The following is a 140,268-nucleotide window of genomic DNA, read 5'->3' on the forward strand; positions in this document are numbered from 1 at the left end:
TGTTTGCGTTAACATGAATAAATTATTGTAATTTTAACAACAAAACATAATGTAGAAAGAATACATTTGGGCTCAGGATTATCCAGTCACTTTATTAGGTACATCTGTCCAATAGCTGTAAATGCAAATATCGAATCAGCTCCGGTCATTGTAAATTGGTTCTCAAGTGACTGACCTGCTTAAATAAAAGGTAAAATAAATCACATACAGTAGACAATATGCAGCAACTCAAGCATTAGGGCATGTAGACATGGTCAAGATGACCTGCTGACGTTCAAAACAAGCATCACAATGGGGAAGAAGTGTTTGAGTGACCTTTGAATGTGGCATGGCTGTTGCTGTCAGATGGGCTGCTTTTGAGTTTTTCAGAAACTGCGGATCTGTTGTGATTTTACAGTGAATGGTCTGAAAAGGGAGATAATATCGCCTGAGTGGCAGTTATGTTGTTGGTGCCAGAGGTCAGAGGAGAATGACTGGACTGGTTTGAAAGGATATACATAGAATGAAGATCTTCTCTGAATACACAACACATCGAACCTTGAAGCAGAGGGCTACAGCAGCAGACGACTAAACTGGGTCTCGTGTGTACCTAATAGGGGCCCCTGACAAAGGGTCCGAACATAGCTGACCATGAAGTAGCTTGAAGTTCTCACAAAACAGTTGTTGCTGTGGTCTAATGTAATCAGTAGTTCTCGAGGGCCCCTCTCAGCTCAGGGCAACAGGAAATGGACTGCTTTGCCTACCCTGTTTTACTGTAAGTACAGCACAAGTAACCAACGTCAGAACTGTATTTAAGTATAGTGTGGAGCCAGGTGTGACACCACCAACCCTGCTTTAAGAGGACACCCTGGTCTACACGCTGAGCCACAGATGCCCCGTAAATGTGACCTAGTTACCTCTTGCCACTGCACCAAATTACAAAATGTAGTTTCGTAATTCTTCTTTTTGTTGTAGCAGTAGCAGGAGAGATGTTCTCCTAGTTAATGGAGTTACTGTAGGAGCAGATGGTGTCCCTCTGCACAAAACTACTCGTCTCCCTTCTAGTCATCTCACTTAAAACTGACCGATCCTCCCTTCTTTCAGCAAGACAAGGTGAGAACCTACACAACAAATCAATCAATTACACCAAATGTATGAATATTGTACTACTTTCAGTATGTTTCACTGTAATTTTGGGCTTAAACAGCACCATTTGCTTCTTGTTTGGGTTTAGGAAAGTTTTAGAACGCGTTACAAACCAGCAGAGTAAATAAATCAGTAGAGTAAACCACCTAATCAGCATCAAACAGATATTGTCATGTTATTTCATGCTGTATTTATGTATTTAGGCCAAAAACAAAGTGAATGAGAGAATTAAAGTGTAGCGTGAGCGGATCTAAATGGGAAAAAAGATCCAGAATGTGACTGTCCATTGTACAGTTTATTGTCATCATTTGACATTAAGTATTATTGCTTTGTCCCCCTCAGTAAAAAATTGTATCCACAGTTCTGCCATCAGAAAATCCAATCCACTGAACTTCACACACACACACTGTACACGGACATAATAGAAACCAGGAGTTTGTCTAAGTGTTATTGCATAACTGCTAAAGCAACTGACTGTGTGCAGCCCCACAATGAAAGGCACTTTGGTAAGCAACAGAACCAAAATGATATGAATATGTAGTCTACATTAACATATGTGTTACTAACAGTTGTGGTCAGAGGCGGAGAAACATAAATAAGAACAACCGGACTTCTACAGGCTTTCTGTCCTGAAACTGGAGGCAGGAAGTCCATATTGGTTTGGGTTACCATGACATGAGGTCAAACCTGTTCAGGACACTTGGAGGCTGGTCTCAGTTCAGTTCTACACTTCCCTCTCTGTAATAAGTTATCATGGAGGTGTTTTGGTTAAATCCAGATGTCACCACAACACGGGGAAATCAATTTTACTGAAGCCAGGGTCTGTACGCTGCTCCCAGTATGTGTTGTTGCTCACCCACGTGTCATCCTTAGATTTCCTGTCGAGACAACAAGAATGACATCTGATTGAGACATTTTAAATCAGTCACTAATTCACACACACACACACACACACACAATGTAGCACTGCAAGCTCCACCCCAATGGTTCCTGAACTATGAAACATACCACCCACATATTTATTGTCTTGATCTGACCATTTAAGACTGACAGAATATGATGAAAACACCGCCTGTGTAGACACAAATATGCGAAAAGAAGTAAAGAGTTGCGTACATGAAAAAGCGAGGCTTATGTGTCATGTTGTTATCCTGCAGCACTTTCCTCCTCTCCCGCTGGAGCTGCTCTATCCTCTGCTTCTGTTCCTCAGCTCCATCTGGGTTCCCCTCCTCCAGCAACCTGAATGAACACGACAGAGAGAGTGAGTCAGGCTTAGAAACGTAGTCCTATTATCACCACCATCCATCCAACCTTTCCCCGCCAACACGAAATAGACGTGGTGCATGGATTTTGGTGTTTTCTTGAAATTTGTTTTATTGGAAAAAAAAAAGGTAAATATTTATTAATGATCTGTATAATGAGTAAAAAAATAAGCGATAATAAGTAGAAACTGATGAGTGATTGACCTAGTGTTTCTGGGTTTTACTATTTACAAAAGAATCTACAGAATGTAGGACAGTCAGTATTATCTCAGGTTCAGACAGCAAAATAGATATAGAAATAGATAAATGCAACAGTGGTTTCAACTAATCCCTCCAAATGATGTGTAATATTGTCAAATCTGTATAACAGTGCAAATGCAAATGCAAAAAAAAGGCAGGACTTAGCACATAGACATTTCATAGGGCCTGATTGGTTATTTTAGGTTGCATTTAATCACTTTAAAACTCCCGAGTCATTTGTACAGCTCATTAAAATGAGAATAAATATGTTGCAAAATAGCAAAATTATTCAAGTATTCAAATTCAGGTTGGGTATGATGTGTGCAGACAGACATAAACCACCATTAGAGACAGATAAATAGTGCCAACCTCTGGTCAGGCCTAAAGCGAGTGTCTGTAGGGGGCAGTAGAGGTCTCAGAGTGGAATCCAGCTCATTAAGCTCCACTGCAAACAGTGTGAAGCCATAGTACTGCTCTTGATCCTCTGGCATGGAATCTAAACACATAAGAATGTCGAATGTGTAAGAATGTCAGTCAGTTAGTTTTTATTTCCTGATTGAGGGGTTTTCAAGTAAAAGCTGTTTGACTGACATATTATGGGACCAATCACTCACTTGCTCTCCAAATACACGTGGCAGCAGGTGGGTCTCCCTGAAACACAGACTCGTGCCATTTTCCAAACATGGATTGTACGACTTTTCCCTTTGAATCTGTAACGACGGCCTCTATCTCGTTCACTGTAGAGCTCCATGACTTTGCCTGAAAAGATAGAAGAAGTTAAATGTAAGATTCAAATGTCCCATTTAAGACAATACTACAGGATTGAGGCCAGTGCCACTGCTGCAGAGGATTACAGTCACAGTTTCTTCTATTTCTGTCCAGTAGATGGTGCTGCAGAGTGGGTAAGCATGTCTTCACTGCATGGCCTGACTTACCGGACAAGATTACAAGATTCACATTCAAAGTGAATCTGACAAATCACCTCATACTAACAGGAAAAAGAAGGGTACTTTGTTTTGTATGATTATAATCATATTTTTGTTGCAGGATAAAAAAAGAGCATGATTTGAATATTTGTGTTTACTAACCTTGACAAATGTGACTTTACACTGGCAGGTGTCACTGTTGATATTTTTGATGACCATCTCCCCATAGTGTTCTATCCAGCGCTGGCCACTCAGGATGTTATGGATGCAGGACGTCACTTTGTTCCATTCATAATGGTCCCCGAAGCTGGAGAAACACACACATATATATTTATATATATACATATATACTGAACTTAATGCGTCACGAATATTTCATTCCTCATACTAATACTGTAAATAGGGATGTGGATGTGTGTGTAAACATGTATGAACCTGCATACACACACACACACACACACACACACAATGAGTAAAGGCGTAAAGCAGACACTTACGCAGGGAGTGTGACATGTGTGGTTCCCATGGGAACAATTTCCATGGATTTGCCCCAGAATTTATTTTTCCATCGCACATCTTAAAGAGAATGGGAGACAAAATATCAGATGAGTGATTGTTACAAAGAGAAAAATGACCCTAACATCTTAATTTAGATCTTACGTCTTTTAGGGGAAACAATAGTGTCTTTTTATAAGTCGACTGCTTCATTCATGTGCGCAGAGAAAAGCAAGCAATGCTGCAGTGTCTCTGACTATCAATGGCTGTTTAGGTCTTTATGAACAACAACATATCTGAAGTCTCTAATGTAACAACTGAGATCACATTTATATAATCTGCATGGCATTCAAAAATCATTTCTAAATAACAAGTTGCTTGTTATCACTCAATGGAATTTTTTTTAGAGAGATCACCAAGGCAACATAGAAAATAAGGCAACTTAATCTTGCACAACAGCAAATTCCACCTGAAATATGAACTTAAACATGAAACACAACACAGGTGTGGCAACACTAAGGAACATTTCTAACTAAGCCAAGCAGAGCAGAGGGCAAAACGGGATGTTTATTCCCAACATGCCGTCTCCTGCTCACCTTGCCAAAAGCTGAAGTTCCTTGAATCAGCGTGACATGTTGACACAGGCGGGTGGTGACTCACCTGGGAAAATGGGAAAGCAATACAAGATGAGATAAAGGCACTTCAGCCAAAACATTAGACACTGAAGCTCATATCAGACACATTATTGGGGAATGGTTTAACCATTGACACATATTTTTGCAGTGTCAGTGTGATTACTGTAAACAAACAAGACCATCACAAAGAAGACCTGCAGGTCAGGGCAGGATTCATTGACTGAAAAGAGACTTCTTTAGTTCTGAACATGGCTGAGAGGTGAACCATCATCAAGAATTCTATGGTGCTTCTGACATGAGACAGTGCAGATATATTCAACCACTGTACTCATTACTGTGTATTTAACTAGACAGAACACTCTGATCTCAATCACTTTACAAGTTCAGTTCGAAATGCATGCTTTTGTGTTAAAAGCTGTAGTAAACTTATGTATTCCCATGCATGTGTTGTTGACGGTGACCTTTACCTGTTCAGCTATAAATCTGAAGCCCTTATCAGCTCTGTCACACTCGTATGTCTCTCCCAGGACAGGGTTAAAGGGTTTGCTTCCTGCTCTAAAGTAGGTGGACGCATAGGCAGTTATCGCAAACGTAGCAACATAGACCTGTATGAAAAAGCAGAGGGAAGAAATGAGTGTATGTTAGCTGTTTGGTCAGGTCAGTATTGAAGCACTGTTTATGTGAACACAACCGTGGTTGGTCATGTGAGTCGATACATAATTTACATGTGTAAATACAAACTTTTACTGAAGAGTGAACTAGCACTTGTGAACGAGGTTCAGTCTCGTCACATGCAGTATTAGCATGCATGTTTTCCTCTCACCATGCGTTGGAAAGGGTCTTGGGTCTGGTTGGCAGTGTCCAGTAGCTCGCTGTACTCGAGCTCTTCACACAGCCTCTGCAGGGTGTTGAGAGGCTCGTTGAGATGCACTGGCATGGACACCTTTGACAGGTCCTTTCCAATATTGTTCCTCAGGATGTTCCACAGGCTCACGCTGCTGGCGGGACAGGGAGAAGGCAGCATGGAGCGCCGTCGTGTCAGAGTTATCACACTGCTGTCTAGAGGGAAGAAGAGGGGAGGAGGGAACAATTAGATATTTTTGTTGTTCAAAACTAACTTGATGGAGATGAGGATATATTGCAGAAGTAGCACCCTTTTCACCCAGGGAGAACAAGCTGAACAATCATGTACCAGAGTTGTGCCTCACACTGCCTCCCTCATTGCTGTAGGTATCCATGGAGATTGTGTCACTCACATCACTGATGTATGAGTCATCGTCTGACACCTGGAGACACACCCCAAAAAAAATCAATGGTGAAAGGTCAGCAAGCGTCCAAAACATAGCATCAAAAGATGAACACACACAAAGCGACGACTCTTTCATCACCAGAATAGAAAAATAACAAACTGTACTTCACGTGCAAGGTTTGCAGGAACTAGTTTTAGTTAGGGTCTAATCCCAAATTCCAGTTCTTGAGTTGACTTTGAACTACCAATAAATGTATAAAAACGTGTATTATAAATCAATAAATAATGATGTTGTCAGAGTCATTTATGAATACCATTACCATTACAATGCAATTATTATACAAGGATCATTATATCATTTTTTCATAAACTTTTCTCATTCTCCTTCAATAGACTCTATTCTCAAACTCTGTATAGAAAGTAGAACTGTGTCTGCATTTAGTAAACATGACAAAAAAGAAGTAGGACGAGGTACAAGATAGTATCTGACCTCATTCTCAGAGGAGGAAGAGGTCAGCAGATACTCCTGAGCATCATAGAACTCTGATACAGAGTCTGCTCTGCTCTCATTGGAAACCTGGTGGACCAAGGACTGGGAGCCGCCTGAACATTCCTGTTCAAACGATAAGAAGCCATGTATGTGGTATAAAACAAATATGGTATAAATGTGTGGAATTAAAGGTTCTGAATCACAGAGTCACTCACTGAGGCATAAGCCGACTTTAAGCCCATGACCTGCACTGGCTGAGGAGGCGTCATGTCAATGGTGTGTTTCAGCCTCTCTCTTTCTGCAACCAGGGAACTATAGGCTGATTTCAGTGTGGTGTGGACTAGAGCAAAGCAAAAGCCAGAGTCAAAAAACAGAGACAGCAACACCTATGGGGTTGTCATGGAAACTAACATGTAGAAGCAAAACAAGCATTTTTCTTCTTCTTCTTCTTCTTCTTCTATTGAAGAAAATAAATGTTCTGAGTGATCTTGTGCTGATATGGGCAGGGACTCACGGTTGTTGGACAGCCTGCAGAAGTCCTCCTGTAGACGGGACACATCTATAGGAGAATCTGGGGAATCAGGACAGGCCTCCTGTGTGTTGGGTTCTGTGGTGGACAGGTTGGGGTTGGAGGCGTGAAGACGAGGAGACTTGGAGGAGATACAGCTTGGGACCTGAGGGACAAACACAGATAAAGAATTGTGAATCATTCACCTCCTTTAATTTTTACTGGTGGATAATTGTGAACAAGCATAAACATAAAATAAGTTAAGTAAGTAACTGTACCTGAAGTGTGGTTTTGGTTTCTTTGCCACTGTTTTTGGATCGCCACCTCTTTGGTCTCTTCTCCTTTTTGGGGATGTCATAATTAGATGCCTGCAGCAGGGTAAACAACAAAATGACAATGCAGACCCTAAAACATTACATTAATTCCACGAGCAAGATATCACTCTACTGTGGCCAACATCAGCTACAATATTCATACATCCAAAGCACTTTCAGAGGGAATGAAGACAAGGATCTCATCCAAATTTTACACCTCTGCTAAGTTCATCTGTGTGCCTTTGTTTACTTGTAGTGCAGTGATGGCAGGAGCCGAGTATGTCCGGTGGAGGACCTCCATACTCTTCAGCAGCATGTTGAGTTCAAGCAGATATGACTCAGCCTCCTCCAAGTCTGAGTGAAAAACAGATATGAATATCAGATGAAAGTTTTGGTGCATGCAGACACAGTGATGAGAAATAGAACATTGAAGATTCAGTTTGACACTTCAAGAAACAACAGAGGGTAAGATTTAATTAGCAGAGGAAAAAGAACAATGAGCAACTAACCTTTGCAGCACTTGTCCATGTCCTCTGAGCAATGTAGCCAAGAACTGACCTTAGCCTGGTGAAGCGATGCCTGTTTGGTAAGAGTAGACCGCTGTTTGAGAGAGAAAAAGAAGAGATATACTACTACATCTCACCAAAAATGTCTTTGCCAAATATTTCCTACAGAGCACTGCTGCATTGGACAAAAAAACATACTTTTCTCAGAGAGTCATTGAGGGAGGGGGAGGACGAGGCATGGGGGTAGAAAAGATTCTTCTCATGGGGATATGTGGCGATCTCATTCTGCCGAAACACACGGTGATGACGCAGCTTTGACACCCACTCATCAAACAGCTCTGGAGACTTCACCTAAGACATAGTCATGTTAGGAGCATCAACTTGGAAAAAAAGTGCTCATATAAAACAGACCATGGAAATCAATGGGAAAAAAAGTTGTAGGTGTTGCAGCATTTGCATGTGTGTGCAAGAGCAATATGGAATTCTGAAGCTAAATTCAAATAAACTAGGCTCATATACGTTACCTTCAGGTGATAGATATTATCCTCCGTGTCCAGGTCAATGCACATGGCTTTCTTCTTTATTGACATGACCGACAGGCCAACATCTATGCAGCCGTGAAGCTTTCCCTTCTTCAGCTGTGCAAAACCACTTTGTTAGTATGTGCCATTACGTAGAAATGACAGATAATGCTGTTGAGGTGATACTTACATCATTTTCACGCTTTGCATATTTCAAGATGCCTTTCTCCAACAGGAAGTACCTCTATGTGAGAAGAAATGTATCATGAATCATTGGGGCTTACTCTTTTTTCCAGTTGCTGCCATCCTTGAATGTTTGGATTTATAGCACTCTTTGGTTAACCAATAGTTAAAAACCCCAGTAAAATGTAAACATTGTGCACCTTTACACCAATAACAACTACTTCCCACTGACCTTGACATTCAAAGTCAATAACAGCAGCAATGAAACAAGCATTGATAAGAATTGTGGATAATGACCATTTATAGACTTGACCACAGCTTACAAGCACAGATTGCTCACTTTAGTTTTGCAATGAACAAAAAAAAAAAAAGCACTTCACTGACATTAGTTGATGCTTCATTGTGGGTTAAAGTTTTTTTCCTCTGTCATGTTGTATAGCAGAAGTTTCCAGCTGAGTATGAGTACACTCAGAGAGAGGAGAGGGGGAGGAAAATGAGTCAGGGATACAGCATTAACAGAAAGGGAGCATAAAAGAATGGAAAGAAGGAAACACTGAGGGTAATAATAGTGAAGAGGGGGAAATGTAGAAATAGCTTGAGGTATTAAAATACAGCAGGTCAGATTTCTAGTTGGACACTTCGGGAGAATGAGTATAACTGGTTCAGTCTGGATACCAACAGGAAATAAAGTACACCATAAACCTTTTATCCAAAGCACAGAAGCTGACGGTGACAATAAGTCTTAAGTTCATGACGGGACCACAGAAGGGTAGACGCTTTGTTATGTAACTACAAATTGGTGCCTTGCTGCTGTTGCTGTCTGCTTGGTTTAAGTGGGCAGGTCAGGTACCAACCTTATGCCATCCCTTCATGGGCCATTTCCTCCTCTTGAGTAGGAAACCATGCTGCCTGTCAGGCTCCGGAATGCTGACAGAAACCCCCCTGAGCCCCTCCACAATCTCCCAGCTGTCCTGAAGAGACAAACAGAAGCACACAATAACAAGTTATAACACACATTTAACCTGTGAAGACACATATCATCATTGCCATCATCATCACCAAGTAAGTGCATACCAGATATTGTAAAAACATTTATTTACTTAAACCACTTTTGCAGTATTAAAGGGTGTGGTTTGCCTTTCAAAGAACACTTAACTATGAAGTCACACACTTAAGGGGAAGGTGGTTGCCATCGGGGAAAAGAGGATAAACAGCTCTTAACCAGAGGCTCACCAAACAAAATCTATGCCAATTCTGAAAATATTGTAGGCTTCAGCAGGATATATCTTATTAAGGTGACTCTTTGTGGCTAGAAACTGTTTTATCTTCTGTCAATAATGGCCATTCATTCATTCATTCAGTTCAAGTGAGTGTCATGCAAAAAATACACTGGTTGCGTAACGGTTGCGTTGCATTTCCGATCCGGCGTCCCACCGATACGGCTGTGTGTCAGGTCCGCTCAGTTGCGGAAGGTCGTAGTGAATACGCAGCACATCTATTTCTGGCGGATGCCACAACAGAGCTGCATAAATTCAGCAGAATTCAGCACGAGCGGGAGAGGAAGTAGGAAAATAATAAATGTTGACACCACATCGTATTTCACTTAACTACATCATAGAACGAATCCTTACAAGCCCAGCATGCTCCTATTTCTTCGGTTGGTAGAATTACTGCTCCGTTTTTTGTGTTTACAACATATACAGTGTATTTTCATGCGAGAAGTACGACGAGAAAACTGTTCTGCAACCAGTGTATTTTGGGGGCCAGGCTGCCAGGCATGTCCAGAGAAACTGTTGATAATATTATGTCCGTACCTCCTACAACCTCACTTCAAAAAAAACCTGATATAGCCCTTCAATAATTAAATACATATTCGATATTTGATCTTTGCAAGAAACTCTCATTATTAGGGACACCACCACAGTGCTTTCAAATTCTGCAACTTTAATGTGAGGTAATGATAGAGAAAAAAACAAACACTGAAATATTAGGAGTAGCTACAAGCACGTTTTTTCACTCACATAGGAAATGCCGGCGCACACACACCCAGACACACAGACACATGTAGACTCATAACAAACCTGGTGGCTGTCATGTTTCGAGGAGCCACTGCTGTCACTGTGAGTGGGCGACGACATCTTTATGCAGCTCCACCGCTTTTTGCCAACCGTTGTCTCGTTTCCGTAGAAACCGCAGTAACACAAATCAGAGCAGAGCAGCTAGGATCCTCACTCTGACCTTTGAAGGCCACGCCACAACAGTCCGCACTGTGGAGAAAGGTTAATCAGAAACTGATGTAAAAGCAGTACATTTAAAGAAGAGCAGCAGGACCAGACAGATAAAAGCAGAAAGGAATCACTTACTCACTGTGTCTATGACATTATTATGTCAACAGCCTAACTGTGGATATGAAATCCCCCTAAACCCAAAGAAGCTTTGCTTAAACGAAGTTCAACACAAATATCCCAAACAACCTTGGCCAGGAGCTCACAAAGACCTTGAGATAACTTTGAATTAAGAACACATACATATATATGAACTCAAAAAAAGGTTTCAGGCAGCGTTTATGAGCAATGTGGTACCGGGTTTTATGATCAACAGTCGACTAGTAAACAAACATGAGAGAATTGGGAGTACTACAGCAGAAGTTAATGCTCTAACATGCAGGATATCAGGCGTTCAGATAAAAAATTAATAAAAAGTTAAGACTCCATTGGTGGCTTCCATTTGCAAATGCCAGATGCCACAACATTAATGCAAAATGATTATTTAAAAATTAAATTAACAGCACTTTATATGAAAAGGTGATGGTGAAGCCTTTCAATAATTCAGGTAAGTGGGTGTTGGAGCTTTGTCTTATGTTTGCAGAGATATTGTACTGTTATATGGGTTGTGCAGGGAAAACCACATCCTCAGTGTAATGCTACACCAAAGACCTGCCCTACTTATTTGTATGCATGTGCATACATTATTTCATACCTCTACGTGCAATTTATGGCCATACACTGTAAATGCTGATCATGTTAAAGAGTAAAAACATGTGGCTGCATGGTCATTTGAGCAGAGCACATCCCAGTCAGGTGCAGTAACACAATGAGAGGATTGCCCGTGGTCCTAATGTGCTCATATTACAAAGTGCACATTCGTGTAAACATGTAGTTTTTAAACATGTTGCTGATCGGTAAAATCTGGTGCCAGCAGTTTGGCCTTTGGCTAGTTTGAGTGCGTGTCTGTGTGTTCTTCACCTCCCTGAGGCCCTGCTTACAATCAGAACCAAACCCAGGGCATGAGTCATCAACAGGAAAGAATGTGCTCCATGCTTCGATACCCCGACACACCATAACACACAGCTAGCTACAGCCAACACTCTGCTCAAAGCAGACTGAAACACATGGGTGGCTCACTTACTCCACAGCTCTGAAGCACAGACTGGACGAACAGACAGGGTTTTGAAACAGCTTTTAAAACAGGAGCTGGAACTAGCTCATGGTGCGGCTGTGTTTCTTGCTCTGACATGTCTTTATCTGAAGCTTCATGGGTATAAAAGTAATAAGGAATTTATTGCACATAACTCCAAGAGAGTTTCATCTGTGTGAATACATCCGTGTGTAGACTTAAAAAAAAAAAAAGCAGGCCATCCAGGGCCTCCATGGGAAAATGTCCAGCTCTGTCTTTGAAAAAACACCGACTGAGGGCAGCAGCAAACAATAGCTTTATACATTTGGTTAAGTTTGCAACACCACACACTTCCTTACAGCACAGCCTCAAAAAATGATCTGAGTATTGATGCATACATTCTTGTCTGAAGCATCAGTGCCTCATGACACTTCCTCATAGCTCGTGAGATTCCTACGCATTTATCGACAACACTTTCCTGTGCTGTAACTTCTGTAGATAAAGCTGGGACATTGGAGTCTCAAAATGTCCCACGGAGTGCCCCACTTACCTCGACTGAGTGATCACTGTAGTATTGTTCACCAGTTCTGAGACTCCTGGAACTGTAAGACTAGAAGTGCTGGGGTTTCACCTTCAGTGTTACGTAATGGGAGTCAATCATTAATAGTACAGCACCAGGCCAGCATGTTTTCTCTCTCACTGCACCAAAGAGATGAAGAAAGGGCCTTTTTTTTTCTCTGACCCGTTCCACTCATAGCAACCAACAGAGTGCCACGCCTCATGGAAAAGCCCACTACACTTAAAGCTTTGTGGCAAAAATATCCTTCTTAGGGCTGGGTAACATTTTAATCACAATAAGTTCTGGCCACCATTTTGAACCACCATGTTTTTATAATAGCCTACAATGGACAAATTAAACATAATTTGAGTTCTGATGCTAAATGAAGGTTACATAAGGTAAATGTCTATACCGTTGTGTTTGCACAAAGCATAAACATATAAGGCTGCAACTAATGACTCTTTTCATAATTAATCAATTAATAAAGTACTTGTTTGGTCTGTATAATATTAGAAAATGTTGAAAAATGCTGATCTGTGTTTACCAAACCTGTAAATTATGATTCTCAAATATCTTGTTTTGTCCACAAACCAAAATTATTCAGTTTCAATAATTATTTTTCATATGGAGCAAAGACACCAGAAAATATTCATATTTAAGAAGCTGAAAAATCTGAGAATTTGAAAAAAAAAACAACACTCAAATCAGTTATTGATTACTCTGTTGATTGTTTTCAAGAATACAATATTTTGGTCCAAAAAAGTGTTTTCTGTCCTTAAATTTTTTTAAACCACAGTTAATTGGCTTCCTCAACATTTTGCTCATAAAAGTAATACATAAATTACCTACTTTACTTTATACATTCATAAAAATTCTTACTGTGATCACTTTCTTTGTCATATCGCCCAGCCCAACACTTTGCACACAGACAAACTGAAGTGCAGAGGAGGGCTACTTCAAAAGGCAACACTTAATTAAAACTTGAACAATGCTTAGTCACCATATTATTAGGTCGAACTACGGAATTCTGCACGACTACAGGCAACACGCTTTGTTCATATTTACACAAAGTCATGTGCTGTTCATAAAAGCAAAGTTTGTTGTTCAGCAGTTTCCATGACAAACAACAAGACTAGAGCCCGAGGAATTATCAGGCTGGAGTTTCCAGTCCTGGCATGACAAAACCACAAGTGTGGACTTAGCAGCCAGTCCATCTGCTTTCAGCCTGATACACACTCTCTCAACAGCAGGACTGCTATCAAAGTGAAAGTCCACATAGTTATATATCCTCCTCAGTACTGCCAGACTGGGACTGCAAAAAGGGTCTTCACAAATCTGCCCCCATCTGTGACTCTACCTTCAGTGAAGCAACAGACTACCGGAAAAGCTTCTTCACAGATTTATGGAGTTAAAGCTGGGCATGATCCACTGATTATCTGACTGAAATTAATCACGCATCGAGCCACTTCATATATCAAAATGCAAATTTAAAATTTGCAACAAAAAAGCATGACGCCTGTGTTGTAGTAGCACTTATGTTTTTAGATTGGTTGGTGGCGGTAGCACTTAGCTTATCTGACATCTGACCCCATATCTGACTGAGTGTACTGGCTGATAGTGCTGCTGGCTTGTTTGAAGATATAAATAACAACTTTTTTTCTTTCACCTTGCCTGTATTTGCTGCATGCGGGCAGAGAAAATCAAATATGGGTATCAGCAAGTGATCAAAGAGATAAAAAAGCTGCCTCAGTGTGTCTTTGCATTTTGTTTCTCAGAAATCTTCATCAAATATGTATTTCTGTCTCTTCCCTGCTGAAACAAGGGGCACTTTATGCTACGGCTCAATCACGAGTTGCTATGGATACAAAAAAAACAAAGGCAAGAATACATACAGTTTATTTTCTTTTTTGAAAAAACTGGCTAAAAAGGGGCTATTTATAGAGGTGGTACTGTTACCAGCAGAATTGTGATTTCACTCGAGTCTCAGTGACGACCAGCCAGCTTGACTGGAAGTAGGGCATCCTATAACCTTATGAAACCATCAGAGAGATCACAGACATGCTGTACTCAGTGTGGCCACTTGAAATATAAGTCGAGGCAGGAGTGCTCTGTATTTACCGGCTTTTAAGTGGGTGTTGCTGCGTAAAGAAGAGAGTGACTTAAAGATAACTTAGTGACTCACGCTACACAGGATGTTTATGCTCAGAAATTCTGCAACAGGAATAAACATTGTGGCTGGACAGCGGTCAGCTGGTGGATGAGGGATTTGAACTGATGCTTGAGGCCAAATCCTCCTAAGATTTGGCTTACGATGGTGCACAGGGGGCAGATTTTGAACAAATCCCCCTAGATATATTAACCGGATCTCAATGTTTTGCTTAAAGATATAAGTAATAAGAGTTTGTTTGATATCTTGTTGTTATTATGACAAGTATCGAATTGAATTGAAGATATTTCAAACAGGCAGATTAATGCCAGAACACAGGTTTGAACTCAGTACAGGCTGTTGGGTAGTCTGTTATTAGTAGTGCCTTACCTACTTCTACAATCAAAATTTGAGTGAGGGTGCAGTAAAAACCTAGAAACTCATATGAAAACCACATCCAGAAGAATATACAGAATACTAGTTTAAATAACTGGCAGTCAAAAAGTGTCAGAAGGTGCTAGAACTGAAGAGTCTAGGGTAAGATCATAAATAAGTCCTATTTTGTCCAAATAACAGTCACCAGTAACCCAAAGTTACTCATTTTAAAATGATATAATATCAGAGGAGAAATACACTGGAGAAGCAACGATCAACAACAAACAAAACAATCAAACAATTGTTCTTAAACAAGTTATTCATTTGCATATAAGAACAGTTGCAGATCAATCTCCTGTCCTGTCTCTGCACTAATTATGACACTATCGCAAGATTATACAAAACCTGTTTTGTAGAATAATTTAAATGTCTTACATACTCCAATCATACCACTACTAAAAAACTAAACACTTCATTGACCTTCATTACAACTTTATAAACTAGCTTCCAGTTTCATTTACACTGGCCTGGTTTGAGATGAGAGTGTCATGCGGCTGTGCGTGGCACGGTGACAGTGTTTCCATCACCACTCCAGCATAAACTGATCCTGTGCGGTATAAAATAGTGCTAAAGCCACTAAAGTGAAAGAGAAAGACGTCAGTTTAAACAGGAAAAACAAGATTACATCCTTGATATGATCTCGGTATGCAATTGGAACTCACTGTAACAACCATAGTTTAATTTATCAGCAATAATCACAATAATTGCTAGTAAATATATAAAATAAACGTTCAAAAATAACATTAAAACTCAAAATATTGGCTCTAGTTTACCCTGTGGTCCGTGTGTGGGGGATAAAGTGGTAGAAAAAGGATGAATGCATGGATAAAATAGGAATACACGATATTATCTACATGGTATCGGCAGATATTGGTTTTAAAATGTAAAATTGGATATCGGCAAACGAACATATTATTTAACTTGTTTATTTATTTTGCTCAATGAAGTAAATGTATATCTGCATTTGTTGCTACATGAGTAGGCAAAATATTAGGTGAATTTCAACACAGAAAAGACTGTGAAAAATGTCCTCTACAGGTTAAATTATTATCTGCCCAAGCACTGCCGATTTATCGTCATATCGGATATCGGCATGTAAACAATACAAGAGACATAATAAATAAATAAATAAATAAATAAAAAGTGTTACAAACTTCATTAAACATTCACTAAGGTGGGCTAACTCCACAGTCCACGTAGCACAGGTAACAGCCTCGCTCAGTTCCTGTTTCTACGTATCAGCAGCGCAGACAAATGTCCATTTAAAAAAATCGTGTGGTCTGATAAACTCTGCTCACACAGCCGCGACATGAGCCCACGCACCACCGTGACACTGTCCACGGATATCCACACACACATGAGCAGAACTACACAGTACATGCCAGGCAGGAGAGAAGTCAATGAATAATTCTATCGAAGGCCACTTTCAGCGTGGCAACGGTCGGCGCGAGACACCACGGCGGGGGCACCGTCAACTCTGCCGCTGAATTCAAACAGAAGCGAAGCGGTCACAGCGAAAGCACACAGACAAAGAGTCACGGGAGACACACGAGTTCGTGAAAATTAATGCTTACGGTTCCGTGGAGAGAGCTGCGGCGTCCTGTCATGACAGTAGAGACGTACAGTTCCTGGATATTTTTCCGCTCCTCGCTTCAATGAGCGAGTGTGTGTTTCAGGGGGGCGTGGCCTGCTCAGTGGGCAGGAGTGACGAACGCTCCTTGCAGCCAATCACAATTGAGGACATAGCAAAGTTAGGCGGGGATAGCAGGTAAGGCGGTACATTAGGGCTGACCCCCTTTTTAAACAGACCATAAAATGACGTAAACAAAAATATCAAAGAGGACAGAAGACAAGGTGGTGTTATCATTAGGCTACTAGATTTATGTGATGGAATTACGGCCACACGACGACCCTTTTTCTAATTTGGTTATTTCTTATGAACATGATTCATTCATTAATTTAATTTAATTTATTCCATATGCCATGTATATCTGCCACTTATTGTATCCATTTATTGTAAAATAATGCAAAAAAAGGGCCAAAAAGTGATTATTATAAGGAGAGCAGCCAACTAAAGTATAGCACTTTATGTTTAAGCCCCAAATTGGCTGCTGTCAATAAATACATATAAATAACCAATAAATATAGTGTTGTACTGTAAAAAAGTACAATATTAATACATCAGTAGTGTGGAAATACAGTATGTGCTAATAATCTGTCTCATCTGTTGTTGCTTCACGCACCGTGTGATGACAGATTGTTTGGTGCTTCTCAGAATTCCTGGTTGCAAAAGACAGTTTTTCCCACAAGTGCTGAAGTTTCTTTGTGACATGGTGAGTGTGTGTGTGTGTGTGTGTGTGTGTGTGTGCAGACTGAACGAGCATGTGTTTGTACTTAATATCTGTCTCTCTGTCCTCTGTGATGAAGTGATGCACCTCGTGCATTCCTAGGAGAGAGCTGTACTCAGTCTTTCCTCCTCTTTTGTCCTTGTAGCGTTCCCAACCACCTTCGGATTTGTTTACCCAACAAAACAAATTTCCTCCTTTGCATGGGCATGAGGCTGTCACTTCCTGCCTGGGCTTATTTCTATGGCAACAGAGGGACAAGAAAACATAAAAAGAGAGAGAGAGAGGGGAGAAAAGAATGTCAGTGAAAAGGGAGAGTTAGAGCCGGGTGTGTCCAGAAACCTAGACCCAACAAAACTAATGACAGTGTTTGGACTTTGAAGGAAGCATGACTTAGAGAAACTAAATGTTCATTGTTGACATGTTATGTTTTTATTTTGGTAGCAGAGCAGACAGGAAGTGGAGATTATTATCGGCATTTGTGTCATAGATCTTTTCTTGTCATACTCGGGCAGATATCCTTTCAAATTACTTGGTACCTACGCATGCATGTGCATCATTGTTTCTGAGGGAACACACCCTTGCATACCTGACAGCATAAACACTCTGAAACACGCCTGTCTATCCCAGTCTGCGCGCACACATTTTCAATGAGGTGGTTATACTGATAAATGAACCAGCTGATGATACCGTACCACAAGTATGTTCTATTAATAGCACCATTGAAGTCTTCTTTTATAAAAGGAATAATGGAAACAATTTGTCATGAAAAAGACAATGCAATAAAAGACGATACATACAGTACATACTGTAAGAATCTGCACTCACCTCACAGAACAGAATACACAAAAGGATATGACAGTGTCATCTACAGGTTAGATATAGTTACTGCACAATGAGGAGTTTTTGTTCAAATTAAAGGCAGTAATTTACTCCATCTATGAGACTTTGAAGTGGGATTATTCAAGGACGAATATACAGTATAGAGTTGGCCAGAACAGTGATAGTGAGACTCAGGTGTCAGAGCTGAAGATGCTGAGATTTTCATTGGGAGTGACCACGATGGACAGGATTAGAAGTATACATATTCGAAAGGACAGCTCAGGTTGAACAGTTTGGAAATAAAGTAAGAGAGTCAAGACTGAGATGGTTTGGTCACATGCAGAGGAGGGATAGTGATTATACTGGACCAAGGATAATGAAGATGGATCTGCTGGGCAGGCGGACAAGAGGAAGACCACAGAAAAGGTTCATGGATGTTGTGAAGGAGGACATTAGGACAGTTGGTGTAACAGAAGAGGACACAAGGGAGAGGACAAGATGGAGGCAGATGAGCGGCTAAAGGCCAAAAGAAGAAGATTCAAGGAGGACAACACGCCTCTAATAGTGGACATCTTGCCCTTGAGCAGGACAGAGGTTGTTCTGCAGCTGAACCTGACCTCTGATCCACTAGATTAACCCGAGATAAAAGTTACCAGATGGCCTCTCTTCACCCTCCATTACTACCACGTCTCTGTGTTCTGTCAATAATTATTGTTCTTACATTTCCATGTGATCACTTTTCTGTGCAGTTTTTCATTTAGTAACGAAAAATCATCTTTTGAACACCATGTAGTGAAATCAGTAGGAATCAGTAATCAGTTAATCCGTTATTTTCAGTTTCTTTCAAGATGTTTCTTTAAGTCTCATAAACCATTTATTCTGTGTCATTTCACATACAGTATAGCTACGCTGTCATCAGAGGACTGTATGATGTTTGTAAACATAGTAACTATTGATTAATGGCATAAACAAAAGTGTTGACATTATTGGCAATAATTCTTCAGGTATTTAATCTTCCCCCTTCTAACCTCATCATGAGGGTTGTGGTGGGTGCTGTGCCAATCTCAGCTGACATAGGGCGATAGGCGGGGTAAACCCTGGATAGTTTGCCACATACAAAGACACAAACAACCATCCACGTACATGGAGCCATTGACATAGATTAAATTACCACAAACTATCTGCTACACAAGGTTCCTGTGGGTCAGGACGTTGTTTAGACCAACTGTGAAGAAGAGCAACCAAAAAATTAAGCTTGCAAGGCCCAAGCACTCAATTCCAACATCACCACACTCCTGTAACTGTCCTAGTCTGCAGAGGGCGACATTGCACAGAGGCAAAACTGGGCAGGGACTGCAGTTGACAGCTGCAGATCAGATGTCTCCGCTCTCCACTTTTACTGACTGACGACTTTGTTCTAATGACTCATAAAGCCCACATTTTTTCAGCCTTGTTGGTGTTAGACTGAATGGACCATGCTCAGCCACAGATCATGTGCACATGTGCATCGTGTTTGTGATCGCAGATTTCAGGGTGTTTCTGTTCCTGCAGTCTAAAGTGCTATCTTCTGTTCAACCCAGTGACCTCGAGATCTAAAGACGTCACATTCCCTATGTGTCATTATGTGATTGGGGCTGATTATGTGCATGCAGACAGTTAATATCAGAGTGCATGGATCAAAGCGTTGCCCTCTCAGTATACACACACACACATACACACAAGCTTTTACATTACTGTCCTTATTCCTCTATCTCCCCCTTCAGTCTCTCCACCCTTTCAACGGGGCAATAGCACTCTGATTTTTTCCAGATGTCAAGTACCTCCCTTCCTATCCTCCTCTCCTTGCTCTGTTCCCTCCATTCTTTACTCTCACAGGGTCGAGTGAAACCCTAAATGTTCTCCTACCCCCCTCTCCTTTCTTTCGTCTTTACCCGCTCTCTCTCTCTCTCTCTCTTCTCCTCCAATTTGTCCTCCCCCCATCGACTTGTTCGACATATTGGTCTCAGAGACCAAGCGTGACCCTCAGAGGTCAGGCAAGAGGGGGAATAGCATTCCCATAGCAGAATGGAATGTTTTGCAAATGCATTTTCCACATTGCATGATGGACTTGTGTTGTTCTAATCAGCCATTTGATCCACGGTGTGCTTTCAGTGGGCTGTTCATGGCCATCCCAGATTTTGATGTAATTCTTAGTACTGAGAAGAGTCAAGAGAACGGCTTTGCAGTTGCTGCAACTGGACTCTCCTCTCTTTCCCCTCCATCTTGCCCTCCTTTCCCTCTGCCTTAGATGGGAACCAGCTGGATGAGTGAAGCAGGGGAGCAACTGGAACGTGGACTGTTGCAGGCACGGGGGCCCAGGTGTTCTCTGCTACACTCACTATTGTCTCATTCATGGTTTACACCTAACTGTATATGCGACTGCATCTTTAGTGCAACAGTGACAGAGGGGGTCGTCATCAGCCTCTGCTTGCTCACATGCTGCCCCGCACACACACACACACACACGTGTTGCACAGAGGGCACAGAGGCTCTTTCAGCGTCTCCTGCTGAGTGTATAAACACAGTCAGTCATCCACTCGCAAACACACAGACATGCACACACGGCTGTAGTCTGTGAGCGCGGACTAGATGTATGACTCTCAGCTCCAGCTAAAGCACTTAATGATCCCAGCAGCTGTTGTTCATGTAAACTCCCCCCCACCCCCACCCCTCCCCACACACCCGTACTCACACAATCCCACTTCCTCATTCCCTTTTGCTTTGCCCTCCTGCCTTTATCCCCGATACATACTGATTCGTTCAAAGACCAAAGGACCTAATGAATAGCAGCAGAATCACATCACTAGTTCTTATTGTACTTGCACACATGGAAAACAAACAAAACGACTGACTGGTCAAATCTTTTTCTCTTCAAATGGACATCATTTTTAACCCTGCTCTGTGTTGGAACCATACACCGTTGATAAGAGCATTATCCGAACAAATCTGCAGTTAATCTCCATTCATTAGAGCCCATCCTTTGCACCGATTGCTATGATAAGCCCCAGATTCACGCCAGTTTCATGTGGTGTAACATTACCAGGATGTGTCACCATACGGCTTGTCTGTGCGGTGCCTGCAGGGAATTGTGATCTGCAGAGATTCCCCCTGCGTTCTGAGGTTCAATGGCATGCACATGTTTCCACAAGCACAACTTCCTGCTGGTTTTGTGACTTTGTGTGAGCGTCATTAATCCGTATAGCATCAAGCCTGTTGTGTTTGTATCTGTGTGCTGTACATGATTCATGATCACTTGAAGCTTTTCATCATGAGTTTTTGTGGTCCTATGTGTGATTGTGCGCTAGTGCGTGCGCTTTATCTGTCAATGAATGATAAGTCGCAGCATTTTACCCTTGTAGTACACTTAAAAAACGAATTTTATACAGTATTTACTGTAAGAGCAGCTGTGGAAATGTACTGACATTTTTTGTAAAATTCACTTTAAGCAGTTTAGATTATTATCATTCTCGTGCTGCAAGCATGAGTAATCAGTCAGCTTATCCTACTTTAAATCCTGCAAGAAAAAGGCTGCACAGTTCATGTGTATCTTTAAAGGTCACACATTAAAATGTCATATCACGTTATGTTTTTATTTGACTGTCTGAATTGCACATGGAAAATGTGCTTTAATGGGGTTTTGCCTATAAAAACACTTAGTTTTGCTTTTGAAAGGATCTGTTTTGATGATCTTGATCCACAATATTTTCCTTTTGTTGCTTAGTTGTAACAAAACCCCGAAGTCAGAGAGCCTTTAAAGCTGTTAGGCCTTCGAGCAGAAAGCCCCAAAGGCAAACGTCTCCCAACAGCATCCAATTCTTTCTGTGTGAATGCATCTACTATAATCAGTCTTGTATAAAGTACTTAAAAGAGATACGTGAGTAAAAGCACCAGAAAATTGCTTTGGTAGAGGTTGAAGTCACTTTTTTATAATATTACTTAAGTAAAAATCTTAAAGTATATGACATTTACTGTACTTAAAGGAATACTTCACCGATTTGCATTTAGCGTTGTATTATTAGAACTAAGTTGAGAAATATCTTCCTTCTTTTCTTTGTTACGTGCCCACCAGTGACACTTGGTGCTGTTAGCATAACTGTTAGCAAAGATGGCGGACACTGTTTACATTCTGGGAATGAGGTCCCGCCCCCCTACGAGTGGAACTAGAGTTGCAGTTTCAAGCTTCGGACCAAGTGTATAGTACAGATAATGAAGTAAAGTACAGATACGTGAATGTTTGTACTTAAGTACAGTAACAAAGTATTTGTACTCTGTTACATTACAACACTGACTATAATGCCCTAAAAATGTCTCTGTGCACCACATTGTAAACATGTGAAAATCTCCTCTGTGATAAACTCAAGTGTAAAAATCTATTTATTTCCCATTTAACTATATTGAGAATGTATATGTATTAGTAATTATTGGATGTACTATGTAGGAGACAAAGAAAAGAAAAGAAATAACACACCAAGACGACCTATAAATGTTGCATCGTCTCACACACACTCAAACTCAGCTGTACTGATCTGGATATACACACACACACGCAAATGTCAATCTCCAGAAACAGACACACTTGGGTGCAAGCAGATATACAAGCCCTCCTCTCTCTCTCTCTCCACTGATGGCATCAGGTTTCCCACACACCCTCGCTCTCTGCTGAGAGACTGAAATGTCATATGGCCAGTTGATTAGACAGTGAGAGGCCCAGGGAGAGCACAGAGCAATTGTGAAAAGATGGAGCGGTGAAACCTGTCTGCAGCTCTCTTTGTGTGTGGGCACAGTGGCAGGCAGCTCTTTGCGGGGTCCTCTGTGCTGCCATTGTGTCAGCAGCTTTGTTTAACTCTGGGTCAAATCACCGTTTCCTCTCACTAGAGTCTCCTTCTGCGTCAGTGTAAACCTGCACCTGGCTCCTCTGGTCTGACTCCATGTTTCATCCTATCACTGGACTTTGGGAACGACTCCTTCGGCCTCATCATGCTCCAGAATGTTACTACATTTACCTCTAATCTCTTAGTTCTTTGAAAACAAGTCTGTGCTGATGAAATGTTCTGTGTCGTCCTTTCAGCTCTGATACAAACCAGGCGAGTGTCATTAAATGAACTGGAGGTCTGAGGCCAAACTGTCACTGTGTTTGTTCCTCGGGGAGAGGCAAGGAGAGACCAGAGAGAGTGGGGTGGAAACAGTCTTGTATAAACTACCTTAAAGGGATATTTGAGTAAAAGTACCTTACCAAGAAAATTACTTTAGTAGAAGTTGAAGTCACTTTTTTTTTTATATCACTTAAGTAAAAGTCTTAAATTATATGACATTTACTGTACTTAAGTATCATGAAATACTGATATACAATGTACCTAAGTTTTAGAAGTAAAAATATTAAAAAAGTGAGGAGTTGAGTAACGTCAACTCAGTGGTAGGGCGAGTTGTCTTTCAACTGGAAGGCTGTGGGTTCAATTCCTGGCTCTGCTACTCTATTTACATTTTCATTACCAACTCTTCTTCTTCTGATTTGTAACAAAGATAGTTAGAGGAAATGTAATGGCATTAAAGTAAAAGTTGCTAGAAATAGAAATAACACAAAGTAAAGAACAGATATGTGCATTTTGTACTTAAGTACAGTAACAAAGTAGTTGTACTTTATTACATTACAGTACAACACTGGGTGGAAGAGGATAGTGGTGTTGAGAAGTGGGGGTTACAGAGTTTCAGAAATGCTATAGAAACATGGCCAGACGGGAAATGACCTCCCAGAGAGAGGGGGCTTCCCCAAGGATTGTGTTTCCCTTTGACTTTGCTTTTTCTCATATGCAGACACTCACTCACACACACACACACACACACACACACACAGCTATAATGCCTGACAATGAGGTCGAGCAGCAGATATGCATGGGAATGAGACCAAATCATGGAGCGTTTTTGGTCTGAGCTACAGCAGCAGTCATGCATTAGCACAGATCTGGTAATCATCAGATCAAGTGTGTGTGTGTGTGTGGCACACTGTAACAATGAGCACTGACATCACATATTGAATATTGAGTGTGTCACAATCAACACTTGGGAGTGTGTATTGGCAGAAATGAAATATATCACCTTTATTTATAGCTGCCATGTTTCTACAGGAGCCCGCATGGACAAACCAGCCAGAGCTAGAGCTTCACTTCTGACACAAACAAAGAAGATCAACATCCTGGCAGCAGTTCCCTGACATGCTGCTTGCAAACAGGGTGGGATGAGTGGAGTCGTCCTCAGTTTGTTGCAATCTGCAGTCTCACATTAGATGCCACTAATTCTCGGTGTCGTAATGTAACAAAGTACAAATACTTTACTTAAATGCAAAATACACATATCTGTATTTTACTTTGTTATTTATATTTTCTTTAGCAACTTTTACTTTTACTCCACTACATTTCCTCTAAGAAGAAGAGTTGGTAATGGTCTGTATTTATATAGAGTTTTTCTAGCCTTGAGCTGCTTCACACTATAGTTTTGTCATTCACACATTCACATGCGGTTGACAAGTGTTTTGCTCAAGGACACATATAGACTAGCAGAGCCAGGAATTGAACCCACAGCCTTGCAGTTGAAAGACAACTTGCCCTACCACTGAGTTACCATGGCTCAATCCTATAACTCCTCACTTTTACCTCTAAAACTTAAGTACATTTTATACCAGAAAATGACTTTTGATACTTAGGTACAGTAAATGTTATATACGTACTTTAAGATGTTTAAGTAATATTATAAAAAAAGGTGACTTCAACTTCTACCAAAGTAATTTTCTGATAAGATACTTGCACTTTTACTCCTTAAATATTCCTTTGAGGTACTTTATACAAGACTGCTAATCACTGCTGTCCTGGTATGAAGAGTTAAAAGTTAGAATTAAAGTGACAACAGGAGCACTGACAAACACATTTCAATTCTGCCCAAACTCCATACATGCTTTACCCTCACTAGTTCATTTACGTTCATGTTAGGGATCTTTCTCTCAAATGTGGCACCTCTCTCTCTCCTCACCAGTCTTAACAAACATGATGAATTCCTCATCTGCTATTGTGAACCATCTGTGCTCCGTATGGCTCCATGCAACACAGGGCGGGTTACAGTAATGAAAGAATGGGTAATTACAGTTAAGCTGCATAATGATGGCATCCCCACTGCACAGTGCATGCTTGGAAATTGATGTGTCCATTCATTTTAGATTCACTCAGTTTTCATGGAACATCAAATCAAAACAAAACCAGTGTCAATATGAATTTAAGTGCTTGTGAAAGCTTGTTTTTACTGGTTGTGACTGGTTGGCTCACGTGCGCACCCTCCTGTGAGGGAAACCAACACACTGGGGTTCTCTTGGGATTCCGTGGGAAGGCAATCTTCCTGTCTGCTTTGTCCATACCAGGGATCGGATCCAGATCTCAGACCCTGGTGGCTGCGGGGGCGCGCAGAAAACTCGGTCAAAGGGTTTCTCAATCTCTCTCTTCCTCCCTCTCTCACTGCAGACGAGTGTGTGTGTGTGTGATTGTTTGTTTTTGTTATGTCTTTTTTTCTACTGACCTTGTCAGGACCAGTACTCTTCATGGGAAACAAAAGCCAGGTCTTAATGAGGACCAGACTCATTTTCTAAAGGAACCGGTTAAGGTTTGAGTTAAGATTAAGAATTAGATGTGGTTAGATTAAAGGTTGGGATTTAGACATTACCTGGCGATGGTTAATGTTGGGAAAAGGCTCTGTTTGGGCTGAACAAGTGAATGGAAGCCAATGTAAACTAAAGTGTGTGATTTGATTGCCTGCGCGCTCGTGCAAAACTGCAAAATCTTGTGCGTCAAGACTTGGGCACATCTGCTCTCTCTTTGAGCGAGAGAGGGAGAGAGAGTGAGAGGGAGGGAGAGGGAGAGGGAGGGAGAGAGAGCATGCTCTGAGCCTGAACTCTTTTCTGCGGAGCTGTAATTCGCAGCAGATGACCACTTTGGGGGGATGTACTCTTTCCTGGGGACTCTGGGAGGTGAGCCTCCCTCCTGACGCAGCACCAGAGCACCGCGACTTTAATTTGTCTTCATCGTGCTGTCCAGTGATGGAGCCCTGACCTAATCACCACTTCTCTCTTCACTCTTCAGACCAACAAGTGGATTATGGTCTGCAGGAGCGTGAGAGAGGACAGGGGCGACTGCACCTGAACAACCCAGAGCGGCAACACTTTGGAACACAGCCGCGCTGTGGGGATGGATACTTCACTGGCAGGCGTTTGCTTTCTCCTGCTCTCGCTCGATGGATTCCTCTGTTCCCCCGCGCCGGCGAGCGTTTGTCCGGACCCATGCGACTGTCAGCAGCCGCAGCACCTCATGTGCGCCAACCGCGGGCTGCGCGCGGTGCCCGAACCCGCCGCGCGAGCGCCCGAGGAGGTGCTGATCTTCAGCCTCGCGGGAAACTTCATCACCAACCTCACCGCCCTCGACTTCACACGGTACAGTGACCTCGTGAGGTTAAATTTACAGTACAATCAAATACAAACTGTTCACCCCAAGGTTTTTGAGAAACTCTCCAAACTAGAGGAGTTGTATTTGGGACACAATCTTTTATCAAGTGTACCCGATGGGACTCTACAGCCACTGAAGAAGTTGACTATCCTCTATGGAAATAATAATGACATTAGGAAAATCACTCCAGAGCTTTTCGTCAACTTGGATAATCTTGTTAAATTGCGCCTTGATGGCAACTCAATAGAAGTTTTGCAGGACTCTGTTTTTACAAGTTTGACCAGTCTGCATTATCTCCATCTGGAATCCAACCAACTCCATCATATTCACAGAAATGCTTTCTCCAAACTCTCCAACCTGCGTTTTCTCAACCTGGCCCACAACAAGCAGTCAGCCATACGCAGTGTCCTCACTTTTTCCCAACTCAAAGCTCTGACAACATTACTTCTGTCTGAAAATGAAATTCAATACATTGGAAACCAAGTCTTCCAGAACCTGAAGAAGCTGTCCAAACTGTCGCTGAGCAACAACAGGATCTCTCGCCTGGACAGCGGAGCTCTGAAGGGGCTGTCGAGTCTAAAAGAGCTTCTGATTGATGGCAACACGCTGCAGGAAATCCCCGGCGGTCTTCTTGACCCTCTGGAGAGCATCGAGGAGCTTGACTTCAGCCGCAACCAGATTTCCACTCTGGACTCGATGGCCTTTTCTCGACTCAAACGTCTGAGAGTGTTGAAGCTTAAGAATAACTTCCTCACCAGTCTGTCTGGTGACATTTTTGCCCTCAATAACATGCTTTATGACCTGGATCTCCATGGCAACAACTGGACATGCGACTGTCGCCTGGAGGAGTTGAAGAGATGGATGACTGCAGCACATTCTCAAGGCAAATTGATGACTGTTTTTGTGCAATGTCATCACCCTGCTACTCTCAGAGGGAAGTATCTGGACTATGTGAACAGCTCCCAGCTGCAGCCGCTCGGAAACTGGACCCACTTGTGCAGGAGCCAAACCGGGCCTGAGGAGAGTCGTGGAGGGGGTGTCCTGGAAAAGGTGCAGGGAATGACAGACGCAGCGGAGCAGGAGGAAAGAGGTGGAGAGGGCCAGGTAGAAGAGGAACAAGGTGTTGGTTTAAGAGAGGAAAACAAGGATGGGGTGATGGTGAAGAAAGAGGCAGAGACGTGGAAAAGAGAGGGACAGGAAGATGTGGGAATCCAGGGAGATCAGGGGGGTCCAGAGGTGACAGAACCATCTTCCTCACTGGAAAGAACGAAAGCAAAGGAGTCACTCAGTCCAAGGGCACGACCTGCTGCAGAGGCTGCTGGGAAGCGTGGCAAAGGGAGACGGAGGTCAAACGTCACTTCCAGAACGGACGCACCAGCCATTTCCACACCAGGTGACAGAAACACCACCGATGTAAGCACAGTGGTCACCACAACCTCTCAGGAGTCAGGAGAGAAGTTTGATCTTCTCAGGTCAGACCAGAAGGAGACTCTGCCTCTAATCACGGACCCGTGTGTGTTTAACCGCCATTTTATCACTAATGTCTCAGTGGATCACGTGACGTCCAGTACTGTCACCGTCTACTGGACCACAAGGGATCATCACCCCTACACATCAGGACCTGGCCTGGGTCTGGTTGAAGTCCACTATCGGATTCTCTTTGACCGGTTTGGTGCTCCGGATCGTTTCCCCCGTTATGTCTATGCTCACGGTACGGCTCGCTCTGTGATCCTCCGAGAACTCAGCTCAGGTTTGACCTACATCGTCTGCGTGGAAGGAGTCGTCGCGGGGTCCGTCTGCCAAGTGGCCCCGCGTGACCACTGTGCAGGACTGGTCACTCTGCCCGAGGCGGTCACTCGCGGAGGCACGCTGACCTCTGACCTCCAGCTCGTCACAGTAGCAACACTGGCCGGGAACGCCGTGCTGCTGCTCGTCATCGGCGGAGTCTGGCTGGCGCGGCTCGTGAAGAAGAAGCTGCAGAGGAGGAAGTCGGCCGTGCATGTGCGCCACATGTACTCCACCAGGCGGCCATTCCGGCCCACCATGGCCACTGCGTCCGTGTCCACTGACTTCACCTGCTACCAGAGCAGTCGCCCAGCACGACTCGCACCACTGGAGGAGGGGGATCTCATCGAGTTCCCCTGTGACCGCTTTATGGACAACAGCACTGCTCGCAGAGACAGTGACATGCAAAGATTCGCTGACTAAAAACTGAAAAAGTGTAAAACTAAACAGTGACCTGCTCTGTGCTTACGCTTTATACTGTTGATTGTTGAACAAACCAATTCAACAATCTTACCTTGGCACTTGTGGTTGGTTTTTTATGCAAACTAAACTTGTCCATGGTGACCACATGGTGAGCAGCTCAGGTCATCAGGGCCTCTTCAGACATCAGAGGAAGTCCAATCCCTCTTACTTCCTCTTCCTGCTTTTGCTTCCTTCATTTCCTTGCACCTGTGAGCGCCTCTGTACGTGTGATTGGTTTTGAGCGCAAGTGTGTGTGCATGAGTCATGGACCACTGATTTCAACTATGGTGCTAATACTGAGTTAACAGACATTATATTGTCTTGAAATTGTACAGTATGTAATGATGGCTGCTGGTTGGCAGGGGAAAAAAAAAATCACCTTTTTTTTGTGTGTCCTATCTATCGTGTTTTATACTATTATATGGAACTTTGTATTATTTTTGCATTACATGAAGAAGTAAAATCCCCAACAATGTGATCGATCTGTCATTTGAGTGTTTGTGGATGAGTTACTGTGGCTTTCAAGTAATCCTTTCTTCATAGTCTTGTTCATTTGCAGTTCAGCCAGGCTGGTGAACCATTCTTCCTGTCTTTTATTTAAAAAGATGGAACATTTTATGAGAAATCCTGCATATGGTATCAAATAGCTTGGGGGAGAAAACCTAAAAACATGTGTGAGGGATACACTGAAAATAATAGCTGTAGCATGTTAGTCAGTGTGTGTGTGTGTGTGTGCATCCCTGCTTTTGTATACGTGTCAAGATGAGATCTGGCAATAATTATGCAGTCCCTTTTGTTTGAGAAAGACAGGGTGGAGTGCCTCCCACTCTCAAATCACACTACACACAATCACACATGCATGCTTATACAAACGTGTGCACACAGACAATGTTCACATAATCAGGGGCGGGTGGAAGCCAAACGTCTCATAATATCCTCGCTTATTTATGACTTGTATGGAAAAAATACAGTTTTGAGACACTTTCATTTACTCGTGATACATATACTGTATAAATGGCAAAATATCCACTTTCAGATGCTTCTACGTGTGTTAAAGGCTGACGCATAATAATATAGGCCAGTCAGGAAAGGATCTACTTTGTTGGCCACTACAGTTATCCTGGTCACCCACCAGCTCATAAAACCAGTCACTAGATGGCAGAGTAGACCACAATAGAATTACACTGATTATTTCACGCAGACAAAGCATCACTTCCTGGTGGATTGCATATAACGAAACAAAAGATTCACAAGAAAATACCAGAATAAGTGCTTTTTTTATTTTAGCATTACATTTACAGCGATTGTCGACATCTTTAAACATACAAAAAGTCTGAAATAAGTGTAAATTAAATTAAACGGTCAGGGCTTGAGACATGACAAGTGCAGCTTGGAGTTATTTTGCATTTTAAGGGCATGTTGTTAAATAAAAATAAAAAAAAAGGCTTCCCAAGAAAACAAAGGTGTTATTTTAAAAATCAATTGTCTTTGTGTGTTAGTAACACGTAGAAAAATACAGTTTTGACAAACTAACTCTGGCTTTAGAGAGAAGGCATAAGATGTGCGCTTTGAGCTGCTCACTGAAAGATATTAATTCATATAGATAATTCATATTACTTAATATATAGGCTTTTTTTTAATTAGTGCAAGACAACGTAGTAAAAGAAAAAGAAAACTGAAACACTGCTTAGTTTGATAGTGTGCATAGTCAGTGGGTGGCAGGCTAAGGTGAGTTTGCTGTGAACAGAAACGTACGACAGAAAACGACACTTTCTGAAAAGACACAGGACGAAACTGCCATGAACCATCACAGTTTTTCACAAAGCTTTAAGTCAAAGCACATTTTTGTACCAGTTACGGAAATGAAAGTGGGAGTACCTCCCATGTGTGGCTCTGGTATCTTCTCCAACCAGAAAAAAAAGACGAGAATAATACCTCAGTGTTCACGTGGATTCATAAATTCACCTCATCCAGTTCGATGTAAAATGTAAAGAGACGTGGTTCGGTGTTTCGGTGAGATTATTTCAGTCTGGTTGGATTCAGCCAGCCAATCCCACCCCACCCTCTACATGATGAGGGCTAATGTCCGGCGGGCTGGGGGTCATGGCTTGTGTCACCTGTGGCTGTCGAGGAGGTGGAGATGCTGTTGTGTTGGATGGCCTGCAGATGAGAGCCGGGGCCGACAGGAGTGGGACTTCCTCCTGCAGCTGGACACAGAGACAGCTGTCAAATCAAAGTCACTGATCCTGTGTGGACTGTCCGCTCTGTGCGCTCTGAGTTTGTATTTGCTTTTTCGCGTGAGCAACAAATGAATGAAAACAGTTGCAATTTAAGGAAAATAGCTCTTTTATTTTACAAGGGAATACTGAACATTCACATAAAAAAAGACACAAATAAAAATATATGAATATAACACATGCCAATATTGCAATAATCTTTGTTCGTCAGAGCTCGAATTTAAGGCTGCTTTCCGCTTAAGCTACAAAGTGCAAATTTTCTTTTCAAAATCTATTCTTTTTTTACGTCAGTCGCAGGCTCAGTTAACGTCGAGCGTCGTCTTTACCTGACTGGAGTGCAAGATGGGCCCGGTCTGCATTTTCCATACTGACTTAATACAAGGTGAAGCTGCCAGTGCAAGAACAGAGTTTTTCAAACACTATCCTGGCAGGTTGTACTCAATTCCCTTGTAAGTCGCTTTGGATAAAAGCGTCTGCTAAATGACATGTAATGTAATGTAATGACACTAAATCAGCATGAGAATGAAAGGTGAGTGCATTTGAACAATGGTTTTGAGTTTGGCTTCTTCCTGGTTCTCCTAGTTTTCAGCAGGAATTAAAGGGCATGGATTAATGCACTGATGGTGATAAAAGCTGAGTTTTGGCTCTTAAGTGCTGTTTGGTATCTGTTGTCTGTGTCTCTGTTTGTAGAAGGTTGGTTTGTTTGTTATATGAAGGCAACAAGTCACCATGGGGGGATTCGCTTTTGTGCACAAATACGGTATGTTGTATGTGAATTATACCATCAGGTTTGCATGGAGATGATTGGTTTCAGACGTCAGGTGATATTTCTAGCGAGGGGCTACAGGGTGTGGAGTTTTACTCACTGGGGTACCCCTGTGCCTCTCTCTGGCGGGCGGTGACGGGACAGTCCTTGTGGGTGAGCAGAATCTGCTTCAGCTGACCCACCTCCGACCTCAGTGACGTCACCTCATTCTGGGAACACAGAGTGATATTAAGCAACATTCAAGTGTGTTTGCATGTGTACACTCGTCTGTGCACGGAGCATGTCCCACCTGTAGCTGCAAGTTTGTGTGGGTCAGCTCCTCGGCTTTCTTCTCCAGCGACGACACCCACACTTTTCTCTTCTGTCGACAGCGAGTGGCCGCGGCCCGATTGCGCTCCAAAAACTTCTGCCTGCGCTCGTCGGGGTCCTGCTCCGCTGTCCTCCTGCGACGGCCGCTGCATCCTCCTTCCCGTGGCCCACCACCACTGCAGCTACCACCTTGCATTGCATGCTGGGAATGGGAAGGCTGTGAGGGCTGCATCTGCTGTGCGACTGGTGATAACTGTAAACAAACAAAACGAAAACATTTTAACTCTCATTGTGCTTAAATGCAGAAATATGGGGTCAGGTGTTACGTTCACTTACAGTCATATCTTTAGCTACACTTGTTTAACTAAGCATTTATGTAAATATGTAATCAGCCCATCACATGGAAGCATTGGAGTTCATTTAAGCATGGAGACATGGTCAAGATGACCTGCTGAAGTTCAAACTAAGCCTCAGAATGGGTGAGAAAGGTGATTTTTAACTGTAGTATTTCACTTTTTAATACAAACAAATGCCTGCTACATTAAAACCATTGTCAAATTAGTTCACACAACCTGGTGACATTCCCGTGCTGCACACACAAAGTGATCCAAGACAGACAGTGGCAACAGTAATATTCCATCCATCTTCTACCACTTTATCCTCCACGTGAGGGTCGCAGAGGACAACCCCAGCTGACATAGGTTCTAAGGTGGAGTACACCCCGGACAAGTCGCCAGTCCATCACAGGGCTACATGGAGAAAAACAACCATGCACTCTCACACTCAAATTTGCCTAATCCCAAATCTGCATGTTTTTGGACTGTGGGAGGAAACTGGAGAACCCGAAGAAACAATAAAGTAATAATAAATAAATGACAATAAATATCCTTTTCATCCTAAAGCAGTGGCCGGTGAGTGTATGACAAAATGTAAAGCACTATACCTGTGCTGGAACAGAAAGTGGGCGTGCAGGAGGTGATGCCTGGTGCAGGTGTGAAGGCGGTGATTGGTGAGCCTGAGCGTGCGGTACATTCCCTGACTGGTGAAGCCGGTGGCTGTGCGAGCTTCCCATGTGCTGTGGAGGAGGAGGAGGAGGAGGAGGAGGCGGCGGCGCGTGGCATCGCTGTTGGTAGGGAAGGGGCGGTGCTGGAAGCTGTGGATGATGAGGATGATGATGATGGTGTTGTAGTGGAGGCGCCTGGTGGCACTGTGACATCATGTCCATCATGTGACCCATGGATGTACCAGGGTTGATGCCGGCAACCATTCCGGGGTGGTGCTGTGGGAAATGATGGCCCAGCGTCTGCTTGGATCTCTGAGGGGAGATTATACGTTTACTTCTACGTTTATACAGAATGCATACACTGAACACCTGCAGCCACCAGGATAAACCACTATCCTTTTATTTAGGTCATACATGACAGAGAGACAGAGTGAGTTGTTTATAATGAAACTACTGACTGACATTTTCATGACTCATATTTTCATTTTACTCACAAACTCTTTTGAAATTACTGTGGCCTCCTGGAATGCTAAAATTAAATGATTTCCCCTTAATAGGAAATATGTCCCACACACACACACACACTGCTTCCACTGTAGTTAACTAATATTTTTATTCTGATTCTGAAATCCCCCACAGCTTGGATGGAGGATATGTTCTTATTTGGGGAAGGTGATATAGTTTAGGTGTGGATGAGCATTTTTTTTCTTGCTGATTGAGACGAGAGGCAAATCATTTGGGGCTTGTTAAATATATACTAATATAATATAATATTTGTTAGATAAGAAAATGGTTTTAAGTAGATTTGGTGATTGCCACAGAATAAATTATCTTTATTTTAAAAACATTAGACAATCTTAATCAATCAATACATAATCAAATAACTCACATCATTAAATATGCAATGTTAATACTGTCTGTTTCTGTCACTGTGTGTACAGTGCTTAACACATTTATTAGACCACCACCCACAGCTGCCCTAAATTAATGGTAATTATATTAAAATAATGTTTTTGTGTTTCTGTAATGGTTAATACACCAGGATTTAGAAGCTCTTAAAATATGCTTATTATTGTTATCCATGGAATCTTTTACAAAAAAAACCCAGAAAGGCATATGATTATTTCTTGATTAAAATGTCAAATTATAGTTATTTACTTGTATTCCTGAACAGAAAACATAGTTTTAGTGGTTGAATGTTTGATTCATTTCTGACTTCTGGTTCAAATATGGTACAAAAAGGGTGAATTCAGTTTGTTATTTGCCAAATAAATTGTACATACCATTAAAGAAAAAATCATGAGAAACGCTGTAAACTAAGCACAATATATGAATAGCTTGTGATTCTACAGAAACACTTTCCCTTTCTCTGGTGTGGAGTGGGCTGTGTTTGGCACCTGAAACCAGCCAAATTAGCAGCAGCAGATTAAAAGATCCCAATCTACACACTTCACAACACGATCCTTAACTGTAGATCCTCACTGAATAACTTTAATATCAGCTGACATTTATTCCATCCTCATCATCATCATCATCATCATCGTCCTCTTATCTACGACGCAGTCTGCGGAGGACAAGCGTATGTTCCAATAAATGCAGTCATCTGCAGCCTGATACCTTCACACTTTATCATTCCCTCGTATCATCTGACTAAACAGACTGTAAGATCTAAATTAAACCTCATCTCACCTTTCTCCTACGCTCAGCAGAGGAGAGGGAGAGGTCATGTTTGGAGCATGACATCACCCAACCCCCCCCCCAACGTCCGCCCGTTCGTCTCTGGCAAAACTGCTATCTGCCCCCTGTTACGCAATATTTCTTTAAGAGAAGGAGCTGACTTTCTCTCTCTCTCACAGCCATTCAGTGATTAAACCATTCAGTGATTTTAAAAAAAAAAGGAAAAAAGAAAAAAAGGGCACATTTAGCAACTGCCAAGGATGAGGTCATTGAGCTGTCTGTGCCAGCTTTACCAGCAGCCAGCCAGCCTCACACACACACACACACACGCTGAACAGGACGGGGCACCAGTATTTCTTCTCTGTTTACTACATAGAAACACCCTAACACTGTGGCTGTGATTACATCATGGATCGCCTTGGCCTGGATGACACATCACGCTGATATTTCTGTCTGGAGGGACGAGTGAATGAAGACATGAAAGTGTACGTGATGCGCTCATCCACTTGTAAAGTGTTTACTTTGTGACTTTGTGGCAGGCAGCGTGTGTTCGCGGTTACTGTCGTTACTGTATTTTTCTTTTTCTTCAACAGGAAAAAAATGTGTGTGTGAGTGTGTGTGTGTGAGATGAAGAGAGGTTAAGATTTGAACCTGCAACCTGAGAGGCTGTGAAACCCGAAACCACTTTTCATTTACCACTCGATATACACAAGCCCTGCACATGAAGTCATAACCTATGTGTGCACAAAGGTGTTACTTATTTTGTGAGGACCTAATCTGTTTACACAATCACACTATGGAGACAAAAAAGCTGTAGTGCAAATCATGTAAATCATTACACTCTCAGGTGGAGACATAGGGAATGGATGGAGTAATTCTTTATAGACAAGGAATGTTAGTCACCTTAATGTCCTCTGATGTCCAGGAGACAATTCTGTGTGAGTGTGTGTGTGGAATATAGAACTGTGTTTTCTGTCTTTCCTGATAAGAAAGGACCAAGTTGAAGGCACAATGTGAGTGTGTTTAATGTTATACAAGAACTAGAGCAAGTCTGTCAGTATTATACAATACTTTTATACAGTAACATGTCATATATCATTCAGATTTTGTTCCAGCAGTTCATAAGTCCTATAGCAACCACTGATTTTCTTAACTTCTACTTCTACTCCCCAACTACACTTTCTCAACACAAGTTTCAGAAGAGCTCGTAAAAGCTGCGCACTATTTTTTTTCTCTCTCGGGTTGTACGCTGCTTTTTTAGAGTGACAGGTTTTTTTTTCCCCCACTGTGCAGTCATTTCCCAAGGGATTTCATATAAAAAAGGCAGAGGCAGTTAAGAACAAGGTGGACTGTGTATTAAGTTAAATTAGCACAACACCACGTATCTGCACCTAAACTAAAAGGCTCCGATCTTATCTAATCCACTTCTCTCTAAAACGTTCATCTGTCCTACAAATATATTTCAGTGTATCCACATAATGTAGAAACGCTTACATTTAGAGCTACAAATCAGCAGCTATTTCTCTGTGTGTTTGTTTTCTTCATAATGTTTGCACATTTGAGAGAATATGTTCATTTGCTTTCAGGCAGAGAGATAGATGAAAATACAGTTGCCAACTTCCTGAAGCGAAAATAAGGAACAGGAGGGGTTCAAATAAAGGAAAAAAGTGTGTTCTGTTTCTCTTCAATACGGAACACATCTTTTATCTTTCAAATATGGAACAAATCTATATTTTATGGAATGGTTTGCAAGCCGAGTAGCTCCAGCTAGTATGGATCTGTTCACTGGTTGTGTTTGACTGGAATCTGTGTTTATCTGTACAAAAACCAAACTGTTAATAACAGTAACTAGCCATTTTAAGAAGGCTTATGTACCAGCCTTTGCCTTGGTCCCATCTACAATGGCAAATTCTCCAGATATAAACGGAAATGTAACAGAAATAATTAATACAAAACAGTGACATTTAGAGGTGGCATGTATGTATGTTTTGTTACAGAGTGACAGAGCTACATTGTTTCCTGTTTACATATTTATCCATCTATGACGGCCACATATGTTGTGCCACATAAAAAATAATGTTCCTTTAATAGTGCCTCAACCAGCTACTATCAAAACTCATCAACTACCCGTGGTTCTCAAACTGTGCTACGTGTAACACATTTTGACTGGAGAAAATAACACAAATAACAAAAAAATATATTTGAAAAGTCTGTAGCTTATCGACTTTGCTCAACCTATTGACACCACTGCATTTTAACATTGGTGGTAATGGAGTTACTTTGAGAGCTCAATATTGTCTCAGATGGTACTTGGTATAAACGTTTGAGAACCACTGTAATAAACTAACCAGGGGGAAAGAAAGAGGGAGAAAATATCAGTGGTGGTCAGTTACCTGAGGTGAGGAACAGGAGGGGTTGTGTCCAGGACCTGGTAAACCCATCAGACAAGACATCTGCTTCTCTATCTGAACAAAAAAAAAAGAAGGATATTAGGACAAAAATAACCTTTCAACCGTGACAAGAAAGAGAATCAGTACCAACAGAACCACAAGGATACAGTTCCTTCTCAAGGCCACATCCTCTGACACCTTTGATTAATTCATCCTCAAGAGCAAAGTGACTTATTCTGTCAGCCATGAATTTTTCTTTTCTTCACTTTGGCTGCTAAACCTGCGTCTATAAATCATCATGCATGCGTGAGACTCCGTGTGACTGCATGTGTTTGTGTGAGGGACCTGTAGTTGTCCTCTTAGTACTTACAGTCATGTGCTGAGCAGATGCTCCTTGCATGGCGGGATCTGGCAGGGTGCCGGGTAAGGAGGCTGGCAGCGGCTGTCTGTGTCTGTTCCGCATGTGGAGGAGGGAGGACAGAGGCCCAGGAACTGGACTGTGGTCAGTCACACACACACACACAGGCAGAGGGACAGACAGAGGGACCAGACGTTTCACAGGTTTAGAAACAGGTGCAAATTAAAACATTTACAGACAGATCTTGACAGCAGATGAGAATGAGATAGACTAATATGTAATATAGTAATGAGGAATGGATGAGAGCCAGTGAATTAGGGTTAGGGATTAGGTTCCAATATCTACTGGAGCCAATCTCTTATTTTAAGGGTTCAGTGAGTCAAACCTCTTCTAAAAAACTGTAGAGATATTATATTTAACAGACATGTTGAAAATAAATCGGAGGCAGTCAAAAGGGTGATTGAATCATCACTGCAAATACAGAATTAACTTCCATATAGGCTGATTTACACTTAGTCATTTTGATTATGGTGCTTCACATTTCAATTTTACAAAATTTGGTGAATTAGCAAGTTAAAGGTTTTCATGTTGTGTTTTATTGTAAAAACATAATCATACCCGGGTAAATTTAAAACTTTATGTACATTATCACAGGCAAATGTTCAAAAATGTGGACACAATTAAAGCGGAAACTACGTAACAAAAACCACAGGAAGAAAAAAGGTGCAATAATCTGGATGACCCACATCTGGTCAATCGGGCTAAAAATAGAGAGGAAACTCTTGAGCACGAGTAAAAAAGGCGCAAAACCGAGGTCTGAGGTGAAACTGTGACAATGGAAAATATGACAAGATGAAAAGATTGAAAAAAGAAGGAAAAAAAGAAGTGGCAGCTTGGGAGGGAGGAAAGAATCTAAAGGATCACAACGGGGAATGTTGAGACCCCGGGTGCCATGTGCTGATCTAACTGCTTTGGCTCTCAGCCAGTGAGACAGCGTGGGCCTCCGTGGCCACGCTGAGGTCATCGGCGCTGATGTCATCACCGAATCTGGGGTGTGCGGCCCGTCTTAACGTACAACAAAATACAGACAAACCAAAACAACATTTCCTAATGTAACCACAACAGCTCTACCGGGACAACAGCCAGATTCTCAGAGAGTAAGTTGCCATGGAAACCACCGATAAACACTAGGGGGGAAACTGTCAGACACTCGGTCCATAGTTCACTTAGTAAAGATTTTGCTGGTTTCACTGATTGACATTCTGTCTGGATTCAGATGGTACTGATTTAGTGAAGCCCTCTCTTTTATAGCTGTTCCTGGACAGATGTTTGGACCTTATTATGTCACTAACTTACTTCTGGTAACTTGACTCATTTAATCAACAGCAGAGGTGTGACAGAGGCTTGTGTTTTATGCAGTATTGGTGAGTTAGAGTCTTAGAATAGTGCAAAATTCCTTCTTTATCAACAAATAACAGGAATAATCATTTAAATATCAGGCTTTCTGGTGTTATTTAAATTTCTGACAATGTAATCATCTGCCTGCAGACCTTTGTTACATGTAGTTCCCTCCTTTTCCTGACAGAATTGCATTTATTTATTCACTTGTTCACCCAACGCACAACACAGACACTACAAAATGCACACTGAGGCATTTAAATGTGACAATTCAAATTTAAGTTAAAATGGCAGTGAGAACAGACACACTGATATTTCATATTAAATCAATTAATAATTGAAGTCTTGGGCTTTGAGGAAACATAATCTAAAATAATGTCAAATCCCGTCACAGAAATTGACAGTCTTTCTGCAAATCTTCACAAATCTAGAAAAAAAGAATCTATAATAAATAATTGCAAATTGAGTCTATATGATATGAGTCTGTGGTTTAAAAAAAATTGTATTTTCAATTACAACGTTCCTATTTTCCTATAACTATGTCCTTATAGTAGTTATTTTTATAGCTTGAAGACATATTCAATTGTATACAAATGGTATTGCAATCATTTATGACTGCATTACGTTATTAACTGTTGATAAAAAGTGCTGGTTTGACTATTAACACTAAACCCACAGTGTTTATAATCCTGTATCAAAATGGCTGAGTGTCTACTCCCTCTAACAAACCTTAGCTGTCAGGGAGAGTGGAAGCAGCTGCTGGGAGCTTGTCAGATGAAAGACAGGAACTCCTCTAATCTGTCTCTTGAACTGGGTGATAACCAGGGAGCCATGGAAACTGGCCAGACACTCAGAGACTGAGTCTCAAATATACATAATAGTGGTGGCTGTTTGTATCAGTGGGTTTAAGTAGGTGTTTCACCATCAGCAGTCCACCATCTCTTGTGCTATTACTTTGTTCTCTCAATAAATTGATGCTTCTTGGTTCTTTTTTGTCCTGCTCTTTCCCTCAGTTCATTAGGGCAATGATAAATTATGCGGAGGGGGTAAATGCCAGTCTGTGCCAGACAGAATGAGTTATAATACGTCCACAACGGGACGGGCCAGACGGGGTGAAGGAGAGGACGACAGGAGAGAGAGAAGGAAACATTTAAAGGAAATATGTGATGTATGAATGAGAAGACGATCAGAGATTTGTGTGTCTGGATGTCTGCAAAGGTATGCATGCAAACACCCATGTTTGTTACTCACCCTGAGTGTGTAAGCGTGGAAGGAGCCTGGGTGATGACTGTTCCAGACTGGGAGGAGCAGGGCAGCGTTTGCTGGCCAGCCAGGCTGCAGCTGGGGCCCAGCGTGGGGCCGTGACACTGGGGGCGCTGCAGGACATGGGTTTGGGGATGGTGCAGCGGTGGCTGGGGATGTGGGTGCTGGTGGTGAAGCTGGGGTTTGAGCTGGTGCTGGTTCATACAGGACGGCCCATTATGGGTAAGCGTCTGTGGGGAGAAGCCGGAGCGACACACAGCTGGAACCATTTTGGAACTCAGAGGGTAATGTCTACATTCAGCCTGTGTGTGTGCGCACACACGTGCATGCTTACAATTTCTTAGGTGTGTGTGTCATCTTGTGAGTGTGTGTTGCATTTACAGAGCCGAATGTGATGGCTTGGCATGTATTTCTTTGCAGGGGGTCAGGTAGAGTATCTGCCTTTGCCCAAAAAGATCTGACTACTTTCATTTCCCTCACATTCAAGCGTTTAAACTTGACAGGCCTCAGAAGCAAACGAGTTGTAGTGAAGGACAGGTCCACCTTGATTTTAGCTCTCCAGTCCATTTAGGTTAAAGCAGTATTTCTCAGTCCTGGTCCCCGGGACCCACTGCCCTGCATGTTTTAGACGTTTCCCTTCTCCAACACACCTGATTCAAATGAATGGATTGTTAGCAGGCTTTTGCAGAGCTTGTTGATGAGCTGACCATTTCAATCAGGTGTGTTGGAGCAGAGAAACATCTAAAACATGCAGGGCATTGAGGATTGAGAAACAAAAAAAGTGATCCTCTGATTTGCTGGATGAGGCCAACCAGAAAGTAAGAATATGTTATTTTAGGGTAGTTTTCTTTCCTTTCATTTTTATAGTATCCTGATATCCTGATGTCTGTGTGTGGTCTGCCTCAGTCTCTTCACGCCCTTCTTCCTTCTCATCTGACCCACATTAGTCTCCTTCCTGCTCTTATGTCCTCTCCTCAGCCAATCAGCTTTGAGTTGTTTCCCCTCTTTTTAATCACTCATTCTCCTCACCTATCCCTCATTGCTTGTATTTAAGTTCAGTCTTCAGTTTGTTCTGTGTTCAATTTTTGACTTTTGAGTCTTTGAGTTCTCATTTTCATTTAATAAATCTACAAATTCTACTGCATTTGGGACCAAACCTGCTCCCAAGCTTGATAGAAGCCTGACAAGTGAAAACAGACTAAAGCATTGCACATAGGTGTTGACACCAGTGTGACTGACAGCTGGTATAGTCCAATATATTTGTGGTTTCAAACCGAACCAAATCTTGAAGCTTTAAAATGGGAGCTCAAACCTTATTGGTATCTCAGAAGCAAACACCTAGTGGTGGTGAGGGAGATGTCCATCTTAATTCTTACTTTTCAGTCCGTTTAATATAAAACACAGTACAAGACTGGCAAAATATTTACCTGTTTGCTCTTCTCCTCTTCTTGAGCTTGTAGAAACTCCTCCTCTATCTCCTTGAACAGACCGACCTCTTCACAGTTCTGCAGAAATCGCGTCGGTGTCGGCGTCTGGTCTGGAAACAAACACACACACACACACAGACAAAAAGGAGAGATGGGGGTTTAAGTAACAGTCAGAAGACATGCACATGTCACTGCTGTAATTTTCTCCTTCATTTGCTTCATTTGCTTCCTAAAATGTCACCCGGGTTGCATTTTGCAACAGAAGAAACAAGTCTCCTCGCTGTCTCCCTGCCTGTGATAACATCAGTCTGTTTCTGTGAGCAGTCTCAACATGCAGGGGGTCAAAGATCAGCTGGGCTCTTTGTTTTGACATGAAATTTCCTGCAAGAGGTGTGACCGGCTGCAGGACCGAGGAAGACGCAGAGGACGAGTCTGCAAGGGTTAGATGTCATGCTAATGTTTATGTCCAGACAGACAGACAGACAGACAGCTGTTTCTATGGTTATGGACAGTGTTCTGTAAAATGCATCATAGTGGTGCAGAAGCGCAGGACAAATAGAAAAGTAGTAAAGATACATATCAACCACTTACCGTGCATCATTTATTATTATTGTAGATGCCTTTACAACCTTAAAACTGACAGACATCGTATCTTAAAATGTCTCAAGTGACTTATTCTTCATGATTTGAATCACAACAAATCCTTACTTTATGTGTCTCAATCAGAAAATACACCAATTGCTTTTAGATGATAATGAGACAATTTATATTGTACTACTCTCCTTTTTCCTTTTATTTAAAAAAAAAAAGGATTTTATTTACTTGACAAATCAAGCAAGAAAGGTGAGCAATCTACAGTATTTAAATGTACAGTTTGAATGTGACAATAAAGAAAGAAAGAAAAACGTGAGTTTATTAATCATCAAAAATTGTTTCAGTAATTTTTTGAGCAAGCATGTCAAACATTTTCTGCTTTTCTTCTTTTATTAATGACAGTAAAATGTAAAATACATTGATTTCATACTACTTTGACTTTTGGTTAATAGATGTTAAATACCAGGGCAGTACTGATCAGTAATGTTGATAATAATATAGTATAGAAATAATACATTCTGCTGTAGACTTTTAGCATACTTTATACAATCAGTACTGGGGCACTGATTGTCCATCTAAAATGGATGAATCTGACAGTAATTAGTCAAATGTTATTATAATCATCAAACAAAATAGATGCTATCATTCCCGTAATCCTCCCCGGGGATTTTCTCCTGCTTCCCCCACTTTTGCGTGATGTCAATAATGATTTATTTAAATTGGTTAGTTCTTGAGTGTGCCCCCCCGTTGTTTTAGAATCAAAGTGGGTCTCCACTGATACCGCTATCATAACGTATGGTCTAATCTGACTGAGTACTGTACATGTTGCAACATGGGCAGCTCTGTTTCACAGCGCGGACTCTCTGAGGGAAGGAAGCTTGAATTGAGTTTATCTGATTTCATACTGTATAATATAACCCCATAATTTTTCCCAGCAGGCACTGATCCTGAAAATAGGTCACCACACTCACACACACATCCAGACAAAGGCCCAACTAAGTGACACATTGCACGTCCGAGCAGAGGGAAAACAAAAGACGAGGATTATTTGTGGTTATGGGGAGAGGGGGGGGGGACAAGCTGCTAATTAAGAGCCACATTGTCCCCAGTGGGTTGGGGACACGGGCACAAACAAAAGTTTGGCGTTGCACGTTTGTCTCACCTGTAAAAGCCGTGTCTGCTTTGATGGAGGAGAACTTGAGTGTCATCTCATGCTTGTGTCTGTGGATGAGCAGATGCTCCTCTAACTGGAAGCGCTGCAGCACACCGACAGAGAGAGAAGGACATGAAGAGATGCGTGCAGCTGTACAACATGACACATGGGAGTGGATGATCAGTTAAATCAGCTCTTTGCTGACTCATCTTTTTTTTTTTAATCCATTGTATTAATCCATCTTGTTTTTATTTCTACTCTATTATCTTAATCACATACGTATATACGCAATTTATGCACAAAAAAATTTGTCAAAATTTATTTGACAAAAGGTAAAGGTTGTACAAAATTTATACATTAATAAAAATGTGCATTATTATGAGACTGGAAAGGCATTTGTTCCCTTTTGTTTTTATAGACAAATAGAAACATCTGAAAATAAGCATTTCAAACAATCTTCACAACATTGAAATGCATGTTTTCATTATTCTGTTGATGATAATCAGGCATTGGGTTTGCAAAAATTTAATTTGCAGCTGAGGTTTTAACAAAATGCACCACTCAAAGAAAATCCTGTGATTTTGAATGGGTTGGTGATTTTAGTTTGGTTGGTAAAAATATTTGACTTATTTTCCATGCCAGGTAATAAAAATGTAATCATCATCCACCCAAAAGAAGTCTGCACAAATGAAGAGCTTTTTTTTTTCTTTTTTACTGCAAAGCACATTCCTTATGTCCTCATAAATAATCAAATACAACACAAAATGAACCCCATTCTTCATTTCTGAGAATCTGCATGTCTCCAGTTCCTAAATGTAACTATGCACGTACAGTATAAAGATCTTTGTCTTTTGCTCTTATCATTATGTCGTATATGGTTCTAGTAGTATCAGAACTTTGGGTAAGGCTTAGAGAGAGAGAGAGAGAGAGAGAGAGGGAGAGAGAGAGAGAGAGAGAGAGAGAGAAGATTTTGGGGCCTTTACAGTAACACACTTACACACACTTATGGTACACATCTAACTTATATTGAATAGAACTTACCTGAGAGCAGCCCGGAGCGCCGCACACATAAGGCCTGTCCTGTTTGTCATTCATGTCATCCACAAACCTACAAAACAAAAGACCAATAACCAGTTAAAGTGCAGCAGCAAGAGTGTCACCCTGACTCAGATGGAGGTGAGTGTAGGCCTGTAGTTCTCAACTCTAGTTTATTATTTATCCTCCTATTATCCTGTAGTGGATTCACTAAAGGATGTTACAGATGATGAATGTTTCATCCTTTGGGAGTAGTGGGAGTGTAACAGTAGCAGTAAACTCACTTTTATTACGACAAATACAATAGTATACACTAAGTCCATGTGCTTGCTTTCTTTATCTCTTTATTATTCAACATGTGAGCATCACAGAGCATCGAGGTCTTACAGCATTAACCTTAACTTTCCATGGCCAAACTGTCTCGCTTTACTAGCACAATGTTGCTGTCGGCTTCTTCTGTCTTGACATAAAACAAATCACTTCCTGTGTGCAGACATATATACACTTTACCTGGCAAAGTGTATAAAATTGTTTAAGTCGACCATTAGGCTTCCATCATGACCATATAATGAGTTAATATTTGTCACGCATAACATAAAAATCCAGTCACAACAGGATAAACATATCAACACAAAAAGGTAGAAAACAATACAAGCTCACTAACTCAGGTTTGACCCAAACAGCGCCCCAGCATAGGCAGTAAATCAGCGATGGGGGTAATTATGACTGATTTGTTTTTGCTGCTGACCCTTTATTTTCCACGGAAAGTAAAGGACCTCAGGCATTACTCTAACCTGGAGACAAGATCCACACTCTTCTAGAAATGACTCCCGAGGTCATTGGGTTAACACTCTGCAACTTTTCATCCTCTCTGCTCCAGCAAGGAGGACAAGGAGGAGGAGGAGGAGGAGGAAGTGTGTTTTTGTCTTTTTGGTTGGAGATGATGGTTTTGAGATATGTGCTGGAGACACAGTGACAGGTACAAAACACATGCTTTGAAACTTTTTGGTTTGGGTGAGTGGAGAGTGGGTCCTGATGTTATGGGAAAGAGTGAGAGCTAAAGAAAAAAGTGTGGAAAGACGGGCCAAAATCACATGTTTCCATAAGAAATGGAAAGTGTATGTTTGTGTGTGTATTTGTAACCTACTTAGGACATTCTCTGGCATAAACACTGACCTTGTCATGGAGATCAAACCATGGTCCCTAATGTGGCAGAACCAAATTTCTGAGAAACTGTTTTAAAGCTAAGATTGGGTTAAGGTTAGGGATATGAATTAAGTGGTTACAGTTAAAGTTAAGGATAAGGTTTTGCTCTGGCTGTCCAAATCAATGGAAGAATAGCTGCGCAAACCTGTGTGTGTGTGTGAGAGAGAGAGAGAGAGAGAGAGAGAGAGAGAGAGAGAGAGAGAGAGAGAGAGGGAGGAGATGGAGGGAGACAGGGAAGGAGAAAGAAGGGAGGATGACACAATGAATGGGAGAGAGAGAAGGAATGAGGGTGGGAGGTGTCAGAGGGAGGGCAGCGCTCAAGGCCTACTCCTGACAGGTTTGAACCTGCCTCAGCCCCCATTTTCCAACCCCAGGCAAGGTGACTTCATAAGTGCGTGAGTATGTGTGTGCGTGTGTGTGATCATGATTTTGTGTGTGTGTGTGTGTTACACAGCAGAATGTGTTCACAACACCACATTTATAGATAAAGGTGGATGTTTAGGTAAGTCACAATATCAGTTCAACAAACACACAAACAAACAAATAAAAATACATTTAAATGCTTTTGCGTATGTTTTTCTTTTAAATAAAACTACAATACAGAGTGTTTATAGTTTCCTGCAATAATACAATTGAATTGAAAAACTTCATTTGCCAATTGGGGGAATTCAATGGCTCAGCAGTTATGGAGTTATACAAAAACAGCTAAGAAAAAACAAAACACTATGTAAAAAACAAGTAATTAACAATTTAAGTACTTGTTAATATGCAACAATACCAATATTTCACAAATAAACAAAGACAATTGGAGGAAGTTGACAGCATCCTCATAGTAAGTTGTCATTTTGGCAGCTTTTGAAGAAGAAGAGCAGACTCAGCACATTTCCAGCAAAACCCTCCTGTCACCTCAAAGCACAATGACGTCATCTACAATGCATAAATCCAACATCAGACCGGACAATATGCCAAATTAAGACGGATTAACTCACAATGAAAACTTTTCTCTGTGTGTTTCCCGCCTCTTTCTCCCTATATGCACTCATATAACCACCACAGCAACGACCTAAAGAATGACACACACTTAAAATCTCCCTTTGAATCACGTTTAATATCAAAAGCATTTAATTTAAATTGTAAATAAATAAATCAGACAACGTCACTTACTATGTGTCAAAAAGTCCTCGGGTCAACAAGTTGGTTCGGCTCACATTATTCTCCACATTACCCTCCACAACACGAGCCGGTGTCCCGCTGACAAACGAGCCGCGGAAGCCACAGCTGTGAGCGGACTCGCTGCTGTCACACCCCCCAAACACACAACACGACGTCCGCCTGATGAGGACACTTCACCGGGACAGCGAGACAACCAAAAATATACCGGACAAAAACAAACAAACACACAACTTGTCCCGTTAACTTCCGTTAGAAAAATAAAAATTAGATATTAGGTGTGAAATGTGGTTTGGTGTCTGTTGCTTGAGTGTAAAGTTTTGTGAATGAAGTGTAGAAGATTTTTTAAAGGTTTACCTACCAGCAGAGCGGGACAAGCGGCGCTCCACAGAGGAACCACGTTGGACTGGAGCGAGATTACAATACGTTCTATTTACAGAAGCATTACATCACCCTCCCGGTGACGTCACGTGGGATTCCTGAACTTCTAAATCATTGCGGTCCCGTACGGAGAGAGGGATTGAGGGGGGCGGGGTTAGGACACCGGTCGGTAGGGGGACGGGACTGGACGGCAGACACGAACCGACAAGTGAAGCCAACTCTCTCTCTCTCTCAAACTCCCTCACACACGCACCATGCAGCGACAACGTGACGGGACACGGGGCAGTCAGACCGGGTGGGCGGATGAGTCCCCCCCCCCCTCCCCGACCGAACGGGACGTCCCGGCGTCTGTATCGAGTTTATGCGTCAAAATAATCAACAGCTGCCAGGTTTTTTTTCCTCACAACTTTCCTGGTGGTTATGATGTCATTATATCTACTGTATTTGATCAAAATATACATTCTTGTTATAAAATACAAGACTTTTGCCGACGACAAAAGGACATATGTAATTCAGTTTAATTAAAAAGATAAAGTACTTTGTACCCAGGGGCAATCATATATAGAACACTCCTAAACCACTTAAAATATTAAAGTGTAACGTATATTTTCATAAATAATGCACTGTACTGCCTTTCCACTTATTTTCGCTCTCTGAACAACCATCATATCTATCTATCTATCTATCTATCTATCTGTTTGTCTGTTTGTCTGTCCTTCCATCCATCCATCCATTTATACATATATCCATCCATCCGTCCGTCGTCCATCTATCTATCTATCTATCTATCTACTGTACTGTACTGTACTGTACTGTATCTAGGTTCAGTTTTAATAAGGATTTGAAGATATAAAGCTAAAGATATTCAGGCTTGTGCAAGTTTTATTAAAGTTTTACTGTTCCCCAAAACAAATACATGCCCACTGTGAGGAGTTTGGTCATGTTATGCCATGAAGCCCCATTGGTCAGGCAAAACACCAGGAGGGTCTCTGGTCATTCACATCTCCACTGAGCTAATACTGTATCTCTGCCATGTTTGGTCAGGCTTTCCGGTGCTCCGGCCGAGGCTGGAGCCGAAACAGAGGGGATATGGTTTTGTTGTGCTGCTTCGAGGTAGGCTAAGCTACAACATGGGACTGAACCAAACTGACTCATCATCCACCAATCGCCTGAGGCATGCAAATCCTGGTCGCCGTGGCAACAAGGAGAAACAGGAAGTTGTGATGATGTCACTCTGTGTTTTGAGCTCTCCCCCTGCATGGTTGTGAATCACTGAGTTTTGTTTTCAGTGAGGATATGGGAGGTTTTACAGTGTGTGTGTGTGTGTGTGTCTGCAAAGAGTGCACTCACACTAAAAAGTGTATGACGGCAGCCAGGAAGTCTCTGGCTGGTGCCCTGAAGCAGACAATGCCACTGAGATTACAACTACCACTATAACTCAGTGGCAATACCAGCCATTATCATCTGGCATCTTAACAGCCAGAGTGGGAGCTTTTACAGAGCTTGATGTCACCTTGTTTGTAAAAAAAAAATATGGTGTTTCAGGCTAAAGGTCAAACAAACTGACTGACCTCAAAGCTCATGTAGGATTACACTCACTGCAGCTACGTCACTTCTCTGGCTCAGCTGCACACATTGTGGTTACTGACTATTTCTATCCGTGAATTGCATAGTAATGTGGGATTAATGTCGGACTCGAAAAAGTAAATGGAAACAGATACTTCAAATGGCATCCAAGTATACAAGTTAGAGTCATACTCTTACGTAACACTTGGAGTTAAATTTACATCCAACTCTGCTTTCACATACACGTCCACTCTGGAGCAGACCTCCAGTGCCGTGTTCACATGTTTGTTATGACTTTGTTTGGTTCGCACCGTTTCGACATGTGTAAACTGGAGTTTATGTGCTGGTCATCACTGACTGGGCAGTTTGTTTTTTAGAAAAATAGAGGCTCATATTCAGGAGACCCACGCTAGTTTGAAACCTACCCCAAACTGCAACATTGTGCGCCACCCACAGACCTCAGATCAGATGATGTCATGCACCATAACCTCTCTCTGTATCCATCCCTTTCTCTCTTGTATTTCACAACACATGCAAGCACTTCTCATTTACGCAACGATGTTGGAACTGCGTCACTCTCCCAGGTCTGATACGCCGCACGTGTGTGTGTGTGCGTGTAATGAGTGTGTTTCTGTGTTTGTGTGTAAGAGAGAACATCTGTGCTAGGTCAGTGAAGTCACTAAATGTCTATACTGTAGCCTACATGTGTGAGAGACTGCCGATGCTGGTGACGTCATGTTGTTTGTCTGAGTGAATGTGTGTGTGTTTAATGTTGCCTGTGTGTGCTGTAGTGTGACAGGCGGCAGTCAGAAGAAGAGTGAGCGTGTTCCCAGGACTTAAGGTTGTTTGCTGAAGTCTGTGTCCACTGGTTTATGACGGAGCCATTTTTACGCTTGATTAACAGGTCCAACACAGGCCAGCCGTCCCTGGTCAGCCAACCCCAGTGATTTAAGGACATTCTCCTCTCTCTGGGATACACACACACACACACCACAAAGTTCCCTCCTCACTACTGAGCCATAATAGGGTAATCAGTAAACCTTATGGATGTAATATATTGTGCTGTCAATTCATTATGCCATTTTCAAAATGAGTTTGTGCTTATAAATACATGTACAGTTAAACTATGACAAACCCCTCCTTTGGGCTATGACTCTGAATGATGGCAGATCATTATTTAGAATGACACAAACATTAAATTACTTAAGTATTAGCCACAAAAATATAGGCCCTTTGTGGAAGTAGATGCGCAACATGGGTTGACAATGTTGTGCTTTTTTTGATGTTTATCTAAGGGAAATGTGATGCTAAAGAAAATGTCCAAGTTATCTAATGTACTTAACTTATTAAACTCAAAATATATCAAATACAATTATTTTATTTTAAGGCCCAGTCTGTAAGTGTGTAGTGACATCTAATGGTGATTGCAACAAAGGGAGGTCACCTCCTCTCACCCCTCCCTCTACCAAGTTTGTAAATGAACTACTGTGGCTTTCTCATACCAGAAAGGATGTAAACAGTCTTTCGCAACACTCTCCCACTCTCTCTGCCAATTCTTTACTGTTTGTGTTGTAAGCTTCCACTTCAAAATCTTTATTTTATCTGTTTGGGCTGCTGTAGAAACATGTCAGTGCAAGATGACATATCACTGTGAGCAAGGCCCTTGTCTAAAGTTAATAAATAATATAATATATAATAAAAGGTTTATTATATTCAGCAGTGGTGTACCACCTGAGAAAAATTTGAAGTAATATCATTATTGCCAATGTTAAAATACAGTGGTGTAAATAGGACGAACAAAGTCAGCTACGGACGTTAATTTGCTCCCTCATCATCATCCTCTTCCTCACATACTTCAGACACTGATACAGCGAATGTACCAGATATGGTAACTTTAATAATAATGATACATTTTTGTTGTTATTTGTTCCATTTTCCACGCACTCCGGTCAAAATTCCTGTGTGATGGTATATTCAGTAACAGTATTTCTGATTTTCCTTCAAGTACCACTAGAGAAAGCTTGCGTACCACTGGTGGTACACATACCACAGTTTGAGAAACACTGTTTTAAGGCTATGAAAAGCAAACCATTTCAAAGCAGAATACACTTATGCCAATAAACCATCCTTAATGTAACGCACTGTACCTAAATTTCATTTCATTTAACAAAAGATGTGTTCACCAGGTAACACAACAACTAAATTGCAGCACCTATGAACAGGTTAATGAACATATGAATGTACAAATTTACAAATGTATGTATGTATACACACACATATACACATATAGCATAACTGACCACATCTATTTAAGGAATTAATATAAAGATAAATAAATAGGTAAATATATAGCTACAATAGATCTTTATGAAAGAGAATTGGGTAAATAACAACAGGAGTAAGCACAATGTAAACTGTATGTCAACGATCTCTACAGGTAATAGACAGGTCATGACGTATGTGCCACCAACCAGCCCTCCTCATCATCCTCCTCCTCCTTCCTCCTTCCTCCCTCCATCCATCCATCCATCCCCACCCCCACCGTCCCGCCTCCTCCCAGCTGCGTCCGCCGCTGTCCCGTCTGTCTGCCCGGTATCTGCCCCGCTGCTCGGCGCTGCTCTGCCCCTCTCCCACCCCGGACCCAAAGCCTCTGCCTCCGCGTTCACCACCCCGGCTCCTCGTACCCTCCCTTCCCTCCACCCAGTGCATGCACCAGCGCCGAAATCATGACGGGCATCGCCGCCGCTTCGTTTTTCTCCAATTCCTGCAGGTTCGGCGGCTGCGGTCTCCAGTTCGAGACTCTCGCCGAGCTCATCGTCCACATCGAGGACAATCACATCGGTGAGTCGGCCCACACGGGAGGACGGAGCTAGGAGGCTAGCTGGGGTTAGCAAGCTAGTTAGCTAAACGCAGATAGGCTCGGCTCGGCGTTCCGCTATTCCTGCTGACCGCTGCCTGTCGAGGCTCATCGGCGCCGGAGTTATTCCTCGTTATGGGGCTTAAGTTATCATGACAAACACTAATTATATATAAAGCAAGTGTCAACCTTTTGCTTCTGTTGTGCCGTAACTGTTATTGTTACCTTTTGCAGCGGTAACTCGACTACGAGGGCCGCGTAGGTCTCATAGGTGTAACTAGCATTTGGAGCAGGCAGCGGTTTCTCAGCTAACACTGCGGGAGAGTGTGTTTACGTTCCCAGACCTGATGCAGCGCAGCTCCCGCTCCTTTCACACTGCTGCTGCGGCTGCCTGTCTCCGTGTGTGTATTCAGTCTGTGGCTTTTAACACCTTTTAGTTTTCAAGTCGTCACCTTTTTTTTGCTGTCCATTTAAACCTGGTGTTACTGCATTCATCGTCTGACACTGTGTTAATTTAAACCAAATTGTGGCAGACATGTAGGGACTTAATAAGATGTCATTACACCAGCGTGATGCTGTTGATTAGTTTTCCTTCAGACAGTAAAACCCCTGTTACCTGTCATTAAATTGTAGTCAAATACAGTTACAGGCTGAAAATCAGTGCAACTTACTGCAAATAGAACTATGCAGTGTTTGATTAAGTTTGTGCAGTAAATTCATTTTTGCATGACTCACATTTGTTATCAACCAATCGAGATTAACGCCACTGTGTTAAGAACTGCAGGCAACAGTTTAACAGTCATTAAAATAGATGAAAATAGTGTGTACATCTAAATTAAGTAATGATATGGCAGAGAAACACATCTGACCCAGGGTTTCAAGGTTATTGTGAGTAAAAGGTCCAAAACTTTGTTGGAGGCAATTCCTATATTTTTAAGTTCTCATTCTTGGACGAGAATATAGAGTTGTTCATATTTTTGATGGTATTTCACATGGTAAATCTGTACAATTTTGACTACTGAGCCGAAGCTTTTCTCAAATGTTATGTCTCAAACCAAAATCTATCCTGTGCTGAAATCAGATTATATATTATGTTATTATTGTTATAGGTCATATTTAGGGAGTCAGGACTAATCGTCATTTGTGGCGTGTATCCATTCTGAGTAGTCGGTTTAAAGGGAGATGAAGCTGTGGGGTGATGCTTCATTGAGCCTGTTTCCATGGCAACTGGCAGTCTCTAAAGGGGTAGGGGGCAGTATATTGGCTGAGTTATTGCACACCTGCTGTCTCGCCAACAAAGAGAGCTCCAGAGCAGCCAGCTGTGATGACGAGGACATTGAGCGGTGTCACGTCACATGTGAGACAGGACTGATGTGTTTGTTTTTGGGTTTTGTGTAATTGTGTGTGTGTGGGGGGGGGAAAGTGGAGTTGAGTCTGTGGGTCCATTCATATGTTTTACCCAGAAATTACCTGTGGCTGTGGACCGCAATGTTTCCCATGAATCAGTCGACTCGTTTTCAAGGTTTCCTCTGTCTCAAGAACAAAATCACTAACAGATATCTGCCCCATCTGGCTCTTGGTATGACCTTTGACCCCAACCTTCGTTTGCGCAGACTGAGCAGTTCACCAGTTAAATCACTTGACTTAATGACGAACCCCTGTGCTCGCTTCATACTGTGGCAGGTCACCAGCTGTGTCAGGATCTCACACACACACACACACACACACACACGCACACGCACACGCACACGCACACACACACACACACACACACACACAGGTTTAAGCCGCTATTCTTCTGAGGACACAATATTGACTTCCATTCTTTTAGGCAGCCCAACCAAAAGTTATTCCTAACCCTCAACCAAAACCAGTTAATACCTAACCTTAACCTAACCACAATTAATTTCTCAGCCCTAAACGTAGAAATGAGGTGCTGCCTCATAATGACCAGGTTTTTACATTACATGTTTTGGTCTCCAAAGAGGACTACTGGTCACTGCCAGAAAATTCAGAAAGAGCTAACCAATACAATTACACAAACACACACTTATACATACACTACTAATCTGATCAATACTACACGTGGATCGGTTTCAACAGGGATAAGTGTGACAGATGGAGGGGATTGGAGTGAGGTGGAGGGATGGATGGATGGATGGAGGGGGATGGTGGAGGCATTAAGCTCAGTCTATTCTTTGCCTTTGATGTGGTGCAAAGGTGTGTAATCGATAACCAGTCAAAAGTCAAGGTAATTTGATCCTCTTAGCTCCTCAACATGAGATGCCGGATAAGCTGCTTGAGGATTTGTAGATAACAGGTTGCTTTGATTTGTGGTCTGTCCTGCATTGTGCAAACAGGTTATGAAAAAAAAGGATGGCACTATCCATAAATCAGATAATCTGGGGGCGATAACAGGCACTGATAGCGGACATAAATAGTGGTTAGAAAGAAGTGAGGCAGTATGTCTGAGGTCAGGGCGCAGAAACACTTGGTCATTACCATAGATTGTGCTGCCCTCTTGTGGTAGGACATCCTATGTGTCACTCATCCTAAAAAGTCAGATTTTTTCGGTCCCTCCTGTGGGATCTCAGTTTTCTCACATTTGTGTGACTTATTTCGGACTCCCGCTTTTCTCTGATACGGCACACGGCAGAAAATCCCATTGTGATTCTTCCCGTGAGAAAACTAGGGTGATGTGAGAGCTGACCTCATCGCACAAGAAAGGACAGAGCAGGCGTCCAAAGATGCCCGCACTGTTTAGATCACATCTGAATACAGGAGGAAATGTGTTGGGTGATCTGTGTGTGTTCACAGTGCTGTTGTTGAAGGGCTTTCTGCAGTGACTCGGTAAGGTCTGAGGAATGTAATGATGTCAGGTTTGCCTGCGTGTGCGCACGGCCGCACTTTGTTGTGTGCTCACCTGCACAAGCACATACCTGCCTCTTACATCAACAAAGATGTGCAGGGGGGAGAGGGAGGGGGAGAGCGGGAGGCAGATAGAGGTTTGCAGTGGTTAAGAAAGTTCAAAGTGAAGATTAAGGAAAAATAGGGGTTTGAGAACAGGGAAATCCCAAACATCACAACTGTTTTTTTTCTTCTTCTTTGAGTCAATCTTACAGCTGGAAACAAAGGGGCGAGCTGTGACTCGGAGCCTGGCCAACATGATGTTGTAATATCGTATGACAATGTAAGCGCTACCGAAAAAATGCTGATAACATCATTTTTAAAGACGTAATCCGTCAGCCCGGCGGACATGAGGCCCTGTTTCTCACTGCCTGAAAGAAAAATACTCATACAAACACATCATGTTGAAGAAGCTGTTAAGATTCCAACTGATATTCAAACTTGTGACCTGCAGCTGACCGTTTATTTTTGGAGTTAATATGTGATGTATACGCCTGTGTACAGAATAAGTGAATGATCAGAATTTGTTTTTGTACAGCATTTGTTTCTTGTAGTATGCAAGAAGAGCATGATATAATTGATTGTTTATTTAAATAAGTGGCAATTATTTTGATAATTGATACATTATGGATTAAATACACGTGGGTTTGTAGATACATGCAGTTTTAACTTCTTATTTTCTTTTTTATTTCTTGTCATTCATTAGATCATTTAGATTTCATGAGTAATAATCCATTGTTTTGTTTTTAAATTCCACCATTTTCCTTTTATGGCTTTGGCTCGGTATTTGGCAAGTTATTTGTTTATTTATTTTTTGATTAATGGATTTAGTCTGTGGCCTATAAAATACCAGGAAAAATGCAGAACAGTAATGTCTCTTTTCGTCTGGCAAAGAAAACACAAGATCATTAAAAACCCATGTACACGGTTATGATAAGAAGATTTAAAGTTTAGATTCCGGCCTGAGGTGCCAGCTGGTTTCGCATCCTTCTTTCAGAGGTGTAACAGGAGTGTGTGTTTGTGCATGTGAGGGAATGTGTTCGGCGTACTTCCTAAACGACCTGTCAGGGTGTAGCGCAGCAATTAGTGGACTGGCATCCCAAACTGGAAACTGCAGGCCCTGTCTTTTCACGCAACACATACATCTGTACACACACACACACACACACACACACAGTGAGTCACAAAGATCACCTTTTGGAATTTGCAGAGCCTGAGCGCTCGACCAAGCCCTGGGAAGTGTAATTACAGAGAGGTCCCCCCCCTCCCCCGCCCCTATCCTCCTCCTCCTCCTCCATCCATCCGGTTGCCTGCTGCTTCAGAAACATGGTAAAATGCTGTCTGTGGCTTAATTAGCAGACTGCAGAACAAGCCGCGCATTCTTGGCCTGGTTTAAACACACACACACACACACACACACATCCATCCACATGTTCACATACAGTACACACATGCAATCTCCATGTCTTCAGCAGGGGGCAGCAGTGCGCTGCTGGGAGTAGATGGATGCCTGTGTTGAAATGTGTGGAGTGGCTGTTGATTGGGCGCTGCCTTTAATGGCAGGAATGCTAATTAGTGAGATATTTATGGACCCTGGTGAGTCTGCAGTGTCTCAGGCATGCAGCGCACATGTACTAAATGTACACACACAGGCACACACACTGGAATTTAACCAGTGAAAGATATTATTTTTTTCCTCCACGTGTGTCTGTTATAGGCTACTTTTGGGGGGCAACATGTGCATTTAATGTCACATAATCGGCAAGTGTTTGTCCAACTTGGGGGCGAAAGAGTGCATTTTTCTGGTCAGTGGTAAGAGTTAGACGAGTTGTGGTTATGGTCAGAGTTGGTGTCTGTAAGTGTGTGTGTGTGTGTGCCTGTAGGTTGTAGCTTCCTGTCCTGCTAGGTGAGTGGAAGTCATAAAAGCGGTGAACATTTACTGCAACTTGTTCCGTGCACCTGGCTCACTATAACACCCTGCCTCCCAACTTCTTCTCTCTCTCTCTGTCTGTCCCTGAGCACACAGACACACACAGATTTGTGTAGCTACTCATTTAATGTCGCATTGACTTCTATTTACTTGGACACCCTAAATAAAGCTTTACCTTAATCATACCTAGTCATGGCCTAACCTTAACCTCAACCTAACCACATTTCAAATCTGCAGAACATTTTTCCCCGTCAGCACTATTCACTTTTTATTTCACACTTTGCTGACTTTATTTAATCAGGGGATATTTATTCCACTGACCTCGCTAATGTGGTGGCTAGGACTGCTTGTCTTTGTTGAGTAGTGTCGTGTCGGGTCAGTTTTGGAAAGCCACGTTCAAAGCTGTGGGGTTTCCCAGGTCACAGATGTAAACCTGACAGAGCTCAGTGTTGCAGGTTTGTTTTCTTTGCAGTTCGATTCTTTTGTTTGAAAATGCTCTCAGGCACATTGACTTCTGTTCTAGTTTGAATTGTAAAAAAAACACATTTGCACTTGCCACGGCATGCACGTTGTACATGTGTATATCAGACACTGACACGATCCCATGCACAACTTTACTGGTATTTGAAATATGTTTTTTTGACATCATGGGCCTGGGAGAAAAAAAATGTCTTGTGGCGCTGATGACTTCTTTTGTCACTGTGCCATATTATTCTTCTGTGATGGTTCAGTGGGGATGAATCTGTCAGGATGTTGTCTTGTGAAAGCTGCATTTTGTGCCAACAGACATTATATTATATTATCTAAGAGCACTTCACTGGGGCCGTTCCAGTTTAGCTGTATATGTGCAGCTATAATGACTGGATTTTTTTTTTAATCACTGTGAGTGTGTAGTATAATGATTAGTATGCTTTTAAGAGTCTATTGAAAACTGGAAGTCATTGGTTTTACCTCTGCATTGCCATTTAGATTATTTTATTTGTTTGTACTTGATTGATTTGTCGCTTTGTCAGATCAAAACTAAACAATAATTCATTTTTACTATCGTTAAATTAGGGGAAGCTGAATATTTTGACCGTGTCGGAACTGAAATGACTGTTTTGTTGATTAGTATTAGTATTTACTCATTGTTTCAGCTCTGCTACGCACACTTTCCACAACTCTGGTTTGTAAATATTCTGACATCTGCCAGTTGATGCATGCTAACAAAAACAACGTCATGACATCAATATCAGGGCTAAATTATTTATAGTTTGTCAGATTATGTCTCTGCTGTAAAAAGTGTTTGTCAGACAGCTTTTGTCAGTGCTGTAGGTCTAAGTGTGTGTGTGTGTGTGTGTGTGCGTGCATGTGTGTTAATGCGGCATGCAGAGAGCTCTGGTCTCTACATCTGAGCAGCAGGTAGGATTATTAAGGCTCCGCTATAAAAGACGGTCAAAGACCACCTCAGTGGACCACCTCAGATGAGTGGTAGTGTGTGTGTTTGTGAGTGTGTGTGTGTGTGTGTGTGTGTGTGAGAGAGATCATGGTTCCATGCCACTGCATCTTTATTTCTTTTCCTTGCCATTCCAGTGCTATGTGTTTATAGATGTATAGGAAGCAGCAGCAGCAGCAGCAGCAGCAGCAGCAGCATTCACAGTAGTGTTGTGCATTTCTCTTCCTGCGTGTTTTCGTGTTGGCTGGTCTCCCTGGTGTTCTTCTGCACAGTGGGAAGTCTGCATTCTTTTTTTAATTATGAGGTGTGAAAGCCTGGAAACCAAAGGGCTAAGAGGGCCAACTCACACACACATGCACGCACACACACACTTACTAGCTGGAAGGAGCGTCCAGGAGTGCAAATATGATTAAATTCATCTACTAGTCATTACATACGTGGTGATAATTATGATATATTACATGCACATAAACCTAACTATAGGCTTTTTTTTTTTTTTTTTTTTGAGGTTAGATCCCTCCGAATGTTCCCCTGTTGAACACTTGGTGGCACTGGTGCCTCACAGATGTTTTCATGCACACTTGTGTCGGTGCTGTTTTCCAGGCACTGGGATGGTGGGGGGGCGCTTTAAATTTAACACTGTTTCCCTCAGGCGGTGGAAGTTGCCGACTGTAGTGTTACTGACTTAGCAGGGCAACTGGAAAAAGGCGTGTGTGTGTGTTTTGAGCAACACACTGCGTACATTCATCACAGGCTCCTCGACGCCGCTTCACTCGACAACAAACTTCCTCTTTGCCACATCCAGACTCTGGCGATGATTAAGCCGCCTTGGGTCACTTAGGGAAAGACGTCGGCACTAAATTAAAGAGGTTTTGGAGCTGGCGTAATAATCCAGCGCTTATGAGAGCATTTGAAATGAATCTGCAGCCCTGCTATATATTATGAGCAAACACAGAGAATGCAGTGTGAGAAGTACACACTTATATATCAGCTCGTCTGGCAGGAAGAATGGAAGCATGAGTCAGCGACATACTAAGAGTATTCACTCGACATTTTCCCTCCACAGAGTCATGATTAATCTCTCTCTCTCTCTCTCTCTCTTTCAGACACAGACCCGCGGGTTCTGGAGAAGCAGGAGCAACAGCAGCCCACTTATCTGGCCCTAAGCTACATAAACAGGTACACACACACACACACATGCTTTTTCCAAAGGCGTTCCATCTATAGAGGGCAGCATTGCTCCACCACTGAAAGATCGTGCGTGCGTGCGGTTGAACGTGTGTGTTCGTTCATGTGGCTTGTGGGAAGTGGTTCCACAGCCCGATGTCTTCCCATAGACACAGCAGCGACTCACCCCCACACCAGCACAGGAAACCACACAAGACAATCACTCCTGACTCCCTGACCTACAACCGGTGCAGCCCAAATGTGGCGTTTCAGGATTATGATGTTTATGTGTGCGCGTGTGTGTGATGAGTGCGTCTGTTTCTGTGTGGTGAACCGACGTGTCACGTCGCCCTAATGTCCCGTTAAATCACACGATAACGTCGAAGAGGAGAACGAGAGGTTTGTTTTGTGTGGTAATTGTTCAAGTGGCGAGGTTGTAAATGTCAACTCTTCACTGTACGGTGTTGTGATGACTGTACACTTAAAAGGGCAGCTCATTCAGCGGCTCAGTCGTGTCTTGTTAAAGATCAGACTTCCGACTGAAAACAGCAGAACAGCCATAATTAGATGATATCAAACCTTTCATTACAGCACAATAGAAAGTTACAGGTAGCGTAAACAGTATCACTGAAAACGTGTCTTGTCGGATCACTGTGTTACCTTTTTAAATAAATTGCTTTTGATAATTTGATCAACAATAACTGATAGAAAGGGCAGACAAAAGCCCAAATAATGAATGTAGCCAAGTTATAAATTATAATAAAAGCAAAGGTTGACATGTCAAATGTGTTTTTAAGGAGATATATGGTGTGATAATTCATTTATAGTAACACCAACAAGACTATTGAGCATGATTACATGATAAAGTTCATTACAAATAAATAAGCTAACATAAAATTACACATTTTTTGACCTCTTCAACGTGTCGCAACATATTCTTGTCCTCAGGTTCATGACAGACGCGGCGCGCCGGGAACAGGAGACCATGAAAAAGAAAGCCACGCCCAAACTGTCCCTGTCCATCACGGGCGGGGTGTCCAGAAACAGCACGGCCACGCCTCCCCGCCACACAAGTGGTAACTTGACGCCTCCGGTCACGCCCCCCATCACCCCGTCCTCCTCCTTCCGCAGCAGCACACCTACAGGTATGACCACATGTGTGTGTGTGTGTGTGTGTGTGAGAGGAAGACAGATAGATTGCGTATGTGTGTGTGCGGTGAATAAAGGTGTTAAAAAATAAAAAAGGAGCAAACAAAGGTTCGTTTACCCTGAATGGAACAAAGCTCATTTCATCACGAAAATTAAAAACATAATGGCACCAAGGCATCTGCCAAGCTCACCTCGTATTAAATAATAATGCAACCTGTAAAACACAAACCACAAATGATTCACTTTTAACCTTAAAAAGCTATTTTTGGGATACGTTGGTAATGTTTTGGACCTTTAATGCCAGTCTTTTCTTTAAAAAAAAATTAAAACCAGCTTCCCAGTCTTTCATCAGACAAAGAGTGGAAGAGGCAAAAAACGCCAATAACTGTCTGTAAGTGTGTGTGTGTGTGTGTGTGTGTGTGTGTGTGTGATGTTTGTGTGCTGGGCTCGGTGGCTCCTGCAGTGAGCAGACCAGTCAACACTCTGCTAATTACATAGCAGCTGTCCTGCTGTGTGTTTGCATGGGGGCCGTGTGTTGTGCAGCCCAGAAGCAGATGTCCAATTCTAGCCCAAATGGTTCCAAACGCAGCCTTAGGTCTGGGCTGATACAGCAGCACGGCTACACAGACACACACACACACACACACACACACACACACCGACCGAGTCTTTCAACATGTGCCAGGGTGCCATCCATTTCCTCATGCTGAGGTGCAGCATTTCCTGTGAGATGGTGGGGGGTCACTGGGACTTTATGTGTACGTGTGTGTGTGTGTGTGTGCCTTTCAGTAATGTGGACGCTTGTTGTATTTTTTTGCCTCTTTATGACCCTTTCCAACTCAAACACTGGACCAGTAGTCCTCATGGAGACCAAAACCTGGTCCTAATGAGGCTGAACCTTATTTCTGAGGAGCTGGTTAAGTTTGTGGCTAAGATTTGAATTGGGGTTAGGTTAATGTTAGGGGTTATTGTTAAGGTTAAGGCTTTGTTAAGGCTGTCCAAATGAATGGAAGTCAATAGGAACCTGTGTGCGTGTGTGTGTGTGTGTGTGTGTGTGTGTGTGTGTGTGTGTGTGTGTGTGTGTCTGCAAGAGTGGAAAATGTTCAGCACTTAGCAAAGCACTTTTTCCAGGGATCACTCCCACTTAATGATCTCTTTCTTGGTGCCAATCCTTGTGTTTTGACTCACACACAGAAGCAGACACACACACACACATATGAAGCTGTTTTTTTTTTCCACGCCCCACACTCACAGTGGCTACTAATGATGCATCAATGAAGAATACAGAGAAAAGTATTAATTAGAAAAATAAGTCTGTTTTGGTACATTCCTTTCGGGGTAAAACCCCTCCATATTTCATGTGTAATGAGTCTTTTTTTTTTTGTTGCGTGGTGCATGTCTCGGCTGTGCCTCCAGGCAGCGAGTATGACGAGGAGGAGGTAGACTACGAGGAGTCAGACAGCGATGAGTCGTGGACCACAGAAAGTGCCATCAGCTCCGAGTCCATCCTCAGCTCCATGTGCATGAACGGGGGAGAGGAGAAGCCGTTTGCCTGCCCTGTCCCTGGCTGTAAGAAGAGATACAAGGTAAGAGGAGTGGGACGTGGGACGCTGCCGAGCAGCCACAGGACACACTAGGGCTTCTGTCTGAGTGTCACATGTCTGGACTTTACAAATCCCGAATGTCGTGATCGGAAGCTGTGATAAATAAGAAAGTGCATCATGGCATTTGCTTCGGTTGAATTAGATTCTGACTGGTCACAATAAACCTCTTTCAGCTTGTCGTTCCCGCTCTTTAGCGAATTGACAGTGTGGGAATAACTCATTTCATGCTATTTTTAAACCAAATACGGTGACGTGGGAGAAAGCCACATTTGCTGTCGCTCTGAATCGCTCCGCATATGTTTTCTTCTTCCCCGGGCTTTCCCACCAGGGTTTTTTTACAAAGCTCCGACATTGTTTACAGCTAAGCTCCAGAGATTCTCTGAATGCTAATGTCCATAGAAGTCGCTCTGGAGATTCTCCAGAGACCCTTCTGCCAGCCTCTCACTGTAATCTCCAGTTAATGTCCGAGCGGGTTAATGTGAGAACGGGGCAGGAGAAACTCTGGAGGATCCGCACGCGAGTGAATGAGCGAGTTTCTTACTTCCTGCAGGATCAAGCCAGGCGCCACAACCTCCGCCGCATCCTCTGGAGACTCTCCTTCGGTTATGAATGAGTCCGAGTCAGTCAGTGTCCCCGCTGCATTTGTCACATGTGAGCGGCAAACTACACAGAATGTCCAGACCCAAATCTTTGGACATTGCCCCGTCTCAAACTCCAATGACCGGTGGGACACTGAGTGTCCAGTCTTGTCATGGGGCGGGGGGGTGGGGGGCAGTCATGTGAGATAAAAAAAAAAAAAAAGCAAAACTCTCTGGGAAATTGGCTTAAAATCACATGACGACAACACAATAATGATATCCATGATGATATTTCACATAATGTGTTTGTTTGTGAAATGAAAGATGAAATAAATCATGGACAACTGTAATACAAACATTACACGTTTAAAAAAAATATTGTGTATGTATATATATATATATATATATATATAATATTGCTCACTGGTCATGACAATAGCAAACTATCATATTTAGGATTATATTCTGTCTTTAATCTATAGCTACAGGAGGAGGTTGTGGGCCAAACCAGTGTTTCCCAGACATGTTTTATTTGAGGACCCACTTTTTGATTATAAATCAACAAGAGCAAAAGTGTGACTCGCACAATAATGTATCTGCCATTTCTTTGTTTGTTGACAAGTAAATCACAGCATTGATTTATTTGTGTGTGTGTGTGTGTGTGTCCTCAGTGAATGCAGGACAGGAGTTGGTTGCGACCTGACGTTTGTTAAGTGCCAGTCATAAAACTGACTTTTCTGACAGTGACACAGGTTTTTAACACGACAGGGACACATTACGAGATGTTGTCTTTTGGAACAGTTGCAGAACACTTTCTTGGAGCACCTTTGAGTTTACATCGACGTTAATGATACATGGCATGAGAGGTTTGGGCTGGCGATCAGTCAAAGAGATGTTTCAAGTGTCGACTGATCTTTGTGTGTAGTACAACGGGTTTACGTGCTTTCACCCTGGAGTCGATGAAGTCCTGGAGTCGTGTCAAAAGACATTTCTTCGCAGTGCATGTTTGTGCAATGATACAATAACCACGCGCTGGCATCGTTGGCCTCACTCTCTGTCCCTGTCTTCTCTTTGCTCCTGTCACTGCAGAATGTGAACGGCATCAAGTACCATGCCAAGAACGGCCACCGCACGCAGATCCGCGTGAGGAAGCCCTTCAAGTGTCGCTGTGGCAAGAGCTACAAGACGTCACAGGGCCTGAGACACCACACCATCAACTTCCACCCGCCTGTCTCCACCGAAATCCTGCGCAAGATTCAAGGCTAGAGCGTGCGGTAGTGCTAAACATCTGCCCCAAACATAGCCCTATTCAATCCTGACTTTCCTTTTCTTTTCTTTTTTTTTTTAAAATTCCCATTCCACACACTAAAGGATCAAGTGCATGCTTTAAGTTCTTAATATTTTTATTTGTTGTGTTACGTTGTTTTTTTTCTTTCTTCTATCCATGTTATATCACTTGTATTTTTGGAAAGAAAAAGTATCTTTGTAGTATTTTTATTGTTGTATATTTGCACATTCGTATATGCTATCACAATATTATTATTTTTATTATTTTTTGTTCTTATTATTTGACTCATATAAGGTGCTAACTGTAAAAACAAAAAAAAAACAGAGAGAAAAGACAAAAAACAAATGGAAGAAGAGAGAGGGAAAGAGAAACAGGAAGTGCAGCTAAGCCCGGCCCCGTTTTTCTCGCACGTCTTTGCGCGAGGATGAAGTTGTTTTTGGCGCCGATTTGAGCTCATGCCTTTTTTCACACACCGGGAGACACTCGGGGAGTGTCAACGACTTCGCTGAGCTCAGATCGGAGCTTTCACAGGAACTTCTCGGGGGGTGACGGGGGGCGGGGTTTGAGTACAAGAGTGCAGTTATACTTAAACAAAACAGATATATTGATATATTAAAAAAAACAATAGACAGATACGTGTACATAAAATATATAAAAGGTATTCATGAGCGTATACATAGTTACACTTTATTTTCAAGCTTTATTTTATATATATTTCCGTCAGTGTTTTAGATAGTGTTCTTTTCCTATGTGCGAGTAAAAAAAAAAAAAAAGCGTTCCTTTCATGCGTTACTTGATGAATTTGCTGAGATTTGTCACTTCAGAGGACCAGTTCTCTCCCTCTCTCTTTCTCTCTCTCGCCAAACTCGCTGTTGATCAGGAAGAGAGACGTATTTGAACAAGGACCGGGCCAAACAAATCCCATTTCATCCGCACAGAAAAAGCCTCGTCGTCTGTATTACACGCGCATCTCCGCTGTGTCCTCATTCACGCAGAGTGCCAGAGCTGTGAAAGAGCAGGTTAAGCATCGAACTAAAACTTCCCACTTGCCAAGATCTTTGTTGTCGTTTTCATTTCCCATGATCATTGCCAACAGCTCTTCACTGCCAAACATTGATCATACCATGTGCCTGAAGAGGGGGTGGGCGGGGGGTTGGGGCGGGGCGGGACGGGGCGGGGCGTGGGTTCGAATAGTTTGGAGCCGGAGGTCGCTAAAGCGCGTGGCAGTGGTTTTTCCTTGTCCGTCACACGCCTCCACAACGAGCAGATGGGCGGATGTACTTTTGACAGAATGTCGACATGCATGCTTTCTGTGTCGTGCTGCGAGAAACCGTATGAAAGGAGAGGGTGGATTGGTGTGTTCTTACCACCTGCAACCTGTCATTTTGTGTGTGTTGTAATCAATGGCATTCCAGTTCACTGTATGTAAGAATGCGACGTGAAGTGAATGAGCGAGTGCTGCATCTGTGTGTCTTGTTTTCCAGATGAATCATCAGCCTCTTAAGTGTTAACTGTTGTCAGTGTGTGTGTGTGTGTGTGTGTGTTCTCAGCGCCAGGCCCGGCTTGGCTTGGTTCGACTCCTGTAGAGCAGGGCGGTCGAGTAGATGGCCGGTCGGCCGCTGTCGTGTCATGTAGTGTTTATCGTCCTGAACCGGGATCCGATCCTTTTTTTTTCGTTTATTGCCTCTAGAAAACCAAGAGCGGTGCTGCACCTACACCGCCGTGCCAAGACACCTTCATTCGTGACATGATTTTCCTTCTATCACGACAAGACATTTAAGGTCGAAGGCTCAACGTTTTTGAGTCTTTGTTTTTCATTTTCAAAAGGTACAGTGACCTCTGATGTGCACACACCCTCCTGTCCTCCGAGCAGCTATGACCATGGAAAATACTTCATTTGGTTCGGTAACCTTTTGACCAAGCAATTTCCCTGAGAAAGTGACATTTTAAGAAACATTTGATGGATAATTTGACCCCCGTAATTTATGTTTAATATCATTTTCTGACTTTGTGGTAACATTTCTTGATGTTATTGCCTTTGGTTTGGTGTTCGTGAACAGAAATGATGTGACATTTGTTCGTACGCCAAGTACCTTTTGGCGCCGTCGAGCAATACTATCAGACCTGACAGGGGGGAGCGTTTGTGTGTGTATATTTTAAGGGTTTGCACGACAGCTTTAACAAACAAGCACAAAAGAGTCAACAAGTTGGACCAGATCCACACTAAACCCAGGAGACCCATTCCTGGCAGTCACTGTAAAGGGGGGGGAGATGCAGCCAAGCTGGAGGGTGACTGAGAGTCTCCACATTTAAGCTCTGTCAAACACTTGTTAAACCAACCCCCCCTGCTTCATGGACACGGCTGTCGCCATGGCAATAGTTTGATCTCAACACGGGGGCCATTAGCAGTATTACACATATGGGACTGGAGGAGTGGAGGCTGTGTGCAGGAGGAGGGGCCGAGGGAGGGCTTTCAGTATATTGTGTACATTGAATGTATTGTAATGTGCGTCTTTTGTCAAGTGCTTTTAAATTATATTTTCGTATGTAATGTGGAGACCAACGTGTCCTTTTTTGTATCGGGGGGGACAAGAGGTTGTGAGCAGAGTGACTTGTATATGATGTCAAACTGTACTTTCTATATATATTACAAAAAAAAGAGAAGCTGCTTTTATGTAAACAGGAAACGACTGAAATTGAAAAAAGAAAACAATAAAAAAAAAGTGCAAAAATAAAGTCAAAAGCTACACGGCTCAAACTCAAAAAAAAAGGTGGAGTTCCTGTCTTCATTTTTGAAATCCAGACGAAGCACGAGGGAGTGAAATGCATTTAGACAAGCTTACTTTATTGATAAAGATCTCTGAAGTACACACTCAAAACCATCTGGACATTCTTACGTGAAAGGGCTGCAGCGGACACGTCACACACACACACAGACACACACACACACAGACACACTCTTTTGCCTTGTGATTACTGGGCATGTGCAATTTTTAAAGCCTGATTCAAACACTGTGACAGTTTTCCTTTGTAATGACAGAAAAATAGACAAGCACTGAAGATGATGAGGCTCCGTGAGAGACGCACACACACACACACACAAATGACATTCACTCATGAGGGCCGACACAGAGGCGCTGCACACAGATGACTTTTCACAGTTGCAACTTGGGGGGGTAGTGGAAGTACATAACAACAGGAAAAAAAAGTGTAACTCAAGTGTCCTGCAGTCTACAATAATATCCCCTCAATATGCCCAGCTTTATAGGGACCGACCAAAGACTGGAAAGTGCACACCAGGAAGTTAAACATCATTGGTCCTTCACTGTTTCATCACTTAAGCATAAGGGCGGTAACAGTGAGGGGAGGCTGGGTCGTCACGACAGCGAGGCACTCGCGAGAGAGTCGCTGCACACTTGCTTTCATATATATGTACAGTACATTCAGAATAAAGCCTTATTTAGTGCAGATACATGGAAACATAGTGCTGTTTTTGTTTTTTTGTTGTTGTTGTTTTGTCGACGTCTTTGACGCGATCATACGTTCGTTCAGGAGCTCGGGGAGGACTCGGAGATCACTTCCCAAGTAGAAACGCTCTTCATCAGATAAATATACTCACTCTGGTGACTCTTTAGGACATTACATATTCATATCTCTGTCTGCATTTACACTACAAAAAAAATGTCTTGCCTCTTTTCAGGAAAGAAAGAAATGATGAAGCACTTTTTTTTAGCTTTTATATACAAGAGAATCCTACTTATTGTAAAGAAATATCCCGGGTAGTGAGGGTACGATAATAACAAGAACACATTTTTCTTTTAACCCCTCTGTTACCAAGGCCTGTGTTTTTGTCATTACCGTAACTCCTAGACCGTTTGCGATATCTAGAAAATCCGAAAACTACCGGAAAGCAGAGAAGTAGAGACATTTGCACCCATATACTTGTCATTACGGTAGCCCTCAGGACTTCCGCCTCTCAGTACCGTACTTCCTAAACGGTTGAATAACTGCCAGATACTGAAAGTTGAAGTTATCTACAGCCATGAAGTCCAAAATAAATCCAGACGGCCTGGATATCGTGATGGTCGTAAGAGGTTTTTAAATCCATGGTTCAAAGCTCCTGCGACAATTCACTCTCATGGCTCGAACGTCTGCAGTTTTGTCGTGTTGATTTGTTACACACACACGCGCACGCACAGAATAAACGCATGCACATCCTGTGGTGCTTTAGTCGAAATGAGCATGAAATTATAGAAAAGTAAAAGGGGCCGTGGCACTGCTGCTCCTAATGATCCCTTCCCTTCGCAGTCGCCGTCCTCCCTTTCAAAAAGTGAACTACATTCTTTTCACCCCCCCCCCCCCCAGAACCAAAAAAGTGCAAATGATTGTATATCAACAAGAGAACGGAACCAAACCTCATTTAAAACTACGTAAGAGCGGACACATTTATACCCACACTGTCCCCCCCCCGCCCCCTCCTCACTCGATCTGCTAAAAGTTGAGCACGTGGCCGTCGAAGTGCGTGAGGACGTGCCGCTCGAAGAGCTGCTGCTGACAGTTGAGGGGGAACTGCTCGGAGCAGACGGGGCAGATCTTCCAGTGGCTCTCGACGTGCTGCTCAAAGCTGCGCTGTTCAAAGTGGGGAGGGAAGATCACCTCGCATAGAGGGCAGCGCTTGTGTACGTCGTTGCTGCGGGGAGACAAAAAGGGTGAGGCGATACTTCGACCAGACACTGTGTACAAACACGGACGTAGTCCATTAAGTGTCTTCTCACTTGATTTACAACATCAGTAAGTGTTTTTTCCTGAGGAGTTAATGGCCTCAATCACTAGTTTCAGGTCTTCTTCAATAGAACAGAACATGATGCCAACTTTGTAAACGATCGCCCCATTCGGGGGGAAAACAGATGAGCTACCTGGAGTCGAAGCAGAAGCTGCGTCTGGCTTCAGTGCGTCTGTCGGACTGATGATCACAGGACGGCTGAGCTCCATCTGCCCCCTGCAAAACAAAGCACGGGCACGTGACGGAGAGTCATTTCACGTCTTCACATCAAGAGCCAGATATGTACGCAAACAGAGATGTGTGGAGAATATTATCTGACCAAGTAAAGACGTACGAAGCTGAGTCACACAAACTATTCCTTTAGTTTGCACAAACATAATCCAAATATAATCTGTCCCTGTGATAAAAACCTCCTTTCTAATGAACTCTAATGAACTTTAATCTCAATCTCACTTGAGTTCTGAAGAAGTGACTTTAATTAGATCTTTATGCAAATGAGTTCAAAGCTTCATCTTTTAAGGGCAAACTACATTTCCTTCCTCTCAGTGAGGAGGAGGAGGAGCCTCTCAGAGACTGAATGTATGCATGTATGCATTGTTATTTGGTTCATGTGTTCCCAGTTAAAGCTGTAGTGTGTAACACGTGTCAGTTACATTCAAACCGTGGTCAAATGAGTTCACACAAAAGTGATTAATGGAGATTTTCCACTATAGTGAGCCGAACACGACTCGGCTCGGCTCAGCTCCGCTTGTTTTCCATTGCTATTGTACTGTACCTCCTCAAAATGGGCGGGGTTTTCACAGCACAGGAACGAAACTGCTCGTTTTCTACGAGCAGTTTGCAAAAGGTACTATCGCTAAAAAATTCTTCTTCCCCCCACCCGCCCCTGCACTGCTGCTGTATACACACAAATGCTCCCTCAGTCAGGTCTGACCGACGCAGGATGATTACAACAGAAATCTACAGAAGTTACACACTACAGCTTTAAGACCCTCTGTCTGTCAGCCGCGAGCCAGTGTTTTTCCTTCGGTGTGTGTTCAGGTGTGATTACATTTCTTGGCTCCTCTGGTGGATGCTCCAGCTTCTCGGGGGGGCTGGTGTTGCGAGACGGCTGGATGCAGACCACCTCGCGGTCCCAGTCCGGTGCGGCGGGGTCAGGATTTTGAAGTGTGACTGGGGGCGCGCATGGTGGCGCGCAGGGCGGGGCTTCGGGCGGTGGACGGGAGTTGTCCTCAGGAGACTGAGCAACATCCGCATGGTCTATAGAAGAAAAACAGAGCAGTTACAAAAGGATAGTAATCACAAACTTTCCGTACAGTAACAATATCTTTTTGATACCGATTCCTGTACGATACTTTTTCTAAGAACAACTTCAAAGGAGGGAAGGCAACGAAAGAAACACAGACACAGTTCGAGTGTCTCCCACCGTTTGAGTTGTCAGTTGAGTAGGGATTGCCGAACTGCAGCTCAGCAGGCCGCTGTGGCACCAGTGGTGGAGGGGAGGGGTCCTGGGGGTAGGGGAGAGGGTAGTGCAGCACCATTGGCTGCCTGACCTCAGCACCCTGAACGCCTGCCTCCTGCTCCCTTTGTCTGAACCGCTGCAGCTCCTGGAGTGGAGAGAAGAAGGAAACACTGATTTGATCACAAGATACTGTATATCACATTGTAAATACCGGATAAATGACACTGTGTGACCAAAATCTGATCCTAAATACCTTGATTGTAATGAGTGCTTTTTTTTTTTAATATTATATATTATATCAGCATTAACTGATCATCATTTAATGAATAGGCTGTTCATGACTTATGTAATTTTTGCAAATGTTCTCTGTTTTGTTCTCTGAAACTTGATGAATGCAGCGCAGACACAAATGCCATATGGGAGAGACTGACCATAAATTATTTGTGAAGTTAAGTAAATTTGCAAAGCATTTGTTATGATTTAACTGTGACATCTTATCAAAAAAAAGGAAAATAGGCCAAACTTAAGAGGAAAACCAGCTAGTTTTCTGCCCTGATTTCTAAAAATCAGCATTAAGGGCCATTAAAATACCATATTACTCCATTCAAAGTCCTGATAACCTTTCTTCTCCATCTTGACGCTTGGCTGAACTTCACCACGTCATCTTCTCTACAATGTGTGATTCACTGATTACATATCAAGCAGTTAAAAAGGTGTAGTAATAAAGTGGCGGGTTAGTGTATATATAGTATATATATTCTATCTTTGCATTTTAAATAAGTGCACATCTTCACAGTCAGGACCACAAACAGCCAAAGAGTTAAGTTTACCTCGACACCGTTTCTGCCCTTTGTAATTATATCAGAAGCAAGAGCATTAGTACCCTACTCATTACTGTAATGGGTGTCAGAGTCTGGCTCCCTCTGCTCTGCCTTTGCTGATAAAGCCACTCCCCCCCCCCCCCCCACCTCCCTTTTCTTTCCCTATTCCACCTGACCTCCTTTTTTGATGACTTCATTAGTGCGCTGCTATCAGGTTTAACATTTAAACCAGGGTTGGGGAGGTGAAACAGACACGTCGCGTGGCATTTGCACTGTCTAATGGCACTGTACCAAAGGCGAAGGAAGCAAGTATAGATGTTTTAATTAGTGGGTGGTTGGAGGATGTGAGGGGAAGGGACAATCTACAGAGGAGGGCTCAGACACAGCACTTAAATGTGGTGATCTTTCTGCGGGGATTCAATTGAAAGACGACATCATCGAACAGAAAACGATGTGATTTCTACAGTCAGCCGTCTCGTGTCCAGATGGGAATTCGGATAGTTTATGGCTTCTTAAAACTTCAACTGACCTTAACTCAGATTTATTATCCGGACCAAAAAAGAAAGAAAAAAAAAGTGCTTTGAACTATGAAAAACTGATCCAGTAAAGGCTTATTTATACGCTGCAATTACCTGCCGAGAAGTCACAATGTTGTGCTTGCACCGTGTGTCATGCTTTACCTCCTGTAGATGCTCCTTATCTCTGAGGGCCCGGGCGAGGTTGCATTTCAGCTCTGTCACCTCATTGGCTCGCTCGGCCATCTGCACCTACACACAAAATAAATAAATTAATAAATTAATAAATAAATACATTCAATCAAGTTAAATTAACAGTAGTTACAGTGATGAAAGATCTCGAGAGAGCACTGTGATGGGAGAGGTTGTCTGGCTCACTGCAGAGAGCCACACATTAAGGTAAAAAACAGTTCCCCATTGCTAAGAGGGAGGTTGAGGTTGAATAATAAAATAACTAGAGTCACAACTAACACCTGTTTCCACCAAATCCTCACAGTTGAACAGCTAAACGAGGCGAAAATGATTGAAAAGATGAATCAATAATCAGTAAAGCTGGATTAATCTGTCATTAATCAACTGACTCAATGAGCGCCACAAGACTTTGAGTGAACAACAGAGTCACTGAGGTTCATGGTAACGATGCAGCTTTTCTTTCATGACATCATCTATTTCATTTGTGTGAACTAAACACACACACGTGCATTTGACTTGGAGCTAGGACTGATCGCGCACAGAAACGTGGCGTGCAGACCAGACTGGGCGTTGTAGTAAATATCTTACTTTCTAACAGGAATGACCCCGTGGGATAGTTTATATGACTCGTTGCCTGCTCTTCTCTTCTCTTATTTCATCCCATTACAAAGGTTCGCTCTCCCTCCACTCCTGCTGTTTCTCTTTCTGCTTCATGTCCGTCTGTCTGTTCGACTTTTTTCACCCTTAAATTCAGTTCGCTTCTTTCGCCCCCCCCCCCCCCCATTCTCTTTCATCTCCTTTTGTCCTCTCTCACTCTCGCAGTCTTTCATAAATTTACAGCACTGCATTAGAGGGTTAAGTTCAGGTGAAGGGAGTCAGCATCAGTGAATTTCTGCGCGCCTCCCTCCCTCTCTCCCTGTCTCTCCCAGTCTATCCCTTCACCCTCGCTCTATTCTCTGGGCGGCTGATGTAAACAGCCGTAAAGCATGGCGTTCTGTGGCTGCCTCTCTTGTCAGTCTTTGGGGCCATTAAGAGTGGCTGCGAGCCCGGGGCACTCACCTCAGACAGGAGACTCTATCGAAGACAGGGGGGAGTCTTATTTACAGCGCCAATAAACACACTCACTCATGGAGATTAAATGCCAGTAGGTATTCTGGCCGACATTCACACGCACAATGCAGCAGGCCCACGTCGGCGCGAAGAGCTCGATACTTGACTTAAACACATGTCACACACCAGCGTGTGCACGGAATGGACGCAGCTGCTCCGTGTTCATGCAACACGTGCTCAAACAAACCGTTAGGAATGATTTAGACTATGTGACCTCAAGTGTGATTGTTGCAATTTCTAAAGAGAAAAAGAAAATGTATGCCTGTATCAACATGTGCAATATATTATGTACATGTCACAAAAGATACATATGGCACAGTTTAGAGGAGTAGAGGGTTTAAGGGTATTAAAATGTTGTAAGTACATTTTAAAGTCATTTATTGGTGAAAATAAGCACTTTTTTTGCTACATTAAATACATTATTATATTATATATTATATCAGCATTAACTGATTATCATTTAAATAATAGGAGGTTCATCACTTATGTCATTTTGCAAATGTTTTGTTCTCTGAAACTTGATGAATGCAGCGCAGACACAAATGCCATATTGGAGAGACTGACCATAAATTATTTTTGAAGTTAAGTAAATAAATTTACATGTCACGGCTACCGGCCAAAAACAAACTACTGGACAAAAATCTTAAAGGTTATGTAGTAACGTTCTCTTACTCACATTTATAAACATGCAGTCTAGGTTGAAGAATCCCTTTTACCAATTTTGTTTTCATGGTCTACATATGCTCCCTCCTGTCTGGGTCTATGTCCGCCGCTCATCTTAAGCGGAAAGACAACTTTATTTATTTATCCCAAGTCATATCGTCATCACACTTTTCAACATTATCCCATATTTTCCTAATAATGTGCAGGCCCATGTCTAATTTAATAATGAATATTAAATAATATATATATAATATATGAATACAATAATAATGAATAATTCTACAGTGAGTAGAATGCTCATAAACACGTGTGTCTCTGTGACTGTGTCACCTTTGCCAGTCAACACCATCATCACAGTCACATCTCCCGGAGCATCGAGGTACATGGAGGACGTGTTTGTTTGTTTGTTTGTTTGTTTGTTTGTGCTTCTTACTCTGAATCGCTCCTCCTCATTGGCCAGCCGCTGTTTGAGCGTCTCGTTGATCGCGCACTGCTCCCTCCACTTCTCCTCCATCAGCGCCAGCTCTTCCTCCACGGAGCGCGTCTGTTCCTTCTCTGCCTCCGCCTTACTCCTGCCCTCCACCTCCAGCAGGATCGGCTCCTTCATAACATCCCTCTCCTCCTCCTCTTCCTCCTCATCCTCCTCCTCCTCTACCCTCACTGCACTTTCCACCTCAGCGCTCAGCCTCTCGTTCTCCACCTCCACCCAGCTCGTCATCCTCAGGCTCTCCTCTGGCAGGCTCTCCTTCTTTTCCTCTTCCTCTTTCTTCTCTTCGTCATTGTCCTCATTGTGGTTCCCTTCTGCCACGACCTCTGCCTCTGCCCTCTCCTTCTGCAGACCCCCGATCTGCCTGTCGTCTGTTTCTGTGCAGGTATGTGTGTCAGTGCACGCAGATTCCCGGATGCAGAGCTCGGAGGTGATTGTTATCTCAGCTGCTTCTTGCAGAACCGCCGTAGCTATGTTCCCTGTGAAAACACAAGACGTACACGAGGAGTGTTTTATGTGGAGATGGAAGTTGGAATTGCTGCGTTCCTCGTCGGGCGTTTGAACTGGAACGCCCCGTCAAGTAAATGCAGCCAATAAAATGAGTCATACACAAAATAATATATGAATTTTTATGCAAGGACATGTGGCTGCACTGTTTGTTTGTGCAAAATACTGTGTTTTTTTGCGACTTCTCAACTGGACTGTGGTCAAACCCGAGGTAATGTTTCCCCCATCGTCGGAAACTCAACGATAATCATATCAACTTACTATTAAGGGCAAATTCTTGATATTCACTTAAAACACTGATAAAGACAAAGTGATGGTTATATGTATCATAGCTTTGTAATGAACTCTGCTTTTATCTAATTCCTGCTTCTTCAAATAATCATTTTTGAAAATCACTGAATCTGCCTCAACTTGCTGTGTAGCTAAAAAAAAAGAAGAAAAGAAAGAAAGAGCCACAGTAATAGTATAGTAAGAGAAAGAAAGAGAGGGTGTTGTTTAGTCATGTCACGGTGAGTTGTGCTGCTGCTGCATGTTTACCTGCTGTGGGTGATTCTGGACTTGGAGTGAGTGGCTCCTGCGTCGTCTCAGTTGATGCATTTCTTTTTGGCTCCTGCAGAAACACACACACACACACAGACACAGTATATGGACATGTTCTAATTGCACCTAGTCGTTTAAGCAGTAAGTCAACGTGTGAGTAATATTTAGTTACTCACCCCCTGTGCCTCGGTTGTGTTCAGCTTAGCGACCTGCCTGCGGAGGCGCTGACACTCCCGGTATTTCTCTTTGTAGTGTTCAGCGGCCATGTGAAGACGCAGCTTCAGCTCCTCCACCTCCCTCTGCAGCTCGGCCTCTGCCTCTGACACCACCATAATACTGGCTGTCACCTCCCCGCTGGTGCCAACACCCTAAAACAGAATAAAGAGAAGAAATTGATGAATCGCAGCCTTGAATTTCTACCAATTCCAGTATAAAGTCGGCCCTATTTAAACAATTTTATTGTAAATATCTCTGTTTAAAGCGCGTTGCGTGTGAAGCATTTTTGGGAATTTTCAAATCATATCGGATTGAACTTTTGACTTTTTTCCATTTCCAATCCAATTTCATCAAGAATCAGACTGATACGAATGTGTATCTTATCGACTCATCCCTAGCGTCTGTGTTTGTAAGAACATGTAACAATGAATTTATTTTAAAGGCTAAAAATAGCTCAAATTCACAGGTGTGTGCTATACAAACGGAGGCTTCCGAACGCTGACCACTTCTTTCTGTGCGGTGCTCCTCATGCGATCTAACTGGCTCTCCATGCGCTGGCACTCGGCCTGTGCATCGACCAGGCTGGCGCGGAGCTTGTCGGCCTCCAAGCGGGCGCGGTACAGCTCAGTCATGGTGTGGTCGCGGGCGCTGGCGGCGTCTCGGAGCTCTGAGGCCAGCAGGGAAGCCTGCTGCCGCGATGCCTGCAGCTGCTCCTCGGCCTGACGGAGCTGTTCGCGTACACGGGCCAACTCTGCCTGAAGACACGTGAGAGGAATTGAAACATAGACAAACTCATGTGTAGCAGATATTTTTTTTTTTTTATCAGTATGGATGCACAGGATAATTACTTGGATTTATAGTTTACAGCAGTAATATTAAAGCAAGTGCGACTACCTTGTCGGTCTTATGCGCCAGCAGCTCTTTTTCTAAGCTGTCCCGCTGGGCAACACAGGCTCTGAGCCTCTCCAGCTCCTCCTGGAACTGGGCAATGGTCACCTCCCGGTTCAGCTCCACTGCTTTCAACATCTGGAGCTCTGCACTCAGCTTAGTGTTCTCCAGCTCGGTGCTGCGCAGGTGATTCTGAACAAGCAGCAGCACACAGAGAAAACAGAGAAATATTCCGGTAAGACATGATTAACCACATAGGCTTTGTTCATCCATAAAAAGATTTCATTATTAGCTACAAAGAACATGTTCTGCCACCTTGTAGAGGTCCCTTTCATCCTTCTCATTCTTCAGCTGGCTCTCAAGACTGTCCCTCTCTGCTGTCAGCTTCTTCAGACGGTCACGCAGACTGGAACAAAAAAATGATGAAAATAAATAACAAGGGAACGTACACTCGGTGGTCACTGACTCAATTGGAAACTGCAACAGTGGAAATAGCACTGAATGACCACCAGATGACAGTAAAATCTGGCAAAAAGGTTGAGATCCCATATCTCTTTGAAACACTTAGTGTGTGAGCATATAACTGCATGAACACAATAACAGGAAGGTAAAGAGAAATAGTCTTTGTTTCCATTTTTATTACATTATGTGTTTATGAGTTCAAAGATAGGCAACTACTGCTGAGACTACTGTTTGAGTGATCCCAACAGCTACTATGTTTGAGGCCCTTGGTTTGTGCGTTCACTCTTTTTCTCTCTTTTTTTTTTTAGTCATGTAGAAGCGTGGAATGATGAAAATGTTGAGGAAGCAGGTGTTGAAGACAGGTGGCGAGAAACCTTCGTCAAACGCGGTTATTTCACCAGAAATAGATCTTCAATCTTGGATGATTGACGGTCACGTGTCGGCGGCACTCTCCACTCACCAATCCAACTCCGTCTCCTTTTGCAGGCCTCTCTGTGTGACTCCCAACAGGTCCTCCTCCAGCTGGCGGACCCGGTCCGTGGCCTCCGTCAGCCTCCTCCTCACCTCTTCCCTCTCCTCTGATAGGCCCTGCGACGAGCGCAGCAGCTCCTACAGGACAAAGAGGCAGATGTGCATCATGACGACAGGTGCTGCAGCCAATCATGGCCGCCTGATCTTGGCAGAGGAGGGGGAAAAAAAAGTGCTCATGGTTAATGACAGATGGTCATGTTACACACAGTGTACTGTATAAATAGATTACAATGATGTTGTGATTCATTTGTAATATATCTCATAAGAAAATAATATCAGGTGTTCCAAGAATAGCAGTAAAATGTCAGAAACGTTATGTTATACACCACAATTTCTATTGGGAATTTGCAATAGTTTCTACAGATATTAACCACGGTAAAATCAGATATCAAATGTCCTTTTAACTTTGCTGCACAGTCTATTTTTAATTATTTTCATTTTCAATAGCTCTGGTTGACAATGGTTTTTGACGAATGCAAAAGCGCACGCTTAAGTATTTGAAGTTCCTGAAACGTTGAGAAAAGACTTAATCAAACATGAGGAAGCAGAGCGGCGTGAATGCAGGAAGAAGGAGGAAGCTGCCAAACATCGGTGAAAATCCTGAAACCATAACTGCTGTAAGATCAGTGCACAGACCAAGTTATCAGTACGCTGTTTGAACGTGGTGCTTATCAGCAGCGAAGAACATTAAATCACTCATCGGGCGGCTCACATACCTCTGCACGCACGCTTCTCTCTATTTGTAACATGCCCCCCCCCCCCACACACACACACACACACACACACACACACTCAGGAGGACAAACATAGCTACACACTCAAGGACATATGGAGACGAGGCAGACAGAACAGAGAGCAGCTATCCGTCCGGCACAGATAGATTGCACATGCTCATACAAACACGTACTCAGGCCTGTCTCCCTCTGGGCTTGGCTCCGCGTACATTACTGTATGATTTTTACGGCTGGCATTTGGGAAGCACTTTAGCAGTGTGTAAAGACCTTATAAAAAGTGCAGTCGTAAAATTAGCAGCCACAAAATATGTACTTATGTTTTCATGCTACACGCCAAAAAGGATATGTTCATAAGCAAGAGCGTGGGCTTACGCACCTACTGTAAAAGCCCGACCAAAAAGACACGCGCGCACACACACACCTACTCGCACAGGTCGTATATCTGCAGATGGACGGGCCTGTTGAGTGAAAAGCAGAACGGTAATAACAGTGTGCGTCTGTATTACCATGTAATTTATGGCGATTTTGTCCTTTGTAAAAAAAAGAGCTGCGGCCTAACTCAAAGCAGCCTGCTTTTACAGTCTGGACCTGACAGCAGCACCAGGGGGCGATATGGGACTAGATTCAACCCAAACTAAGTTTCACTGCCTCACATCTCACTCCCTCTGTCAAATGGCCTCTCTGCTTTGACTGTGTTTTCTTGAGTTGACTGGTTTAAGGTGTGTGTGTGTGTGTGTGTGTGTGTGTGTGTGCCAAACTACTTCTTATCAAGTCAGCAACTCATAAGATACTAAAATGTGAACCATGACTCATCCTGGTGAATGAGTGAATGGAGAAAGTATGACGTAAAGTATGATGAAAGTAAATAGAGTCCATGTTTAGTCAGTTTTTTTTTTGTCTAACTTAGTTTTGATTAAGCCTTTTTATAAATGTATTCTTATCCTCTGTGTCTGAACAAATTTGTTTTATTATCTTAACAATGTCGTGAAATCACTTTAAAAAAAACAAAAAACGACGAGGGACAAAGAGACAGACGGGGGGGAGAAAATAGACAGTGAGGAAGCAGTGGCCTCTGACATCGCGTGACTGAGTGGTGTTTGTCCCTGAGGCCGGGCAGGGCTCCTTTTTCAGGCAGGCGGTTTTGCGGACTACCCTCCTCATTCCACACACAGACTAAAAGGGTTTGCAAGCGGGTGGCATAATGAGTGTGTTTGTGTGTGTGTGTGTGCTCGCCTGTGCATGTGTGAATGCACATTAGAAAGGCCTTGTGGTGTGGAACCCAAATGTGAGTGTGAGTGTGAAAGGGGGTAGTTTGTAATGTGTGTGTGTGTGTGTTCGTATGTTTGACGTCATGTTTGTTCACTCTGTGGCTGAGATGGCACCTTCCCTGACGCCAGATGCCCAAGAAAACTGCGTCCCAATTCCGTTCTGGCCCACTGAGTTGGGTCGTTAAAGACGCACACGTGCGTGCGTGCGTGCACACACACACACACACACACACGCACTTTGTGTGTCTCTAAAACAGGGACACAGATTATTCATAGATTCAGCCTTTTGAAGTTTTCAGACCTGTGATCACTGATGAGGAACCGGCTCCACACACACACATGTACAAACAGAGGCTAAATGTCTATGTATACACTCAGCTCTGTACATGTACACAGTCCCACACACTTTGCTTTAAAACTTCCTCACCTTCAGTTCTTAATATAATATTTTAAACGCAGTGTTTTTATTTTTTTTGTAAATGAGCATGTACAAAGTGATTATTGAAGCTAAAATATAAAGTCTGTCTCCATGTGTGTCACCCTCAGCCCCTCTATCTAACCTGGTTGTGTGTTCGCAGTAGGCTGCAGGTCTCCCTCTCCTGCTCCCGCTCCCTGGCCAGTCGTTTCTGCTCCTCCTGCAGCTGTTGTTTCTCCTCCTGTAGGACCCGCATGGCCTTCAGCAGCTCCCTGCGCTCATGCTGCGCCTCCTCTACTCGCTACAAGGCAGGAAACAGATCAGACAGAGAGGGTGAGAATCCCTCATTCTCAAAGATTTTGGCAGTCGAATTAACTCTGTGATTTCTGAGCCGTCTCTATCGGCGCTGCATAGGGAACTGAGGTTGTGTTGTAAGGGAATTTGTGCTTTTCTCTTCAGCCGACATCTGTGACATTTGAGGTCATGGGAGGTCGGGAAGAGATCGTTCACTGGGGTTCGAGGCGCTAAAGAGAGAACGGAAACCTCAAAAGGAAACGTGTTCATCTTGCGTGTCCTACCTCCATCAGGCCAGTCTTTGTGGTGACGACCAGTATGTCAGAGTTGCTGTCGTCCTCGGTAACAGTCAGCAACTCTTCGGTGGGTGTGGCTGACCTGAACTGGAAGGGTGTACTGGCTCCTCTGATGTCACCAACATGTGTAACATAACAGAACTGGTAGAACTCTCCATCAGATTTAGGTACATAATAACCTAGAGAGTGACGAGATAAGAGTGGGCATGTTAAATTCACTTCATGTTTTTTTCTTTTTTTTTTTTCCTTTCTCCAATTTATTTCATATTCACTTCTTAGCGGGAATTTAGTGAATTGGGGAGTATTTTAAGGATTTGATGGCATCTAACGAGAGGAGGCTGCTGAAGTGAAACTCCGAATATGGGTTGGTGCCTGATGTGAGTCACGCATGTGTGAGTCATGTTATTACAGAGACATGGTGGACTGCTTCCAAGAGAACTTTCTCTCTATGTAGATATGAAAACACAGCCGCTCATTGTTTCCGTTGATACATGTATTAAAACATAATTATGATAATTACATTGCATTTCTGCCAAAGGAGACATCAAAATGTGTCTGCTCCATGAAGAGCAGTGAGAACATGCATCCTTTTACGTTCATTTATCAGGAGAGAGTGACTGAGGTAGGAAACACACATCATTTATACACACTCAGTGGCGTCCCAGTTCTCACCGGTTCTCGGAGCGCTGGGTGCTGAACCTCCGACGGGTTTTACTGACTACTGACACACCGCAGCACGCTCTCATATTTGCAAAGTGTAACGTCGGACCATTCCAGGCCCAGTAAAACCAGTTTGCAGGCTCTCAACGAGTGCGCTTGTGTGTGTACGTGTGTGTGAGTTGAGAGGTGCTCGGGTCTCAGGCCGTCGTTTGCGGCTGTGTTCCCTTATTAAATAAAAGTGCTGGTTTTTATATGTGCCATAAAATGGAGGAGTTACTTTGGAAAAACCCCGAGTCTGTATAGCGGTTTACGTAGCGTGTGTGTGTGTGTGTGTGCCCACGTGTCCTCTTTAGGAAATGTTCCCGCTTAATCAGTGACAATTTAGAACCAGTAGTTTTCATAAAGATCAAGACCTGGTCCTGGGGAATTGGTTAAAAGGGTTCCCACACCTTGGTGGACTTTTGAAGGGCTTTCCAGGACCAATTCCTTCAAATTCCAGGACAGAATGTGCTGACACCGCTTAAGGCGGGAGGGCAACTTCGCCCACGGCGTCCACTTTTGTTGATTTGCAGCACGCTCTGCATCTGGCCAAGTGATTGTCCTTGGGATCTTGGGCAAGCCAGTCTTTGTAATTGTCTTTGGTGAGCCAAAGATGTTGGAATTTGCATTTCCCAGGCATCACGTCATTTGCTCGCTCCCTTGCTTAGTGTTACTCGTTTATTGTTCTACATGGAATCTCACATCAACGGCAGAGAGAGAGCGAGAGAGAGAGAGAGACAGTGGACAGTGTCCACAACACCACTAGTAATTACGACTTGATGTTTGTTCTGCATAGGCCTAGTCTACGTACAACAACCAATGCAGGACACATTCACTTAACTTCTTTGTTGCACAAACTTCAAGCACTTTTAATGACCCATGTCTATTTTGGGGGGCGATTTCCAGTTAATACCAGTTAGGTATTAGCAGGTTATGGTTCAGGTTTGGTGGTAACTCTTTGTTTAGGGTGTCCAAATGAATGGAACTCAATGCAGTATCCATAAAAGGATAGCTACACGAACCTGTGTGTGTGTGTGTGTGTGTACCTTGAAACACCACAGTCCTGTGAACAGTACTTCCTGGTTCGGAGTTTTCAGGCAAAGGAGACCAAAGGAAGGTGTAGTAATCCCTGGCTGTGCTCCAACCCACCTACGGAGGAAATGTAAACCAAACATGATTGACAGGATTACGCATCATAAAATAGTTTGGAATATACATGGTCAATTATATTTGCGGTAACACATATGATAAACAAACTGGTATCTTTGTCTAACTTTGTCCAACGCCACACGCGATAGAGGAATGTGCAGGATTACATTCAGTGTTCAAGGCAAGAATGGAAACATTTAAAACCATGCGCCCTCATTCTTCCACACACCTACTCCGCCCCTCACTTCCTTACCCTTCTGGGCTCACAAAAAAGAGGCAGCGGCGAAGGTGTGAGAATGGGGTGGAAAGGCAGGGGTGTACAAAATGTACAAAGCTTTGTGTGCGAGTTCACACACACATGCGCAGACCCCCGAGTTGTCAGAGAATGTCCCATGTGGAAATGAGAAAATGAGTTTGGGGTGGATAAGAACAGGGAAAGACAAATTTATAGAAATGTGATTCTATGAAGTTTTGTGTGCGTTGGTAGGTGACAGATGATGACAGGGAGTTGTGAACATCATAACTCATGTCCTGTGTCATAAATCTGTCACACACTCTCCCTGTCTGGGCTGCTCTCTCACACTCACACACACACACACACACACACACACACACACGGACACCTCATTTCAGCTCACATGTGCGATACATGTTTGCAACATTACAGAACTGCACCTTGTTGTTGTCCAAACAATTTTGCTGCCACATTGTTATCATATAATATTACAGTCCCGGCAGTTGTCTAACCACTGTAACTGATGCAAGTAATTATAGGATGTACAAAGCACTAGGAGGGGTCATTTGCTTCTTTAAATTAACTGTGACATTGAAACATCGACTAGTAAAGTACCTATAAATGTTAACTGGTTCCTATAAACAATTGCTACAGTTAAACACAGGTACATTAATGCGATTTAATTCACAAACGATTTAACTGGAAGAATAAAGAAATACCAGGGAAAAGCAAAGGAACATGCCGAGCTGTGACAAAGCATATAGAAAGCTTTGTTGGCAACAACTTTATCAAAATCAAAGGTTTGAAAATTCTGTTGCACAATTTAATTACACTGTTCTCCTTATCGACCAATTATACTCAAAATAATGCTATTCAAACAAATGTTTGAAGCCAGCATGGCAACCAGGGCCAAGAACATTCTTTCCACCTCCACCGGAGTCTCAGTGAGAGGCTTGGCCGCAGACTCCCACCAAGTTTGCTTGTGCGCTGCCTGCTCACGTGTATTTGCTTTAGAGAAGAAAAAAAAAAAGGACATAAATAATTTTGCTAATTGTAGAGTGAAGTTGATTGACGTACAGTTTGGTATGGTGAGGCATTCCAACGCAGGAGTGATATTATACAATAATCATAGGCAAAGCAGCTATCAATCATTCATCCAAGGTGTGAGGGAACGGCCTGATGACATGTTAATTATAGACTCACACAACGGGTTTCTCCCTGTCGACCCAACAAACATGCCACAACTGAGACGACCTCCACAGGGCTGTTCAGCAGTTGTGTATGCGTGTACCTGTGTGTGTGTGTGTGTGTGTGTGTGTGTGTGTGTGTGTGTGTGTGTGTGTGAAACTCTACTTAACTGTAACTCCAAAAATAAAAATACATTTGAGTGATGTATATAAAAAAAAACTATCACAATTCTGAAAGACAATAGAAAACGTGACATGCTTGATCCGAATGTTGTACACCAATGTTACACAATGGGAATCTACCATATATTGTTGTGTAAACATTACCAGCCACTAGGTGGTGTCTGTGTACAACTCAAATGATGAGTGTCTGCCTGAGCTGTCTGAGTCATCCTCACAGGCAGTCAGCTATATTGCTCAGTCTCTGTCTCCCTCTCTGAAACTGGTAACGCCTATAGATGTGAGAGCAAATGGGAAAAATGTTCTCTCCCTGACTCATCTCAGCACAAAGGTTTTGCCTCTGGGAAGCAAAAAGACTCCCATTACAGGCGACCATTTATTTTCTTTTATCAGTTCAGATCATTTGGGCTCTGTGGGAAAGTTGAATGGGATAAATCATTCATAATAACACAGCAACCTGTTGATTTTTTTCCAATTTTTCGCTTCCAAACACCGAAGGTGAAACATAACACTGATACACGCATTTGCATAGCGATGTCAGCTCACTTCCTCTTCGGATGAGTTATTATTACTAAATGCACACATAAATACTGACCTGTTTACACATGTTCCACTCATAAAAGTCATGATCACAGCAAAATGAATTGAATCCTAATCATATACACATTCACAGTGCCAATATTTTGACAGCATTAGATTTCGAATTTAATGAGCACACAAAAAGACAGACGGATTAAATGACTTGTAGTCTGCTTGTTGCCCAACATGAAGTACTAACCATGAAACGGGCTTCATTAGCGTGGATTACAACAATTAAATTTTCCAATTGACTTTTTCCAAATAAACCCAGCATCTTTATTCTTATTTAATTGAGCTGGTGGATTTGAAGTCAACAATAAAATGTTTGTCTTTTGACTTTACGAGACATTAGGCTTCCTACTTCACATTTCCTGTTAATTACGTGTGAGATTGGATGGCCTTGATAAAAGAGCGGAGCAGAGCGGGAGGTTGGTTAGCAGGAAGCAGGGAAGAGACTGATGGAAAGACAGAGGGGAACGAACAAGTGAAGTGGAGTGGAAAGAGGTCCTAATAAGAATCAGAGTGGTTCATAAAGAGCACCAAATGTTTGCCCCCCAGCGAGAGCTTCTGTAACCAGCCCACCGTGTTTCACTTTTCCTCTTCTTCCAGAGCAACTACACCAAAGCTTGAAGTGAGGTTTAAGGCATGCAGTGAAGAGCTAAGCCATTAGAGTCGAGGCGGATGTACGTGTTAACGAGCCAAGTTCAAACCTACGGCCAATTAATTAAACCATAACACACAATCTATGACACAAACACAATGTAATGGCCTGAGAAAAGCTCCAATCTCTAAGTACCTCTTTATAACATAAGTGACTTCAGATTAATAGCAACCTTGTACTTAAGTGATTAAAGACATTTGGAGTTGTCTTTGAAGGATGGTCTGAGCAACAGCAGCTGTGTGTGTGTGTGTGTGTTTGTTTGCATGTGCGTGATGTACCTTGAAGATGCCCACCCAGTCTTTGGGGTGGGGTGTGATGAACGGGGTCAGGGTGTAGCGACACTCCAGGGGCGCCTGCGGCAGGAAACTTTTCCCCACATTCTGGAAGATGACGTGGGCAAAGTTGGACGTTTCCATGACGCTGACGCTGCTGCCTGGCGACGAGTCCACCACCTGGAAGGATGACATTGTCTCCTGTCGGTCACTTCATTTGTCTGTAAGGGAAGACCAGAGTAAAGAGACAATGAGTATGTAAAAAGAGTGAGGGGAATTCTGTATATCTGTCCCTGTGTGAACACAAAGCCAAACGTTTTCAGTACAGCAGCAGAGTATAAGAGCTTTGGTTACTAAATTGGCTCAGAAAATACAAAAGGGTGAAGTCAGTAACTAAACAGCTGGGTATTACTAAGTAGTATGATGTGTACACACCTCTGGGCATGGGAATTTACAGTACTCTAGATCATTTGTTTTTAAAGAGTGGTATTGTACTTTTACTTAACAGGGAAATCCATCTTTTGCCATGGTGTGAAGGTATTACTCAGCCTGTGAAACAGCTGCTAACTTTGTCCTCCGAGATGGTGACTACATGGCAAATAAAGGATGTGGATTTAAACCCAACAATTACAGCCTAAGGAATTATGCTTTTAAAGGATGACAGGATGCAGTATTTTTATTTTATTTTTTTTAACCTGATGCAAACTAGGGAGTTAAAATCAAAACACATATCTGACACATCTGTCACCTTTACCCACTATTTTCAAGTCAAATCAATTCACAACATTCATTATCTCAAGGAACTTTACATAATAAAGCCACGACATTAACATTTTACAGAGTAAAAGAAAAACACCCACACAATGAACAAGTAAAAAACATGAAAATGGGGGAGAGAGGAAAAGCAAAAGAAGGGAGAGAAAAGGAGAGGAGGAGAGGGAAAAAGAGGTGGTGATACAAGAGAGATCATTTTTATTTGACAATGACAATAAAGGTTTTCTTTTCTATTCTATTCTATTATTAGTAGTAGTAGTAATAGTAGTAATAACGTGTTTATTATCAAAATGGTCCGCTTTCAACGCGGCTTGTGTCATCATTGATTACACTATCATTACTTTGTGATCATAAACACGTTATTAGTACTACTACTACTACTACTACTAATAATAATGATAGAACAGAATAGAATAAAAATAGAATAGAACAGAAAGCTTTAATGGCATTGCACATCAGGTATACACATTGAAATTGCTGTGCTCCTCCGGTAAATAAGAATAAATAGGGATAAAGGGATTATTTTAAAAGCAATATATACAAGTAGACAATTCAATTAGTTCTTATGGCCCACGGGAAAAAATCTTTTTTAGTCTGTTTGTCCTGCTTTTTATGCACCTGGACCTCCTACCAGAGGGAATGTTAAAACAGGTGCTGTCCTGGGTGTGAGGGGTCAGCAACAATTTTCCTGTAATAAATAATAAGAATGATAAATATAACATCTGAGATCCCAGGAACCTGCAGAACAAGGACTCATCTCCAAATATTATGATGACTTGTAATGGGCACATTTTGTGGTGATAGCATGAAGCTAACCAGCTGGGGCAACTCTTTGAGGATAGATATTGAATTTTAACCAACAGATGAACCATAAGTCCACTGCAACTACACACCATATGTCATGAGAGTTGAATTTTATAGTGATCACACATTAGTTGAATCTTGGTGAAGGAGGTAAACTACGTGATTCACACATTGTGATGCACCTGCTTTATGTTATGTATGTGGTTGACAACAAGGCTGAAACAACAAACCATTTCCATTTGACCCAACCCTGGATTCCTGACTAGATAGATGTGTGAGGTGTGTAAGTGACTTAGTCATTCCATAACTGAGGCTCTGTTTGGTCAAACCAGCTACAACAACAGTGTCTGTGTGCTGAGCTACAGACATCATCACTGGGTAAATTGATCTCAGAGGCGCGACGGAACAGTTGTGTCGTGTCACAGTGGCACAGTTATCCACAGGATAATCTTATTTACGGCGGCTATGGCAGCTAACATTAGCCTGCGAACAGGCCATGTCGTGTCAAGTCACCACCAGCTAGCGAAACATTATCACAGAGAATCGAAAGACGGGAATTAAAACTTAGCTTGGAATCGAACGCGTACCCCTTTTCATGTGAAGTCCACTTGCAAAAAAACAGTGACTTTGTGCCGGACAGGCCGGTGTTTCAGTCACTGTCCTCGCAGTTGTCAAAGCTCTGACGACGATGCGTCTCCTCCTGGAGGGATAGATGCTGCTCCACTTCCGGGATGCTGTGCAACACCGAGGATGCTGAGGATGCGCACGGGGAGAAGGTATGCAAGCCTGAAAACAGCTAAATTAATTATCTATCAATAATAATTAAATCAGTGATGTGCCTTTGTTTTGGCTACTCCCCCTGTGACTTCTATCACACACGCATAAGTTGTTTTACTGTACACGTTGTATGCATTTCATAACAACACAAAAACACATTGTGAAGTTAGGTTTTTATTTTAAATTTGAATATTTCATATTATGTATATATTCCCATTGATGTGTTGCTTTTTCTGACGGCGATATTGATTTAGTAGGGTTTAAAAGGCATAAACAAGTAAAAGTACAGGATGTCCCGCCTCTGCTTTGTTTCCATTGGCTGACGAAACCCAGTGAGCTCTGTGATTGGCTGTCATCATAGCAGGCTGTTCTTGCTTGACAGCTGTCACCGTCCGTTGAGGTCAGAGGCAAAGAAGCATGGCTGCGTTGTTCAGAGGGTCACGAAAGTTATGGTTGAGGTGGAGCAAACATGTCGACCTTGCCCACGGTAACGTATGCGCTCATGTTGTCGGCTTCCTCGTGTCGTTTTTGTGTAGACAGCAATTCGAGGGGGACGTTTTCTGCTCGAGCTGATAAGCTAGGTTGTTAGCCCACTGAGGAAAGTACAGTGAGCAGTTACTGCCCATTTCTCTCTCTCTCTCTGGACACTGTGTCCCCGAATTGGCCACCTGCTCCGAGCTTCTCAGTCATGCTGTATGTTAGGACACTGTGCGGCTAAAATTGGCCAACATGACATCTTTGTACTGTTTTTTATGGCTGTGCATTATGTCTTGGTGGTACTTGTTAATACTCGACGAGGTGTTGCTCAACAGTTCTGTGGTTTGATCTTCACCACGCACACACATATGCATTAGCCTTGGGCTCCAAATGAACCAATTCCTCCATTCCCATCCCACAGTGCAATACATAACTGTACTCAACGGCCACTTTATTAGGTACACGTGTAGACATGGGTCAAGACGACCTGCTGAATTTCACACGTAGCACCAGAATAGGGGAGAAAGTGCACATGTATCTATGTTTTCAAACACAGCCATCTGACCCCAGTTTATCTGTAGGGATGACTAGGACTGACTATAATATATCACAAGCGCTAACCACTGTAAACGTAATCCCTAAGGCAGGCAAAGAGAGTTCTCAATGTGGCACATTTCACATTCATAACAGCTGTAAGAACATAGATAAACCTGTAAAAACAAACTGTCAAACAGACAAAGAAAAAAAACACAATAACAAATACATTTAATCGACCAGTCTGTAGAAGATTAAATCACAAGGGCAATAATAAAGAGTGCAGCTTTGTACAAAATCAGTTAAAACTCTTGATTGACAAAACCGCAGCAAACATGTGCGTCTTTTGTCTGGATTTCAAAGATAGCCAGCACTATCTTCATTATCAAGCAATGCAAAGTTAAATGATTTACAAACAAGATAAATGGTGATGTATTAATTCAATACTATAAATGTTATTATTATCAATGCAGCAGCCTTTAAAACCAGGAAAGTGCACTGTCGCAGATACCTTATCTTGATAGGACAATATTCAAAATCTAAGACGATATCTTGTCTCATGTCACAATATCGGTCTTATCATACTGGAAAATCACTTTGTTTGAAGTAGAAGTCACCTTTTGCAATTATATTTGAGCAGCGTGTGAATTTTTTAATTCTGAAGTACACAATTTATTTAGTAGTAGAGTAAAAGTTGCTAGAAATATAAATAAGAAAGAAAAGTACAGATATGTGAAATATTTGTACTTTACAACACCGCACAATGTATATAATATCAATATAAATGCCTGTTCCCAACTAAAGGCAATGTCAAATGTCATCATTATAACAAGACTATGGTTTCTTTATCATATGTGAAAACATAAGAGTCTTTATTTGCCCTTCACGATCCTGGCCTGATTCTGTTGTTTGTAATCTGGTTGGCCGTCTACCAGACTTTCTACTCTGTTTAGTACCTGTTAACCTGGCTGGACCTTGGCTGAGGCAGCAGTGTTTAATAGCTTGGCCAGACTGCCCAGAGCTGGTGGTTTGTTACAGCAGAAAGACTTTCTCGCTTGTTATCGATTCCAATAAGACAATTTCCAGTATAATTCAATTAAATCTACTGATGGTATTCACTGCCATTTATAAAGACACTCAATTCCAGACATCCAAATTTATCATACCTAAATTACAGCTGTAAAAAGTTTTATTAGGCAAGTTGAATTAAACCACACCTTCTACAAAACATGGTGATATACAAGTCATTACATTTTTCTAAAGCTCCTCTGAAACTTAATATGTTGGGAGTGATATACATTTGTCTTTTTCTGGTCTTGAGCTTAAGGAAATACTCAACTTTTTCCTCACACTTCTTTTGTTTTCTTCCCTCAGTGTCAGTACGATCGATGGCCTCAAAAACACCAGTGGGGTTTATTGGTCTGGGGAACATGGGTACTCCCATGGCCAAAAACCTATTAAAAAACGGTTATCCTGTTATTGCCACTGATGTCTTTCCTGAGTCTTGCAAGGAGCTGCAGGACCTTAATGCTCTGGTAACACACTAATACATTACATTTGCACATTTATCTTTTACTTAGCATGCTAAATTGGCCACGGATAAACTCAATATTGACACTTGCAAGCTAATGTGTTACAAGTAATTCATTCTTTCTTAGTCGATAAGCTTTGTGCCTCTGAGCCGACAGGTTGTTACAATTTAGAGCTTTTGTGTGTGTGTGTGTGTGTGTGTGTGTGTGTTTTGACAATATTGTGCATAATGGTGGCACCGATGTTCAGGTAGTGGATTCACCGGCAGAAGTTGCAAAGAAAGCAGACCGCATCATCACAATGCTGCCATCAAGTCCAGACGTCTTGAAGGTCTACACTGGTCCAAATGGCATCCTTAAGTAAGCAGACTTTACTGTCACACACTATCTGTGATATATGTGACATTTTATTACACACGTGGAAAGGTTTGGCTCAACAAATGTTTTTCTGTTTACAGTAAATGAAGTGTTCGGTCTATTTTTTTCCCTCTTCAGAAATGTGAAGAAAGGAACACTGTTGATTGACTCCTCCACCATTGACCCCGCTGTCTCAAGACAGATGGCAGTTGCTGCGGAGAAGATGGGTGCAGTGTTCATGGATGCTCCAGTGACAGGAGGTAATGTTTCACCTAAAAAAAATTTAACACCTTTTTGTTTTGAATTAGGAAGCCATTTTTGCATGATTGATTCTGAGTGATTAATATTTTCATGAACCAAGCTGTGTTTTTGCAGAGAGGATATTACATTTTTTGCAGCATTTACTTACTTCTCTCTTAAAGAGCATTGAAAAGCAGAATCAGTGTGCTATTTTGTTCATGTGAAAATACCAGTCATGGTACTATGACCCCTCAGCTTTGCTCCTGAGCTGTCTGACACTCTTTTGTATATCTAAACTATGGGACCTTTTTGGTTAGTCCTAGGACATGGGTTGTAATTACCGAGCAGGCCAGCCAGTAGATGCCCTCCACAGACTTTTATTGCTGCTTTTGACCGGGGGGACTTAAAGGCAAGGTTAAGGTTTTAAGTCCTCATTATGTCGGTGCTGTCTGCTTGTGACGGCTCTTTGACAGAGCACAGGATCGGCAGTCGACCTTAATGGGCTGAGCAGCAGTGGAGAATCCCGTGTCAGAGCTTTTCATGTTGATGGAGCCGTAATGGCGGGTATCCCATGTTAGTGCCTTTCATGTCAGATAAAGAGTCATAAAGAGGAGAGAAACTACGCTCACATTGAGTGCCAGAGAGGAGAAGAGGGAGATAAGACATGAAAAAGACACATTGCTGTAAAACTGTCCATCTCTCTGTCTAGCTCTCTTTCTCTTTTTCTACACGCACACACAGTTCTTTTGATTTAACTATGCAGTTATTACTGTGTATCAGACTACCAACTCTGATCAGTCTGTTTGCTTTTTACTGCACGTTTCATCCATGCACAATGTAGCTCCCCCTCTCTCCCATACAAACATAGACTTGGCCCACACATACATCCTTTACCAGCTGGCATCAAAAAGCACAGACCGACTGCATTCGGTGAGATCAGAGCCTTAAGCCTGTTACTCTCCCTTAACACACACAGACTGTTTACATAGTATAGACAGTGCACAGTTCATGCGTGCAGTCTTCTGTGAAGGTTCTTCCTCTCTTGTCTCTTAAACTAAGCCTCTTTTACTAGCCTAAGATGACCAATGATTTACCTACTCCCTCTGGCCTCTGCAGTTAGCTCTGCAGACACTCTTCTCATTCACACACACATGCACATGCACATTAGACACATGCTGCATGTACCTACCTTTCTGGTGTCGCCTCTAGTCATCCATTTGTCATATTAATAAGTGCAAACAGCATGCTAAGTAAGAAGTAGAAGTAATTTATGATGTGAAACAAGGATCAGTCACTGAAATTAAAGATATCTCTCTATGTTGTTGGAAATAAAGAATACAGTCTTTGTGATGTAAACTGTTGGACAGACAAAACCAACTTTAGTACAGCTTTATATTTTAATGAAAAAAACAAATAATGGGTTCAATTAAAAAAAAAAAAGGAATCGGCTAAGTTGCAGCACTATATGCACACAGAGAGACATGCAGCCTCCATTGAGGTAGGGAAACATAGTTTGTGGCGATGGTGATGACCCTGATAATCCAGGTTAAACCTGTGGAGACAGGTCAAGAACAATGTTGCAGTATGTGGCAACTACACAGGAAATCAGAGAGTCTTGTATCAACAGCCATCACCCCCCCACCTCCCCCCCCCCCACCCCCCCCCACCCCCCAGCACCCACCCCCCCCCCCCACACTTCCCACATCACTGTGTTGGATATGAGGTAAACATGCTGTGTTCTAACCAGGAGATGGCACCCTACCCCAAACAGGGCACTGTCATACTCATAATGTGTGTGTGTGAAGTTGATGTTTGTGAGATATAGAGAGACAGTCCCTGTGTTATTACTGTACTTTCAGAAGTTAAACATTATACTACATAAAGAGGAATTTAAAATAATTGATTACTTACTATTAGTTCAAAACCACAGCCAATATCATCCCCGATTGACTGAAGGGACATAGTAGTATAGTACTATATTATTATATAATATCTATTCTATCTAATATAGTTGATATCGTTTAGATACATTTGCTTAAAATGACTTTGAAACAACGTGACTGAAAAGTTGGATCAGTTAAAATCATTCTGCCCACATTTAGTGTGATGTCCTGAGCTCTTAAACTTTTGCAGCCTGTTGTTTGTGTGGTTTCTCCTTTTTTATTTTAATTTTAGTTCAAACTAAATACTTTTGTGTGTGTGTGAGGTGGTGAATTTAAACTGAAATGTGCATTTGTATGTCGTGTGCGTCACTGGAGGTTTTGCACTCAACTGTGGGATCTTAGTTGCAGAGTCATAACCCTTTTTTTAAAAAAAACAAACAAAAAAAACAAACTTTCACTTTCTTCTCATTGGCGTCGTGTGGGCTTTCCTTCTTGACCATTGTCAGGACATTAGCACTTTGCATATGCACACTTGTAGTATCAGTGTAGACACATGCTTGCACACACACTTCTTCTGCCAAGGTCTGTTGTCATTAAAAGGGTCCACATGCAAAGTTGACCCACAACAAAACAAGCTCTGATGTCACAGGCTGAGGGTGTTGGCACGGTGATGGCAAAAATAGGAGGTCTGGCTTACAAGCGACGGGGTCGTTAGCAGTAATTACCCAGAATGCCTGTGTCTGTGTGCCCACGGTGGGCTGCCACTTTGCTAACGGACGATGGCTTTAAAAAGGCCCTAAAAACCTTTCATTGTGTTTTTCCCAGCATTGGGAAAGTCAGCTATTGGTTCAAATGAAAGAAAGTAAGAGCCCCGCTGTTGTGGAACCATGGGCACTCGGAGTAATGTTGTTTGTTTGTGAGGCCTTATAATCCTCAGCTAACTACCTATTTAGGCTGAGTCTCAACGCCACTCTAATCATATCCATACCACATCAGTGAAGGCTGAGAGCTGCAGTGTGTCATTTGCTGACAGTTTGAACGTCATCCTCCAGCCTGTAGAAGCTTGTTCGAGCTAAAGCTGGCACAAGTTGGTTTGTCAATCGGCACTGCCAATCCACTCAAGACTCAAGTTCTCCCTCCAGGCCCATAGGACCAGGAGTTTCTTCTATAAAGATCAGTTCTTAATTTTTCTCACACTGTCAGACCTGGAATAAAATGTTATTACTTTAATGAAAAGCACAGTGGATTGATGGAAAATTAATCTTTTGTTGCAGCTGTTCACAGTACTCAACAAAAGATTGTTGTCTCTAAAAAGGTACATTGCTTCAGGCATAAGCTTAAATCACAATATGTGGAACGGGTGATTATTTTGTCATTAGGTAATGTCTGAAATTAGCTCCTTGTTCACTTACTCATTGTGTGTATTACCATAACTTGTCAGTTTTGGTTTGGAGCTGAAATGATCAGTAAAAAGCAACTATTTTGTTGATTATCTAATTTATGTCAAACATTTTTTTTTAGCAGACATGCCAATCCCTAGGTCTGGCTTTCAAATTGTGTGTTTGTGAGTTTTCTGATTTACTGTCATTTATGTAATAATAAACTCATTATCAGTAGATTATGGATGTTTTTTCCCCCCATTAGTATAAAAAATATTTTCTGATGAATCATCTGACAAAATAATTGTGCAATTAATTATTATGCAATTTTCTGCTGCTAGGGCACTGTTGCCTTCACCACTGCTGTTGTCATGCACTTCATTTTCTCCCAGTGAGGATTCCTTCCCTGGCTATTGTTCAGGAGGTTTTCAAGGCACATTATCTGCAGAGGTCTCCTCCTCTCTGAAACAAACCAACCAGGTGTGTTTGGGTTTTGTGATTATATCAGATCCTATGTGGTTATTTTACTGATGTCTGATTTATTATCAGACTGATATCACAGATGCAAGAGTTTCTGGGTATATTTTACTTGCCTTTCTCTTTACAACAAACTTACCTCTGATGTGTGTGGTCAGAGAGCAGTCCGCTCTAAACAACCTAATCCAGTCTGAGAATCTGATTAATAGAGTCTTGGAGCCTGTGGGCAGTTTAGCGAAGGTTAGTGGTGATTCTCTGACACTGAGTTAAGGAATTGGGTTGGGTGGGAAGGGGGAGTTCTGTCGCAGTCTGTCATGTTGAATGCTAACCAGCGCTAGAGAGAGAGAGTCAGTGGCCCAAAGACTAGATTAGCATAACAAGCCTTTCACTGACGGGTTTTGGTGACACTGAGGGAGAGTGTGGGGAGCCAGTGGGAGGGAGTAAGTGACCAGGGATGGCGATGATGGAGGGGTGTTGAGAGGGGACTGTAGCCTATGCTCCAGATGGAGGTAGACCCACAGCAGCTGGGGACTGGCTCTTACATCTCTGCCCCTGTGTCATCTGTTGTGTGTGTGCGCGTGTCTGTGTGTGTGTGTGTGTGTGGGGACGTTTATACGTGTGTGTTTGCACACAAATAGCCAGCTGGTGTATGAGTCCTACAAAAAGTCTCCTGTCTATCAAAAATAGCCCAAACATCACACTGAATGTCACTTATCTAAAAGAGAATTAGCATTCTGTCTATATGAAGGACAGTTTCTGCACTTTAGCCATGTGCTGGATGTATGTGTGTGTGTGTGTGTGTGTGTGTGTGTGTGTGTGTGTGTGTGTGTGTGTGTGTGTGTGTGCGTGCGTGCCTGCCTGCTCACTGCCTAATTGGGGATCATTATTAACTTGCTCTGTCCTCGATGAGTCTCATTGGGCCAGGGAAAGGATTGATTGTGGATCTCTCCTGCTCCCTCCATCCTCTGTCACCTATCATTGACCAACTTCTCCCCTACAGATTAGTGCAGTTACTGATGATGATAATGATGATGATGATGAGGGCTGATCTGGTGGTCAGTGAACAGATGTTGCAAACTAAATTCTTAAGGCTGCTGGTGTAACATTTGTGTACAAGAAGTCCTTTCCTCATTTTTCCAAAACCCAAACTTTGCTCCAGTTGCCTTCTTGCGCAAGGTTCTCATGGTGGGTTTGTGTGTTGGAATCAGTTCTCATGGCTGCATGCTCGTAAACTGCAGCCGATAAAGAGTCTGTTTTTAACATAACAGAGGGGCATTAGCAAAGTTGGCAGATAAACTGTTGAAAGTGCTGGATTTTTTTGCATGTGTCTTTAAGTGCATGTGAGCGATTTTGGTTAACGCATACCTTTTTACTGTTGGACTTATTCACTCGATATCCGTTATACTTTTTACGGGGCCCATTTGGGTTTTTAATTTGTTGGAGAAAAAGATCTCTGCCCTTGGGTGTAATTATAATGTTGCACCACATGAGGCTGCGATGTTGGCCTGTAAACATCCTACCCCCACTGGCTTACACTGCAAGAAGTCAAGTCCCGTTGATTCAAGGCTGTAATATTATTATGTGTGAAGGCTCTTTTAGGTTGGATTATAGATGACTGCAACGCTGCCAAAACTTTGACTTAACACGTGCATATAATTATAATCCCAGTAGCAAACAAGGTAGTATGTTCCTATGGCCAGTTTAATTGCACAAACTACAATTGTACCCAAAAGTATGGCATGAAATATGGCGTATCCCTGAATCTTGCCTACATTCTTGCAGATAAGGCAGTTACATTATCATCTAAAGAAATCAACAGTTTAAAGGAGGGCTAATGATATTATAGGTGTTTTATTTTTTCTCTGAGTGTTTTTCCATATACTGCGGGGGGAAAAACATGGCTACGGCTCGCTGTCAAATGCGTCATTCGTTACCAAACTCTGGGAACATCCCTTCTTCTGTGTGTATGTGTGCCTGTGTGTGTTGTTTGTGTAGTCCTCATATTCACAAATGTAGTTTAATTTAAACCCACTGCCAATAAAAAGTGCCTACTGGTTTACATGCGGCTCGTAACTCTGAGACACGACCTCAGAAGCTTCAACTGAAGTCTTATTGGCGGCTGGTACTGGGATCTCCACCTGTCCCTGGTACACACACACACATACAGTTAACAGGAACACTCGCACAGATACTGCATGCACATGTGCACACACATTCCCACCTACTTTGTATGTACAAATGTATGCCACTTCAAAAACAAACAAGTTTAAATGGTTATGAGGCTGTCAGGAACTGCTTTGGTTGATTCTTTTGTGAGTGATGAAAGAAGTGCTAATGAATTTAGTGTTTACTACAAACAGGCCAAAACCAAAGCTGTTGCTCTGATCTTCCTTTTACTTCACACAAGCAGTTTCACCCTCTCATGCTGGTTGACGCCTGAAGTAGAAGAAGCCTGCTGCTAAGCATCTGCCCTAATAGTGTTTGATTGCCTGCTTATTAACATGAGTTTTGTTAATAGAGGAGATCAGATGAACGAGCTGTTAGTATTTGCGGAACTAAAATGACGCATTGGCCACACAAGTACACATGTGCGCACGCACACACATACTTTCAGACTCAGAAACATCATAATATGTACTTTGCTAGCCATTTTCATTCTGCATTAGGCAGGGAATGTTTGTGTTGGATGATTTTACAGTGAGAAAACAAGCTTGTCCCGTGGCGCCAAATGGAAGCAAATGACCTAGGAAAGGGGATAAGTACTATATTTCCCCGACATTAGAATTTGTAACTTTAAAATATAAGTGTCCATTACATTCATACCCTTGTCAAATAAGCTATGCTGATTATGCGTATCAACTTCACACAACTCTCTCTTTTTCCTCACTGTTCATAACCCTTATTTCCCTGCGACATTCTTGCACTACACCCAGTATGTGGTTTGTGTTTATGTCAAGACAGAAGGAGGCAACAGCAACATCTTAAGTGAGATGGCTGCAAACAGGTTGGAGTATGACTGAAAAGATGAAGTAGAACCTATGAAAAGTTTCAAAAGTGAATCTGCTTCTGCTTCTCAAAAAACCCCACCGTTTAGCAGTTTGACAGTGGAAATGCTTCTTGTACCCATCCCGGTCTGTGTTACCACTGTACACACACAAAAGCACCCTCAGTCAGGTCTGATAGTATTGCTTGGCCAAGCCCAAAGTAGTGGAAGTCACCAAAAGTTGCCCACTGCAACTTCAAAGAGGACTTGGTTTTTGTTCTTGGTGTTCCCTCCTTTGTTGTTCATTGTTTATGTCACTCTGCATAATAATATTATTTGTAAATTATGAGGTTTCGTTTGCTGTGGCATTATGTAGTATATATAAGTTTTTCTCTAGTGGATGTTATCTTAGTACCTTCATTCCTCTTCTTCTCTTTCCTCTCCATCTCTCTACGAGGTATCTTCTATCATAGGTCTCCTCCCACACACACGCACACAGACACACACACACACACACACTTTGTCCTCCCCCTAGGGGGCGTCGTGTCGTTGTGCAGTGCTAACGATCCAGGAATGTCACTCCCGCTGGGATGGATGAGCCGGCAGACCCGGTGCTCAGGAAACCTCATTAGGATTCCTCTTTAATCCGTCTCTGACAGGACCGGCCCGAGAACAGGACGTCCCCTCACACAAACACACACACACATTCACACGCACATGCACACACATTGCAGCGGTGTAGACACTATCAGAGACTCGCACATTACACGTGCAAGCACAAATGCAGTCTAGTCTATGCACAATAATCACAAGACTCTCTCTCACACACACCACACACACTCATTGTTATGCTAATGATGTATTATTCTTCCAGCACCATGGATCTTCCATCATTCTGGTGTCACTGCTTATAGAAATCCACTACAGATCATAAGAGCTTATTATGGGTGATTAGTTAATTTGAAGGAGGGAGAGTTGGGAGGGATGCTGGGAGGCATAGAGAGAAATATTGTTTTACTTCTCTGCTGTCATATCTACATCTCTCTCCACTTCTCTATTTATCCTCCTCCTCTCTCACTCCCCTTCTTCCTTACCCTCCTTCCTGCTCTTCTTGGAGAGAAATATTGATCATCACATTGACTCTGTTATCAATAATCTCCTCTTTAGTCGTCCGCAAACGGTGATCTCCACTAATGAGCCAGCAGTTGTCACACTGCTCTTTCTGCGTGTGTGAGAGAGAGAACGAGACAGAAAGAGAGAGAGCACCAGTCTCTGGCATGAAAATAAACAAACGAAATGGAAAATGTATAGTTTATACCATTGACTGAACTTTCACACTTAGTGAAACAGAACTCCACATGAATTGTTTATCAACCTGAACAGTGTCTGAGCTTGAATACCAGTGCTGCTAATAGGGGCTAAAAATAATATCTCGATATTTTTGGGGAATTTGATGATAACGATGATCAGTCTATATCCTTCAAATATCTGATTTTAATTGTCTGAGTTATAGCTCATTAATTGTTGCTTACAGATTCTATCAATGAACAAAATGTTCTCTTAAGCAATCAAGTCAAAATCCAAAGACTTATAATTGAACTATAGCGTGGAAACACTGAAATCTGGGTAAACAGAAAAAAGGAAATAATAAAAAAAATTCAAAGACTTAGTTGCTTGGGTTGGTGTCTCTATATTTTCTTGTGGCTAACCTGTGTGGCAGGTCATGTGACACTGAATCCTGCTCACTGCCGCAGCAAGGAGGGCTTCTGCTTTAGTGCATGTTTTGTCGTTTCTCGCAAAGTCATTTAAATACTCAATAATGTCAAGTGGCATATCTTTAAAACAACAATCAATCAATTAGACGATATATCTTGCTCACCTCTGGCTGCTAATCAAACACTTGATATATAAAAGTAGACTTAAATAGAGTCACACACAAATGAGATTAAAAGAGACTACATCAAGTAAAAAGAAGAAGATGAATCGATCATGTCTGTGGTCTGTGGACCATATGTGTGTATGATGATGTGTGTGGGGCGGCCGCATGTTAAGCGTGTGTTCACTGTGGTCCATAGGCAGCTGCCACAGCATGAGCTCGGTCTTAATTATGTAGCCCTAATGACCTGCTGACAGCTCATGGATGACACACATACAGGGCAGTCAGTGGCATCATAGTATACTTGACAACAGTACAGCCAATTATAGAGGGGGAGGAGAAAAAGAGATGTACATTAATGTTTGTGTGTCATGGAAATATACAGTAAGTGTCCTCTCCTCCTGCAGTGAGGCCTGATAATGTGATGTCAGCTGTTTTTTGCCTGGTAATTCCCTTTTAATTATTAACATGGACATTATTAGGCTTTTACTGTTAAGAGGCCTTTCATTAGAGCTAGACAACACCCTAAAGAGAGATTGGATCTCTCTCTTCCCTGTCCATCCCCCTTTCTTTCCTTACTTTAGTCTGCCACTACATTCTCCTGAAACTCAGAACTTTCAGTGTACATTAATGTATGTACATTGTGATATCTGCTATATATGAACTCAATACCACAAATTATTTGTGTCAAAGTTGTTTAAATATAAACAAATGTCACTCATCTCCACACAGCTCTCTCTTTATTTCTCACTATAGCTGTGGTTAGATCTTGTGTAGTTCTGGTCGGTATCTTTTTTCAAAATTTCAAAAAACATTTTGAGGTATACAACACTATTTTTTTATGCATGAGCATATGAGTGAGTGTCCCAGTGTGCGATTGGTCGAGTGAGTAAGAGGGACTGTGTCTGTTAACGCAACTGTATACATTCATGTTACTCTCACACGTTTTCTGCTGAGGTGGTGGAGCAAATGATCATTCCTGCAATTACTACCACCGTTACTTCTTCAGCTAAGCCTGTAGCATGCGTGGTGCAGCAGTGCAAAGGGTCTCCTGTCCAACAGTGTTTTGCTGTGCCATGTTCTGTTTTTCAAATTCAAACAAAAATAAATACCAGTTTTCAATATGAACCGGTATACCAGCCAGTAATAATCTTGTCTCACCTAATTCTGTACACACGAAGTAATGCAAATACAAAGAAAAGTTTCAGAAGTTTCTGCCCCTGTGCCGCAGCTGTATACACACAAATACTCCCTCAGTCAGGAATATTGCTCAACAGCATACAAATCAGATTACATTGTCTCTGTTCCCAAAGACCCAACACAGAGGCAGAATAATAACGTCATGAACAACAATAATTACTTAAAGCAACACGCTGCCGCTTTAATGTTTGCGGCTCATCACTGAAACATTTATGCGTCAGTTTCGTTGCATAAATTGGTGAATGTAAGGTCGTCAGCTAAACTCATTCTGAAAGGGGCTTATTTCTGCAGAACCTTGTGGGTGGGGGCCAGGTTGCCTCCCACAACATGGCATGCTTCTTAACCCATCAGGCATGGGGAGGGATGCCTAATTGAACATGATAAAGTGTAAAGTTAATTACCCCTCACGCCTGTCACTGATACCCCCGTGAGGGGGTCTGGCCTCAGGCACAGCTGTTTGTGTGTGTGTGTGTGTGTGTGTTTTTGTGTGTGCGTGTGTTTTTGTGTGTGCGAGAAACAGTGAGAGTCGGGGTGACAGGACAAAAGGCAAGGGCTCCCATGAGAGTTGTGCGGTGGATGATGGCAACAATCGGCTTTTAAAGATACCTCTGTCCCTCTGGTGCACCACTACTTAACACGCCTGTCCCACTATGAGTCTCTCTCTCACACACACACACACACACACACAGAAGAGCACACAGCTGACCTTTTAGACACAGTTGGTAGTGTTGAAATAGTCAAGTGGTTGATATATTATGTTCTTTTGTGTGGAAAATCCATACTAGGATGTAGCTTCTGAACTAAAATATGGTATGAATTGTTTGTTTATTCGGAGAAATGTGTTGCTTCCTTTTCTGTCTTATAAGAAGTTGCTGTTTGGTGCAGGTTCTACAGGTCTGGTTTGGGCTGTTTATTTAGCATCAATGTTGTTTTCACCTCAGTTAATCTCAACTGTGTGTTTGTATATGTATGTTTAGGTGTTGGGGCTGCCAGCCTGGCCAGATTGACCTTTATGGTTGGTGGACTGGAGGAGGAATATAATGCTGCACAGGAGCTGCTCACTTGCATGGGAGCCAACGTTGTTTACTGTGGACAGGTCGGCACAGGGCAGGTAAAGACATACACATACATCCAATAATACACATCCTTTCATGTATACAATCCCTCATCATCTTTGTCATCATATATGTCACTTATTACAGTCACTTGAATGCAGTACCATTAATACAATACTTAAATACTGCTATGTATGAATAAATTCATCCTAATGCAATTCTATGATGTTTTTTTTTTTTTTTTTTTTTATTATTCAAACACAGTTTTTTCTCATCAAGAAAAGAAAAATCTTTCTACATCTCTGATGACTAATTAAAATATGATTTTTTTTTTATTTATATGACATATCGATCTAAGCCGTAGTTGTTTGTCATATAATGAGTTTTTAGGAACGAAGAAGAGCTTGCACTGAGCATTGTGTATATAACTCTTTATCCCTTAACATTTATCTTCAATGATTTTAGGAGGCCAGTGCAAACTGTCGCATTTTCACTTGCATTATCATCTCACAATTATGAATGATGAATATATTTAGACTCTTTATTACATTTTTTGTCTAACGTATTGCCAGGTAAACCTCATTCATATACACTGAACCTGCTCTTTTCTTTTTGTTTTCAATGCTCATTAGGCAGCAAAGATCTGCAACAACATGCTGCTGGCCATTGGGATGATTGGGACCGCAGAGACCATGAACCTTGGCATTAGGTAATTTCAGTCACTGTTTTGCTAAGCTGCTTCCAACCTTTTATGCTAACAGGAAAAGACAGAAATGAAACAGTGTTATTAGTGGCCTCATTTACATTGGCAACACAGATAGAAAATCTCACATGGGGATACTTGTGAGTGGGCTGTTGAAAGTGGATGTAGTGTGGGGTTCAGTAGGTCAGTTTGGATCATTTTCTCCATTTTGAAGGATACAGAAAAGTGGATATTCCGTCTATGTCAACAAACGTTTTCAAACATATGATTATTATGTGAAGCATTGAGCATGAATGCTCGGAGGGGGTCAAAATATTGATTTGGTGATACATCGTTGTCCTTCCTTTTGCAATATGATAATCAATACGCCAGGGCAAATATCGTTATTTTAATAAATAAATTAAGGCAATCTCAAGTAAACAGTCCTTGTCAGTTTCACTCGCCAGGCATTGCTACTTCATGTCTCCTCATGGCAGCACTGCTCAAATGATTAAGGGAAACTTGGGTGGAAATTACCTTTTACAGTGGGATAATAGCGGGGAAAGCTACGTTAAGAGATGCTTCATCCACGTTCAATACATAGACTTTATGCACATTGTTCTCTGTGTTGTGAATAAATAGAGAAATCTTGCGCTTTTAACTTTTCATAGACGTTTCGCTTTCTTCAGTTAGACAGATATTGTGATGTATTGCTATACAATTGTCTTACAATATACTGATGATCACAGAATTGTTGTATTGTGATCTTATTGGTTTCGTGGACCATGTATCGAGTATCGTATCATGAGGTACCCTGTGATTTCCACTCCTAATAAATACCACTATGAAGTCGGCCTTAGATATAGCCGTTACTGTAAAAGCAATAACTTAAACAGTGATAAAGCTGTTAAAGTGTCAGCAATTTATTATTTCAACTCAGGTTTAGAAGTGTGTGTATATATGTGTGTGTGTCTGTGTGTGTGTGTGTGTGTGTGTGTGTGTGTGTGAGAGAGAGTGTGCACTTAATGGAAGTGGAGAGGGGTTGGTCTAACCCAGCGTCAGAGCCACCTGTGCTTTAGAGAGATGGATGAGGGGGCAGAGCCTCAGACTCTGATTTACATCTGCTGATTGAACTCTCACTAGTATCCTGTCACACCCCTGTCACTGAACACTGCCTAGAAATCCCATCATTCATCACATCTCATCCCTGAACAAAGCCCCATTGGCTAGATGGCTGAGGATGATGGGATATGAAGTCTTACGCCAGTTCAAATTAATATGGCTCAAAATCATTTAATGATTAAAGGATAGCATTAGGGAAATTGGAAGGTTGTATCTGTTTATGTGTTATAACTGGATGTTTTCCTGACTTGGTATTGCATATGCACTGGATAGTTTTCACTTGTACCAGCTAGGAAGGTCCCACTTGAAAAGAGTCTCAGACTTATACCATATATATGATTACTATGCTATTATATTACACTGCACAATACGGTATGAAGTGAGGATATTTATGTTGCTTTACTCATGTTATTAGTGCCACATCCAGTGTAAACACAGCTTTACAGGGTCAAAGAACTTGCCTTGTGCCACAGTCCCAGCATCAAAATGGCTTCTTACTAAGTTTTCATTGTCTTAATCTGAGAATAACTAACAATAATTAATGTTTGATGCATAATGACTTATGCCTGATTACTTTGTGTGGTAATGTATATATATCATAGTTAGTATTTTAACCCATAATTTGAGCTTTAGTCAAGAACAGATTTCCTTCGTACTATCCGTCCTTTTGAAAAACAATTAGCTTTTCTCCATTCACTGCTAAACATCAGCCATTCCTCACTGAAATGAAATTACCATGGTCATCCGATTAGTGTTTCACCTTTGGAAGCCTGAATTTATTCTCTACTCTGTTTATACATATCCCTTGTCAATAATAGACTGTTTTCTCTGTTCACCGTGTTACTATATGTGTTTTATGAGTTTTGCAGCTAAAATGGTGTGTGCACTCATTTAGAGAGTGTGTGTGTGTGTGTGCGTGTGTGCGCGCGCAGGCACAGTGCAGCTGTGTTAGTGCAGCTGATTTATCTGTCCTAAGACAGAGGAGGAAAATTGGCATGAGCAGTTGCACGTAAATCTCAACACTAGGTCTCTGAAATATAGAGGCATTAAGGGAGCAACACAGATTTACACATTGTCACATTGTCACACTGATGCATGCATACACACACACGCATTTTTAGCCAGAAACACTGAAGACAGCAGTTTTCTACCAGACTACAACAACGTCTACCCTCAGAACGGAACACCATCATAATATAAGAGAACTAGAATACTAACCGCTGCAGCCATTCACTTTGAATGTAAATCATTTCATTGGAAGTTGTCACCATGGTCAGTCATTGTTATTTTAGTGGACATGTACAGTGTATCATGTTATCCTCTCTTCTTGCTAGTTGTCCTCTGGGGCTTTATTAGAGGATTTGACAAAGACTGTCAACGTTAAGAGAGAGCCTACACCCTTAAGTCTCCCATACTGCATCGTGGCCTCTTATGCAGAGAGAACACTCTCTTAGACATTATATGTGCTGGCACACACACACACATACACGCACACACAAAGGAGACTGAGCGTTCACAGCCAATTTACAGGGAAATGGCAATAACATTTTATCATGCTGGACTTGGGCCTGATAGAGATGCCCTTTCTTCACATGTGTGTGTGTGTCTGTTTGTGTCCCTACCTGTACATGCAGGCAGACACAGAAACACACACTCTCATACACTGTTCTGTTCGTGGAGCTAATTTGTTGATCTCAGATGGAAGCTTGGGCCGTCTCCAACCGAGCATGACGTTCTCCTCGTGCAAAGAATGGCCATGCATGACAATTATGAGTGCACATGCGCGTACACACTCCGAAACCCACACACACAGCCCATTTTTATGCTTTTCTTTCTTTCCCTTTTCTCGTTCAGCCTCATACCCATTTTTTTTTTTAGGATTTTACCACCTCATTTTACCCTTTTCTTTTAATCCCTTCAGCTTCTTTGACTATAGAAGTGTCTGCATGCAGCCAGCCAGTCAGTAAAAGAGGGGGTTGAGGAAGCATACAGTATAGGGGCAGTGGTGATTTTAATGATACACTTGAAGATAAAAAAGAGAGGAAGATGAGGAAAGAGACGACTGGCGCAGGAAGGGACTTTTTTTACGGTCCACCTCACACCTGTGTACCTGAACTCATTCATGCTGACATTTTGCTCCTTATTTATTTTATGGGGAGAATGACAAGAGAATCAAAGGATAAAACCTGACACACTCCTTTGTGTCATGAGACAGAAATAGGTTTGCCACAACACACAGGAACACAGCCTCCTCCTCTCTCCATACTTCAAACAAATTGTGAGCATATGTTCATAAGATTAAAGTTGGGTGATAAATGCGTTGCCTCTATAAATGTGATAGTAAATGCTTATGTGTGTATGTGCTCGTTAGCTCTTTAATGTTATCCTAAACGGGGAGCAGGTTGGGCTTCTTCTCTCGTGGCGTCAGACCAGGACGGGGAGCTAATTGCTATGAAAAGACAGTTAATGTCAGCTCCGCAAATGAACTCCACCTGCTTAAGGTCCCAGCACATAAACACATAAACATCCTCCCCTCTTATCGTCCTCCCTACTGCCATCTCTCTCACATTTCTTTAATCTACAGCGGCATCGCACAGCAACACGTTTGTTTTACTGTTGGTGTCCGTGTGTGTTTATCCATGTCAATCCTGTTAAAGCGTGACATGTCCTCTTCTCCACGCAGATTACCACAGGCGAGGAGCACCACCACTGTGTCAGCTAATAACCATGGCTGTGTGTGTGTGTGTCTGTGTGTGTGTGTGTGTGTGTGTGTCTGTCTGTGTGTGTGGGTGAGAGAGACAGAGAGAGGGGAGCAGGAGGAGAACTTCATTGATTTATCGTTAACAGAGGACAACAGCTCCCCGTCAGCGTCTCTGGTCGCTATAACAAACGATCTGTGCGCTCGGACGCGCTTTATTGTAGCTCAGCCAGTAACCTTTTCAGCTGCTGACCCAGAACACTGGGAGGAGCCGAGTGTGTGTGAGTGCATGTGCATGGAATTGGGGGGTGTGTGTGCGATGTCAAACATATGTCCCCCAGAGTCCTCAGACAGGGAGGTGTCAGCAGGGAAGACTAGGGGGAGGCAGAGGAGAGGATGAGTGGGATGAGAGGGATGCTTACAGAAGTAAACTAAAACAAAGCCATCATGAGACTGACATTTAAGAAAATTGAGTCAAACACACACACAAATGCATGCCTGTGTGCACGGAGTGTCACTTATGCCACATTTTCAATAACACCATTTTAAAAGTGAGGGAGTCTAAGGGGACAGAAAAGAGACATAGAGGGAAGAAGGGTAGGGTGGGGGGGGGGTGGGGCATGGTGAGAGTGCAAATGCAATTCCCATTCTTAATTAGTTTGTAGACAGCTAATAAAAACTGTGGTAGTAATGGCAGAATGAGAGCCAGGTGGAGGGAGGGGGGAGGCTGCTGGCCTTAAGGACCTATGATGGTTTAATAGTCATATTGAGAGCAGAATAGAGTTACAGGCCTGTAAGTAACAGTGAAGTGAAGCTGCCAGGGCTTGATGTGGTCAGCTTTACACTGGCCTTTAAAACGTTAATATACAAAACCTGCCCAACACAGAGGCAGATTGAACTACTGACACAAACGCGATGGTTGCACCCTCTCTTCTGTAATGCTTGGCACTTTGTTTCACTCCCTGCTTCCTTCTGTCTGTGCTCTCTTTGCCTCATTTGGTGTTTGTTTCTTCTTAACATAGTCTGGAGATTTGTCCCCTTGCATATGAAAGTAGGTTGCCACAAAATGGGGCAGCAGAAGTAAGAGTGTGCTGCTGTATGTGACAGCAAGGTTTATGGCTCCTCTGTGCTGCTTAACCACTTCTTCTCCTCCTCCTCCTCCACTTTCTTTTTTCATGAAAGAGGGATGATGAAGGATAGATCTGCTAGTAAACATCAATACTGCATTAGCCAGCATTACAAAGCCTTCAGCCATTAACACTGAGGAATGGTCGCAGCCAGGAATAAGGTTCAATGGGGGTCACTACAGTCATCAGGCGCCCCCACTACCATCCTTCTCCATGTTGTGAGAATGAATTTCATAACTGGCATTCCTGTTCATTCTGTGCTTGTGGCATAAATCGCCTTTTTTTTCCCCCACTTCTATCATGTCATCACTTAGCCTGGAAATTTAAACGGAAATATTATAATCTGCTCATCAATTGCCTATTCATCTTATTTTCCTCATTTCCAGCTTCTTTCTTCTTTTTTTTTACGCAAGAGTCAGCAACTTTTCCGTCTGTGTCTGTTTAGGAGGTATTTTAAGGAGGCACTTCATACAAAGCGTGGGGTTTCACCTAATATTGTCAATAGTTTCCTTGCTGTGGTCAGTGAAACCCTCAGTTAATACTCAATTGACCAGTGGATCATCACGTGGATCTCCCACGTGATGAATCCAAACAAGACACTGACCTCTGTCTGCTTCCTCGTCTTGTCTCAGATTGGGTTTGGACCCAAAGCTGCTTGCAAAGATCCTCAACATGTCCTCAGGTCGTTGCTGGTCCAGTGACACATACAACCCAGTGCCAGGCGTCATGGAGGGAGTCCCCTCTGCTAACAACTACCAGGGAGGCTTTGGAACCACACTAATGGCAAAGGTATGAGACTTAATGGTCTCTGTATTATCATTGCGCATCATTTTTGGTCACATTTTTTCACTGTTGGAATAATAAGGAAAATATAGAAAAACATGATGTCAGAACAATTTATCAGACATTCAAAGTTAAGAAGCTGGAGCCAACACATATACAGTATTTGCCAGTATTGCTATTAGTCTCCTGTTCTTTCATCATTTGCTTTGTTTCACATCTAACAATTGTTTTGTCTCTCATCTGGGTCTCTTTTTCACCAGTCCATCTGACTTAATTGTAGTGTATCTGCATTATATCTTCTGTAATGGGCAGTCTGTGTATTATCTTAGTGCTTCTAGGTGTGTGTGTCACATCACTTACATGATGTGCTCTGCATACACAGCTTGAGGTTCTGTACATCCAGTTGATAAATAAGGAGATTATTATGTTAGTCCCCCTATCTGACACTCTGCCTCTCCTTTTTTTTTGTTATTAGGATCTTGGTTTGGCTCAAAACACGGCCACCGACACCAAGACATCAATCCCTCTGAGTTCCCTCGCCCACCAGATCTACCGAGTCATGTGCTCCCGCGGTTATGCTAACAAGGACTTCTCATCCGTCTTCCAATTTCTGCGTGAGGAGGAAGGACAGTGAACGTAGGGGGAGCACAGTTGTCTGTGATTTTTCTAGCACACACACACACACACACACACACACACACACACTACAACCACACACCACAGTGCCCCTTATCCCACTATGCTCAGGAGAGACTAAGGCCTTGCCCTCAGGCAAAGATTTGCAGTCCAATTAACATACTGTATGTTGACATGTGTCTCCTCGTTGCATTAGCTGAATCATACTTTCAATTCATGGTTCCCCTTCAGAATGTGGGGAAATGCTAAAACTGACCTTAGATAAGCATCTGGAGACTAGGCAGCTCTATTCCCAGTCAGGGCTGATAGGTCAGAGTAGGAGAAGGGATAGGATAGGATGAGATGCTACAGATTTACACATAACAATGCAGATGCATGGAGTTTTTTTCAGGATGATTGATAATGATTAACTGCATGAATATTAAGTCTGTTTTTGCCAGGCTTCTGCTTTTTGCCTGTCACCCAATTTACCTTGATCTACCTAGAGCTAGATCCTTGTTAAATGGTAGATGACAAAAAACAAACAAAACAAACAAGGTACAGGATTGCCATGATTTCTTTGAATAGGGGGGTACTATAGTGTACAGACTTTGTGCTATATTTAAGGTGACAAAAACACATCACACCACATTCACATCACTAACAAAACTGACCAAAATATAAGTCTGAGTTTACTTGTTTTGTCAGTTACAAGAAAAATGTTAATTTTATAATAAATCATCCAGTCATGACTTATTTTACACAGTTACAGTATTCTCAGATCTTTGTTACATTTAAGTCTCACTGTTGAAACCAGGTTCTACTCTACTGTTCTATGAGACAGATATTGAGTTATTCTTGCACTGTTTGCATCACAGTGTGATGTGCTGAGGACCTCTTTAAACTTACCTCTATTCTCGACAACCGACTTCTGCTTATAAAGCCACTAGAGTATTTTTTTGTGACCAAAACTGTTTTATACTCTTCAATGCTGCTCTGTTCAATGTTGTTCTCAGTGTCGAGCACGTTCTCTTGAACATTGGAACTTTCCTCCCTACATGTGTATGATGACTCTGTTTTCTGTGTCATGTCAATGAGGAATGGTTCCTCATTACTATGAGCAAATGTACATAATTTATTTTCTTATTGTGTAGTATTGAAGAGCAATCCAAGTCACTGTTCTAGTCAAATTTTATTGTTCCTACAGTTTGTCATAGCTCTGTGAAACAGATCTTCAGTCCCACTGTAGCTTAAAATAAAAAAATGTTCTGTGTATCTTGGTGTTTGATTGGTTTATTAAATTGCTGACCTTCAATATAGCTCAGGTAATTACCTAATGTTCATAAAGATATTTTTGTGGTGCTTTTTTGCCTTTATTTTCCAGGACAGAATTAGTGTTTTGGGGGATGTGGTGTTTGACATAAAGCAAAGGATCAATGTCAGAACCTAACTCAACTGCTGCAGAGGACTATTGTATATATTGTATACTGTATATTCACCCCCTTCAGAAATAAGACTATACCTCACATAAAACTGTGGTAAAACAGACTGTTAATATTACTGTGTTTGTTTAAGAACAGCTAAGGTTATAGGGTGATAGAGTAAGATGGAAGCAGGTGACCTGCTGTGGCGACCCCTAAAGCTAGAAGCCAAAAGAAGAATAAGAAGTTTAAGAACAGCTAAGGCTTATTGGAATGACAACAAGTTGTCAGCTCCTTGGTCATAAGTGACGCATTTACTGGATTAAAAGACAGAGTATAACCAGAGCGATTGCAATTCATCCTGGGGGGGACATAAATGTCGGCACCAAATTTCACGGCAATCCATCCAATGGCTACAGAGACATTTCACTTCAAAACCACAAATGTGGAACAGACAAGGATTTGTGAAAATAATTTCATGGCAATCCATAAAGATGTCAAAGAAAAAACGGTTAACCTGCTAATGACAGTGAGACAAGTTGTGATCGTCAAAGACACCGCGGTTCATCCTCTGGGGAACATGAATCAAACCAAGACCAAATTTCACAGCAATTTGTTCAAGTTTTAGTCCAGACCAAAGTGGATAAAGTGGCAGACAGATCATAGGTTTCATCAATTTATCGTTACTAGACTAGAGTTTGTAGTAACGTTAGCATTTCTAGAGCATTTGGGAGGGAACACAACTACATGGCCCATTGTTGTGCTTTCCTCAAAGTGGCCATCTGTGTGATCACCAAACAATAGAAACAAAACACTGACTATGTGCTGCTGAATAGGTCCTCCAGTCTCCCTTTCAATAAAGAAAACAGACTCTCGCCACTTGATGGTAAGGAAGGTGATTTCCTCTCAACAGGCGCAGAGCATACATGCTGCTCGCTCGACGGCTGTGTCCAAGTGCACCCTTTTTTTTCCCTGACACATGCCTGAGGCATCGTTAAGGTTGGTCATTGTTTTTCATTTTTTTGCCCTCAGTTGAACATCAGGGCAGTGTTTCCCTGGGCCATACACTGCATGTACAACAGGATCTCAATCTGTACCTATACCATGTACACATAGTATAGTGCCCTGTTAGCAAAGCTGTGACTTGCCCGTCTTGCTCTGCATTGGGTTTGTTGTTCCATTGTTTTTTTTTCAGCAGCCACTCATACACTTAACATTTCACGTCAGTCGGGGAGAAATAGCAGCACTAATCTCAGAATGATGCCCTTATTTCCATCATTACAATGAAATCAGGGGGAAAAAAACAAATGTGGTTTTGTTTTATTTTACTCTCTTTTCTCCCCGGGGACTGGTGTTTCTTCGCAACTTTTTATAGAGCTGCTGTCGTCTAAGTGGCAGCCGCAGTTGTAGCAGACTGTGGCAAACCACTGGTGGCAGGAGTTGTGTCGTGGGCTTGTGACTCACTCTGTTATTGTTCTTTGGGATGTTATATGCACTTGCCGCGGCACTGGGCTTTGAAGTTTATCTACATCTGATAGTAGATGAGAGGAAGCACTTATTGGTTCAGTGTCTCATCAGAGATCCCATTAAGATGGCATGTCAACATATACTGTAGAGAAAGAAGCTTTTATTGTACGATTTGACATCTTTTTTAGCCTTGAACACCTTCTTGACCTTAGCAGACAACAGACTTCCGAGGATCCTCTCCCTAAAGAGGCGCGACGCCTTTGGCCTGGGCTGCAGAATTAGGCTACGTAGCTGATTCATATTTGGGTGTTTTAATTTGCCTGTGTTTTATAGCAGGCTGCTGAGCCGGCGGTTTCCTCATTAAAGGACACATGAAAGCAGGCTGTAAAGGAACCGTGGTGAGACCGGCCCGCGCTGACGTCTGAAGGCGACGTGAGCGACAGAGGAAGCGACCGAGTCCCCAGCCAGCCGGTCTGAGCCGGAGGGCCTCACCCTTTCAGCCAGGCAGCCAGCGGTGGGACACTAGACACACCACAGTGACCATGTCCACACCAGGATACAACAGCAGTCTGATGTGTCAGCAGGAGTTTGCTGTTTGATGCTCGACTTGTGTTTTGTCGGTTGGATTTGAACATAATCTAGTTTTACGCTACCTAACATGGGATTACGTCTTGAAATGAAAATGTATATTCATGGTGCACTGTTGAACGGGGCCTGTATCTTGCTCCTGTTTCCGCTGTTGTGTTCTCCGACTTTGAAGTTAATTGCCCACCTGGTTAAACCTCCTTCTCTGGCATTTTAGAGACTAAAACGGCCTCAGCTCTGAGACTTCTGCAGTGATAAATACCAGAGGCAACAACGTTCATTATTTCTCCATTATAACTACTGGTGAATCCTCTCGCCTGTTTAACGACTTGCTCTTTAAGGAAGTAAGAGCAGTGGGGTCATACAACGTGGGTGAAGTAGGAGGGGGAGATAAGTGGAGGCTCCTCCACGCATCCCATGATTCATATCAAATGCATGTTAAGTGGCATGTGGCTAAATTAGTGGCAGGAATAGCAGGTATAATAGCTTGCGCTGCAGTGCGTAATGAGCCACTGTCTCGCTGCATACTAATGTGGCCTTGATATCTTTAACATGAACCCGCCGATAATATTCCGGCTGTTTAGCACTAACTCCAGGATCCACACCCAGCACAACACACCCCCACACAAGTCCTCTTCCTGTTTTGTAGACAACATTCTCCCATCCTGAGTCATTGACTCTGCTTAGGTTCATTAGTGATGATAATTCCGTTGCAGACAGCGGGTCAGCGTACACCATGTCACGGTGACAGCGAGCCACATAACGGCAGCTAATTATAACTATGAAGTTCTCATTAGAATAACAATGGGGGTGCAGTCGGTTGTTGTGTTGAAACAGGGACTCACCACCAGGTTAAGAGGTTGCGTCTTAACAATGAGGGAACATCTCAGGGAAAAAGGGACCCAATAAATCTGGCTCTTACTTTCTCATGATGCTGTGGGGTTTCCCACTCACTTTTTTTAGTCTCCTGTCTGTCTTCAGGCAGGACATGCGGCGTTCAAGAGGATTATCAATTTGTTCCCAGATTACTCGTGTGTCCACACTCCTCATAATTTAAGAATATTCCTCTGCTATCTCTGTGTTTACATCCCTACCTTCTCCCCAGCGTTACACTCTATCTCTCCTCTGTCTTTATGTTACCCCCCACACACCCTCTGTCACCCGTGAGTAACAACAACACACAAACTGTATTCATCACATACTGCTGCACATGCTCAGTAGCTCTTCATTATATTAATTACTCTCAATGCAAGAGTGATCATCAGCACCGTCAGTATCCATCACTGCCCTGGTTCCCACTGAGACGCAGGCCCAGTAAATAATCACCGGTATCTGTAGCAGGGCTCCGGCCCGCCATTCCCATCGGACCGACCAGGGTGGGCCCTAAATACTCCAGGGGGCGCAGCTACCGCTGAGGCACATTCATCTCTGCCAGCAGTGGGGGAGACTGTAGCTGTAAGGCCTGATCCAGAAGCTGCCGGTGCTGGTTCAGAACAAACATGGGAGAAAGAAAACAGAATAAACAGGGAAGAGATTAAACTATGTTAGGTTACTATTTTAAAATGACTTCCTAGGCTGTTACAAATCAACCACTGAACCACGAGGGAGAGAGAAAGGTCCAGTTTGTACCCAGTGCTATGGTCTTAAAAAGCACAGATCGGCACATGTGTCTACTGATCCATTTTTCTTCTTCCTGGTGCAGAAGCAGGAGCAATAACTTAAGCTGGACACACACAACTTTCACAGGCTTTGACTGACTGAGGTCGGGTCTGTTACCGTTACACACTAACAGATGTCTCCAACCAGTGCTGACTGGTGCACACACTGTCCAACTGTGTATTATGGGTAAAATCATGCAAAATCTTGTAGTGTGTCCCCAGCTTTACGGTGTCTGTAGACATAAAGTATATTGGATGTCCCCAAACATTTGAAAGTATGCTGCACTGCCTGGAGCTCAGTGGAATCATTTTTATGTGCGCTAACATGAGGCCATCGCTGACTGGGGCACTAAAATCTGAGTCAGCAGCCAGCCACAGTGAGAAGATGTAAATGATTGCAGAACTATACCGAATTTTATAGTGGCTTGAAAAAAAAGGACACAGAGAATCAGCCGAACAATGGCCAATTTTGATGATGATTCTGAAGTGAAACCAACCGCAGGAAAATGACCCAAAAGTGTGTGCTTACTCAGCAACTATTATAGTGTCTGTAAAGAGAACAAAAACTCATTTAAGTATAAGTGTCCAACGGCTTTCTACTTAAAAATTACACAAATACAAATGTTCTTATCCAAAGTGACCTCATCATCCCATGTACGCAAGTTATTAAAAACACTGTAAGTCCTTGTATTTAGTTTGCAGGGTAATTTAAGTGAAATTGTATCTTAATTGTCATTAGCTCTCTAATTCAAGCCAAGTTGTTCTCATTTTAAGTCTTAAAGAAAGATGTCATAAAATAAAGATATTAATAATAAAGGGAAAGAGCTGTTCTTTTTTTTTTAAAGACAGCTAAATTGAAGCTTTCAGCAGACACAAGTCTAATTCAAAGAAATAATGAATTTAACTGTTTTATGGTACTGGGATGACATCTGTTCATTGTTGATTTGGTGGTGTTGTGTGATTTATTGACAAGGAAGTTATTGAATATCAGACATTTTTTCCCCCTGAAATTAAAGTCAGTGTGAAAAAAGGTGGAATCTAATTTGAACTCACTCTGAATGGAGCAAACTTAAAGACACTTAAAGTATCTTTCCTGAGCATAGCGACACTGAGATGGCTTCATATTGCTCAGTTTAATGCTCTCTTCATGGCCAATTGACTTGATACCTCTTGCTTGTCTCTTGCTAATTGAACAGAGAGAGAGAGAGAGAGAGAGAGAGAGGGAGAGAGGGAGAGTAAAAGGGGCCTGTGTAGGAAGGAGTGATGTGATAGAGGACAAGTGTGAGGAGAGAAGCACGGGTAGTGCAGCATGCAAGGCCTCATTGATTAGGTGGTGAGCAGTGCAATGTTTCTCTCCTGATGCTTACACGCATTAAAGCTACATAAACACCCATAATTGGTTAGTTTAGAGCAGAGTGGAGGGAGACAAACACACACACACACACACACACACACACTCATAACATTGTAAGTGTGTGAGGAATACAAAGAGGGAAAATAGCTGCAAAATGAAATTCTTTTAAAAGGCATCACAAACTGGCAGATTTTGGAAAAGTGAGGACATGTTGGCTGGTCCTCATGTCCTGTTATCCTTTAAATGGCTTTTTGAGGACTAAGACTTGGTTGTAGGGTGATGGTTAGGCATTTAGTCGTGATGGGTAAAGGCCTAGGGAATGCATTATGTCTATGAGTGTCCTCCCTAAAAATACTTGTGTGTGTGTGTGTATCTCTAATACGTCACAGTGCTGTACTAAGCAGAAATAATAAAACCGTCCTCACATCCTCAGAGACTTTCGGATGACAATAACGCTCACTTCAGGGAAAGGAAAAAAAGGGGAGGGACGCTGCTGACTGTGACAAATTGGCTCTCAAATACGGAGGCGTCCAATTGGCTGTCGGTGTCAGGAGGGAGCGATATGGTTGGCTGGCTGAGTTGATGGATAGTTATTATGCCATTCTAATAAAAGACGATACAACTTTGGGGCTTTTCAGTTCAGTGATATAGTTGTGGAGAGCGGTTTGACACTGCCATGTGGGATCCGGTGTGTGTGTGTGTGTGTGTGTGTGTCTCTGTGTGTGCATCTATTCATCTATGCGCTCTAGTTACGGCCTGGAACACAAAGCATAACTGCAGCAAAACTAAAAGACAGTGGAAATTAGCTGCAGACCTGTGTGTCCCGCAACACTGATGTCAGTGAACCCATCTCTGTTCATGGGTGACAGTGTGTGTGAAAGGCGATATTAAGGGTTTTCCCTGGTTCCTGTAGCACCACATCCATCAGGTCATAAAACCCCCTGACAGGGAGTAACTGGCATCCCTCTTCTCACTTTTGCCCCACCCCAGAGGGCCATGTCAGTGGCTGAATGTAGCGTTCCCTGGACATGGAATGATGGGATTCCTCGGTGTTGGCTGTCACCTCTAATCCAACACTCTCTCTCTCTCTCACACACACACACACACACACACACTGTAGTGAACTCATGGGCCACAAATACATTTGCATCCACTGCCAGTTCAGATGCTGTATCAACAATGCTGAATCTATCAATTGTGGACGTGTCCAGGTGCTAAGTCACCATTATTTCTCCCTCCAGTGCAAACACACACTCAGGTAAGCAGGTCACATGGCCCCTGAGCGCTGGACTGTGCTAAGCGGGTAAATATAGCGAGGACAGGGTTTATTAGAATAGAAACGACTCTGTTACTGTCAGGGGAGAGGAGGACCAGTTGGATGTCAGGTCCACAGTTTTTCCAAGACAACTCAACACCTTCTGCTTGCTTTTTTTTTTTATTTTTTTTTATTTTTTTCTGTTTTTACTAATTTTGGAGTTTGGGTTGTTCATGTGCAGCCCTGACTGTTCTTTGAACATAAAAAACAAGAAATTGTCTGTATGTCATGTCTTCCTAATGCAACTGCTCAGCAGATTACCCCCTTATTGCCTCCAAATCAATACGCTCCAGTGGGTGAAAAAATAGAGTCAGTGTTTCACCTCAAGCCACCAAAAAGGAAAAAAAAAAGGCAGAAATAGAGAGATGATGAGCGAGATGTGGAGCCTGGGTTGGGTAATCTCTCTTGTCCTGTCACTTTTAACAGAACTTGCACCTAGAAAACCATCCATTCTCGACCCTCTAAAGCTCATTGATCCCCATCCACATCCAGACAGAGTAACCCCCCTCCCATCACCTCACACTCTCTCTTATAACCGGGATCAATATTGATTATCATCTTTAAACTGCCTGCCTTTGACCGTGTGCTGCAGAAGCTCCTATAACCCGGTGGCAATGTGAAGGAAGGAACGTCTGGGAAAATTAAGAAGCACTAAAAGCTTAGAAGTGAGTTGGGTTCCGGGATTATCACTTGATGGTCATGCAGAGAGAGAAAGAAAAGGCCTGAAATTAATGTCAGGAACAAACCTTGTCTTGGAGATAATTTGTTTAGTTTGTGAAATGAGCCCTGAAAATTTCTTTTTTTTTAAATTTTATCTCCAAACTGATCTAAACTACTGCTCTTTTAACACTAAAGGCAGGTCCGTTTACTCATCATTGTCCAGCTCCTCTGTCCCCACACCTCTGACTCCATCCAGTAAATCACGCTCCTCAGATAGCCCCATGATCGCAATCGACACTCAAATGATGGAAGTGAATAAAACTCATTACTGACAGTCAGCGTGAGTCATGGTCGGACATTAAAAGTTGCGTCTGGCCCACATTCGTTCATTCCTCATCCGTGCTTTATGATGGCAGACCTATAGTCGGGTTCTCGTCGCCTTTCTGCACCAATGTCCATCAATCCACGGCACCAACACCCCCACACCTCTGCTATAATGCACCTTGTGTTGTCAGACATCAACCCACTAATATCAAAGTGGTATAGGAAAGTTTGTGCTCATAGGGTTTTGTCAAACGTCTGGGGTTGCAAATGTGGTTGTTGCAATAAAACAAATGAGCTACTTCTTATTTTTTACTGAGCACTGTCTGGGTGCAGGGTCCAATTATTCTCAACACTAGCCGGGGCAAAATAGACCTCTACAAGAGTCCCTTGCCCGATTAACACCACATCCAAAAAAAAGCCGCCGTGCTACTGCTGTCCATGTCCTCCACCTAATAACCACTTCCTAAACAAGTCTTTACTAAATGTATAAGCAGGACCAGTGAGTCTCTCGTTGTCTCTCCTGACTGGTTCTGTCCTCATAAACCCAGTGAAGAGAGGGAGAGAGAAAGAGAACAGTGTTTACAAAAAACACAGGAGCGGCTCACCTCTGATTTGCCCCGCGATAGGGGGGGAAAAAAAGACAGAAGGAGAGACAGCGAGAAAGACACACAGAGAGAGAAACAGAGGAAAGGAGACGCCAGGGGTTACATGATTGCAGGACAAACTCATAAAAGTTCCATTAACCCACGAGGAGTTAAAGAGGCCTTGTTTTCATCCAGCAGACAGCCGTCACAAACAGAGCATCACCATAAACCCTAACCTCCCTCCTTACCTCCATCTTTCTCTTGATCTCCACAGCCCTCACTCCCACAGGCTTTCCTTGTTCTTCATTGTCATTTAATCCCCGCTTCTTTTTGTGTGTGTTTTTTCATAAGGTGCAGTGGACAAACACAAACATTACAAACATGGTTCCATAAAATTAAGATAATTGCCTCTTCTTCTTCAGTTTTTATCCCCCTTTTCCCTCCTTGGCTGACCCAAACAGGACTCCCTCGTAACACCACCCCCCCCTTAATCTGGGTTCCTGGTCTGTGAGTCACAACCTGAAGACGCCACAGACATATCTGTCAGCGTCAGTCAGTCTGTCTTATTAAACCAGCGTGCCATTCATCCACGTCTACTCGCTAACAGCTTTCAGGTTGATCTAAATAGAAACACAGTGAAGCCTGATTGTAGTCTACGACAGACTAAAATACATTGTGCTCATTTTAGCAACAGCCATTGTAGAGACACACATTCAGAGTAGATTTTGTAGACTTACTGGTCGTCATTTGAGAGCGTGTTGTTTTAAATGTGTCTCCATCTATGGTAATGACGGTCATTGCAAGTTATTCTCTTGTTTTGTTCCGTTTTTTTCCCCCATCCTGCTTTCAAGTGTTACAATATGCTGCCGACGGAGCGGCACTTCTTTGATTGATTCCTAGCAAATTCCTACTCTGGCTATATGGCCAGAAACCATGGTAACAGGGCTGAAACATAAATATCAGTCAGTAATTTGGAAAAAGTGGTAGATGTCAGCTGATTTACCCCAGATAATAACAAAGATTAGAAGGTGAATAATTGTAACAATTATTGGACCCATTTATCCTCTGCAACTTATGATGTAGGCAGAACAATTCATATTTCAGAAGGAAACAAAGCCTTTTTTGATCATGACATCAAAATCAGAAGAAATCACAATCCCCCGTGTGTTCTTATACTCCAGCTCAGTAATTAAACCCCGTCCAGGTAAATAAAAAGCCCATTTCAGACTGATGGATTAGCTTCCAATGCATCTTTATGCATTCCAATGCAGGAAGTAATTGTAGAGACCAATAATGCTTTGGGTTGCACTGAGACACACAGGACTGATTGTCTTTGGCTGCTCCTCTTAAAAGAAATCATATAATGCACAATAAAAAGGTTATTTAGGACACTGCATTGACTTTCATTCAAAACAGGACATTATCTCTAACCTTAACCATAACCAGTTAATGACTGATCTTAGCTCTGAACTTAATGTAAGTTCTTCAGAAATAATGTTCCCCCTCATAAGGAACAGGTTTTGATCTCTATAAGGACTACTGGTCATGTCAAGGTCAGTGTTTATGCAGGAAATGAGGTTAAAGAGGTAACAAATACAAGCACACACACACACACACACACACACACACACACACACACACACCTTTTCAATAAATGTCTGCACTCAGCCGAACAGTTTCAGTGTTCTTTCAAATCATCCATTATAGGCACTAAACAGAGTCTCTTGGCTCCTTGTCTGATACCTTCACTATCTGGTACCACTGTCTCCTCCGCACTCTGTCCCACTGTGTAGCCTCTAAACTTCTTGTACTTTAGGACACACACGTTCACACTGATACTCGTGCCTTTCTTTAAGGGAGGACCATGTGTCAAAATGTCAAAATCTCCATGTACATGGAAACACAAACCCATTCAGTTTGTTTTGTTTTAGTGTCTAGAAGCATTATAAAACAGTGCTGCTCATAAACCCAATGCTGACATTATGTACTGTATGTATGTATTGTATGTTTATACTCTTGACTCTTTGGTGTACTATATCCTACGCAGCATTACACGCGACATTTTAGTTCATAGAAAAGATGGGACAAAATAAAACGAAAGGCAGGGGACACCCTGGACAGGCCTCCAGTCCATCCATTCACTCTCACACTCTCACACCTATGGTCAGTCACTACACCTGACCCTCAGTTTAGTTCATCATAATTCTACTTTTACAACATCACCGATCCACATCCACACAGTCATGGTCAGCAGGACGACTCAGCACTGAGTGCAGGTTTCGGGGGATGGTATGGGGATGGAATCAGAACGGACAGGGGGTTGGGAGATGGAGGACAGGATGGAAGGGGAAACCCAAACACTCCAGTCCCACAGGAGAGGACCAGCAGGCTGGGTGTGACGGTCATGGGACGGGGACATAATGAGGATACATCACTGCTGCAATGAGATGCTCTATCACAGACACACACTCACATACCAACTGGGCATGCATTCACAAGCACACACACACACACACACACTAATCACTCCACCACTTCACCAGTGGCCCACACAGACACAAAATGAGTCAAATGAGCTTTAGCTGCAGCCCAGTCGCCCTGTAAAAGATAACATTTTGAGCAAAGTGAGTCCAGTGAGACTGTGGGAACACTACTCTGGATTCTGTTGGATTCTCTGGGAAAGAACTGGCTACAACTTTTCCTGTCGCCTCCCGCCACCGCCGCTGCAGAGCAGTAAAGCGGCCAGCATGTAGTAAAATAAAATGAGGTGTGGATAGAATTGGCCTGATCTGCAAAGCCATTGGCTGCCAGGAGTGTTGTAAAATAACACTCTGTCATAAAATAAAGTGCTTATTAAATAATTTTAAACAATATCGCACAATGTGGCAAGCTCCGCGGAACAAAATACATCTCACGTGGGAATGCAGCTGAGCAATCAAGTGAAATTTAGTTGATGGTCAAAATGGGCTGATAATCATCATAGCGCTGTGTGAGACTTTAGGAAGACCCTGGCGGCGTAGATTCCACCAACACTCAGCCATTATGTGGCCATTACTTGGATTTTTAGGTCACAATTGTACATCAAAAGACCAGATGTGCAGCCTCTAAAGTAAACGTGGTTTCTCCACCGTACACGAGTGGAAGCATTAACCACTGACAGACGTCTTTTGCTTTGCTGACAGGTGATTTAAAACTCTCGTCCATCAATCTGCACTGAACAGATTTCTGCCACCACCAGAGCAGTGGGCACCTGATAAAGAAGTTGAAGCTTGTGAGTGTCTGTCCCCTTTGACAGGAAATAGTTCCACATGGTGATGAGAGGATGCAGAGTGATGCAGGAAATGTGAGCTGCATCATGTTTAGCAAAACAGCACTGTCAGCTGCAGTGTTGCAGAGGAGAGTGCAGCATGCAGACATTTAACGAAAAGAGGACATTGTTACTGTTTTAAAAACATGTCTTCCTTCCCCCATGATCTCTTCCTTTGGTACGTGGACCTGGCATTTTCTTCCTCCTTATATTGAGGTGTAAACAAGAGTATTTTATAATCAGTGTATACACGGGAAGATCGTAGGATGACTTTAGAAGAAAAGTACTAGGCTCAATAATGCCTAATAATTGCATCACATGCCACTGTGTCTCGTCTGATGCCTTCATAGCTTGGACAAGTTGACTCTCAGTACTTGTACTCTTTCTTTCTTGTTCCAAAACTAGCATAATTCACTTCATTTCACCTTCAGATTTTAGTATTAATGATCCCAGATACATGCATGTGTAGGTTCGCCCAGTGAGACTGGACCTGCAGACAAATGGAGACGACCAATTTAAAATAAATTGGGTGAAATCTAAATTCAACCCCACATGCAGCGGCCCAGAATGCAGCATCTGCAGCAACCAACAGACAAACAAACACGACGTGCATACGAGGCCAAGATGACTAAAGACGTTCTTGTCTGCTTAAAAAACTGTTTTGAAATGTCTCCAAGAAGAAGAACTCTATTGAAGGTTAGAAATGAGGAGGCATCAACACTGTGCTCAACTTCAGTATAAGCAACAGATAATAAAACTGTTTTTAATGACATAGCCATGATCTGCCTTTGATATGTCTTCAGAAAGCCTTAGAACCACTTACTTGGACACCAGAGTTATGTCACAAAAAAGGGGAAATTAAATGAGAAATAGAAACACTCCTTTTAATCCTTTACTGCAAGGGTCAAGAACATTTCAGGAGAATTATTAAAAAATATATAATTTAACTTGTTCTGAATTACTTCCAGTAGAGAAAAAATACTGTATATCCTTACAATGGCCTAAAAAGGCCAACATCTCTTGCAATGTTTTTCTTAAAACCCAAGACTGTGCTGTAAACTTAATATTCTGTTATTTCAGAGCCCTCATTTGTCAGCAACCCTACAAAACCTAATTAAACTGGATCATCACTGAAACTTCATATTTCCACATTCAAACTCAAAGTATTTGTCATGGGATCATCTTTAAATGCTTAAAATAACACAATAGTTTGTTAAAGCTGGAGCTGCAGGACCCAGACTTTAATAGGGACAGTTCAAGAGTAGAAAGCGTGGCTTTGGGACTATATTTAACTATTATTTATAAGTATTAATACTAGTAATAGAATGGTTATTTCACATAGTCTTCCACAACCCAGCTGGATGAAATGTACAGGACAGCATTTTCTTTATCTTTGGGTATTTAAATGGTTGGAGCCAAATGGCTTCACACACCTGCCCAGAAGCTCCAGGAGCAAACCATTTTAATGAGGAGGGGAGTGTTGTAGAGATACATTGTATAACATTGCACTCTTTTTTATACATGTGTCATTGCATCACTTTTTTTTATTTTGATTTACATGTGAAATATATACAGACTGGTTTGGAATTGGTTTTGAGTGAATATTCATTATTTTAGCTTCTTCCGTTCCACCTGCATGGTACTGCCCAAGTTCCACCTGCGGGACCTGGATGTAAAAGTCGGCCATTTTGTTTAGTCTGTTTCTGTGCCTCGTATGACGTTGTCACAAATTCAAACACCTGAAGTTCCCGCCACCAATGAACACCATCTCCAATGTAAGCATAAGCCTATCTTCTATTTTGTGTTTCCCCCATTGAATGTCCACTAAAAGTTGCTGCTTGTGGAAGAGTTCATGACTGTGATTTTGGAGGTAGACCTGTGACTGCTATGTGAAGTAGGCCCCAGGCCTGTAGTCTCCATGGACATGAAATAGTTTTGTTTTGTGCGCATAAGAAAGAAAACTATGAGGCAAAAAGATGTTTTAATCCTGATGTGTTGTGATATGTCTGGATTAAGTTTGTTGTGATGCGGAAAAAATGCTTTAACTCCACCACAAACTATATGCTGTTGAGTTTTCAACACAAATGCGCACGCGTCTGTCACAATGTTCCCCCCTTCCCTTTGCCAGCTGCCATGTTCACACAGAACACTATTGCATAAACGCATCATTATGCGTTTATTTGGATTTAAATGTATTATTATATAGTCATTTGGATAATTTAAGCAGCTTTGTGCACAGCAACACTGAAAAACATATTCGGCTTCACTTGTTAGCCATGAAAAAGATGATGCTGGTATTCCCTGGATCCAGTCTGCTCCGTTTCTGTCGCTGTGCTGGTGTCACACATAAGCACACAGCAGCAGCAGCCGGTCCATTTTTCCCTCCTGCACATTGCAGTCTCTGGTGCACCGTAAATAATGTTGATAAAGACGCAGCCGAAAACGACTTTCACGCGTCCCCCAATTGATTTAACGTGACCTCCGTTTCCAAATGATATTGGAAGCCTATTTAAACAGATGAAGGCTTAAATTGTCTTTCTTGTATGCGCATTAATCTCCCATTCATCATCATTACTGTGTGATTGGTGCGTCCACGCCTCCACCAGCCCCTTGCGTTACGACAAGGCCTTGTAAATTAGGATGTAATCCAATTTAAACAGCACTAGCAGCAGCAGCAGCAGCAGCCACATATCCATTTGCTGTTCCATTTTTTTTTTTCCTTGTGAATTGGCTGTCGGTGGACAGCTGCACTGCACCGCCCAAATCAAAATGCTTTGTGCCTGTCGTGAGAGCTGCAGATCACTCAGCCAATTCGGACTAATAGGATCTTATAAGGCTGGTGTAATTTGCGGTTATGTGCGCGAGCTGTTATGTGAGCCCATCATATCTTGAAGCGCAGTCATTCGCAGTCTCCCTGCGATTGAATGGCATGTTGTAGCTGGATTGGGCCACAGAGGGATTCAGCAGTGTATAGTATATGGCCTCGTGTTTGTGCAGTGAAGGTAGATGGGTCCATATGCGTGGCTGAGTAAATGTGGCTGTAATGTGCTTCACTTAAATGTGTCATTCTGGCACATTGTGACGCGCGTTTGGACGGTGATGGTGTTGGTCATGTGTAACCAGATTAGAATCATTTTCCAAAAAACCCCATGAAAACTGAATGTTGTGTTTTTCGTGGTGTTTAACAGTAGTTGGCATCTGAAATGTTGCATTGCTGCCGCCTTTTTCTGTCCCTTTCCCTCCTCTTCCTACCAATATGTGTAATCTGCAGTAGCAAACAATGACTGCGCGTCTTCTGAATATTCCGCCACCCTTTGATCGGTTCATCTTTATGATATGGTACAATGTTTTATGTTGTTATTATGCTCAAACCAAAACCACTTTCCTGTCTGACCAGTGAAGACACCGCCTGATAGTTTACATAAATCTGCCTTGTGGTTTCGCCCCGACCCGTGCGCCTTAAACGGTGTATTATTCCAAACATATGCATTTTAATCAGCTCGGTCACACTTACAAGAACTCCAGTTAATAAGGCCATCAATCAAACGCTTAGGAGGGGAGGGGGCGCAAAGGAGGGAGGGAGTGGAATGAGGTGCGAGCTCATCTGTGCTGTGTTTGTTAGATTGTGAGTATAGATGAATCTTTTACCTCAAAGTGTCAGAGACTTTGTTAGACGTGTCTCGTGTCTGCTTTTTCAATTAAGAGGTGTACTGACTAAATGTTGCTGTTGGAATTAGTCGTCATTATTCCGTTATTTCATCTGAAATGTCTGTTTTATTTGCTTGTTAGATTATAGCTCCAATTACGCACCACGGGCCATGTTAAATGCCAGGCGTTTTCCTGCACATTACTGCAATAACTTGTGATCTATATCCCATCAAACCTTCCCCCTTTTAAAAACATGATTTGTGTTTTCTCTCTCTTACGGGTCCATCCCATTACGCTCGGCAAAAACTGCTGTAATTTGTGCGGCTCACTGTTCAAATGCGGCCAATTAAGATCCGCGCTGATTGGTGGCGAGTCCTTCTGACTCATCGATCTCGTTGCATTTCTAATATCGTCAGACAAAGTCATTTTGTCGCGCCCATTAAGCGATCGGAGGAGAAAATATGAGTGGAGTTAACGGAGCCCGGGGACCACTTAACTGTCACGGTCAATCTCGCGGTCCCATCAGGAGGGATGGGGCCACGCTCTGGGGTTTTTGACACCGGCCACTTGAGAAGAAAATTAGTGTTATTATTGGAAGGGAATTGAGGAACAGTTAAAACAGTGGCGAGAATAGGAAATCGTTAACAGGCTAAATGAAATAAGATCTAAGTGGAACAAAACTTTCTTTAATCCCCTTTCTTTTTTAATGAAGTGCCATTCAGAAATAGTCTCATCATTCAGGCTTTTTTTTTTTTTTTTGCTTAGTGTTTCTTTTCCTTGGATAAATCGAAGGTGTTGAAGATAGACACTTTTGCTCTCCATTGATTCTTTTGACACTGTTTATTTGCAAATTAGACCTTGAGGACAAACCCAGCCAAAAAAAAATAAAATGATAATAAAACAGAATAAAATAAAACACAACCAGTCACTTGTTAGTTCGCTGTCGCAGTGCAAAGCGAGGGAAATGGCTACTTCATGAGGCCTATATGCGTAATCTCGTCACATCTTCATGAGATTTAAGAACAGGCTCCTACATATTTGAGAGAGGGAGAACTGGAAGAGAAGGCCTTTAAAATGTTCATCATTATTTTTTTTTCCCCCATTTTGATTGTCCTCCCTCTGTTTCTCTCCATCCTCTTCTGGGTACACTCCTCCCTCCTCCTCCCTCCTCATCCTTCTCTTCAAACCGTGCGGGATTGTAGTAATCCGTTCCCTTGGCGCCTTGTTACCTTTTGGCAGCAACGATCCCTTCCTTCCTGGTATTATCATTAATTCAACACTCAAAATTCACCGGGTCGTACATATACATCACATACTAATTTTACTAGCATCTGCACATTTCGGCCCGTGCCGGCGTGGAGGGCCCCGGTGTGGAGAGCTGCTTATAATGAGATGAGACGGTCGCAGTCTGTTAACAAATCCCCTTGTTAAAAAAGAGAGATGGAAAGCATCCTTCTCGCGAAAACTAACGGTACATGTAGGTCGATGTAGACGCGCAAAGAGACAAGTGATGATAAAACCGTAAGGCCATCCATCAAGGAGATTTAAACGTTTCACTGGAGTCCCTCCACTCTCACACATCAAATTAATCTTCTAAAAATCAAATGTGGTTTTGTGTCCGTGATGCCGCCATCTTCACTGTCCCGCCTCTGCTGTGGGCTTTTTTATTTCTCGATATAATGGAGGATCTTTTGTGCGTAATTATCTTTGCCCCATGGTTTAAGCTTTCACTGGCTACCACGTCATGCTGTTTCATTCCTGAACATATCCTATGTTATGTTAAAAAGCTCATGGTGTAAAGGCTTATATAGAAGAATTGTTTTTATTCTTTTAAAATTGTATTGTTATTTTATCTGGTTAGGGACACTTCTTCCCTCTGGTCTAATGTCACAGGTGAAGATTTGCTGAGCACTGAAGGCGTGAATGTGACAAAAGCGTCAGTTCTGCTTGTTGGGGAGCAGGCGAAGTCCGAGCCGGGCGGCCTGGTTGAGATACCGTTGGTTTGACTGGAGTGACAGGCCAGGCAGGAGCAGGGGGTTCCCCCGGGTCCGAGGCCGTGAGTCGGACCGGGGTACAGGGGATGTCTGAAGGCGCACAAGAGCTCCGGCCTCTGGTATGGGTGAGACAGCATCCGGAAACTGTCCAGGGAGCGCAGCGGGTTTGAGAAAGGGGTGGCGGCCGGAGCTGAGCCGGCTCCGACACCCAGGTGGGAGTAGTAAGGTAGCGGCAGGTGCGATGGGAAAGGGTAGGGCAGGTTCCCGGTGGCCGCCGCGTGGCTCATCATGTAGGTGTAGAAGGCCGGGTCGGCGGGGTGAGGCCACGTCATAGCCAGACGCTGACGCTTGTCTTTCATCCTGCGGTTCTGAAACCACACCTGGTACAGACGGAGACACACCAGGTCAAATATTAACCAGAATAACACCCATTTATAGGAAGACAAACCACAGTTAAAAACACACACACACGTTCCGCTTTTACGCACACATTTGTATAGAGTGGCAAAAATTAAAAATGGAAAAACAAATGTTATCTACTTACACGTTATGCTCATTCTTGCATCATTTAAAAAAAATATAATACTATATTATGTATTTATTTCTTTAGTCTTTTTTACGCATGGTTTTAGGCGTTGTCATTAATTTTTCACAATATCGTTGCTATTCAAACACACGAATCGTAAATGCACCTCATATGCTCGCTTTATCTGAGCATATATAATATTTGTGTATTTGTACAAAGAGGCCTGTGACTCTGGAGCTCGTGTTACCTTGATGGTAGTTTCAGGCAGATTTAACGCAGCCGCCAGTTCACATCTCCGCGGCCTGGACACGTAGTTCTCCCGGTAAAATTCCTTCTCCAGCCGTGCGATCTGCTCCCTGGTGAACGCTGTCCGGTACCGGCGAATCTGGTCAGCTGAGTAAGACAGAGAGCCCGGACCCTGCACGTTTTTACCCGGGTCAGCACCAGTATCACCCGGGTGACCAGGAGAGTCTCCATGTCTGCCTGAATGAGTATATGCAGAATATTTATAATGGTGAAAAAACAGTTTAATAGCGCAGTTGAAACGGAACAAAAAATACACCGAGACCTTTTAAATTAATGAATTCGTTTCTGATTTAATAAATTTGACATTTTAAGACGAGCAGATCGTTGTCATTGTTAAAACTGCATTGATTAACTTTCAATAATAAGAGGCCTTGTTGTCATTGTAGCTCAGGATTGTTGTTGTTTATTTTTAGAGTTAAACCTGTTTTAATATTTCCATTACTAGTGCTTAATGCTCCTTTTTATTCACTTCAATTGTGAATAATTAAGTGTCATTGACTGTCATTCGTTAGCAATAAAAATTAACCACATTATTAATGACTAATATTAATACGAATTTATGCTTAAATCTCGTAAATTTGTTGACATGTTTTTTCCCCTCAAACACATGAATATAAAACATTTGTTGACACAATTTTCCTCGTGGCACATTTACCACAGACGGTTTAATTACGTTTTTAGCTCGTGTTTTTTTATTTCCTCCTTCCACTCTAAAACACAACACAAGATGCAGATTTGTCCTGTGCCAGTGAGTCTTTGTCAAACTCGGATGCAGAAGCGTCTGGTTAGACTGTGGGTGTCACCTCAGCATGTTTCCAGCCACATTGGTCACTTGACAGAACAGCTGTGCAGCACCGACTCCTCTTATGCCGTAGGTTACTGGCACCGATACGTTTTAATTGAGCATTTTCCATCCAGTTTTCATAATTACACGTGTATTTTTATTTTAATAGTCCTGGCCTGCATCTGACATATTGCCTGGCATTGATTCATTCAGCCGTTGGTACTGAGTCATCTTCATTAAACACCACCATGCAATCATAGAAAACCTGCAGTGGCATGCAGCTCCTTAACATCCTCCACGCACGTACCTTTTGCAGTCGGGTAGTCCATGCTGTCAGGCGTGCAGCTGACATCAATTTCCTCGTAGAAGTCCGACTCTGTGTCTGAGCTGCTGCCGTCTCTGTGGGGGTGATCAGTCCGGTGCCTCTCGCCGGCTGAGGACGCGCCAACTGGCCTCACGTCGGCGCACATACTCCTCCGTGCGCTCTCCTCCAGCAGCAGCTCGCTCCTGTCCCTGGAATAGGGCGCTGCGCCGGGGCTCAGGCAGCTCCTGTGACTCTGCTTCCCCTGCTGCGACTCTCTAACCATGCCCTCCGACAAACTAGAGCCGGTCTTGGCGAGCTGACCTCCCTCCGCCAGCATCACCATCTCCTCTCTGCTTTCCATCACAAGTACGACTTAGAAACCCCCGACTTCGCTGGGTATAAACCGTTCAAACCAAGGCGATGATTCTCAGGTTGGAGGGGTGTGTTGTGTTGTGTGTGTGTGTGTGTGTTTGAGAGTGAGATGTTGGCGGGTGGGTGGGGGGATGCAGGGAGAAGGAGAGGCTTCTGGAAGAGGAGAATCAATCCGGTGTGACCCTGAGAGAAGAGCGCTTCAGAGTGCGGAGAGCTGGGAGATCTGCAGGGAGGGATCACCATTTACCCTCTCTCTCTCTCCTTCTTTCTCCAGAGCTGTCATTCTTAATAGGCCAGTCGTCATGATGGGTCCCCCCCTGATGACGACACGCATTGATTGGATGTATGGGCAAACAGAAGGAGCAATGGCAGCGTTAGGATGGGTGTGTGTGTGTGTGAGAGGGGTAGAACAAGCAGCAATAAACACGGAATGGAGCATCTGTTTGTTTACATTGCAGTTTAAAACAAGGCTGTCGATATATAATTAATCACGTTCAAATTGGGATTTAATTCTCCCATTTTGGACGTGGGGTTATGTGACTGTATCCACTGTGATAAGGAGTTACAGTCCTGGTCTGTCTACCTGGAGAAAATGAGTTATTTGCTACATTTAGTGCACCCCCCCCCCCCCCCCCCCCCCCCCCTCCTCTCCTCTCCTCTCCTCCATCTCCTCCTCTTCATCGGCTGTGCCTCTTATTCTCACCTCAAGTGGAGTCAAGTTGAGTGCTCAAAGGTCAAGCCTGGTGGTCAGAGTTTAGATAAAAAAGCCATTTGACGTTAAGTCTTTAAAGTCAACAGAGCGCGCACCAGAACGACAGCTGAACACGATACAATATTTCAGTCTCTTTCAAGTGCAAAGCTAAAATAATTTTTTTTTTTACTATATATATTGTGTTTTGCTAAATAAATTTGCTAAATAAAACAAAAGTACATTCAATCAGAAAATTAACCTTATAGTGTCCATGGTGTTAAACTCAAAGTGATGGATGCTGCTTTGCTGTGCAGTGCAGTGACATTTTCTTGCTCCATCACTCTAAGTCACTTCAACAATAATAAATGTATACAGGGCTTGTATTTCCATTAGGGTTGGAGCAGAAGAGATTATAATAGCGTTTCCAATTTAAATATCTGTGCATGCAAAAATTGCAACATTTAACAGTTGTCACATTAAATTTCATTATGACTGCTGTTGTGAAGATTGTATCTATGGTAACGACTCCAGGTGGTCCCGTCCACTCATATATTTTGATTTACATAACCAAATATGCAGCTTACAGTTGTAATATGTGTAGAAATTGTAATATAAGCAACGCGTTGGCATGATTTTTGACCTATAATTAAACATGTGACTTTCCATCCATCCATTATCAACCGCTTTATCCTCCACCCTGTATTTATAATCTTTTAAAGGATCTCCATCTTTAAACTCATTGTAGACATGAAGTCGATTGTGGCCCATCCGTTATTCTGTCTAAATGCAACGTTCTACAGTTAAACCGCTTTAAATTGGCCGGATCACACCGGGTTTGTTTCCAGCTTTGTCAAATCTGGAGGTGCGCGACGTGGTGCGCGGCGCGGCGTGGCGGCGGTTCGCTGGTTGTGGTTTAGATGATGCTGTGTGGCGAGGTAGAGTCATGTGGTCTCAGGATAAAGCAGAGGCGGGCTGGTGCGGAGTATGGAGCATCAGTAGCCTCTGCTGTCCTTGTGCGCCCTCGCCTGCCCGAAAGAGGGAAAAGGCCCCGAGCGGCACCAAGTCCTCCACCCCCCTCCTCCCTCCTCCCTCTCCAGCCTGACAGCTGAGGACTGAGGGAAATTCCTTTGGCTTTCTCCACCGACTCTTTCATTTAGCCTGGTAAGGAAAAAACAAGTCCCTCCCTCCCCCTCCGTCTCTGAAAACCAACAAACTACAAGACCATCTGAGATTACTTGTATAACTTCAGCAATTTTTCAAAACTCTCCAGGCTGTTGGCACCTCTTGATTTATATTTGGGCCACACATGGAAAAATCATCGTCTTGTTTTATTCATATTCTTTCTAATGATTTAGTTACAATAGTGTTTGACTGACGATGCCTCATAGTGTTATCTTTTATAGGGTGAGTGTGTTTTTTGTTAAAATGTACACAGACATTTGGACATTTTTCGAGTATAGGAAAAACAGGTGTAAATAATCAAATTAACGATGGCTGAGTTCCATTTAGCTGCCACTGTTGAACTATCCTGCCACACTTGAACTGAACAAAGTTAATGTTATCAGTAATATTGCTTTTCCTGCTGTTGTGAAATAGGCGCTAATGTTGTGACATGTGCAGCAGCATTGGACTCATTCTGTGGTGGAAAATCTCCTTTTGCACTTTGAATATCTTAACAGTTGCCAGTGTGGTACAGTGCAGTGGTACAGTGTAGTGGTACAGTGTAGTGCGACACCCACGGGTGGCAAAAGATCCTATTGTTTTTACACCAGGAGTTACGCAACGGGTCGCGTACAGGGCAGATGGAGATCTTGTGATCATCCCGAGATAACACTCACAGGGTTTTGCGCAACAGATGAGTGACCTTGCAGCTTTACAGTAGTGTCACTTATATTGTGTGTGTTTTAGATAGTGAAGGACAGTGGATGAGTTGTGCTGATTGTGGACTTGTTTTTTTTCCTTCTTTATTCACATGATGAAATGAGTGCTCAGCGCAGTTAATCTTTAGAATTTTTGTCTAAAACCTGCTCCAACTACAAGTGGACCTCAGTCGCGGTTGTGTCAGTGTCTAGTTTTGCGAGGGGAGATCAAAGAGGGGGGAGCGCCCCCCACGGCAGACAGTGCAGAATGCGCCCCCCTCACTTTTACTAGCCAGCTTAACTTGAACTTGACCATGGAGCGTGCGCAGTACGCATGTAATCCAATCCATGGCTCTGGCAGGGCAGAGCTGCCAGAAAGCATACTCTTCAAAAAAAGAAAAAACCTCACACATTCTGTTTCGGTGTGTGATGGAAAAGCCTATAGCGCATGAAAGGGTTTGGATGTTCCCTCTGTGGCGCACTGTCCCACAGCAGAATCCAGAAGCTGCAGGAGAATTATAATCCAGCCTCTCTTTCATTATCGCCACCCCTCCCGTCTTCACTGCTTCAACTTGGCCTTGAGACGGGATGACGCAGCTACCAGAGATTTAACTCGCTGACCTTGGAGCGAAACATGTCCTGGTGACTGTACAGCTGTACGCGCTGTACGATTCTGTTTATCGCGCTTGTGGGCTCCATCCTGCAACAGCCCGAGCTATTACTGGAAGAGTTTAGCAAGCCACTGAGATCAGATCCGTGTTACCCCCATTAATGAGGGGGAAAACATCATGGGGTATTATGGCCTACCGCCAGTTCAGCAGCAGCAAAGCAAAGCAAAGTAACACACCAGGTGCAAAGCCCTGAAGTTTCGCGAGAGATTTTAGGCTCCTCTGTGCGTCCATGGCATCAGTGAGAAAAGTGATATTTACAAGTTGGTCTGGTTGCAAATGGGTTTTTATTTTTAGAGTGTTGCTGTCATCGGTGTCTCTTGAAGCACCGTTACTACTTTGTTCACCTTGTCTGCCAGGATGGCATTTCTCCATTAGAACATATAGAATGTATCCTGTGCTTTACCTCAGTGAAGAGCAGCTGATTATCATGTGATGAAGGCGTGTTTCGCTCTGCTTCAGCGCCGATACCGCACCTCAGTTGACTAATGTAAACAGTGTACAGGAAATGGAGATAAGTGTCGTGAACATGTGTCATTTTGAGTGTCTGTTTTTCTTTTCGTTGATTCTAACTCTGAATCCATTCTGTCGTCGGCAAAAAACACATCGAGACCAGAACAGTTATATTATTGTTTTAAAGGAACGAATGCAGCAATGTTGTTCGAAAAACACGATTTATGGCTTTTTTGTTTAAAAGTGACACAGCTACAAAACAAACTGCTCTTAAGTAACTGAGGGAACGAAATTATGAAAAATCTTTAGATTGTGTACCCTTTAACTCGGCATCAAATCTCTTTTTAGGCAATGAGTTAATTCAGTTATCAACTATTAATATAACTATTTCCAGCGAGTAGTTCAAATTGATCATATACATTTTTCGTTTCCATATTTTGACGATTATTCAGGCTTTATTGGTTGTGGAGTGGATTAACATAACAATAATGGTTATATTCGTTATGTTTTGATCTGTTTAGTAAAATTAAGCTTGCATTTAACTTTTTCTTTATACAAGCGATATCTTTTTCCTCCCTCTTTTCATCTTTTTACCCAAAATGAAACGACAAAAACTGGCCTGCGCGCGTTTAAACCCGCATTGTGATGTTCGAATTATTTTTTTTATTGTTGCATTTGATTCGAATACTACATTAATTTTAGAGTATCGCAAACTGTTTTTCCCCGATTTATAATAATCCCGAAAAAAGGCCATAATGAAAACTATACTTTCTATCGTGATTGCGGTAAATGATAAATAACTAAATACAGAATAAATGCGCCAAATGTTGGACACGAAAGGTGTTTATACTTACTTATACTTATTTATACTTTTGTTTTGATCCTAAACTTTCACTTGACATCCAAGTTATTTGTATGCAGACTTTAACCCGTTAAAGAGTAATCGGATGCTCCATTAGACTGCAGATGCAAGCAAACACAGGCCTATGCCGCGCGTGTGGCTGAACATTCACTAAAACAAATCGCAGAACTTTATATTGATTCATATTTGCCAATAAATTATTTAATGTGCATCTCAGAGAAGCTCAGTGAAACTGACCGGACTTTCCGCAAACGCAGGGAAATCCACTCACCACCCACGGTCTAACACAGATAATTCAGTTTGGCGTCCCAAAATGAAGAGGATACTTTTGTTTCACGTTAGTTTTGATGCATTCTCGCTCTCATGACTCCGCGGGCGACTGTCCAGGAAAAAGTGGGGAAAAGTCAAGTGTGTGACCGCCCCGTGTTTCACTGCCTCGACCACAAAAACATACCGACTCTTATGTTTTGACAACATTGGACAGCGGTCCACTTTTAGCACGTGTCATCATCAAGACTGAACTTTGACTGCATGTACTTCGTCGTAGCAGCCCTTTTTTTGCCATGAACTATGGGAATTTATAGCTGATCATAACTTTATATAGACCTACTTTACCAGGCTTCATGTACAGATGCTGAGGCCTCGGAATAAATATGCTCTTTCTGTCTTGCTTTCTTTTTCTCAAATTCAACACCAGTACAAACAAAGATTCATTGACCACAGAGAAAAGTCTCCAGGCCAAGTGTTGCCCTCCAGATATCATCGAGGTCACCAAGTGGCGTCCATATCAAAATCTGGATTAATAGCTCAGCATAACTGCTCTCATTTGAATGTAGTCCCATCTAAAAAACAGTATTTAAATCATTCATTCGGCCTCGTCGCTGCAAACCGTCTGTAGCTTTTCCACAAATGGTATAAGATTTCATTGCTAAGAGGATAGTGAATAAGTGGGAGGACGTGCGTGTATTCTGCAGGACACTGTGTGTGCGCGCGCCCCTCACTGTGTGTGTTTGTGTAGTTTGGGATGTCTCAAGTCTGGTAATGACCACATGGCGACGAGGACGCATGGACTGTTGTGACTCTCACGAACAACCAGTGCACTGTACAAACGTATAGATACATAAATGACCTCCAATAAAACGCATCGTTGCAACATGTTGAATGATACGACTGATTTCACAGCCTCGAGAGTTATTATTGTGATTACAGTGAAGTGAACGCCGTGCACGAGGCGGTATAAGCTGCAGGTCAGGCCTTATAGAGTTCATAACTGGTAATTGTGTAGCATGGTGGTGATTTTTACTTGATCAGTGTTTTCGCTGTGATTCCACGGAACTGCGAATAATGTCTCGCGTGATTTGACTGAGTGTATTTGTGCATGTCAAACCCTTTTATTTCAAGGCCCTGAAATTTGAATGTGCAAAACAAAACCAGTTCTCATTTTCGACGAACAAACGACGAACAAGTTAAACTAAAATACACAATTTAATCGGACTAATGTTAATTAATGATTTCCAAATCACAGTAGAAGTTTTAAAAGTGATTAAATTACGACACAGTCTGACATTAAAATGATATTTTTAAATAACGGCAGAAATGATGCCACAACAATTCAAATGTTTATTCTTGGACAGACGAAACAATCCTACTCTATTGTATTTTTTACTCTTACAGATTTTAAATGTTCTCACTGCACTGTAGGCCTGTAACCCAAAATATACTATTAGAAAAATAATAGAAAAGTTAATTTGGAGCCTCGAAATCTTTTATTTTGAAATAGTTGTTGTGTTAATTAGTTAATTTATCCAGTTTGATTTATAATAATATATTTAAAGGGAACTTTTTGTTGAAATATACTGTTTTTATAGCGTTTGTGTAAAGGAGATGAGGATAAAGGAAGTTTTTTTTCTTTTTATTTAGACATGAACAGTGTACATGGATAAGTTGCATCCCCGTTTTACGCACGGAGTATCAGTCTCTTTTCTTTTGGTATAGAATGTATTCTTACACCTTTTATATCCGAAACAACAAGTTCACCAAATCAGGCCACAGCTCATGCTGGATTTTGAAACTCAAGTAACAAATAAAACTCCACCAGAGCCATTGGTCGTAAACACAAAAGCAGCAGACCAGACACACACTCACACACACATACACACGCGCGTTTATCACGTCCCCTCTTTTCGGGGATCAACATCATTTTCACACGTATCTGTCAAAAAAACTCCCCCCAAGACATGCGCAAATAAAAAGGTAAAAACGCCTAATTCCTTTTTATATTTCCAACGCCGGGTACGCGCAGCACCTTCAACTGAAGCGGGTCCAGCCTATAGAGTTCGGTGGAGAAAACAAAATGATAGTAAAAGTTAATGTCCTCCAATAGCTTTCATTGGCACAGGAATTCTCACCCTTCTTCCGCTCTTTTCAAGACCTCAGACGGTTCCTTCAAAGCCTGAATAGCTCGACAGGCTGGATGGCTAGACTACAACTTTCAACTTGACCTTGGCCTCCAGCCGCGTCTCTCTATGTAGAAACACTGGGGCTCTGCAAAGCACTGCGCTGTGTGTTCTGTCTTTGCGTATTATAAACACGTCGGTGAACGCAAGTGTTTGGAATATTCACCTTTTTTTTAAAAAAACACGGCGGCGCATCGCGTTTCACTCATGTTCCTCTTTAATTCCCACCCAAGTGCTGTCTGAATGATTCTCCTTTTATAGGGACATTTTCATCCATAGGTTCATTTACCTGCAATATATGGAATCTATACTATAATACCCTGAAGTGGTGTATTCACTGTGCAGGATAGAGACGCGTAAGTAGGCCTTAACACCATATAGCGTTTCCACAGCATCCGCTGGCAACACAAGTGTATAACGCATTGAAAAGGACGTGTAAAATTCAAATAAAATAAAGGTTACTTGGACATTATTGTTGAATACATGGATGAATGTGTGTGTTAATTATCTGTATAATGACGCAGTGCTCGGCGCAGACAAAGGCTTGTCGTTGTGCACCAGTGACAGAGAGAGAAGACGCATGTTCCACACGTGAATATGAAATCTCTCTTTGCAAATGCTCTATAAAAGATTAACTCAAAGATACAACAAAATCAAAGTAAAAGCTATAACTACTGTGATCCTATTTATAATCGTTTTAGCTTCTGAAAGGCAACATAAGAAGCATAAAAGTGCTGTCAAATCCAGGTACAAAATCCATGTGAAATAAAGCAGACATGACAAAAATGTGAGTCCCGTGATAGACACGGTCACCTTACTTCGCCGCATTTTTCTCCATTTAATTATCTGCACTGGGTGATGTTTACCGTCCGCTTTGCATAGCCCGGTCACGTGACAACACGCGAGCCAATGGCAGCTCAACCTTTGCGCTCTTGTGCGCGTCAGAGTGGCTTTACACTCTGGGAACCAGTATCTCCTTTTTTCAGTCTCTGGGCTTTTTAAAAAAGAGCCAGAAGCTTCAATGTTGGATGCCGTGCTATGACAACGTCACTGCTGCTCCGTCCGCGCTGGGTCGACCCGTCGGTGATGTTCCTCTACGACAACGGCGGAGGTTCCGATGAACTGAGCAAGAACATGGAGGGTTTCGCTGGTGGCAACTTTGCTGCGAACCAGTGCAGGAATCTGATGGCGCACCCCGCGTCCCTGGCACCGAGCACGGCGTACTCCTCCAGCGACGTGCCCACCTCCGCTATGAGCGAGCCAGTCAAGCAGTGCAGCCCCTGCTCTGCAGCTCAGAATTCATCCAGCGCGTCTCTTCCTTATGGCTACTTCGGTAGCAGTTACTATCCGTGCAGAATGTCGCATCACAACAGCATAAAACCGTGCGGCGCGCAGCCTCCCTCTGCGTACGGAGAGAAATACATGGACACATCCGCCTCGGGGGACGACTTCGCTTCTCGGGCAAAGGAATTCGCGTTTTATCCGACATATCCTTCAGGCCCATATCAACCTGTTCCCAGTTACCTGGACGTCCCCGTCGTGCCAACTATCAGTGCGCCGTCAGAAGCCAGACACGAGTCCCTGCTGCCTATGGAGACTTACCAACCGTGGACTCTCGCCGCCAACGGCTGGAACGGCCAGGTTTACTGCGCCAAGGAGCAGCCACAGCCTGGACACATGTGGAAGAGCTCCATACCAGGTAAGACAGTCCAGCTTTTACAGGACAGCACTGTTGGACATGATAGTAGCTACACGTTAAAAATGGCTTTATACACAATAAGGTGTGTTAAATGTTATTTAGAGGCAAAAATGATATCAGTGTGATAATGTGGTTAAATTATAGTAATAATAAAAAATATTTTTAAACAAAACGCTAAGTAAAATAAAGTAAAAAATATAGTATGTCAGGTGTTATTATCTAGGGATTTTATTTTTTTTATTTTTAAAAACTTGTTTTAATGATTTTCCCTGAAATATTAAAGGTAACATGAAATGGAAGTTAATTATGAGCAGTTTTAATTCCAAGAGAAAATTCAGATTTTTATGAGTGAGTTTATACAGAGCCACTTGTTGAGAGGACTCTTTGACAGCTCCTGTTTTTTTTCCTCCCTTTTCCTCAGACACGGTGTCTCACGGTGGAGGAGACTCTGGTTCTTATCGACGTGGAAGAAAGAAGCGCGTGCCATACACCAAGCTGCAACTGAAGGAACTCGAGCGCGAGTACGGCGTCAATAAATTTATCACGAAGGACAAAAGGAGGAGGATATCTGCGCAGACCAACCTGTCCGAGAGACAGGTCACGATATGGTTTCAGAACAGACGCGTAAAGGAGAAGAAAATTGTCCACAAATTGAAAACTATCAGCTAGTTCCTTTCGTTTATTTTTGATTTTATTCTCTTTTTTTTCTTTTTGTTTATTACGGACAATATTTGTGGCAACACACACACACACACACTTACAGACTTACACACACACACTTTGGACTCCTGGATTGGAATAACTCCCTTCTGACTGAACATGATTTATTTTGTATGATGCCAAAAATTATTTCCCGGAGCTTCATGGAACAAAATTTGGGAGGCACATGAATCCTGGATCCTCCACTTCCTGCCACTTGTTAAAAAAAAATTAAAGGAGTCAAGTGGAAAGAAAAGGGAAGCAAATTATATATATATATATATATGCAGTTTGTGTGACTTCTGTCCCCCCCCCTCCCTCCCTCCCTGTGGCATGTTCACTCCTGATGCAGGAAAACTGACCCCAGTTCAGAAAAAAAGGTGCATACGCCACCGAGCTACGCCTTTATCTGCAAGTTTAACAAGAGATAGATAAAGGTGAAGACTGACAGGAAGTGGCGGTGTTACGGATTTGGACCTTGGGAATGTTAAATATTAATCTCTCCTGCTTTTCTTTTAAAACCTGCTCACATGCTTTCGCTTGTATGAAGTTTAGTCTTATCATAGGAATCCGTCATTGTGCAGTCCATGGTGCAATTCTTTATTATAATGCTTAATCGTCCGGGATAATGTGTTCATATGAATCATTACTGTTTATCATGTGTGCGTATTCATGTGGTTGTATATAAAGTAAATTCCGGCATGATATCCAGGTTATAATGTATGTGTGCGTCTAATATGTTGTTGTTTCAAGTCCGATCCAATAAAAGTTGGAATTGGATGAAATATATATATTTTTTTCATCGTGGCTCAGCTTTTATTTCTTACTCTCAAACACTTTACCCTTTTCAAATGATCGTCCATTGTTGCTACACATTAATTTAAGACTCTCCACATCAGACACATCGGATTAAGTGAAGGTGTTGTGTGTTATCACGTCGTTACGTTGTTTTATTTCGTAATATTATTTTCTACTAAAATCAAATTCTGACTATTGTAGAGAGGTCTGGCTCTTGGGAAAAGGGGGAAACGAGTGCGATGTTGCTGCTCTGTGGTGGGGAAAATGGACTGACACTGCCATCTAGTGGATGATTTGTGAATCATACTCAAGTGGACCAAGAGTCGGTAATCCAAAATTTAAAGAATAATGGCAATAGTTATGGCAATAGTATTGACGTTTTCCTTTATGTATTATATATTACCTTTTAATATTTTGTGGAGACAATAACTATAATAGAACAAAGGGAATTCATAAACAAATACAATAATTTTTAAAAAATATATCCATCTTTATTCTTGGTGCTACAAGACAATAATACCTTAAATATTACAGTGATCCTAAGGACATTTCATGTAAAATATGTCTCTATTCTGTGTTTATATTTAAAGAAATAAATCATAATTTACGTTAAACATGAAATGCAGACAGCCCATATGTGACTCACCATTTCTGTATATTTCTTACATATTTAATTTCCCTTTGTGTGTTGCATGATTTGAGATGCTGTTATGTGCGTAATTGTAATACCTTTTATAAAATGGCTTGTGAATGAAAATGGGAAAAAAAGACCAGTGGATTTGGTCAGTTTTACTTTGGCAATTTGTTTCAAACGGCGCCGGCGTTAAAATGGATTTTATTTTTTATCTTTTGTACTATCAGTTTCTTCCATTTTTTTTAATTACTCAACTGTTGTTGCAAATTATATTAAAAAACATCCGTCATGGATTGTCTATTTCAATGTTTGATTATAGTTCGAGCATTTATGGTTTAACACGTATCATGAAGACCTAAGGTATCAGTAAAGGCCTTTAACTGTAGGCTTTAATACTACTAATAATGAAAGATTAATACGATTTCAAACTAAAAAGCATCAGCTGGTTTACATAAATGTTAAACGCATAAGGAAACTGGTACTTTTTTTTTTGAATTATTCTCTGCCTTTCCGTTTTCGTGTTGGGGATTTAATCTGATAATCAGAATAAGTTT

The 140,268-nt window shown here is 42.4% G+C and overlaps 8 protein-coding genes across 11 annotated transcripts; 4 read left to right on the top strand and 4 right to left on the bottom strand.

The window, feature by feature from the left end:
• Positions 1-1,401: 1,401 nt before the first annotated feature.
• LOC131447582 (oxysterol-binding protein-related protein 3-like) lies at positions 1,402-12,476 on the bottom strand. Its single transcript, XM_058619452.1, has 22 exons — positions 12,401-12,476; positions 10,536-10,721; positions 9,309-9,425; positions 8,462-8,515; positions 8,275-8,388; positions 7,949-8,101; positions 7,754-7,844; positions 7,495-7,598; positions 7,209-7,298; positions 6,937-7,096; positions 6,638-6,762; positions 6,423-6,545; positions 5,876-5,969; positions 5,507-5,742; positions 5,151-5,288; positions 4,645-4,708; positions 4,051-4,129; positions 3,716-3,860; positions 3,242-3,386; positions 2,997-3,123; positions 2,242-2,364; positions 1,402-2,003 (listed from the first exon to the last, which is right to left on the bottom strand). Exons 2-22 carry the CDS (start codon positions 10,590-10,592, stop codon positions 1,907-1,909), a joined length of 2,436 nt encoding a protein of 811 aa, XP_058475435.1. The 5' UTR covers positions 10,593-10,721; positions 12,401-12,476; the 3' UTR covers positions 1,402-1,906.
• Positions 12,477-26,102: 13,626 nt separating this feature from the next.
• tril (TLR4 interactor with leucine-rich repeats) lies at positions 26,103-28,931 on the top strand. Its single transcript, XM_058619442.1, has one exon. The coding sequence runs from the start codon at positions 26,419-26,421 to the stop codon at positions 28,879-28,881; it is 2,463 nt and encodes an 820-aa protein (XP_058475425.1). The 5' UTR covers positions 26,103-26,418; the 3' UTR covers positions 28,882-28,931.
• A 1,247-nt stretch (positions 28,932-30,178) lies between these two features.
• On the bottom strand, positions 30,179-47,366 carry LOC131447573 (cyclic AMP-responsive element-binding protein 5-like). Of its 4 annotated transcripts, XM_058619445.1 has the most exons (13): positions 47,268-47,318; positions 46,901-47,080; positions 46,726-46,799; positions 44,537-44,603; positions 43,505-43,598; positions 41,749-41,858; positions 40,310-40,551; positions 37,673-37,799; positions 37,306-37,377; positions 33,176-33,547; positions 32,213-32,485; positions 32,024-32,132; positions 30,179-31,127 (listed from the first exon to the last, which is right to left on the bottom strand). In XM_058619445.1, the coding sequence occupies exons 4-13, from the start codon at positions 44,588-44,590 to the stop codon at positions 31,000-31,002; spliced, it is 1,581 nt and encodes a 526-aa protein (XP_058475428.1). In that variant the 5' UTR covers positions 44,591-44,603; positions 46,726-46,799; positions 46,901-47,080; positions 47,268-47,318; the 3' UTR covers positions 30,179-30,999. The 4 variants fall into 4 exon arrangements, with proteins under 4 accessions (XP_058475428.1, XP_058475426.1, XP_058475427.1 ...); XM_058619443.1 differs by lacking the exon at positions 46,726-46,799; XM_058619444.1 differs by lacking the exons at positions 46,726-46,799; positions 46,901-47,080 and having other exon boundaries at positions 47,268-47,366.
• Positions 47,367-51,365: 3,999 nt separating this feature from the next.
• On the top strand, positions 51,366-64,913 carry LOC131447021 (juxtaposed with another zinc finger protein 1-like). The gene is made up of 5 exons (XM_058618480.1): positions 51,366-51,694; positions 59,089-59,161; positions 60,098-60,294; positions 61,715-61,884; positions 63,570-64,913. Exons 1-5 carry the CDS (start codon positions 51,580-51,582, stop codon positions 63,744-63,746), a joined length of 732 nt encoding a protein of 243 aa, XP_058474463.1. The 5' UTR covers positions 51,366-51,579; the 3' UTR covers positions 63,747-64,913.
• Positions 64,914-66,587: 1,674 nt separating this feature from the next.
• On the bottom strand, positions 66,588-87,484 carry LOC131447022 (tax1-binding protein 1 homolog A-like). Its single transcript, XM_058618481.1, has 17 exons — positions 87,080-87,484; positions 84,921-85,135; positions 81,698-81,800; positions 79,941-80,131; positions 79,508-79,663; positions 76,875-77,023; positions 76,268-76,358; positions 75,959-76,144; positions 75,568-75,819; positions 75,025-75,216; positions 74,846-74,918; positions 73,748-74,280; positions 71,515-71,601; positions 69,978-70,158; positions 69,603-69,811; positions 68,685-68,767; positions 66,588-68,458 (listed from the first exon to the last, which is right to left on the bottom strand). The coding sequence occupies exons 2-17, from the start codon at positions 85,107-85,109 to the stop codon at positions 68,260-68,262; spliced, it is 2,874 nt and encodes a 957-aa protein (XP_058474464.1). The 5' UTR covers positions 85,110-85,135; positions 87,080-87,484; the 3' UTR covers positions 66,588-68,259.
• Positions 87,485-87,620: 136 nt separating this feature from the next.
• hibadha (3-hydroxyisobutyrate dehydrogenase a) lies at positions 87,621-109,561 on the top strand. Its single transcript, XM_058618482.1, has 8 exons — positions 87,621-87,756; positions 89,655-89,815; positions 90,060-90,169; positions 90,305-90,426; positions 101,182-101,315; positions 101,892-101,968; positions 107,521-107,677; positions 108,147-109,561. Exons 1-8 carry the CDS (start codon positions 87,687-87,689, stop codon positions 108,303-108,305), a joined length of 990 nt encoding a protein of 329 aa, XP_058474465.1. The 5' UTR covers positions 87,621-87,686; the 3' UTR covers positions 108,306-109,561.
• Positions 109,562-125,444: 15,883 nt separating this feature from the next.
• On the bottom strand, positions 125,445-129,261 carry evx1 (even-skipped homeobox 1). The gene is made up of 3 exons (XM_058619979.1): positions 128,527-129,261; positions 127,377-127,612; positions 125,445-126,983 (listed from the first exon to the last, which is right to left on the bottom strand). The coding sequence occupies exons 1-3, from the start codon at positions 128,882-128,884 to the stop codon at positions 126,459-126,461; spliced, it is 1,119 nt and encodes a 372-aa protein (XP_058475962.1). The 5' UTR covers positions 128,885-129,261; the 3' UTR covers positions 125,445-126,458.
• A 7,498-nt stretch (positions 129,262-136,759) lies between these two features.
• Positions 136,760-139,089, top strand: LOC131447895 (homeobox protein Hox-A13a). The gene is made up of 2 exons (XM_058619982.1): positions 136,760-137,583; positions 138,005-139,089. The coding sequence occupies exons 1-2, from the start codon at positions 136,923-136,925 to the stop codon at positions 138,250-138,252; spliced, it is 909 nt and encodes a 302-aa protein (XP_058475965.1). The 5' UTR covers positions 136,760-136,922; the 3' UTR covers positions 138,253-139,089.
• Positions 139,090-140,268: the final 1,179 nt, after the last annotated feature.

This window comes from Solea solea, chromosome 20, assembly GCF_958295425.1.
Source record: "Solea solea chromosome 20, fSolSol10.1, whole genome shotgun sequence".
Taxonomy (NCBI): Eukaryota; Metazoa; Chordata; class Actinopteri; order Pleuronectiformes; family Soleidae; genus Solea; species Solea solea.

Bases quoted from the DNA above. Each gene is read 5' to 3' on its own strand.
- LOC131447582 (XM_058619452.1), bottom strand. From the start codon at position 10,592: ATGTCGTCGCCCACTCACAGTGACAGCAGTGGCTCCTCGAAACATGAC. The intron at 7,599-7,753 runs GTTAGTTGCTCA...TTTTTCACTCAG, and splicing joins CATGGACAAGTGCTGCAAAG to ACTTGGAGGAGGCTGAGTCA. The intron at 3,861-4,050 runs GTAAGTGTCTGC...GTGTTTCTCCAG, and splicing joins ACACATGTCACACTCCCTGC to CTTCGGGGACCATTATGAAT.
- tril (XM_058619442.1), top strand. From the start codon at position 26,419: ATGGATACTTCACTGGCAGGCGTTTGCTTTCTCCTGCTCTCGCTCGAT.
- LOC131447573 (XM_058619444.1), bottom strand. From the start codon at position 44,590: ATGAATGACAAACAGGACAGGCCTTATGTGTGCGGCGCTCCGGGCTGC. The intron at 40,552-41,748 runs GTAAATATTTTG...TTCTCCCCACAG, and splicing joins AAGAGGAGAAGAGCAAACAG to ACGCTTACCCATAATGGGCC. The intron at 32,486-33,175 runs GTATAGTGCTTT...GTTTGTTTACAG, and splicing joins CACTTTCTGTTCCAGCACAG to TTATCACCAGTCGCACAGCA.
- LOC131447021 (XM_058618480.1), top strand. From the start codon at position 51,580: ATGACGGGCATCGCCGCCGCTTCGTTTTTCTCCAATTCCTGCAGGTTC. The intron at 60,295-61,714 runs GTATGACCACAT...CTGTGCCTCCAG, and splicing joins CCGCAGCAGCACACCTACAG to GCAGCGAGTATGACGAGGAG. The intron at 61,885-63,569 runs GTAAGAGGAGTG...CTGTCACTGCAG, and splicing joins GCTGTAAGAAGAGATACAAG to AATGTGAACGGCATCAAGTA.
- LOC131447022 (XM_058618481.1), bottom strand. From the start codon at position 85,109: ATGTCATCCTTCCAGGTGGTGGACTCGTCGCCAGGCAGCAGCGTCAGC. The intron at 81,801-84,920 runs GTACATCACGCA...TTTCCTCCGTAG, and splicing joins ACTGGGTGGGCATCTTCAAG to GTGGGTTGGAGCACAGCCAG. The intron at 75,820-75,958 runs GTAGTCGCACTT...ACGTGTCTTCAG, and splicing joins TGGCGCATAAGACCGACAAG to GCAGAGTTGGCCCGTGTACG.
- hibadha (XM_058618482.1), top strand. From the start codon at position 87,687: ATGGCTGCGTTGTTCAGAGGGTCACGAAAGTTATGGTTGAGGTGGAGC. The intron at 89,816-90,059 runs GTAACACACTAA...ACCGATGTTCAG, and splicing joins TGCAGGACCTTAATGCTCTG to GTAGTGGATTCACCGGCAGA. The intron at 101,969-107,520 runs GTAATTTCAGTC...GTCTTGTCTCAG, and splicing joins ACCATGAACCTTGGCATTAG to ATTGGGTTTGGACCCAAAGC.
- evx1 (XM_058619979.1), bottom strand. From the start codon at position 128,884: ATGGAAAGCAGAGAGGAGATGGTGATGCTGGCGGAGGGAGGTCAGCTC. The intron at 127,613-128,526 runs GTACGTGCGTGG...ATACTCATTCAG, and splicing joins GGACTACCCGACTGCAAAAG to GCAGACATGGAGACTCTCCT. The intron at 126,984-127,376 runs GTAACACGAGCT...CGTCTGTACCAG, and splicing joins TGCCTGAAACTACCATCAAG to GTGTGGTTTCAGAACCGCAG.
- LOC131447895 (XM_058619982.1), top strand. From the start codon at position 136,923: ATGACAACGTCACTGCTGCTCCGTCCGCGCTGGGTCGACCCGTCGGTG. The intron at 137,584-138,004 runs GTAAGACAGTCC...CCTTTTCCTCAG, and splicing joins GTGGAAGAGCTCCATACCAG to ACACGGTGTCTCACGGTGGA.